Source organism: Neolamprologus brichardi, chromosome 1 (genome assembly GCF_056152115.1).
Source record: "Neolamprologus brichardi isolate AB-2024 chromosome 1, ASM5615211v1, whole genome shotgun sequence".
Lineage (NCBI taxonomy): Eukaryota > Metazoa > Chordata > Actinopteri > Cichliformes > Cichlidae > Neolamprologus > Neolamprologus brichardi.
This window is the reverse complement of record NC_142104.1, coordinates 33,725,249-33,869,427: the sequence shown is the minus strand read 5'-3', so window position 1 is coordinate 33,869,427 and position 144,179 is coordinate 33,725,249. Positions and strand designations below refer to the sequence as shown.

General features: G+C 41.2%; 2 protein-coding genes across 2 annotated transcripts; both read right to left on the bottom strand.

Annotated features, from left to right (window-relative positions):
- Nucleotides 1-23,354: 23,354 nt before the first annotated feature.
- LOC102783273 (alpha-2-macroglobulin-like protein 1) lies at nucleotides 23,355-40,905 on the bottom strand. The gene is made up of 35 exons (XM_087843471.1): nucleotides 40,820-40,905; nucleotides 40,505-40,688; nucleotides 40,075-40,231; nucleotides 39,808-39,860; nucleotides 39,502-39,522; nucleotides 39,080-39,245; nucleotides 38,920-39,004; nucleotides 38,706-38,835; nucleotides 37,694-37,811; nucleotides 37,498-37,607; nucleotides 37,250-37,414; nucleotides 36,773-37,000; nucleotides 36,501-36,564; nucleotides 36,255-36,400; nucleotides 35,295-35,444; nucleotides 35,007-35,150; nucleotides 34,832-34,913; nucleotides 34,576-34,744; nucleotides 33,492-33,717; nucleotides 33,191-33,317; nucleotides 32,902-33,023; nucleotides 32,740-32,791; nucleotides 32,504-32,587; nucleotides 32,024-32,200; nucleotides 29,876-29,951; nucleotides 29,526-29,682; nucleotides 28,106-28,180; nucleotides 27,375-27,537; nucleotides 27,094-27,281; nucleotides 26,661-26,921; nucleotides 26,008-26,132; nucleotides 23,936-24,026; nucleotides 23,778-23,846; nucleotides 23,591-23,696; nucleotides 23,355-23,431 (listed from the first exon to the last, which is right to left on the bottom strand). The coding sequence occupies exons 1-35, from the start codon at nucleotides 40,903-40,905 to the stop codon at nucleotides 23,355-23,357; spliced, it is 4,434 nt and encodes a 1,477-aa protein (XP_087699597.1).
- Nucleotides 40,906-50,492: 9,587 nt separating this feature from the next.
- On the bottom strand, nucleotides 50,493-95,290 carry LOC102782984 (chloride channel protein 2-like). Its single transcript, XM_087841138.1, has 23 exons — nucleotides 95,231-95,290; nucleotides 88,585-88,714; nucleotides 83,645-83,776; nucleotides 81,465-81,593; nucleotides 80,409-80,542; nucleotides 79,746-79,820; nucleotides 78,234-78,312; nucleotides 77,716-77,841; nucleotides 76,883-76,967; nucleotides 72,190-72,291; nucleotides 68,108-68,192; nucleotides 66,756-66,911; nucleotides 64,889-64,958; nucleotides 63,448-63,558; nucleotides 62,513-62,726; nucleotides 61,880-62,013; nucleotides 59,857-60,053; nucleotides 59,101-59,161; nucleotides 58,107-58,171; nucleotides 57,726-57,764; nucleotides 57,190-57,294; nucleotides 54,173-54,259; nucleotides 50,493-51,285 (listed from the first exon to the last, which is right to left on the bottom strand). Exons 1-23 carry the CDS (start codon nucleotides 95,279-95,281, stop codon nucleotides 51,115-51,117), a joined length of 2,538 nt encoding a protein of 845 aa, XP_087697264.1. The 5' UTR covers nucleotides 95,282-95,290; the 3' UTR covers nucleotides 50,493-51,114.
- Nucleotides 95,291-144,179: the final 48,889 nt, after the last annotated feature.

Here is a 144,179-nt window from a genome sequence, read left to right as displayed (position 1 = left end):
GTGACTGGGATGCAAGTGAAGAGAGGTGTCCTCTTCACCCACTGAGGTCAATTATGGAGTTCCACAGGGTTCAGTGCTAGGACCAATTCTGTTTACATTATACATGCTTCCCTTAGGCAGCATCATTAGAAGACATAGCATACATTTACACTGCTATGCAGATAACACCCAGCTCTATCTGTCCATGAAGCCAGATAACACACACCAATTAGTTAAACTGCAGGAATGTCTTAAAGACATAAAGACCTGGATGGCCGCTAACCTTCTGCTTCTTAATTCAGATCAAACTGAGGTTATTGTACTCGGCCCTGAAAAGCTTAGAAATATGGTATCTAACCAGATTCTTACTCTGGATGGCATTACCTTGGCCTCCAGTAACACTGTGAGGAACCTTGGAGTCATTTTTGACCAGGACATGTCCTTCAACGCACATATTAAACAAATATGTAAGACTGCGTTCTTCCATTTGTGCAACATCTCTAAAGTTAGAAATATCCTGTCTCAGAGTGATGCTGAAAAACTAGTTCATGCATTTATTACTTCCAGGCTGGACGACTGTAATTCATTATTATCAGGAAGTCCTAAAAACTCCCTGAAAAGCCTTCAGTTAATCCAAAATGCTGCAGCAAGAGTCCTGACAGGGACTAGAAAGAGAGAGCAGATTTCTCCTGTTTTGGCTTCCTGTTAAATCCAGAATTCAAAATCCTGCTCCTCACATACAAGGTAGGGCTGGGCGATATATCGAGTTTTTTTTTAAAAATATCGATATATTTTTATACAAGATCTAAGATGTGACAATATCCTTTATATCGATATAGTCTATGTTACGATATAATTATAGTTGTGGAGCCACATTTTGCCTCTCTTTCGTCCACTTTTGTCTTTACGCAACGTTATTCTACCTTGCCTGTCCTTAACTGAACACAACTCCCCCTCCTCCCCCATCGCGGCCTGAAATCCTTTCATTTTCTCAAAAGTTGACAGTGCGCCTTATGTATGAATTCTGGTTGTGCTTGATGACCGTGAACCGATTGTGGTACACGGCGCTCAGCAATCTGTCAAAAATTTTTTTAGTACGACTTTGGTAAGCTACAGACCGCTTGAGGGATTGTTGGAGCATTACGGCTACCGATGAGCCTCGTGGAGTGATACGTTCTGTGCTTCAACATAATATTACCGTATTGTGTATAAGGACCATAAATGGCACCTGTCAAGAGACACGGTTACGAAGTGGATTTCAAACTCCAGGCTGTCAGAAGTTGGGAACAGAGCAGCTGCGAAATCTGTCTTTGTTATTATGCTCAGCGTCTTTTAGTTTACATTTTGACTGCACAATTGTGAGCCCTCTGTTATGCACAAAAACAACATACCGTATTTTCGCAACTATAAGGCGCACATGAAAGCCTTAGATTTTCTTTAAAAAGTGCGGCGCGCCCTGTGTGTGTTGTAAGGAGGACGTAGTAGAGAACACCATGAGAACGCTAAAGGGGGAAGTGTGGGCGTTGATTGTATATATAAGAACAGGTATGTGCGTTATGCAGAACATCGTTGTTTTAACAACCCTGAAAATGGCAGAGAGACATGCTTATGAAGCACAGTTTAAACTGAAGGCCATCAGCTACGCGGAGGAACACGGAAATCGAGCAGCCGCGAGAGAATTTAAGATTAATGAATTGATGGTTCGCAAGTGGAGGAAGCTGGAAAACGAGCTCCGACAGGTCAAGAAGACGCAGCTGAGTTTCTGCGGACATAAGGCGAGGTGGCCCGAGTTGGAGGAAAGACTCGAGCAATGGATCATCGAGCAAAGAACGAGTGGGAGAAGCGTTTCAATGGTCACCATTCGACTAAAAGCAGTAACGCTAGCAGAAGAAATGAAAATTGAACATTTCCAAGGAGGTCCGTCTTGGTGCTTTTGTTTCATGAAACGGTGCCATTTTTCCATCCGGACCAGGACTACGGTAGCGCTGCAACTTCCAGCGGATTATAATGAAAAGCTGGCCATCTTCCGCTCCTACTGCAGCAAACACATCGCCGATAAACACATCCAGCCCAGCCACATCACTAACATGGACGAGGTGCCGCTCACTTTCGACATCCCGGTGAGTCACACTGTGAAGGGGACCAGCATGGTAGCGATACGCACAACGGGGCACGAAAAGTCTTCTTTTACTGTTGTGCTTGGCTGCCATGCTAATGGACAGAAACTGCCGCCTATGGTGATTTTTAAGAGAAAGACTTTGCCTAAAGAGGAGTTTCCAGCAGGAATCATCATTAATGAAAAGGGCTGAATGGATGAGGAAATGATGAAAGAGTGTCTGAGGGATGACTGAGGGAGGTGTATGTAAGGAGGCCAGGTGGTTTTTTCCACGCATCACCATCGCTGTTGATCTGTGACTCTATGCATCTCACAGCCGATGTGAAAAAACAAGTGAAGCAAATAAACTGTGAGCTTGCTGTCATTCAGGAGGCCTGACAAAGGAACTCCAACCGCTGGACATCGCCGTTCAAAGTAAGGCTGCGAGCGGCGTGGGAGCGATGGATGACCAATGAAGACCACAGTTTCACTAAGAGTGGAAGGCAGCGCCGGGCGAGTTACGCCACAATTTGCGAATGGATTGTAGATGCTTGGGCTAACATGTCTGCTGGCACTGTTGTTCGAGCTTCATTTTCGAGGAGCCGCACGGCACGGAAAGTGACTCTGACGGTGAAGAAAGTGAACCTGGAATGTTTGATGGAGATTTAGCGCAGCTGTTCAATTCAGACACAGAGGATGAGGACTTCGATGGGTTTGATTGATGACAATTACCAGTAATAAAAATGTGAGTACCAAACTCAGCTTTGCTCCCGCTTTATTTTTAAATACGCATTCTTGTATGCCCTACAATCAGGTGTGCCTTATGTGTGTGTTAAATACAGTAATGGCACACATAACTGAGACTGCGCCTTTTAGTACGGTGCATCTTATGGTCGTGAAAATACGGTAGCTTTCTTTTATTTATAGAGCATCATTATTTAATAAAATGCTCATAATTTATTTCTGAGTAATTTTTTCATGTACATCTACGCTGTATGTGAATAAAAGTGCCTGTGTGACATCTGGGACACAGCTTTGACTAAGAACTCTCTTTTTGTTCTTACTTTGTGGCTTTAAAAAAATATCGAGATATATATCTTATATCGCCATCCAGCTGAAAAATATCGAGATATGAATTTTGGGTCATATCACCCAGCCCTAATACAAGGTCTTAAATAATCAGGCCCCATCTTATCTTAATGACCTTGTAGTACCATATCTCCCTGTGGTGGGGCGTGGCCTGCGGTGCCACGCGCCTGCACGGCATCCTTAATCACGTCCACCAAGTTTAAAACATGGGGACTCAGGTGTGTGTGGTGTGTGGTGTTGGAAATAAAATGTCTGACAACGCTGATCCCTGGACCCGCCGTGCCTTATTCCTGCCACAGTGGTGCCGAAACCCAGGAGGCGGCATGGCGGGTCCTTCCCGGAGCCAGGGAAGGGAGGAGCTGGCCCAGATGGTGGCCGAATTAGCGGCCACCCAGCGGGAGCAGGCGGCGGAGGTGCGTCGCCAACAGGACGAGCTGCAGAAGGAGAGCGAACGCCACCTGGGGAAGATGGCGGAGCTGGCAGCGCTGCTCCAGGCCTGGGCGACCTCGACGCCGCCACCCCCACCGGGGTATACTGACGGTGGTAAAGCGGTGGAGGCACCTCGGCAGCCGGAGGTGGTGGACGTGTCACGCGGGGGTCCGAGCCTGCCGGAGGAGGAGGAACAGCCGGGTGAAGGGCTGCTCCTGCCGGGAGCGGTGGAGGAGCCGCTCCAATCGGAGGCGGAGGACGAGGCGGGCGAGGGTCTGCGCCGGCTGGAGGGAGAGGAGCCGCGGGTGGTGACGGAGGAGCCACGCGAGGGGCTGCTTGAGGCGGCGGCAGCGGAGGCGGCGCCCGAGGAGCCGCTCCAGCCGGGAGAGGCAGCGGCGGAGGCGGCGCCCGAGGAGCTGCTCCAGCCGGGAGAGGCAGCGGTGGAGGCGGCGCCCGAGGAGCCGCTCCAGCCGCCCGAGGTGCCCGTGCAAGGGGAGTCCGCGCCACCGAAGCCCGAGGTCGGCGGGGGGAGCAGAGCGGCCTCGCCCCCACCAGAGGCCGGCGTGTGGTGTGGTTCGGCGGGCTGGACGCCTGCCCAGCCGCCCATGAGCCCCGGCTCAAGGTCACGCCGGCTGCGCCGCTGCTTGCCACATGGGTGGCCTCCGGTCCATCTCCGGGGCGGCCTTTGGATACGTGGGCGACCCCCGGACTCACCTCATCACCGGCGCCGCTGGATAAGTGGACGGCGACCAGAACAGACACCTCCCTCTCGCTAGGCCAGGGCCCGGGGGTGCCGACGGTCCGGGCTGATCCCCTCTCCTGCTCGCGGTGGGGGGAGTAGGTTCGGCCGGATGGCTCCCCGGCCTCAGTCGGGCGATGGGGGTATGTGGTGGGGCGTGGCCTGCGGTGCCGTGCAGGGAGGGCGGACGCACCTGCACGGCATCCTTAATCACGTCCACCAAGTTTAAAACACGGGGACTCAGGTGTGTGTGGTGTGTGGTGTTGGAAATAAAATGTCTGACAACGCTGATCCCTGGACCCGCTGTGCCTTATTCCTGCCACACACCCTATTAGAGCACTTCACTCTCGCTCTGCAGGCCTACTTGTTGTTCCTAGAGTATTTAAAAGTAGAATGGGAGGGAGAGCCTTCAGTTTTCAGGCCCCTCTTCTGTGGAACCAGCTTCCAGTTTGGATTCGGGAGACAGACACTGTAGTGTTTTCAACGAGGATGTTGGTGACACCGAGTTAAACCACAAATGAAGACCCTGGAGTTTAGTTGCAGCTTGTTTAATTGTCTCCATGAACATGTGGTGAAAACTGAAATGACAGAAAATAAACTCCATCTCAACAGGCAGGAGCATGTTTACATCAATAAAGTGCATTACTCTCACTAAAACATTCATGTTAGCAAAATATACATTAATATCCAAAGCTATCTGCATGAACTGTCATATAAAGTAACTTACGGCGTTCCAGCCTGATAATTCGGAGTAGATGGCATTTGATTACATCTCCATACTGCCTTTAGCATGAGGAGCCTGTTTCTCAGCAAAACCGAGTGCTTGACCAAAACCGGAAGTGCTTGACCGGAACCGGAAGTGCCCCGCCAGAACAGGAAATACATTTTAGCGATATTTTCCTTTTAACTAAAACTTAAGTAAAGCATGAATTATTCATTTTAACAACACATATTAATTTTTTAATGGCAAATCTTTTTAGAATTATTTATTTCAAACTTATGAACCTATTTATTCAGAGAAATGCCTTAAGGGCAACACACTCCCCGCCTGGCCTCGGGAGGCCACTGTGCTAAACAAACATTATGCATTCAGTCCTTTGGCATGAGGAGGATAACTTCTGTAACTGGTCGCATAAATGTCTTTATGCATCCTTGATCGCATGTCTTTACCTCAATTTTCCTTACTCGATCGTCCTTGCTTGGGAATGTGGCAGTGACCCTGGCCATGGGCCAGCTGTTTCGTGCAACCTGCTTGTCCTTGAGCAGAACCAGGTCACCAACTTGGAGGTTTCTGCGCGACCCGGTCCATTTCTGCCTTTGCTGCAATGTGGGTAGATACTCTCGCCTCCAGCGTGTCCAGAACTGGTTGGAAAGGGCTTGCACCCGTCTCCATTGTTTGTTGTAGAGGTCTTTATCCGAAAAGTCTCCAGGTGGGGATAGGAGACAAGATTTCTGCGTAAGGAGCATTGAAGGGGATAGGACGAAAGGGTTCTCTGGATCAGAAGACACTGGGATGAGCGGCCTTGCATTTATTATCGCTGTAACCTCAGCCATGAGTGTGCATAACACGTCGTGGGTCAGTTGAACCTTATTTTGTAGTAGCATGGAGTCCAGGATTCTGCGGGCGACTCCGATCATGCGCTCCCAAGAGCCTCCCATGTGGGATGCATGTGGTGGATTAAACTCCCAACTGCAGCCTTGGATAGTTAGGTACTGTTGGAGTGATTTATCCATTCCAAGTTCCTTTGAAGTGCTAATAAAGTTGGTGCCACGGTCAGATAGCAGCTGTTTGGCGGGGCCTCTCAGAGCGAAGAAGCGGCGGAGGGTGTTTATGCAGCTGGATGTGTCTAGAGATTCGATTACCTCAATATGCACAGCTCTCGAACTCATGCAGGTAAACATGATGGCCCACCTCTTACTTTCAGCTGCTCCGCCCCTGGTACGCCTGGTTGTTATGGACCACGGTCCGAAGACATCAAGGCCGACGTAGGTGAAAGGAGGACAAGTTTTTAGGCGTTCAGGTGGTAGGTCCGCCATGAGTTGTTGTTCTTGTTTTCCACGTAGTTTGCGGCAGGTTAAACATTTGTGGATTACTGAATTGACTAGTTTTTTGCCGCCTAAAAGCCACAGCCCAGCAGCTCTGATTTCTCCTTCCGTCAGATGGCGACCTTGGTGCCTTGTTAGCTCATGGTAATGGCGAGTGAGCAGAAGGGAGATGTGACTGTTTTTTGGAAGAATTACTGGGCTCTTTTCGACACTCTCAATTTCTGCGTGTTTGAGTCGGCCTCCAACAGAAATGAGACTGTCCTGTAACATTGGGCTGAGCTTCTTGAGGGGGCTCTGTTTTGAGATTGGCTTGCCAGCATCAAGGGCAGAAAGTTCCTTCTCAAAGTGTGCCTTCTGTGTCTCTTTGAAGATGACAGTTTTTGCTTGAGCAATCTCCTCTGGAGTTTGGGGCAGATGACATTTGTGCCAGCCTTTACATTTTTTGTTTGGATTAGTCCCATTGAAGGACTTTGCAATGTGGATAAGATTTGCTATGGCTCTGACTAAAGACTGAAAAGTAGAAAAGTGCTCAAAACGCTTACAGATGAGTACTTGGAGGTGAGTGACGTAAGTTTTTACTTCTGGTCTAATTTCTGAGTCCTTATCTGGTTCAATCAGGTCAAACGTTCCACTCAGTTGTGTTGTCTCTGCGGCAGGACGGTGGATGAAGGGTGGTCCGGTGAACCAGGTAGACTTTTTTAGTTGGAATGCCGACAGTGACCTAGACGCATGGTCTGCTGGATTTTCCTCTGTGCGCACATAATGCCACTGTTCTGGCTTTGATGACTGGCGAATGCGCTGTACTCTGTTGTGAACGTATGTGTAAAACCTTTTTGACTCATTACAGATGTAGCCAAGCACTACCTTACTGTCCGTATAGAAGTGCACTGCATCAAAGTCTAAGTCCAACTCATCTTGAATGAGGTCGGCCATTTCTGCTGCCAAGACGGCTGCACATAGTTCAAGTCTTGGTATTGTAGGTTCTGACAGGGGGGCTAGTTTTGCTTTGCCCATTATGAACCCAACCTCGACCTGCCCATCTGTTTGAATTGCCTTTAAGTAGGCTACAGCTCCTATGGCCTTAGTAGATGCATCTGAGAATAAACACAGTTCCTTTCGCTTTGCTCGACTTAGTGAGGTGGATGTGTAGGTTCTGGGAACATGTAGTTCTCTTAGATCCTGAAGGGAATTTCTCCACGTTTCCCATCTGCTTTGTTTGTCCTCTGGAAGAGGTACGTCCCAATCTGAACATTCCGAAGTAAGCTCTCTGAGTAGGGCCCTTCCTTGGATTGTAACGGGTGCCAATAGGCCCAGGGGATCGAAGACGCTATTGACAGAGGACAATACGCCACGGCGAGTGAATGGCTTGCTTGAGGTGGCCACTGAGTAAGTGAATGTGTCTCTTGTTATTTCCCAAATGAGTCCAAGGCTTCGCTGGGATTGTGTCTCTTCGCCACTTAAATCTAAGTTTTTAATGACAGGAGCACAATCTTCTGGGCAGAAGGCCTGCATAACTGCCTGAGAGTTGGAAACAAACTTATGCAGGCGCAGGTTAGATTCAGCGAGTGAGGCTTGTGTTCTTTGAAGCAAGTCTATAGCCTCAGCCGGAGAGGGGACAGAGATCAAGCCGTCATCTACATAAAAGTGCCTCTCCACGAACTTTACTGTATCTGCACCATAGTCTTTCGAACCTGCCCTGATGGCCTTGCGTAGTCCATAAATGGCAACAGCCGGGGATGTTGAGTTGCCAAACACGTGGACTTTCATCCGGTACTCCACAACTTCGTTGTTTAGGTCGTTGTCCCTATGCCACAGAAAACGGAGGAAGTTGCGGTGGTCTTCGCGTACCATAAAACAGTGAAACATTTGCTGTATATCTGCCATGATTGCAACACTTTCTGTCCGGAAGCGGAGAAGAACTCCGACAAGTGTGTTGTTTAAATCAGGACCAGTAAGGAGGACATTGTTAAGTGAGACACCCAAGTACTGGGCGCTAGAATCGAAGACGACCCTGATCTGATTGGGTTTTTGTGGGTGGTAGACTCCAAATGTTGGAAGATACCAACACTCTTCTCCCTTTTCCAGTGGAGGAGCCACCTCAGCGTGACCATTGGAGAGGATTTTTTCCATGAAGGCCACGTAATGCTCCCGCATTTCAGGTTTCCTATTAAGGGTGCATTTTAAGGAGGAGAACCTTGTGGCCGCCTGCTGTCTGTTGTTTGGTAATTGCTGGCGGGGTTCCTTAAATGGAAGTGGGGCGACCCAACTGTTGTCCACATCTCTGTACATAGCATTGTCCATCTTTTTTAGAAAGAGAGTGTCCTGTATTGAGTGAGCTGGTTTGTTGTCGTTATCTGTCCGGTTAAAAACCGTTTGACCCAGAGTTTGTTCGGGCGCTTTACCTGGCTTGTTTGTGTGTGGCACTTCTTTGAGTTGCAAAAGGCTATTGCATGGTTTGAAAACTGTAGGGCGGCCATTTTCCAGAACGACTGTCTTCAGAGTGTTGACTGTAGGCTTATGAACATTACCCAGACAGACCTCCCCAACTACAACCCACCCTAGGTCTAGGCGCTGGGCGAAGGGGGCATTATGGGGGCCATTAATTCTCTGCCTGACCTTGTGTGCCTGTAAAATGTCTCTCCCTAGTAGCAGGAGTATTTCGGCTTTAGGGTCTAGCTCTGGGATGTACTTTGCTATGGTACGGAGGTGCGGCTGGTGTAGCACTGCGCTAGGAGTTGGGATTTCATTCCTATTGTTAGGAATGTCCTGACACTCTATGAGCGATGGTAGAGGGATAACTACTGACCTATCCAGTGACTCAATATGGAAGCCTTCAGCTATTTTACCCCATGTTTCTACAACACCAGAGCATGTTCTAAGATTGTAGGAGAAAGGTTCACTTTTAATGTCAAAAAGTTCGAAGAACTCAGGCTTGGCTAAAGAACGATTGCTCTGATCGTCTAGTATTACATATGCTTTAACAGCTCTGTCCTTGTAACCTTTAGGGTACACCCATGTGAGACATATCTTGGAACATGAACGTCCCCACTGACCTGGACCGCACACGTCTGTGCAGCTTGTTGTGACATCAACCGTGTCATGACTGTTTTCTCTCTCCCCGCCATTCTCTTGTGCCGGAGGTGGAGCCTTGTTGGTCTGTGGTGGAGGACCGGGATGCATGACTGCGTCGTGACTTGTGCTGTCACATTCAGAACACTTTACTGAAGATTTGCATTCCTTCGCAAGATGAGTGTCTGAAGAACAGCATCTGAAGCATATTCCTTTCTCTTTGAGGAAGGCCTTTCTTTCGTCCAGTGGTTTATTCCTCAATGTTCTGCATCTTTTGAGTGGGTGTGGCTTGTTATGCAGTGGGCAGTTCCGGCTAAAGTCCTTGTTAGGGGGAGAAATATTGGTTTTGTGTACAGTAATTGGCTTGCTGGAATTTAAGTTTTTTGCAAAAGGTTTTTCTGGTTTTAAGTTTTGCTGGTGGAAACTTGGATCATTACGTTTCTTTGCTTCTTTACATATGAATTCACAGAAGTACTCAAAGGGTGGGAAACAGCCTTGGTTGTTCTCTTTATATTGAGAGCCGTGTGACATCCACCTCTCCTGAAGTCCATATGGGAGTTTGTCTACGATTGGGCTAATTCCACGAGAAGTGTCCAGATAGAGTAGACCAGGCAGATGGCCATCTTCCTTAGCGCCTTGAATCTCTTGCAGTAAATCTCCTAGTTCACGTAGCTTGACATGATCTTTGACTGTTATTTTTGGGAAACTGTCCAACCGTTGGAAAAGTGACCTTTCGATTATTTCTGATGCTGCATAACATTCATTCAGTCTTTCCCATGCTTTGCATAGAGCTAATGTGGGGTTGTTGACATATACTGAACGTATGCGTTTCACCTGATCACTTGACTCCCTCCCTAACCACTTCGTCATGAGATCTAGCTCTTGAATGGGGGTGAGTTGGACCTCAGCTGTTGCGCTGGTAAACGAAGAGCACCATGCTCTGTAGTTCTCTGGCCTATCGTCGAACTGGTAAAGGCCTGAGATTATTAAATCCCGACGTGCCATGTATTGGGCAAAGGGCTCTGCTTGATTTAAAATGCTGGCCGTGGTGTTATAGTTATGTTGAGGTATGAATGGTGAGCCGCATGGGTTGAGAGAGGTATTTTGTTTCTCCACTTTAGGTTTTGTTTCACCTTTCAGATGGCTGGGCTTATTTAGAGCAGCGATATTATCTTTGGTAAGCCTTGTTTCAGAGTCGATGGGTTGTGGCTCTAAATTGCCTTCTTCAGAGGGATGCCACGTTACAAATGTGTTGGGTGAACTTGCTTGGGGGCAAGAAGTGGCTGGTAATTTTTGTGGACTGGGAGATAGCTTGGTGTCCATTTGAGATCGTACATATTCATTTGTACGTTCTAATTTTACACTTTCTGATGGAGATTTTCTACTCTCAGGTTCTTCTTGTATTGCTTCAGCTTCCTCTAGCACTTCTGCTTCAGCTACAGCAGCATCAGCTTCCCTCTGTAATGTTAACACTTCTAATTCCGCATCTATTTTTGCTTTTTCCAGTTTGCTTTGAGCTTTTTCAACTTTTAACTGTGCTTCTTTTGTTGCATAGCATGCTCTCACCTTGGCAGCCTCTGCTTTAGCTCGAGCATGGGCAGAGCTTACTGCTGATCCAGATGAGCGGCTGGTCCTTATACTGCGTGCAGACTTGTTACTGGATGCCATTTTGACCGTGATGAATCATCAGTAGGCGCCTTTTCACTGTAGTGTTTTCAACGAGGATGTTGGTGACACCGAGTTAAACCACAAATGAAGACCCTGGAGTTTAGTTGCAGCTTGTTTAATTGTCTCCATGAACATGTGGTGAAAACTGAAATGACAGAAAATAAACTCCATCTCAACAGGCAGGAGCATGTTTACATCAATAAAGTGCATTACTCTCACTAAAACATTCATGTTAGCAAAATATACATTAATATCCAAAGCTATCTGCATGAACTGTCATATAAAGTAACTTACGGCGTTCCAGCCTGATAATTCGGAGTAGATGGCATTTGATTACATCTCCATACTGCCTTTAGCATGAGGAGCCTGTTTCTCAGCAAAACCGAGTGCTTGACCAAAACCGGAAGTGCTTGACCGGAACCGGAAGTGCCCCGCCAGAACAGGAAATACATTTTAGCGATATTTTCCTTTTAACTAAAACTTAAGTAAAGCATGAATTATTCATTTTAACAACACATATTAATTTTTTAATGGCAAATCTTTTTAGAATTATTTATTTCAAACTTATGAACCTATTTATTCAGAGAAATGCCTTAAGGGCAACACAGACACTATCTCTACTTTCAACTGCACACTTTATCCAAGTGTTGATAAATCAAGTGGGGTCGATTCAGCTCATAAGCAACCTAGAAAGGAAATACTACAATTCATGACTGAACTCAATTTAGTTGATGTTTAGAGAAATATGCACCTAGATAAGATTACTTTTTCTTGCTACTCTGCACTTATGGCACTTTTTCCAGAATTGACCATTTCTTACTTTCTGCATCTTTGGTACCCATGGTAACTAAATCCTGGTATGATAGTATTATCATATTAGATCATTCAACCGTTTCGTTTCAACTAAATTTACCTAACTTACCATTATTTACCACTAGATGGTGACTGCAATCTTTCTGGTTAAAAGATCCTAAATTGTTAGAATACATTGGAAAGCAAATAGATTATTATTTTGCTTATAACACAACTCGAACTACGGCTACTATAAAATGGGAGGCCTTTAAAGCTTACCTGAGGGGACAAATGATCAGTTTATAAGCTTTGAACATAAAGCATCTAGGATGGAGCTGGTCCATTTGGAGAAAAAGATAAAAGATATTGAGGAAGAGATATTTATATCCAAATCTAATGCTCTAATTCTAGAGTTAAATAAACTCAGAGCTAAATTTTATATTTTGTCATTAAATAAAGCTACTAAAAGTTTACTAAGACTGAAACAGTCATATTATGAACAGGGTGAAAAAGCAAGTGAAATACTGGCTTGGCGTATTAAACAGGCTCGGGTTGAAAAATCAATAAATTCTATAACTACAGATGAAGGACAAAAGTTGTTTTTGGATCAGCTGCATTTTCCTAGACTACCGGAAAACAATATGGATGAACTACAGCTTAATATAACGGTAGAAGAAATTACTAATGCTATAAGGAACATGAAAGGGGGCAAAACTCCTGGACCTGACGCAATACCAATAGAAATATTTAAAATATTTAAAGATAAATTAATCCAGCCTTTATTGGATATGTATCAGGAATCATTTGAATCTGGGTCTATCCCCCCTTCACTTAATGTTGCAACAATTACTTTGTTACTTAAACCTAATAAGCCAGCAACACATTATAGTTCTTATAGACCAATCTCACTGTTGAATTATGATTACAAGAAACTTTGCAAACTATTAGCTATGAGATTAGAGACACTCTTGCCTAAATGATTAAATTAAATTAAATTTTATTTATATAGCTCCAAATCACAACAAAAGTCACCTCAAGGCGCTTTATATTGTACAGTAGATACAGAGAAAAGCCCAACAATCATATGACCCCCCATGAGCAGCACTTCGGGGACAGTGGGAAGGAAAAACTCCCTTTTAACAGGAAGAAACCTCCGGCAGAACCAGGCTCAGGGAGGGGCGGGGCCATCTGCTGCCAGAGGTGAGAGAAGGAAGACAGGATAAAAGACATGCTGTGGAAGAGAGACAGAGGTTAATAACAGATATGATTCAACACAGAGAGGTCTGTTAATACATAGTGAGTGAGAAAGGTGACTGGAAAGGAAAAACTCAATGCATCATGGGAATCCCCCGGCAGCCTACATCTATTGCAGCATAACTAAGGGAGGATTCAGGGTCACCTGGTCCAGCCCTAACTATATGCTTTAGCAAAAAGGAAAGTTTGAAGCCTAATCTTAAAAGTAGAGATAGTGTCTGTTGTGTGCCCACCTTATTACTGAATTAGGCTGAGCACTCTGAATTAAATCAGGACATAAAGCACGGTCTTGATCTTGCTTTATTGAATACTGTCGATCTGACAACTAGCCACCTAACGGGGCCTCCTTCGGACAACAACATCCGGTTCAAAAGTCATCACATTAAGACATCCCCCTTTTCCTTAGACTCAAACTTTAGTCGTAATAACGTTCATGTCTTTTCCAACATTGAACATTCTTTCTTGTCTTACTTTCTAACAATTATATTTTCTAACTGCCTCACCACACATGTACCTTTCTTTTTTCAATATATACATGTCGACATACACATATGAACTTGAAACTTGCCAATTTTAAGTTACCTCTTCACCTTAACATATTATAGTTCATTTCACCACAAAATCACGAAACCTCTCAGGTATCTTTTTAGCCCTCTGTGATCTACTTGGTCTCTCTGGCCCCTGGGAGCCCTCTTGTGGTGTTGGAGTGAAGGTCTTTGTGGGTGTTTCATCTTCCTCCCTTTCAGGTATTGTGTTTTGTTTGTAGTGTCCTTCTCTGGTCTCAGAGAAGGACACTACAAACTCTCGTATTTCTTCACATATGTCATATTCCGGTGATAGCGAGCTCCTGTTGGTGATTCAATGATGACTTGGTTTCCAGTTCTGCTTACAACTTTGCGTGGTGTTGCGTTGAATGGTGTTGTAAACTTGTCCACTTTGTCTTGTTGAACCAGCACTGTGTCTCCCGTGTCAACTTTTGAATACTCCGCTCCCCTTCGTTCATCAGCAGAAATCTTTGATTTTCATTTCTGTTCAGCGTCTCTGTCACGCACGTCACAACTCCGTTGTTTTTGCCTCACTGATGTTCGGTAACTTTCCTCTCATTTTGCGGTTGAACAGGAGTTCTGCTGGACTTTTGCCCGTGGTTGGATGTTCAATGCTGCGATAAACTGTTACATATTTTCTTAGCTCTCGCTTCCAATCAAGTCCTTCGGCTTGTGCGATCCTGATTCTTTTCATCAATGATGCATTTTGACGTTCCACTTCTCCATTTGCTTGAGCCCATTTTGGTGTAGTTCTTATATGTTTGATTCCATTAGTTTCACAATATTCTCTGAACAGCTCAGATTTGAACTGTGGGCCGTTATCAGATTTGATGGTAACTGGTAGCCCATGTCTGCTAAATATACAGTCAATAGAGTCAATGACTTTTTCAGCAGTTGTAGATGACATTACATCATACTCATAGTACCGACTGTAGTAATCTATCAGTACAAGTATTGAGTGGTTCGAAGGTAGCGGTCCCAGTAAGTCTACCGCCACATCTCGCCATGGTCCATCCGGTAAAAGTGTGTTTCTCAGTGGTTCAGGTGGATCTGGTCTGGCTACTATTTGACATCCGTGACAGGCTTTACAAAACTTTTCTGCAGCTTTGTCCATCCCTGGCCACCAAACTTTTGTTCTGAGATGCTGTTTGGTTCCAACAATTCCTAAATGTCCTTCATGAGCTAGTGAAAGTGCTTGCGCTCTGAGGTTTTCTGGCAATACAATGCGAGTTCCCCGCAAAACTATGTAGCCGATGACACACAGTTCATTTGCAATGGGTGCATATGTTTTGCATTTTTCAAAGTTTCAATAGCTCTTCGCACTTGTCTGAAGCAGAGGCTTCTTCAACCTCTCTTGTTGTGAGTGCTTTTGGAGTAGCATTAACTGCAACAAATCTCACATATTCTTCAGATTCATGCTTATGTATCTCTTTTGACGTGGTGTCAGACGGCAGTCTTGACAGTGAATCCGCAATGTTTTGTTTTCCCGCAATGTGCACTACTGTTATGACCCAGGTCATTGTTGTCGTGTGGTGCTGTTACTCGCCACACCATAGGGTTAGGGTGGGAAGCCGTTTCTTTTACAACCTTTTTCTCCTGTTTCGGGTTAGGGAGACAGGTTAGAGGTTTATATTTTCTTTTGGGGTTGATTCACTATAGGTAAGTTAGTTCTGATTCATTTCCAGTGTGTTTTGTTTGTTGTTTTGGCCATGCCCACCCTGACGCTCGCTACCTGTCAAGTTAATAAAACGACTAGTCATTGCAAAGCTGTGGCTGTGTGATTTACGTCTTTTTATTATTTCTCTTGTGTTGCACTCGAGCCCCCCCAGGCCCGTGTGTAACATAATTGGTGTTACTACGATCTCCCCTGCTTTCACGGCGTAGCCCTACAGTGGCGGGTGGGGACCGCAGATGTTTCTATTGTCATGAGCTCGGTCACCTCATTGCTTTTTGTCCAGTGCTAAGGACAAAGGAGGTATCGCAGACTAAAACCACATCTGGGGTGGGGCCAGTACAGTGGCTCACCTATTGCAGGGATAGGATGTAAAGGGGCAGGAGGGATGACCTGATTGGGCTTGCCAGACACCTGACAAACATGACAGGACCGACAATAAAGAGCCACATCAGATTTAAGCCCTGGCCAAAAAAAATAGCGGAGCACTCTGTCATACGTTTTTCTAATCCCTAAGTGGCCCGAAAGATGATGCTCATGGGCAAGACTCAAAACCTGGGGTCGGTACTCCGTCGGCACCACAACCTGAGTGACCACATCACCCTCTAACCCAGACACCGGAGTCGACTTGCGCAACAGAACCGTGGTCAAATTGGTAGGACGCAGGACCAGGTACAGCCACCTGCTGCAGGGCAGCAGATCGGCAGGCAGACAAAGTATCATCAGACTGTTGAGCCTCAACGAGCTGCTCCCTGTTCACCGCCAAACACAAGTCCTCTGATACTACACTAAAAACCTTAGATTTCTCACCGTCTACCTCCGGGGAAGGGCTATTATGTGAGTCAGAACCATCCAAGAACGTCTCAGATATGTCCACCACGTCACCAAGGAGACGAGCCTGAGCACGTGTAACCACACTTCTTACTTCTTTTTATTATTTCTCTTGTGTTGCACTCCAGCCCCCCAGGCCGGTGTGTAACACTACTTGGTCACATGATTGCAGTATGAGAACCCATCTTTCTATGCGTGCACAAGGTTTAGATCTCTGGCTATATATGACCTCTAATGGCTTGTGGTCTGTGATGAGGTCAAACGTCCTGCCATACACATATGGATGTAGTCTCTCACATGCCCATACCAGTGCTAGGGCTTTTCTTTCTGTTTGAGAATATCTTCGCTCACAGTCTGTTAAACTCCGACTTACGTAGCACACTGGTACCTCTTCTCCGTTCTGTATTTGTATTAGCACTGCGCCCAAGCCTATAGGGCTTGCATCTGCTATGACTCTGGTTGGGGCTTCTTTGTCAAAATAGGCTAGGGTACCTGCTCTGGCTAACTCAGTCTTTAGTCTTTCAAATGCTTGCTTTTGTTCTGGCCCGAATGTAAACATAGTTTCTTTTCGAGTTAAACGTCTAAGTGGTTCAGAGAGTGTAGCAAACTGTGGTATGAACCTGCTGCTGAAGCCTACCAGTCCAAGAAAGCTTCTCACCTCAGTAGCATTCTTTGGTTCTCGGGCTTCCACCACAGCTCTCACTCTTTCTTCAGTTGGGCCGATGCCTTTCTGTGTCAGCAGTATTCCCATGAACACGAGTCTGTCCATGTTGAACTGGCACTTCTCTGAGTTTAGTGTCAGGCCACAGCCAGAGAGTCTCTTCATCACGGCATGCAGGCGCTTATCATGGGTTTTTGGCGCATGTATGATTACATCATCTGAAATGTTCTCAACTCCTTCAATGCCAGCTAGTGCATTGGCGATCTCATGCTGATATTGCTCACTAGCTGATGAGACTCCAAATATTAGCCTTTTGTACCGGTATACTCCGTTGTGCACTGCAAGTGTAGTTACCTCTCTTGACTCCGGGGTAAGCTCTAGCTGATGGTATCCCCACTTGAGATCGAGTTTGGAGAAGATTGCAGAGCCGTTTAGTCCTTGCAAGATTTCATCCACAGTGGGTATGGGGTATCTTTCCCTGATTATTGCCTCATTTGCTTTTCTCATGTCTAAGCACATTCTGATATCATTGTCACATTTCTTTGGGAGTACCACTACTGGATTTACCCAAGGTGTAGGACCTTCTACACGTTCTATAATGTCCATGTCGATTAGTTCATTAATCTTTTTCTCCACTGCATCCCTCAAATGATAAGGTATGCGCCTCAGTGGCTGTGCTACTGGTTTCACATTTGGATCAATGTACAGGCTGATCTGTTTGGTGTTTAGCTTTCCTACTCCTTTGAACACTTTTGGATACTTTTCTTTAAGAGTGTGCTTTAAATCTGTGACAGCTGCCACATTTTCACCTATTTTCAACACTCCTAACTTTATGGCAGTCTTTTTCCCCAGGAGTGGTTCACCATTACCTCTAATCACAATAAATTCAGCCTCTCCAGTCCTGTCACCAATCGTGATTTCACATCTGAATGCACCTTTAACCGTGAGTGCCTGTGCTGAGGAATATGCATATAAATTCCTCTGCTCTTTGGGTACATATGAGTGACATTTTATCTTTTCAGCTTTTAGCTTTTCCCATATGTTTTCTCCCATCACATTACTTGTAGCTCCAGAGTCAACTAACATTTTCAACTCTATTCCCCCAACAGAAAAGGTAAGTTTCTCAGGTACGTTATCATCATTTACAGTAAATGCATAATCATCTTGTTCAACAGCATTCACATTTTGTTTCTTTTGTCTTTTGGTACGACACATTTTTGAAAAGTGGTCCTTACCATTACACTTGTGACATGTTTGTCCTCGTGCTGGGCATTTGGGATCTTTGCCCATGTGGTCAGTATAACCACACCTGTAACACTGTCTGTCTGTTTTATTATCATCTTTCATTTTTCCTTTTGGTCTGTTGTTCTTATCTTTCTTTGCTGTAAAAATCCGGCTGACCGTGTCCTCTCCTTTCTTTTCCCCGGCGATGCTCATCACCGCCATCTGCTCCTCCTCCACCTCCAACGTGCGAGTTAGGGTTAAGCCTGGACCCTCCTCAAGCAGCTTTCTCCGTACATATTCAGAAGTGCATTTACTCAGGATAGCTTCCCATATCTGGTTATCATTGTCACCTTGAAAGTCACAGTCTTCTGCAGCTCGCCTTAAACGTGTACAAAATTGTTGCACAGTCTCACCTGGTGTTTGGGACAATTTGTGGAAAGTTTGGCGTGCGTATGCTGCATTCACTTGAGGAACAAAATAAGTGTTGAGCGCAGTCACCGCAGCTGTGCAGTCCTTTGCGTCTCCCGTCTGTGGTAGAGTGGAGAAGACGTCCTGCACGTCTGGCCAAGTGCAGTAGAAGAGCGCGTCTCCGCTGTCTGATCGCGTCTGTAGCATCATCCGTCAAAATAAGACCTTTCCCATCAGCAAACAACTCGAAGGATGTTAACCACCGTGTCCATCTCGGTCTGAGCGTAGCTGGATCAGTGTAGCAGGCGAACGGTTGAATACGCAACTTTTCCATATGAGCCCACAAGTTTTTGCTAACACCGTGCCGCCGCTGGGTCTACTTCTCACAAAAACAAATCCAGGTCCGTGCAATCCTCGTCGCCATTGTTGTGTGCCCACCTTATTACTGAATTAAGCTGAGCACTCTGAATTAAATCAGGACATAAAGCACGGTCTTGATCTTGCTTTATTGAATACTGTCGATCTGACAACTAGCCACCTAACGGGGCCTCCTTCAGACAACAACATCCGGTTCAAAAGTCATCACATTAAGACATAGCCATATATCAGTACATGACAGTGTCTGTCTCCTGAATCCAAACTGGAAGCTGGTTCCACAGAAGAGGGGCCTGAAACTGAAGGCTCTGCCTCCCATTCTACTTTTAAATACTCTAGGAACAACAAGTAGGCCTGCAGAGCGGGAGCGAAGTGCTCTAATAGGGTGATATGGTACTACAAGGTCATTAAGATAAGATGGGGCCTGATTATTTAAGACCTTGTATGTGAGGAGCAGGATTTTGAATTCTGGATTTAACAGGAAGCCAAAACAGGAGAAATCTGCTCTCTCTTTCTAGTCCCTGTCAGGACTCTTGCTGCAGCATTTTGGATTAACTGAAGGCTTTTCAGGGAGTTTTTAGGACTTCCTGATAATAATGAATTACAGTCGTCCAGCCTGGAAGTAATAAATGCATGAACTAGTTTTTCAGCGTCACTCTGAGACAGGATATTTCTAACTTTAGAGATGTTGCACAAATGGAAGAAAGCAGTCTTACATATTTGTTTAATATAGACCAGAATGGCTTTATCCAGGGGAGGCAGGGGTTCCACAATATACGGAGGGTCATGAATATCATTTATGAGAAAAAAGAGACCAGAGACAATGCGTTAATCTCAATGGATGCGGAAAAAGCCTTCGACAGGATTGAATGGCCGTTCTTATTTGAAGTTTTGAAAAAGTTTGGTATTGGAAACAGATTTTTTAAATGGATTCAATTGATATACACCAACCCTCAAGCAGAGATTTTAACTAATGGTCTTTTTTCCGCACCATTCAGATTATATTGAGGAACTAGACAAGGGTGCCCCTTGTCACCTCTCTTGTTCACCTTGGCAATTGAGCCTCTTGCGATGGCAATTCGGAATCATAAAAACACATCAGGAATTAAAGTAGGCAATGTTGACCACCGTATTGCCCTATGCAGATGATGTGATCTTGTTCTGCACTAATTTAAACAAATCAATACTATCTATTAAGTCTCATTAATACATTTAGTACATTTTTGGGTTATAAAATAAATTTGGATAAATCTGAAATATTATTTTTGAATAAAAATGAACGACAAAATCCTCCAGTCAACACTCCCTTTCTGCTATCTGAACATGGGTTTACTTATCTGGGTGTGAAATTATCTCATTATAATTCCTTGACGACGTCAGTTACTACACTTCTAAACAGATGGATGAAACTACCTATATCTTTAATTGGTCGTATTAATATACTAAAAATGTAAATTTTGCCAAAATATCTTTACCTTTTTCAATCAATACCTCTCTCCACCAAACTCTTTCTTTTTACCTTTGCAAAAACTATTCCGAAACTTTATTTGGAACAACAGAAGACCAAGACTTAGAATCTCATTACTATACCTTCCTTATGAAAGAGGGGTTTACAACTTCCAAATTTAAAGTGGTACTTCTGGGCTGCTCAAATCAGAGCGGCAATGTTTTATTTTGTTAATGAGCAAACTCCAGTGTGGGTTTCTATGGAGTCTACAGCAATCAAAATTTACTAAGGAAGACACTAAATAAGCAAACTAAGAACCCCTTTTTAAAAAACACTATAATGATCTGGTTAGAAACACATAACTACTTGGGAGAAATGATACAACTGTCTAGGTTTACTCTGATATTTGGAAATAACAACTTTCCTCGGGTAGGGCGGATGCAGGTTTAAAATTTTGGTTCGATCAAGGTATAAGAAAAGTGTCTGATATATTTAGGAATAATACTCTTATGTCTTTTGAACAACTTAGAAGTACTTTTTCTATTCCTGTCAAACATTTTTTTTTAAATTTCTTCAATTAAGAAATTTTATCTTAACCACACAACAGCTTAGAAATCCCGACCTACTGCTCTCTAGAGAACACAGTTATAAAGCATCTAATTGGGAGAGGCCAAGTTTCTGCATTGTACAAATTATTTATGGAAAATTCCAAAGAATCAACACCGTCTACTTTAGAGGCAAATGGATCTATCTGATGATAAGTGGTATAAATCATGCTCCTTGGCCCAGAGTCAGACATTTAATGTGCAATCTGAACTACTTCAATATAAATGGTTAACAAGACAATATCTTACTCTGTCAAAAATGCATCATTTTAACTCAAACATCCCAGACTCCTGTATTAAGTGTGGAGTGGACAGGCACTTTATTTCACTGTATATGGGAGTGTCCACGTGTGAAAATCTTTTGGGAAGAGGTAATAAATCTGTTGAGTCAAATCATTGGTGATGTGATTCCACTTCATCCTAAAATATGTATTTTAAATATATACCCGAATAATTTTGTAGCTGCTGCAAACAATAGAGCTTGTTAACGATTGGACTTTTGGAAGCCAAGCGCTGTATGTGCTGGAAAAATCAAAAAATATGTGGACTATCTCAGTGGCTTAATGGACGGACATCTATACGATCTATGGAGAAAATAACTTATGCATTAAGAAATAAGCTGTTTTGGGCTACATGGTCAAAATTCTACAACTTTCTGGAGAACTGCAGCGTGCACACTGTGGACTTAACGGCCTGAAACTCTAACTTGATTTGTATATCTGCTCTTCCCTTCTGTTAGGGTTTGCTTTGTTTTTGTTTCTATTACTATGTTGTTTCTGTTGTTGTTGTGGTATTTTTTTAAGTTTTATTATTATTATTATTTTAATTATTATTATTTATTTATTTATTCTTTATGTTCACGGTGCACCATGTAAAACCGGCTAAAACCAATAAATAAATGTAAAAAAACCTACTTTCAAGATTAGGCTTCAAACTTTCCTTTTTGCTAAAGCATATAGTTAGGGCTGGACCAGGTGACCCTGAATCCTCCCTTAGTTATGCTGCAATAGACGTAGGCTGCCGGGGGATTCCCATGATGCATTGAGTTTTTCCTTTCCAGTCACCTTTCTCACTCACTATGTATTAACAGACCTCTCTGTGTTGAATCATATCTGTTATTAACCTCTGTCTCTCTTCCACAGCATGTCTTTATCCTGTCTTCCTTCTCTCACCCCAACCAATCACAGCAGATGGCCCCGCCCCTCCCTGAGCCTGGTTCTGCTGGAGGTTTCTTCCTGTTAAAAGGGAGTTTTTCCTTCCCACTGTCACCAAAGTGCTGCTCATAGGGGGTCATATGATTGTTGGGTTTTTCTCTGTATCTATGAAGCGCCTTGAGGCGACTTTTGTTGTGATTTGGCGCTATATAAATAAAATTGAATTTTGAGGTGTAGCATCGCAAAGACTGAACGATTTGAAGATAGGGGTTTGGTTTTGACTTGGAAGCTGGAGGTTTGCAGAGTTGAGTCTCCTGATTTGTGTTTAGTTTTGTGAATTTTTTTGTATTGGTTTTACATTTGACAACAAACTACAAAAGAAAATCCACTGCAGACGTACTCATTGTTTTAATGTTTATAGTGTTATGTCAAACCGCGTGGATCCACTGGGCATAGGCATAAAAGGCACCTGATACCAAAGTTGCAGGTGTGAAGACCCTGTACCAGAAGTGAAAAACTAGGTGGCTGTAGCTCAGGAGGTAGAGCAGATCATCTGCTGATTGGAAGGTTGATGGTTCAATTCCTGGCTCCCCCAGTCTGCATGGGTGTGTTGTATAGTGCTTTGAGTACTCCAGGAGAGTAGAAAAGCGCTATGTAAGAATCAGTCCATAATGGTACAGGTTAGCAGCATGTTTGTACAAACACTGCAAGTTGACTGCAACATAAAAAAAGTTAGCACCTTACTCCTCTTGATGAAAACTCAGGACATATCTGCATTTGTACTTTCCCCAATCCACCAACTTGCACCATTGAGTTTATTGGCATATGGATTAAATACATGATGTGAAGCTGTCACAGCTGATGAAAACATGGAAGAACAGAGACCACTTTAAAGAGCAGAATTCAGATCAATTTATTATATTTCCATCATGCATTCATTTCATGCTGAATATGTGCAATACATACACAGCTGTATGTTAAGTGTGGCACAATACCAACAACATGCTATTTGTATAAACACAAAGAAATATGGTAAAAGCCAAAGGATGTGAAATTATTCTGAAATTGATGATGACGTCAGGGTTTCTCTCTTCAAGCTGCAAAAGAAGCAATAATTTAGTGATTACAGTAACAGTAATTATTTGTTGCTTTTTCATTTACCTGAAAAACTGTATTAAAATATCAGGTTATTGTCAAATTGGTGCACATTTGTTGGACAGGCAAAAAAAGGCTTCCTGTAGGTGTTCCTGTTTGTAGTTCTGAAGTATTACCTCACGGGTAGAAGAATCCACTCTCAGACTGCTGACCTTCATAGTGTGGATAGAGGTATTCATCTTCAGCCCGGTTACCTGAGAGAAAAAAAGAGCCTGTAAAAAGACTGAGGGTGACTCTCTTTACATGTCCAACACATTTAAAACTTCAGTGCTTCAAGTCCTGTTATCTCCTCAGTTTGTTGCACAGCTCCACTAAGGAGCAACATGTGTTGGTGTGCTGTGCTCGAGTTTTACTTGGCTCATAGTAGTCATAGAGTATGACCACAGCAGGCTTCAGGTTTTCCACTGGGTACTCCTCTATGAGGTCCAAGCTGTGTTCTACGGGTGTGTCCTTCACTAACTGCACAGGAAAAGACACAACGCACTCGTTAACAAGTACAAAGATCATCATCTGGTATTTCTCACTGTGATGTCCTCTCACCTCTCGTAAGTACACCACAACATGATCTTCCCTTTGTTCAACACGATCCACCAGCTCGGCACCTTTGAGCTGTGAAAAGACAATGTTTAGTTCAGTTATCTTCACTCTCACTGTGGGAATTCTTACAAAATTCCTGTGAGTAAAACGTCATAAGTCACCTTCTCATAAGACTCTGGGTCTGGGACATGTCCAGAGAGCAATTTGATATACAGGATCACCATGTTCGTAGTGCTCTGCTTTCCAGTGTATCTGCAAAGAATCACTCATGTTACTGACTGGTGCTAAGCATAGGCTATCTGCTGATTTAGCATGCTGCTAAAACAATACCTAACCCTACTTCCTGGATAGGTTTCCAACAACTACGCCACAGCAGTCAGTTACACTTGCACTTTAATGTCCATCAATTTTACAGTTGTGGTCAAAAGTTTACATACACTTGTAAAGAATATAATATAATGGCTCTACCGAGTGTCCCGTTATTTCTAAAACTCTGATTTTTCTCTGATAGAGTGATTGGAATAGATACTTCTTTGTCACAAAAAACATTCATGAAGTTTGGTTCTTAAATGACTTTATTATGGGTTAACAGAAAAAGGTGATCACATTTTCTGGGTCAAAAATAATCATACGGCAACATGAATTAGAAATTTTGGTGACTTAGAAAGTTGTCAGTGAACTGAGCTTCATAGCATGCCTCTTAACTTCTTGTGAGTGATTATGAGTGACTACAGCTGGTGACTTCTCTTAGGCCAGTTAAATAGGGCTCATTGGATACAAACGCCCACAAACGCTACAATGGGAAAGTCAAAGGAGCTCAGCATGGATCTGAAAAAGTGAATTATTGACTTGAACAAGTCAGGAAAGTCACTTGGGGCCATTTCAAAGCAGCTACATGTCCCAAGAGCAACAGTGCAAACAATTGTTTGTAAGTATAAAGTGCATGGCACTGTTTCGTCACTGCCAAGATCAGGAAGAAAATGCAAGCTATCGCCTGCTGCTGAGAGAAAATTGGTCAAGAGGGTGAAGAGTCAACCAAGAATCACCAAAAAGCAGTTCTGCCAAGAATTTGAAGCTGCTGGAACACAGGTGTCGTTATCCACAGTCAAACGTGTTTTGCATCTCCATGGACTGAGAGGCTGCCGTGCAAGAAGGAAGCCCTCGCTCCAAAAGCGGCACCTTAAGGCTCGACTGAAGTTTGCTGCTGATCACATGGACAAAGATAAGACCTTCTGGAGGAAAGTTCTGTGGTCAGACGAAACAAAAATCGAGCTTTTTGGCCACAATGCCCAGCGATATGTTTGGAGGAGAAAAGGTGAGGCCTTTAACCCCAAGAACAGCATGCCTACAATCAAGCATGGTGGTGGGAGTATTATGCTGTGGGGCTGTTTTGCTGCCAATGGAACTGGTGCTTTACAGAGAGTCAATGGGATAATGAAGAAGGAAGATTACCTACACATTCTTCAACATAACCTAAAATCATCAGCATGAAGGTTGGGTCTCGGGCGCAGTTGGGTGTTCCAACAGGACAATGACCCCAAACACACATCAGAAGTGGTAAAGGAATGGCTAAGTCAGGCTAGAATAAGGGTTTTAGAATGGCCTTCCCCAAGTCCTGACTTAAACCCCATTGAAAACATGTGGACAATGCTGAAGAAACAAGTCCATGTCAGAAAGCCATCAAATATAACTGAACTGCACCAATTCTGTCAAGAGGAGTTGTTCAAAGATTCAACCAGAAGCTTGTGGATGGCTACCAAAAGCGCCTAATTGAAGTGAAAATGGCTAAGGGACATGTAATCAAACATTAGCACTGCTGTATGTATATCTTTGACCCAGCAGATGTGATCACTTTTTTCTGTTAACCCATAATAAAGTCATTAAAGAACCAAACTTCATGAATGTTTTTTGTGACAACGAAGTATCTGTTCCAATCACTCTATCAGAGAAAAATCAGAGTTTTAGAAATAACGGGACACTCTGTAGAGCCATTATATTATATTCTTTACAAGTGTATGTAAACTTTTGACCACAACTGTATCTGCAGCCTGCTGCGTGATCGGTTAGCATAACTGAGACTAGCCTCGCCCTCCAGACCAATCACTCCATTTGTGATTGGAAAGGAAGGTTGTTGTTGGGGTTTGGAGTAGAAACTACTACATTTCTCAGATGGACATTCAGCAGGGCCTTACATTCCTCTACTGTAGCAGTAATGTGCTTACTGAGTACTTACAGGGACTTTATCAGCAGAGTGAGTTTGGGTCGGGAAGACTGACTGTTGTGCTTATACTGCACGTTAACCTCCACGCTCAGAGTTGAGAAACCATGAGGATTTGGGATGTTGTACCGAACAGCAATCTGAAACAAAGTTAACCAAGAAAGATTTTATATTAGGATTTCTGCTCTATTTTCCTATAAAATATGTTAGAAGAAACAGATGTAGTATGTAGCATAGATTAGGTGGCTCTTGCACAGGAGGTACAGGTCACCTACTGATCGGAAGGTTGGTGGTTCGATCCCTGGCTCCTGCAGTCTGCATGTCAAATATCCTTGGGCAAGATACTAACCCCAAGTTGCTCTCCGATGCATCCATCGGAGTGTGAATGGGTGTGAATGGCGTTAGAAACGCACTCAGTTTAGAGACAGTGCTTGTGAGAATAGGTGTGAATGTGGCATGTTGTAAAAAGGCTTTGGGTACTCCGGGAGAGTAGACAAACGCTATATGAGAATCATTACAGTAACATAGAGTAAACTTGGCTTAAAAGAAAAAAAAATCGCCATTGGCTACAGTTTTGACTACGCTAACATTTATTTATTTAATTTAAATGACAAGTGAACAATGACTTCATCTTTATTTGGAACAACCAGGTTGATATGGGCACTGACCTGCACAAAAACACTTGTGGTGCCTTTCATCTCCACGATGTACTTCCCTGCTATGTTCTCCACTATTATCTCCTCCTGGTAGAGCAGTCTGTTGTTTCGATTGACGTGGAACGTAACCTGGCCACCAGGAGTAGCAACTGCCACTTTGCTTGAGCCACCTGTGCTTGAGCCTCCTTTTTCTGAGCCGTCTTTGCTTGAGCCCTTAAAACTGAACACTTCAATGGAGTACAATGCCAGAGCCTGAAGAGCCACCACTGTGTCCTATATAAGATGCAAATACAAAACAGAAACTACTTTGAATACGGTATATTCATATTAATGCGAGCATTCTCTCTCACACTCACAGTAAACACTGGACTGAACGTTGTTGCAATCATGGGTCAATGGCTGACCTAACTGAATCTTTTAGATACACTCTATGGGAGTTCACTACCTGTGTTGAGGAGAAGCCTCCATAATAGTTCTGCTGCTCAATCAGCCACCTCACGATGCTGAAGGCATAAGCCAGTTCTTCACTGGTCGGGGAAGCACTGATTTTGGCCAACAGCACGTAGGAGCTGATCTCCACTGACAGGGAGGCGGACGTTTCTGTTGATTTCTGATTCCAGTAGATGAAACTGCCTGAGAGCCGCACACAAACAGACACAGAGACACGACGTAAGCTGCATTTCTGATGACGAGGGAATTATGGGTTCCTGCATGAGGCACCTTCACCTTGCTTTACTGCAACCTTGTCGAGGTGCTCTAGAAGGAGAGCGCGGGTCTCCACGTCTCCTGCCAGGGTGAAGACGTACGCCATCAGAGCTGTAGTGTAGGTGTTGCTGAGGTCACTCATGGAGTCTTTGAGGCAAGCCAGGCTCTTTGTCACCACTGAATTCTTTAACAATTTTCACAATTAATGTGTCAGAACAAAGTTCAGTATACTGATCAAAACAACAGTTTCAGAGTTACGTCAGCAGTATGTCAGTAAACATGGTCTTATCTCCCTGCAGCAAAACAGAACAGATGTTGATGTCTTTTATGTGCATAATAGCAGTCAGTGAGAGAAAGACTTTTATCACAGTGAAGAATGAAAATGTTTTTGTTATGAGATTTGTTCTTAAATAAAGCTTATAGTTGAGGCTGGATCAGGTGAGCCCTTAGTTACGTTGCAATTGGCCCTGATCTTATACTTTCTGTTGTGAACCTCTTAAAACTTCTTCCGTCATACCGCTATAAAATAATAACCACAAATGAATAGAAAAACAAAAACAAAAGACTAAAGTCAAACAGGGGGAAAAGCCCCCAAAAGACAAACGCAAACACGCCACGGCTCTCTGTCCACAGATGTCAGCATTATAAACCCGTGGTGACCTAGTGAGCTTTTCGGTTCAGCAGGATACGTCATCATCTCCAAAGGAAGAGCACACATGGGAATTCTTTGAGCCACAGGGGCATCTACTTACTTTTGCATATTTCTTATTCTCCAGAAACATCGCAGTGATGTACGCAGTGAGAGTGACTTCGTCCGACACGCCACCCTGTGGATAGAAAACCATCAAAGAAACTTTATCATCAATGTGCCTCCAACGTGCAGGGATGTGAATTTCTAACCTGCACATATTGTAGACGGTGTGAGTGTCGTGTTTCAAAAATGTGTCCTACATATTCTAATAAACAGTAGCGGTTTTAGATACGGGCGACACGGGCGGTTGCCCGGGGCGGCATCGTGGTGGGGGGCGGCATCACGGGCATCGGCGAAAAAAAAAAAAGAAATTGCTCGTACTCATGCTGCCCCGACGTCAGCCAGCGTATACTGGGAATGGTACAGGCACCGATCGCATTTCTATCACCCATTTGCTGGGAGTAAGGGCGCCCTCCGTTTGCGAGGTGGCCTGCTGAGAGGAGAGGGCGGGGCGGCGGGGGATTCTCTGGTGGCTGGAGCAGCGTCTAATAACTCGCAAAATAAAACAAAATTAAAACAAACCAACAAACACGAAAACACCAGACATCATGATGCAGACTTATAATTTGCACCGATGTTTTTTCTAAATTCTACACGAAAAGTGAGCGAGAGCCCTCGGTGCGCCTGCTCGCTGCTGAAGTCAAAGTAAACTTTATTGTCATCTCCGCTACATACAGTCCAGTATATAGAGAGACGAGACGACGAGGCTCCAGTTACAGCAGTGCAAGTAAACAAACAATATATATAAGAAGAGTAAGAAAATAAATATACACTTTAGGACTCGGGGTAAAGGATCAATAACAATTTAAAATTTATATTTTATAGTTTGATGATTTAAAGTCTCACACACAGCCCGTCGAAAGGGCAGGGGGGCGGCTGCTTCCAAATAGAGCACATTTCATTCATAATGTTGTAAATCCAAGTCCATTATGGATTCATGATTTGAATCCTGGGTTGTGTGAAATCCCAGAAATGAACTTTAGACAAAGTGAGTCTGTGAACTAAGGTGTAGGTCTGTTAGATCATGTTGTGGTGATCCTCGAGTTGGGGGATTTGTGTTCATACTGGAGTGCAAAATTAAAACCAATGGAAGATGGACAAGAAAAGTTCAAAGCCATCAGGTGCTCAGTTTAGAAAAAAGAGAAAAGAAGAGGAGGAGAAATGAGCAACAGATGCAGGTAAGCAGACGTGTGATTGGATAATGGCAGGTCAAACATTCCAAACATTATGTTACAGATTTTAATATTAATTAGTCATTGTCAGTTGTTGATTCGTCCTGTTCTCATTGTATGATGGATTATGATGGCTGTTTGGTAGCTGTTTGCAGAGAATGCATACTCTCTCTCTAGGCTGGTATTATTTATGGATTATTCTATGAGTAATAGTTTTCTGACAGGCAGTTTCATGCTATACAAGTGTACCTTCATGTCAATGCGAAAGAGTCTCCCTGACATTTTAAAACAGCCATTTTCTCGTTGTTGATTTTCCAGCCATGTGTTAGACTCTTCAATGTTTCTGGGATCGATGTGAATGAATTTCTCAGCTCGTGCAAAACATTTCACCACAAAAGCAGTCAGCCTGAAAACAAGTAAAAACACACAAAAAAAACCTAGTTTTAGTTTAAATGTAATTTAAATATTTTTGGAAATGCGAGTGAGAATGATAACAGGATGAATCACATTTCATGAAGAGGCAACAACCTCACAACAATTTCTCTTGTGTCTTAAATGTGGGACACCATATAACTGTGAATAACGAGTAATGTTCTCACCAAGTGTTTCCTTCCCCTGTTCCAAATGCACTGTAAGGACCATCAGCATGTTTGTATCTCAGCTGATTTTGGTAGCCTGTAAAAGAAAAGAAAACTGATGTACGTGACAGAAAAACAAAAACATAGCGCACTCTTTGCAAAACTTATTTTCTTATTTTGGTTTAGAAATTCTTATCTCACTGAGTGGACTACTTCATACTAGAAGTGAGGAAAAGCAAAGCCCAAATGTAAGTGAAGGAGGGTGTAACATGGAGATTTCCCTGCAGACATGCTAACAGCTGTTTGGATGGGCTTGAGAAAAAAGCATGGCTGATTGCGCAGGCTGGTCTGTGCAGAGTGAACAACATCAGACTCCATCTCGTTAGTCTGGTGAACCACCAGTGCACAAGTGATCTACAAACCCCGACAGCAAGTAGGTGAATTCTGCCACTTCAATATCGCTAGCTAACAATGAAGAACAACTTACTGCTTAAAAAACCGAATGAAAGTGAATGGTACATCCTTGGTTTCTAACATAAAACTACTGAATGCAGTCAGTGGCAGTACAAAAGTGACCTATTTTTTAGTTTTAGTCTCTTTTTTTCCCAGTGAGTCGTCAGCTCTGAGATTAATTAGCTAACATAAACCAACGCAAGCTGCAACCAACCACTGTACTGGCACAAGATGACGCTACACGTACTCAAAACCAGAACTTTAAGCACTTATTTCTTAAATCCAGGTTCCTATTCAGAGTAGATATATCGCAGAGTAGCGCTCTGAAAGTTATGTGTGAACATACTTAACAGTAAATAGACACAGTTCATTTTAACTTGAGATAATAGATTTAAATGATGATGATGATGGAAGCAGTTTCTCTGTAAACATGCTTGTTTTGTCAGCCTGTTCCCCAACTCAAGGGGAATTTTTGATTGATTGTATGGCTAGCATTGGCTGTTAGCTATTTACCAATCTTTGTGTGTGTGCGTGGTTTTTGTTTGTTTGTTTGTTGTTTGTTTTGTGTTGTAATTTAGAGTTGGCTTTTAATTTTGAACAGATTCAATTTCATATACACTCAGTAGTTTTCACCTGGGAAGCATTGGCTTAAAGTAATGAAGTTATCCTTCATGTAAGCTGATGTGTTTGTCATGAGAACAAGCTTTATTGGCTGTTTGCTTTACAACATAAGTAGAACTGCAGCATCATGTATAATGATAGGAGTTTTTCTCACAACATTAAAAAGGTGTTTTGGTTTGCTATTTTAACATAAAACCTATGAAATGTCCAAATTGCTCAGAATTCTGCTCATATTTCATTAATATACATTTTAAAATAAAATAAGAAATTTAATTCATTTGCCTTTTTCTAGTTTGTGTATATGTGTTCATCTTCATCTAGTTATGAGCATGTGTGTGATTTGTATATAGAAAATCCTATTGATTGGGAGGCAGAGCCTTCAGTTTTCAGGCCCCTCTTCTGTGGAACCAGCTTCCAGTTTGGATTCGGGAGACAGACACTATCTCTACTTTTAAGATTAGGCTTCAAACTTTCCTTTTTGCTAAAGCATATAGTTAGGGCTGGACCAGGTGACCCTGAATCCTCCCTTAGTTATGCTGCAATAGATGTAGGCTGCCGGGGATTCCCATGATGCATTGAGTTTTTCCTTTCCAGTCACCTTTCTCACTCACTATGTGTTAACAGACCTCTCTGCATTGAATCATATCTGTTATTAATCTCTGTCTCTCTTCCACAGCATGTCTTTATCCTGTCTTCCTTCTCTCACCCCAACCAATCACAGCAGATGGCCCCGCCCCTCCCTGAGCCTGGTTCTGCTGGAGGTTTCTTCCTGTTAAAAGGGAGTTTTTCCTTCCCACTGTCGCCAAAGTGCTTGCTCATAGGGGGTCATATGATTGTTGGGTTTTTCTCTGTTTCTATGAAGCGCCTTGAGGCGACTTTTGTTGTGATTTGGCGCTATATAAATAAAATTGAATTGATTGTCTCTGTAAAATATCTTTAGCTTTTAGTTTGGTTCACAAAACTTCAAGATTTTATTTTCAAGATTTTCTACTTAAAGTATGTTTAACTCAGCTGGTAGATCTGGCTTTGAAATGTCCTAACCTAGGCATGACTTTCGCTTTCCTTGCTTTAGCTTTAGAGAAGTGCTGCACTCACCAGTGATTAGATAACTGGTAGCCTTTTCCTTGATGGTTGAGGTGAGCTGCTGTGTGTCGGTTAGGTACTCGAGGATGAAGATGTTGGGGGCGAGGAGAGCCGCGTTCTGCTCTCCACATCCACTTGGCAGCCGCAGCAGACTGTCGAGGTTCTTCAGAGCCCGACCGAGAATGTCACCTGATGGAAAAAAGACTCACTAAAGCTGAACATGTAACTAACCCATCATCTAATTTCAAATAAATGAAAACATGGCAACAACCTAGAAAAATACCAAATACATCAAATGCAGTACTTTGTTGTAATCCGATGGTACTTTGAGTACGCTTGCTAAGCTTAAAATCAACTCATGAACTTCTAATAGAGTAATAGGTAGGAAGAAACAGCCTCACAGCATAGTATTTAATATTAATTGAAACATTATTTATATATCATATATAATTTTTCATGTATTATTATTTCAAAATACATGATCAGGTTTACCCAGCACTGATATGAAAGCACGGGCAGAATCTTCAATCACGTTGTACGGAAGTTTGACCAGAACTTCTTCCCTCACAGTTTTTCCTGCACACAGACAAAAACAGCCACGTTACATGGGGAAGAGTACAGGTGTGGTCAGTTCTACTAGTTTAGTGAAATAAGTTAACATTTATTGAAACAGTGGTATTAAAAGAAAACTGCTCTACTAGGCGACAGCCTTAGAAAACCATGCTGACCTTTTGGGATTAGTAGCAAGTTGAAGGTCTTTGTCACCTCAATTCCCTCTGGCTAAAGGACATGAAGATATAGCATTAACATTTATACCAAGATGGATTGACTTTCTCCCCACAAAAACTAAGGTGGTGAACACGTTAACATCTTGTGTTTATGGCACCAACCTTCACGATGAGGGATTTTGTCACCACGTCGATGCGACCTCTGTCTGGAACAGTTACGGCCCCAGAACCACATAAATCCGTCGAAGCCACTGCCTTAGCAGACACAGTCACTTCCACAACCCCTAAAACACATCAGCGAAAATGACTTTCAAAATCCTGCAAACGATCAAACCCTCGTTATTCAAGGGATCTCAGTGTCTAATGATTCAAAGGAGAAGTGGTGGAAAAGGGGCACATGGCTCCTTCACACTGATACCCTCTAGCATCTGCTCCAAAGCTTGACCCTCACCTAAGGCCGATGGGGTCATGCTCCAGCTGAAGGTCTTGCGCTCGCTGGCACACAAACAAGATGTGGTTTCGTCACCAAACAGGGAGGTGAGGGTGTAAAGTGAGGAAGGTGCTGGTGTTACAGTGATCTGTTCCAGGGGCAAACAACACATTTTAAATATAGACTCTTTTGAGGAACAGGTCAAAATTTCAATTTTAAATGTGCTCAGTATTTTCATTCATCTCAGAAATACTGAAGTTTTTCTTTAATAAGTCTGTGATTCTTTGCTGCTCGTCAGAGTTTAAGTAGCAGCACAGATTACCATCATGCAGCTGGTCAGGTAGCTGAAGACAGTCGCCTTCAGTTCAAAGAACTCCCCTCGGATGATAGAGTAGGGCATGGTGAGCTCCAGGAAGAAGGGCTGGAAGACTTTCAAATTTTCACGAGGAGCCAAACCAAAACCCTCAGAAGACAAGCAGAAAGCCTCCGTCTCCCAGGTGGTGATGGTGTCTGGGACGGTGAGGGTCATTTCCTCTGTGCCCGATTCTCTGAATCATCCCAAACACACAAGAACATTCGGTCAGGGGCTAAAATATACTCAACAAAACGGGTTTTTTGCAGTGTGTTTCAAATGATGCAGTACTGGACACATTTTTGCTGAAGAACTTCCAGCAATAGCAGCACAAATGTTTAACCGCTTAAGCCCCAACGCCCCCTGATATGGGGGCAAAAGGCAGGAGATCAGTTAGGCTCCCAATCATTGATTGTTAATTTATTTCGAACATGTAAACAATATACAGGTACATTTAGAAAAGAAAATAAGAGAGAAAAAATACTATACAAAAGTACATTTCAATATAGCTGCCTGATTCAGTTACATGTCGAGAGGGAAGAAGTAAACACTTATTTAATCCCACCCCTTTGCCATAAATTATCAGTTAATATTTAGTTGCTTCCTTACTGATATAACCTGTAATAACAATAGTGAACAGATTTCTGATATACCATATACTATAAGATCACATCATGAATTTGTTTTAAATAGAGACATTCACTTAATTTCAGTATTTTCCCTTTTCTTTATAGTTTGAGAAGATCATATTTTTATTACTCTTTTTGAGCTGTTTTATGTTTGGACGTTGCTTTAATTCCATATTCAGACTGTTCCACAGTTTCACTCCATGCACAGAAACACAAAAGCTTTTTCTTGTAGTACGGACCTTCCCTGTTTTGAAGTTGCAAAAACCCCTTAAATTATAATTTCCTTCATCATCAAAAAACAAAATGCACATGAAAATACTCCAAATCTTGATGGGAGAACTGGTGAATCTTTGGTTTCATTATGCACTCAAAGACTTTTCTCAAGCACTTAATGTTTATCAAATAAATTTACAACACAAGCTCACCTAATGTCTACCAGTTCCCATATCCAAGTCTCTGGGAAGAACGTACGGACTGTTATTATGGGTGAAAGGCCAGGAGGAGGTGGCGGAGCACCAGGGGCAGCTGATTCTGGTACTCTCGCTAATATGTCGAACCTGTGTGCTTGATAAGGACCCTTCCATAGGCACCCGCCTACAAAGAAAGCAGAAAAAGAGATTGAAACAGCCATAAAGATAACTGCTTCATTTTTCTTTCATCAGCATCACTCTTCAAAGTCACCTTGATAGTATTCTCTTCCTTTGTACTTGAGGCATGAAGGCAACTGAATACCCAAGTTGGTTGCCATCTTCAGTCCTACATTCTACATAATCCAGCACATACAAATAGTTCATTACAGGAAAAACAACAAAAAGCTTTTTACTAAATATGACTTACAGGTACGTATGCAGATTACCTGGAAAACAGTGTGGGCATCATTTTTGCCACTCTCAGGAAACGGCAGAATTGATCTTTTTGATCTCACTTCCATGCACTCTATAGGATCTTGAACCTCATATGGGACAAAGGTTGCTTTCCTGACAGGAAGCAAGTCATAAATCTGAAAGAAAATATAAATGTATGATCTTTCTACTGTACACTTTGCCAGCTGTTCAAAAGAGAAAAGGAGGGGCTGTGCATTTGGTATTGAGCCTTCAACATCCAACATCCCACCTGACCTGGTGGTCGTTAAAAACGCTGTTACCTTTTCGGCATTCAGAGTCTTCCCTGGCTCCTTGATGAGGACACTCTGGTCGACGGCACTCACACCACACAGAGAGTACGGCAGGGCCGTCACCTGGAAGTTGGTCTCATCTCCTGGGACAGCTGAAGGTGGTACAAAATGTACCGACACCTGATGCACAAAACCCAAATGAAACCATCCAGATGTTAATATGTGAGCTGAACTCAGGATATCCAACGGTACTGGAGTTTTGGTGGCAACTTTGAACAAATATTTGGCAAGTAAAATCATGTGATACAAATGAATCTGATTGTATTCTGTACAAATAAACACCTGTAATTCGAAATGACCTCAGGTTTTGTAAAATCTAATCTAAAATAATGAACATGGAAACATTACAATATGGCATAAAATGATAACAATAATCTTTTTGAGTTGAGGTTACTCACTTTGCAAAGTGCTAAAAATTAGTTTTAGTAAAATTAGCAACATTTCAATTTCAAAAAATCAATTTTAAGTTGAAAACAAGATAATTATTTATATATTTTTTTATCATTGTAATTTTCTGTTTGAATACTTTGAACATTGAGCTGGACAGGTGACCGATGGATAGAAAACCATATAAAAAGTGTCACTTCATGGCCCGTGTGACCATGGTAACATGAAAACACCAATTATGCTCCAAACAGTTTTGGGAGATTCGTTTTTGTAGACAATCCTGAATCACTGCTTACTCAATGTGTTGCTTGCTTGTGGAAAGTTAACTATTTAAACATTTATGGCCAAATTACACATTTGCGCATGAACCGGCGTACTACAGTCAAGTCTGATTTGCATGTGATGGCTCCAGAAATCTTTAACCAAGACATGAAAGAAGTTTTGCTGGTACAACTACGAGTAAACATTATTTTAGGTTAGCCTCATTGGCTATTTTGATATTGATAATTTTGTAAAAGCATCGACTAAGTAATATTTACTGACCTTGTTAGTGAAGCACTTCTCAGTGGAGAATTCAGCACTGTGAGCGATCACATTCTCACTGGGGAGGACAGCATAAGCCACAATCTGGAGTTCTGGTGTCATCTCAGGAGATACAGTCAACTTCAAGGACACCTCGCCCTCATGCACTGAAACAGAGCATCGAAAGCTACTTTACTGGGAAAATTTAAAAGGCTAATGTTTTAATGAAATTCCTAGAAGTGAAGATCAAAGCCATGTTTAGCACACCTGATTGAGATGTAACTTTAAGCTCTTGATGTCCGTAAACGGAAATAACTCCTCTGGACAAGACCTTGATAATTTTGGAGAAAATGACACAAGGAGACAGTCAGCAGCAAATATTCACTTCCTTTCTTTTTGTTGTTCTGCTTTGGTTCTTTCATGTGACTTGATTGAGTAAACTAACGTGACTGTTAAAGCTATTCGTCTTAAATTTTAATGAAAGCACCTACACATTAAAAAACAAGCTTTTTTCAATGGTGTGACTTTGATTTTCTCACCAGATACATCAGATCCACAGAGCCTGGGGCCTCTCCCACGATTGTGTACCGGATAGATATGGCTTCTTCTGTCTCACACGGAAGAGGTTTGTCCTTCGTCTTTACCTCCAGGAAGCTAACTGTTGTGTCATCAGGAGAAGACGGTTTGGCCACGGACAAAGTGTGAGTTCCAAACTCAAAGAAACCAGTTCTATATCCAGCGTAATCCAGAGTCGGCGCCAGGCTTGCCTGGTTGTGGAACAAAACATAAATGGACGAAGGAGTGGAACATTTGGGCAGAAAATTTTAGCTGTTCATGAAATCACAGCTATATTATATATATATATATATATATATAATATAGCTGTGATTTCATGAACAGCTATATTATATATATATATATATATATATATATATATATATATATATATATATATATATATATATATATATATATATATATATATATTATAAATGTCAGTGCAGCTTTTCACTTACATGGAGTACGATGTCCTCTTTTAATTCGTTTGTGCTAAGTGAGAACACGGCAACACCGTTCTCGTCAGTTTTTACATTTTGTATTGAGCTCAGAGAATTGTCTCCCTTAAAGAGGTACACGATGTGGTCAGGAAAGGGTTCACCGTTATGATAAACAGCTTTGACCTGTTGAAAGGAAAACAATGATGTGTGGATCCACAGGATTTCAGCTGTATTACAAAATGATGATAACTGAGAAAAACACTTACTTTTACTTGCACATTAGTTCCTGGTTCATAAATGTTGGGAGTATCAACAAAAGACACTCTTCCAAGGACGTATGAAATCCTTATGCTTTGCTTGCGTGATATCAAAACACCTGAAAAAAAAGCAATAGATATGATATATTGTTACAATACACCAAAGTGCGTCATTACAATACACTAAATATGAATATAGTCTTGCCTGTCCCCTCCTCTTCCATTTTAACGGTGATTTCCAGGATATCGTCCAGTACTTTTGAATCAACTTTGATGAACTGTGACACAAGGATGGTAAAAGTGGTACAGCCGTCCTTATCTGCCTAGAATATGTTGTGAAAACAAAATAAAAGCTGATATTAGCATGACAGCCATGGTGATACACGTCATCCGAGTTTAGCAAAGCAAATCATTCAGATCTGACACAAACATCACATATATGCACATTTAAAGCAGTGGATCAGACAGTCTTCAGACTAAACAAGCCTAGTGCTGAAGGCCCTAAATACAAGGGCCTTAAGTCAGTCGGCTTTACGCATACTACTATCTTCTTTGCTTTTGCGTTAAAGTAATGACTGATAATATCTAAACACTACTGGTCTGTGCACACTTACAAGGACTGGTTTGACAAATGACTCTTTGAAATTTGCTTTTTCTTTTAGTGAGTTTGAGTTGTGCTTTGGGCTGTTGCTGTGAAGTCAAACAATTCAAAAAGGTCAAAACAAAAAATGTTATTAATATTTTTACAAGGATTTTAGAGATTAAAACATTTAAATTGTCGGTCACATTTCAAAATAAAGAGAGTTCCCTCTGAAACACGGAAATACTGAAGAAGCCACAAAATACTCGGATACTTGTAGTCTGAGAGTGAGTTGGAGCTTTGCAGGGATACTCCACACCAGGTTTACATTGTAGTGGTTGTATAAATTATGCATATAGTGAATGCGTAGTGCAGGAGTTTACACATTCCCAACAAAAAAATGTTTCTGGTTTGCTTCCAGGAGGAGACATAAATCTCTTTGGGAGTGTGCCAGGAACGGCCTCGGGCCTTTAAAACATTACTCAACCAAATCAAACGTTTGTGAATAAGGGAGCAGTTACAATTCCTGCCTAATTTATTTTAATCGCACAAACAAACTTGAGCAGAAATTTGTAATAAAGAAGAAAACACCCTCTGTGCGAACTTTGTTTCTGCGGTGATGAAACTGAACCTGTACCTGCTTCGTCTCTGAGTGACACAGAGGATTTGTGTCATCTGAATTACTCTCACCAACTCTGATCCATGGAAAAATAGGTCGGCACACATCTACGGTGACCCTTCCTGGCACCGGCTGCTTAAATGTATACCTGTTAAAATTAAAAATAAATACATAAATAAAAAAATAAGAATAAAATCTAGTAGACGTCTGTCAACAAAGAAATGTTACTTACTTTGAACATATTTGAGCCTTAAAGCTCTGATCTCCAACACTCACTTCGTCAGGCGCTTCTATAGTTACATCGAATTTGGGCAAAACTGGGGACAAAGTGTCTGTATCAGTGTTTAAGTTTCACTGCAAATGGGAAGAGTGTAACAATCAGCCTAACTTACCATACTTCTCCACCGTGAAAGTGTGAGGTACTTGGGAGTCACCCATGGTCACAGTGATTTTGTATATTCCCTCACGGGCCTCAGAACTCAAGAAGTATGAAAGCTGCAGTATTTTGTTATCTGAATTTGTACTGAGCCACTGCCCGATCCTGTTCCCGCTCGGATCCTGTTACATGCAAAATGAAAGAATATAATTAATAACCAAATACGTGGGTCAAAGAATTATTACTTCTGTCAATTAGACTTTGAAAGGTGTTAATCATATGTATATATTATATGTATTCACACATTAAACGCTTTAAATTAATGCCATGATTTGTTAAAAACAACAACAATAATAAAAACATGAATAAAATAAACATAGTACTGACTTGTGTGTTCATATTGTTTATTTATTTTTAAATGCACTACTGTGTTCTTACCTCCAGTTCGATGATGTCATACTGCAACAAAGGAAAGGAAAAAGTTCAAAGAGCACAAAGGTTTCATGTCATCTTGCAGTGTTACAGTTATTAGGCTTTTTTGTGAGTGCACCACACTTGCGGCTTCAGATGAATTCAGATGAAGATTTATGTAAGCTACATAATGACAGCTGGGAGGTAGAAACCGCCTGTTACGACTTCACTGGATAAGTCATCCAAAATTCATGGAAGTAATTCATTTTCATTGCATTCATTCAAACACATAAGCTGTCTGTAAATAGGACCTAACAAAGTTTAAACACTCACCACTTTACTAGCAGGTCTCAGCTTGGAGTCCAGTGTGACGACTCTGAAACGCACTTGAAGACATATCCAAAGAGACTGCGTGAAAAATGATCTCTAGCAGTGTCACAAACCCTGAAGCCCAAAGCTCATTATATTAATTATTAATTATGAACTTCTAATGGCTTCTCTGAGTTTAAAACTGTTGGTGTTTGGCGATACATTACTTATACTTCCATATCATGCTTATGCTGCATTGTTGGGATAGATAGCACGATTGCTCATGTTTACCGTGTTGTCCGGGGAGGTAGATGGCTTTATCTGTTTGGATGAATGTCTGCGGTTTGTAGGCTCTGATCAGGACTTTTCTGACTTCTTCTGACTGAAACCCACTTCCTTCAACTTTCACCTGAAAATCCATCACCTCTTCATTCGTCACAACAGGAACCTGGAAGCACAGGATAGTTGTTTGGCTATATGTTTAAGCCAGTTGCTAAGTGGGCACATGTTTCGAAACGAACTTGGACCTCACACATTTCGCTCTCCAGCTTTTCTGTTAAAGTCATGTGGATGATCAAAAGAGAGAAAACAAACGGGCTATATATATATATACATAAACCTGGACTGACTGCAAATTGATGCTAGGAATTTAAAGAAAGTTTCTTATAATCTGGAATGCTTGGAATGTTTTCCCAAAAAATGCTTCTTTTGGGAAGCTCACCAAAAAAACAATGCAGGTATGAACATCGTGAATGCACGTGTGCAGTGACATTAGGCTTGCGCTCTTCACTGTTGATTTCAGGGTGACATTCATAACCACGGGCTCAGTGAGCTCCAGCACGCTGACACAGAATTTGGTCTCAGCTCCAGACTCAAGAACTGCAGGAACTGCCACGAGATATTGCCTGCAGACACAGAGATGCACACACAGCAGTTACCTCTATGGATGTGAAAAAGAAAAAAATCTGAATTCATGTGCATCAGGTACAAATTTCACAGGACATAAAAAAAGAATCGATCATAGAGGCAAACTTACGGTCCAGGTCCTGCTTGACCCACATGTGCCCAGCTGACAAAGGCGCACAGCGCCCATGTCCAGCTCAGAATCCCAGGTTGACCCATAACTGACTATGATGCTCCTCAGAGTCAGCGTCTGTTAAATAGCTGCCGATGCAGAGGCCCCACCCCGCTTCAGCCCCACCCAGCTTCAGCCACACCCAGCTTCAGCCCCACCCAGCTTCAGCCCCACCCAGCTTCAGCCCCACCCAGCTTCAGCCCCACCCAGCTTCAGCCCCACCCCGCTTCAGCCACACCTTCGTTCCCCGCCCAATTTGAGTTCCAGGAAAATGAAAAGTAAATAATTTACATATTTCATACTGGTTGACGTGTGCCTTCAACTTTCAGTGGTTTAAATAGTTTTTAACTTTTTCATTTGTGCTTTACAAAAGAACTGAAAGAGATTGTTTTCTGTTTACTCTCTATCATAATTTATATCATACATTACCTTAATGATAATTGAGTGATTTTTATATATCATATTTGTATATATTAGAGCTGTTTCATACATTTGTAAAATCTGTAACATATTTATTATAATAATACATTTTATTTGAAAATAAAGACACCCAAGGACACTTTACGATAGAATAGAACATAATAGAACAATGACAAAATGAAGAACAATAAAAACAAAAGCACAAGATAGAATAAACAAACAATAGGTTCACAGTGAAGATGCAGATTTAAATAGATGGGATATTGTTTAAATAGTTTAGTCTGTCACTGTCCTGGAGCAATTGTAACCAGCGTAATTTCCCTGATTGTGATCTGGCTCAGAAATACAGATTTCCCATGAAGTTTACATCTATTTTTAGATAGACAAGTGATGATTATCTGCACAAAGACAAGAGGAAAGAAAGCCAAAGGGGACAGAAAGAGACATGCATCATTCACCCGTCCATATGAGCACTTTTTTCTACACCTGAGTGTTTTCTGTTTAGCATTCACACACATTCACACACATTCACACACATTCACACACATTCACACTCTCAGGCAAACTGGAGACTGGAGCAGCCAGAGATTGAACCATCGACCTATTTTAAAAGATACAATTCTTAAATGCATTAATGTGTAAGCATTCCCATTTAAACAGAATGGAATTACACAAATAGTCATTGGATTGAATAATTTTCTGCTCATTGATCCGATCCAAACACAGGGACCTGGATGTCTAAACCGAAGACTTTGGGCTTTAATCGATGGGACAGTCTTAAGCCAAGCTGCAAAGGCAGCAGCTAAGTCTGAAGAAAGGATTTACAGTTATCCCTCCATCATCTGTCGCCCTTGGAGTTGTCTGATAAATTCACATAAGCTGTGCAGAGTGCACAAGAAGAAGATACCAAAAAGTCAGAGAAACCAAAACAAGAGTGTGACAACAACAAGGACACTGCTGGTGTTTGGCAATAATAATGATCTACTTCCTTCCCCTTAAATGTCAGCCGCTGAATAATAATTGTGAGCAGATAAGAGCTCAGCAGCCATCATTATCAACCCCCAAGGCTGAGCACGGCTTTCTGACAGGCTGAGCCACGTGGAGGCACCAGTGTCTGGCCCTTTTAGTGAGACACAACAACAACATCAGAGTTTCCTTGACTCTGTGTCAGCATCTCTGCCTGGTCATCTGAGGCCGAATATGCAGGCTGCTGTCAGCTTCCTTTCAACTCCAGGCGTAATTTCAAGGGTCTAGTTCCCAAACCACCTACTTTGCTTCCAGCTTCACTTCTGACATTCTCATCATCGCCTCCAGCAGCAATAAAAGAGACAAAAACACTCCCTGAAGGCCTTCAGAGAGCTGGCCTACAGAAACAGTCAGTGGTGCCAAGGGGGTGGGAGGTGCAGGAGTGGGATCAGAGGGGATAAGCTCACCTTGACATTAATTCAATGAACGAAAAAAGATTTTTAAAGGGACACAGGAGAGAAGAAAAATAACTTTCTGAGATCTAATTTATCATCAGCAATGATCCTAATCCAAAGCCCTTCAACCAACGACTTTAAGAAAATCAAGCAGGACTTTATTTAACCTTCTTTCTATGTGTTTAGAAGAAAAACCTGTAGCTCTGCATGTGTTTTTTTACACATCCATAGTTTCTGATAGCATAGAGTTTGTTATAATTTTACTCCAATGCAAAACCTCTGAAGCCGTCTTATAAAGCACTAAGCAAGAGTTTCTTATTTTCTCTCAGAAGTTTAGATTGCTGGCGTGCTTTCTCATTTTAAAGAGGAACCATTCTGTTTGTTTCTGTATTATAACTGCTGGGCTCTGTTTAGGAGCTTTATTTATTTTTCTTGCTTTGGTGCAGCCCAATCAGGTCAAACTGCCTGTGAAACAAGCTGCTTTAGCTCTGATCACCTGTAGGTCAGATTGGTTGGCCCACACAAACAAAAAGTCTGTAAAATCTTTCAGCCAGAGTCTGTGAAACGACCACATTAGCAGTCTGTGCTCTCACTGACATAATTCAGAGACAAGAGCAGTCAGAATTCAAAGAATCTGCAATACAGATGAATTTACATACATAAATAATTCATAAAACCCCTTAAATAGAAATTAAGTCTTGTATCATCTTTGGCACACTAATGCCACCATTCATCACAGGACAGATCTTCACAATTACACCTATCAGAGCGCGAGGTGTTGTCCTCGGTTTATGAGCGTGACCATATAGGAACATAATAAATTAAATCAGTCCGTTAACCTTCACTGAACTCACATACAGTGACAGGCAGGACTACGCTTCAGAGCCATGCAGCGTTATATATGAAAGTGTGCTGGCTTGCTTTGTGCCTGAATTTCTGGCCTCGCTACACTGGCTCCGATTCCAATAGGATCCATTGTAAAATCCTGTAACTGGTTTTTAAATCACGGCCTGGCAGCTGTATATTTGTCCGATTTGCTGACGCCCCATGCCCCCGTTCACGCTGGTCAGCTGAGCAGCTGTTAGAGCAGACTGAGCGCTCTCTATTGTTGCTCTGAAGCGCTGGAACGATCTTCCTCTTCACGTTAGGCCGTCTACATCACTTTTTTAAATCCAGATTAAAAACATATTTTTATCCACTGGCCTTTGACTCAGTGGGAAACTGACACTTTTACTTTATTGCTATTATTATTGTATTTATTCTTATTGTACCTCTTATATTTATGTTGTTCAGCACTTTGGTGAGACGTGTTGTTTTTAAAGTAAATAAACTATGCTGTGGATTTATCGTTTTCCTGTCTGTAAGGTTGATTCTGTTCATCTGGACGTTTTCAGTGGGAGAAACGTTTCGTCATCATCAGGTGACGTCTTCAGTCTCAGCTGCAGGTTTCAATCTTATAAACAGGACATTTGCATAATGACTGAAACCAGCCCACTGAAGGAACAATGGGCTCAGTTCCTTAATCATAATTATGGAAATTCTCATGACCATTGATGAACAACCACTGACCAATGGCCATGAGTCCCATTCACAGAGGGTCCCACTGAGAACGTCCAGATTTGCAGAATCAACTTTTTTACTCACCTGGATGATTGGGAATGCATCACGACGTTTCCTGTCTGTGAATAAAGATTCTGTCGATGCAGTAAGACACACATTGGTTATAATCATTTCATTTATTGCAGGGGAGGAATACACATGCGATGTGTGTCCAGAACACTGAACATGTACGTGTGTAACTGACTTTATTTTACTGTATCTAAGTGAAAAAGTGTCCATGACCGGGTCCTTTGTTAACAATTGTTTACACAAACTGTGGCACACCATGTACGAGCCCAATCTCAGCTTCCTCGGTCAGGCTGTGCATCTCCATTGCCATCAAGATCTTGGCCTTGGCTGATAAGTTCTTTAAAAAAATTATTGTTGTCAACCCTGAGATGGACTGTCTACCTGTTCAGGCTGCACAGCACCTCTGTCAGCTGGGAGAAGTTCTGATAAGCTCGGCCCTGAACTGGAGACGAGGCTGGATGGAAACTCTGAGTGTAAAAGGAAACAACCAAACACGATGCTCTGTGTGAGCAGCAGCTTCCAAAGACATGAAGTGTAAGCAATGCTAAAGAATAGGATTCAAATACAAACTTGAAATGACATTGTTCTCCTCGCCGTCACTTTTAGCCCTGTGGTGAGCTGCTTCTGTCTAACAGGTGTTTGAAGTTTGAAAAGTCTACATTTGGGCCTGAGCCACAATTTTTCAGCCAACTAAGTAGTTTTGGTAGCTGAACCAAACGGAAGAGAAAGCAAAAATATAATAAAATGTATGTACGCCATATAAGTCATATATGATCTCACACTTTCAGAAATGGAAATAAGGAGAATAGGCCTATAGTAAGGGTGCCTTTCTTTCTTAACAACTACAGTCGACACAAAATACACACGAGGCAAAGTCTTGCAGACATTCCTCTGAGTGTCATTAGTTAAATAGATTCATTCGATGAATGAAGTTTAATAAAAAAATGTCATAACTGCACTTTGCTGGATGTGAGTGAGCAGTGAATCAGTCAAATGCTGATTGGTTGAAAAGTGGGCCAGAACGGAAATTTTAAAATGTTAGCAGCACAAAATATTTGCAGCACAGACGTAGCACAAACTTTTAACATCAATTTTCTTTGATTTGGGTAATGTGGGGGGGCTGGTTGACCTTTTGACCTTTACCTTTTCATTAATATCTTTAAAACAGAAGCAGCACAAACCAGCACAAACGTAGCACAACTGATTGGCACCCATTTTGTTTGATTCCATTAATTTGGGGGGGCTGGTTGACCTTTGATGACCTCTAGAAATTTTTGTTAATATCTTTAAAATGATAGCAGCACAAATGACAATTTTAGCAGCACAAACATTTGATACCACTTTTGTTGGATTTGAAGAAGGTGGGGGGGGCGGGGGGGGGGGGGGGGGGCAACTTCTCTCACATCCCAGAACATCCAGCTCACAGGTTAGTCTGCTCCAAGCATTTCCACAAAGGTGAGTCTTCTGTTGTAGTTAATACGTCATTTATCATAACATAATGTTGATGTAGGTTACAAATAAGTCTTCATTTGAATTGAATTCGTTGCTTTGCTGCTTTGTTCGTGGTGGCTTTGCCGGCTAATGTTTGTTGTGTTTTGTAGGAAAACCAGCCGACAAAATGCAGGAATGTGATCCAGACTGAGCCCCTCTATCAGCCTGGGTCAGACCGAGTGTAAAGCTGCTACCACAGCGAGATTTGATTGGTTAAGAGAGAGAGCGAGATCAAAACAGCCACGAAAAGTCTGCATATATGTGCCCAAGTGTTGTATTGAGGCAATCAAGTGATGAATAACTGTTTTCCAGTATGTTGTTTTGCACTGAAGCAGCTAATAAAGCTGATGGATTTTTACAAGTTTGCCTCTTTCCTGTGAGATTCTCTAACAGAACGAAACAATGATGCCAGTTATAAATAAAGAAAAATTGAATGAATTACAAAACACTCATTTTATTTCTATTAGATCTGAAAATGTTGTGTAGCACTACAACCTGAAACGACAAACAGACGCGTTGGCCTGTAACAGCAGCTGTGAGAGGGAATCGTCCAAATCACCAAAGTAAACTGGAGCTGGGCTTGTTGCAGGATCTGAAGTTACTAAACATTTTGTGAGTGTATATAATAATAGTCTCTCACTAAACTTCTACTCCAGCTGTGATAAACTCAGTTTGTATTTGGAATCAGTTTAGGAAAACTTTAAGGCTACATAGTCTTTCTCTTTTTGCACCACTTACTAGAAACCACATGTTCCCTCCCTCCTTGTCAGGGGGAGAAGGTATTCTGCTGTTTTAAAAGGGGCACACAAAGTGCTTCACAGTAAGGAATAATGGTAAATGATTACACTGAATAATAAGTCATTAAAACAAATCGCAACAATAGTCAAGCTGCTTTATATCGTAAGGTAGACGCTACAGTAATACATACAGAGAATAACTCAACAATCGTTTGTTAAAACTCCCTTTGAACAGGAAGAACCTCCAGCAGAACCAGGCTCTGGAGGGGCCCCTTCATGTTCACCATGCATTACAGACGCTGTGCATGACTGCAAAAGATGAGATGCTCCCTCAAAGGACCAACGTCCGGCTTCTACACCATTTCTGACATTAATGAGAAATGGAAAGATGAACAACAGCTGCCTCTGCACAACTGGCTGCATGTGCATGTCTATAAATGTCAATTTCTTTGTCAACCTGCCTTGTTCAACCCCCCCCCCCCCCCCCCCCCCCTCTTCTGTTTTAATCTGGCAGATGGGAGGGTGGGGTTTCAGTTTATAAGTAGTATGCTCTTTGGCTTGTATGTTTGATTTGTTGTTGTGATTGTATAAACATCTCTTTCAATAAATGACCTTGATTGCCACTGGCAGCCATGCATGCCCGAGCCATCTCTCTGCCGTGTTTTACATGTTGTTGCTTTGGATCACGAGCTGTTCCACACATTCTCCAAACTTTTTTCCAAAACTGTGTTGGCCCTTTCAGATGTTTTCCAAGTCTAGTCTAACCTTTCTATTCTTGAGGTTCATGAGTGGCTTGCTTCTTGCAGTGAAACCTTTGTATTTACTTCCATACGTCGACCTCCTGCAGAGTGTCGCTCGATGTTTGGCTGTTGTGAAAGGTTTTGTTTTATATCCATGGACATTCTTAACAGTACCTTCAGGGACAGCTCTCCCCTTTGACCACATGTTGTCTGTTCACAGCTAACTGTTTTTCATGCATGCACCACCAAGGAATAGCCCACACCTGCTAATAAAATAGGCCTTAAGTCAATTGTCCTATTATTATTATTATTATTATTATTATTATTATTATTATTATTATTATTATTATTATTATTATTATTATTATTATTATTTTGGTCCATTTAAAAAGAGTGGCACATATTAAGGAGCTGGAACTCCTAAACCCTTTAGCCAATTAAATTTGGATGCCCTCAAATAAAAGCTGAAATATATATGGACCTAACTGGACCTTGGCTTCATCTGAAGCTGGTGATTTCTAAGGACTCAGGCCTGCTGGACATCATTGAAAACCTTGAAACTGTGGTCAGGATTGGTCAGTCCAAAGATTTATCACATGGTAGACTGATAAGGCACAAAGTTCCTTTGAGAAATAAAGTTCTCTTCCTATTAGTACATATCCTTCCCCTCTACCGTTACCTATCTTCTTCCTTGATCTGCACGTCCATGTACTCTCCCTCTGCCTTCCATTATTGTTGACAACACTTTCCTCAGATTAAATGTGAGCATGTCTACAACAAAGTCACTACCTTTCTGTACAGCTGGTGTTTGAGTTTAGCCAGTTCACAGATGTAGTTAACGAAAGACAAGTTAGTGTGTGTGTGCTCCTGGGGTTGGATGATGACTGGACAGCAGGCTCTTAATTGAATAAGCAGGTGAGCGCAGTAGTCCAGTCCAGTTTCTTTAAGCCATACCTGCTGGCTAACATCTTTGAACGTGTCATTCACCTTTTCCTCACTTGCAGATTGGACTACTGCAATTCATTGTATTTTGGTCTCGACCAGGCCTTCATCCATCGTCTTCAGATGGTCCCAAATGCAGCTGCTCGCCTGCTAACTGGTACCAAACGGAGAGAGCATATAGCCCCAGTTTTAGCTTCTCTACACTGGCTTCCTGTCGCCTACAGGATCCAATTTAAACTTTTACTTTCTGTTTTTAAGTCGCATAACGCCCGAGCCCCTTCTTACTTTTCTGAGCTCCTTTTTGTTTATGTTCCAGGAAAAACTAAATGGTAAATGGCCTGTATTTATATAGCGCTTTACTAGTCCCTAAGGACCCCAAAGCGCTTTACATATCCAGTCATCCACCCATTCACACACTGGTGATGGCAGCTACATTGTAGCCACAGCCACCCTGGGGCACACTGACAGAGGCGAGGCTGCCGGACACTGGCGCCACCGGGCCCTCTGACCACCACCAGTAGGCAACGGGTGAAGTGTCTTGCCCAAGGACACAACGACCGAGACTGTCCAAGCCGGGGTTCGAACCGACAACCTTCCGATTACAAGGCGAACTCCCAACTCTTGAGCCACGATCGCCCCAACTACGAGGTCGAGCTCAAAATGAATGCTGTCCATCCCACGGACTAGTCTCACGTCTCGTGGCGATAGAGCCTTCTCTGTGGCAGGTCCCAGACTCTGGAATAATCTCCCCCTAAATATTAGATCATCTTAGTTATTGTTTTCTTTTATTGTCCTATCATTGTTTGATATTGTTATTATTGTTCTACACTTTTTCCTTTTAATGGCATTTTTATATTGTTAAACACTTTGTGCAGCACCGTCTGTGTGGAAATGTGCTATATAAATAAATTTGACCTTGACCTTTGACCTTAAACTGCAGCTGACCTCGCCCCTCTCCTTGACTCCGCTACCAACAACAAAGTGCCAGCTGGTTCTCTGTAGCTGAGCTTTTGTGTGAGCTGTCAGTAACTGAGACGCCTTGTGTGACGAGCACCTTTTCAAAATAGTTGTATAACCTTTGCTTTAGTTTCATTGTAAATACTGAGCACTGCAGCAGATCCAGTAGGAGTGAGGAGGCCTTTTTTGTTGAACCCTTTCCACATGTTTTTATAGGAGAGTAGGTTAGAAATGGTCTTGTTTGCTTTTGTTTTAATAGGGAAGCTTTTTGTCATCTGTTGTGTTGTTGGTGGGTTTTGTCTTTTTTCACGGCTCACGTCTGAAGTAAATAATTTGCTGCTAGCTCCTTCAATGACCTTATTGCTGGCATTTCTTAGGAGTGGTTGGAGTGGGAAGCTTCATGTTCAGTCCCTGTTACCCCTATGCTGGGTCGTAACAGAGAGAGCCAGAGAGTAGTCCAGTGTCTGCACATGTATCTTTGGTGGATAAAAAGTGTGAGCTGACAGCCTGATTACAGTTGTGCACGTCTGGGCACAACTGTAATCAGGTGTTACTCCTGTGCGTTACAGGTCAAAGTTACACTAACTGAGGAGGACTTTTGCTGTCATGTTGACAATGACAAGGCTGCCTCCCAGTGGCCCCTAGAAGTACTGCTTTACAAGGAGAGGACGCTGCAGGAAACTTGGAGCAGCCACAGATGTGCGGCAGTGGACATGCTGCAGAGTAAGCACTAGTTCATGATGCAGTTTTTTTCTGTGATATTTACTCATAAATGGCTGTGATCATAAGAGACAATTTAAGGACTGCTTCGTGTTATACAAAGTGGTTTTCGCCACAGTGTGGTGGTGTAGGCGTTCAGTTAGCAAGTGAAAGGTTGCTGCTTGAGTGCAGCCAAACAGACTGTGACAGAAATAACATGTAGTGTCTAAAAGTCCAAGTCAAGCCTGCTGAACTCTCTGTAGTCACCGCCTGCAGCAAGGCAGCTGTTACTTACTACAATCATAGTCCTTTAATATACCAAAAAGTAATGAACAAGACAGTACTGACAAAGTAGTCCTGCTTTGAATTACTTTCAACTTTTGATTTACTAATGTACAATTTTTCTTTCAAAATTTTGCAAAAGTGTGAATGACTGAAAACACGTATCAGCAAATGTTTTAGACGTAACGTTTAAACTCATCTGGAAAGAAACTTCACTCCAGCTGTTACTACAGGGTAGAAAGACGAGCAGCTGCAGAAATCCTGATGAAAATGTAGAGACAGAAAGAACAAAGCAAAGGTTTGTTAAAATGTCATTTATTCACTGTTGATTGACAGCAGGTCAAAGGTGAGACAGGTCAGAATATTGTTCGACTCGGTCTGGTTGGGTGAGGGTTCAACTCCACACAAAAAGAAGCCATTTTTACCCTCAGTAAATATGAAGCAACTATTTTGAGTCATGAAACTGAAAAATATCACATCAAATTGTTTCTAGTTCAAACCCTTCATCTTTAATGAAATTGTAACAGTTTAGCCTTAATATGAACATACTACATAGTACGTGGAAAATTCACATGTGGTTAAAGTTTCAGTGGAGGGTGGTCAAACTGACTCCCTGCGCCCTGCTCTCTACTGGGAAAACCTCACTTATCACACTCTCTGCTTATTCCTGGTGATAAAGAAGAGGAGGCACATTTGGACTACAGTCAAGGTGTGTGAGAGCTGTGACAGGATGAGATTAGCTACAGGTGCCTCCATCACTGCAGGGAGCACGTCTGCTTGCACAGGTTCAGCTCTCAGCCTGACTATTAAGACAACCAATAATATATGACAATTAACACCTGACTATTATGATTTTTGCATGTGTAGCTTTGGGAGATTAAAGACTTGAGCACGTTGACACTTCCTCCTTCTCCTCCCGAGACTTGCCGTCGGTCACGTCAGCAGACGTGCTTTGGTGCATCGGTGGCGTGCTCTTCTGGTGGCCTCACAGCTTGGAGATAGGTGGTCTCATTCTGGCTGCTGCTCAAGCTGCTGTTCCTGAAGGTGGCCATAGGGGGCGCTACCTTCACACCTTTCAGAAGCATTGAGCCATCTATGGCTTTACGGAGCTAGAAGAAGAAAGAAGGCAGGAATTGTTCAATTCCAGGTGAGTAACATCCCAATAAAGTTGTTTGAGCCATGCAAACACAAACACAACTCAAGGCTTTAAGCTCATAACAAATTTCCCACGTGTGGGACTAATAAAGGTTATCTTATCTTATTATTGTGGATTGCATTTGCCTTTGAGTTTAATTTATATGGTGCCAGATCACCACCATAGTCATGTAGCATTAGAGAAAGAGGTGGTGGCAGTAGAGAGAAAGAAACAACGTAGTGCCAGATGCACAAGCTGCTTTTTAAGGCTCAGAGTTTCTCATGCCTGAAGACTTTATATGTACAGCACATACAAATTCATATCTAATAAAAGCAATGATGTAGGGCTGCTCGATTATGGCAAAAATGATATACACGATTATTTTCACTGAGATCTCGATTATTTGATATTTACAATAACAATGTGTTGAATAATGACTTTAAAAAATAATATAAAATAGTGCAAATACTGATAACAGTGCAAATGTTTGCAATATAAAAATAAATGAAAAATGTAAACATCTGTGTTTAGTGAACTTTGCAGTGTTGCTCTGTGGTGCAGCTACGACACTGTAGCAAAGTTTACACACTGTGTCTACTTGATCCACGTCTGACTGAACCCATAATGTTTCCACACCACTCAAGTTTTTTACCTCTTTTCAACCAACAGCATCACTCTCCTCTCTAAATAACTTCTGCTGAGCTTTCCGAGCTTCCCTCGGGTCCTCTAATTGTTGTGACGCGTGTTCGAAATGCAGAGAGGTGCGCTCGATTTGCCACACGGAGCAGCGCGAGAGTAAAGCACGAGGGAGGGGCTAATAATCGGCTCGGTCATTTTTAATGATCGTTGAAAGCCCAGATCGTAATCCAGATTAAAATTGGATTAATTGAGCAGCCCTACAATGATGTATACATTTTATGTGCAAATTAATCTATTATCCCCGCATTAAAGGATGTAACGTGTTGTTCTGTCAGTACATAATAAGAATGCTTTTTGTCAGCTGTATAATTTCTTTATTAAAAAGGGTGTACCTCAACTTTTTTCCTTTAATAGGCTTCTTTTAAATATGGGATGTTTTGGCTGTTGTGAGTAAAAGTGCTGCAGATCCTGTCATTGTGCTCTGAGAGTTTAGCTGTCTGTCGCCCAGAGATGTGAGTGTCTGTGTGAGAGACGGCAGACTGGGAGAGGATAGGTTTATCTGCCCTGACTGGGGTTGTATTTTTCTTGCTGTTGGACGGAGGTGGGACATAAATCTCTCACCCCAACCAATCACAGCAGATGGCCCCGCCCCTCCCTGAGCCTGGTTCTGCTGGAGGTTTCTTCCTGTTAAAAGGGAGTTTTTCCTTCCCACTGTCACCAAAGTTCTTCCTCATAGGGGGTCATATGATTGTTTTTCTCTGTATCTACTGTACAATATAAAGCGCATTGAGGTGGCTTTTGTTGTGATTTGGCGCTATATAAATAAAATTGAATTGAATTGAACAAAGTACAAATACTTTGTTACTATACTTTAGTACAATTTTTAGGTATCTGTACTTTACCAGAGGACTTAATTTTCTGACTTTTTACTTTTCCTCCCGACATATTTAAACACACATCTGTTCTTCTTACATTTAAAAACAGGCTCGTTGCTTTTGCTGTAACAGATATGAGTCACTGCAAGCCTCCAAACACCAAACTGTGTGAGTCTAAACAGAAACACATGAAAGGATGTCTGTTTGTTTATTAATCACAAGGAAATGTCACAGAGAAGTCAGAGCTTAACAGTGGACGGTGGTGAGTTTCTGGTTTGTTTTTCCTTTCAACATCGGAACGACTGCAGGTCCATAATTTGCAGTTGTGATACTTTGGCATTTAGCTAGCCCTACAGAAGAGGAGTGAGCATAAGCTTTTTTTTAAATTGTGAAGTAATTGTGACTTTTCAACATCAGCAAACACACAAACTGTGTGCCGTTTGTCTCACAGTGTGTTGCAGCTAAAGCGCTAGCTTCACTCAGAGATGGAGAAAGACGAGAACGACAGGCAGACTGACTGTTCTCACTCAGGTCAGTGCAGGATAAACAGGTTCGTTTGCTGCACTGTGATGGGTTTAAAGTAAAGAACAGTGACTGCTGCACCGCGGCTGCGTTTCGTGGTCAAAGTTAGCTCACAGTGCAGCACAGATTCATCCACTGAATTCCACCTTCACAACAACTTCATCCAGTCCAACGTAAAGGCGGCAGAAACAGAGTCAGTGCAGAGGATGGAAATCATCAACTCAGGAAACATCTGGTTGAATCCAGGTGTGTCAGCAGCTCAGCTGATCACAGCCTGTACACTAAGAAAATCTACTGGAAATTAATGTGTTTGATTCTTTTCCACACACTGAACCATTACAACCAGTTTAGTTTAGTTTAGTTTCCCCCACTTTAACCTCTGACGGTGCACATTTCCCTGTTTAGTCTCCAACTATAATGTAGGCATAAGAAAATAGAGCTGCTTCCTATTTACTTCTTTTTCTTCTGATTCAAGATGAGAACATTTAGAGTTTAATAAAGTTTGTATTAACATCTACTGATATTATTTTAATATTATGCTAATATAGCACAAGGTTCAGTTAGCTTTGCACAGAAACAGAAACATCCTCCAAAGAGCTCCTTTTTATTTTCTTTGAGTGCTTTTCAGAGCCTGAACGTTTTTACTTGAGTAAAGAAGTTGATTCTGTACTTCAACTTTTACAGTAATATTTTTTAATAGTAGTATTTGTACTTCTGCTTGAGCACAGAGTATCTGTATTTTTGCCGACTCCGCTGGTGGAGCGCAGCTGATTAAGTGATCAAACCCGTACACCCCAAAAGTCCTGTAGAGAGAGAGAGTATTACTTCTTTGATGGAAACCACCCCGATGAGGCGTCCGATCCTGGTGACGTAGGCGTGGTCGAGGCCCAGCTGAGAGAAGATGGTGTAGGTCTGCAGGAAAACAGCAGAGGTCTGTAGGTAAAAACTTTCTTCTTACCTAAAGTCCAGTTTGGAAAATGCACCACTGATCTCAATTATCCAAACTTCACCGATATCACATTTGATTCATTCAACCTGTCACATTTTCAGCTAAATGAGATTTTTTTTTCACTGTGGGAAATTTGCGAGGGGGGAACCGACACGGTTAACAAAGTACACCTGTGGACAGAAGACTCTCTATTAACTCGACTTGATGGCTTTAAGAAATGTTTGAAGCTAATCAAAACACATTTGTTTAATCTGCACATGCGACCTGCACGCAGGATTATTATGTGTGTTACGGAAATAATATAGGCTACTATTTTGTTAAGTCTAGTGAGGCAGTAATATGGGCTGCGGTTAGCATACATACAACTGTGGTCAGTAGTTTACAACACTCATCATGAGCATCATGGTGGCTTTTAACGATTACTTTGAACGGTTGAATGATTGCGCAGCATCTTTAAAAAGCAAATTTTTTACAGTTCAGATCTGTTTAGGATTTTCTCCACACATGTTCAACAGTATACACTGGCTCAACACACTGACTTAAATCTTTAAATAAGTGCTGCTGAAAGTTGGACGATGTCTTTCAACTTTAAAAGGCAGGATCTGTTGACGTTTGTCTGTAACTGAGGGCTGTCAGCAGACAGTTAAAGTGGCAGCTCGATGAGGACCATTCACACATCTGTGAAGGCACTAATATCGGTGAATGACACATGCTGGTTTTGGAGTTAGTAGTAGTTTTCGTAAGGACCTTGCTTTTTCAGCAAAACAATAGTTATTCTTTTTCCTTTCCTTTGCAGTTGATCTGTATCTGAGATGTATAACTTTGTTTTTTCACTTTGCTCTCATAAAATCAAATCTTTGTTTTTCTCTAATTGATCATTGTTAGGACAACGTTGAGCCATCACCCAGTCGGCAAAAGATATTTGCCACAATTGCTTTGTTTGTGTGGAGCCATTTTTGGGAGCATTTCAAGTTGCTATACATCAATACAACCATTATATCCCAAATCTTAATAATATGTCTGCATTAAGTGCATAGTAATTACATAAATTGCAAAAAAGTGCAATAAACTACAAAAAAATTGAAAATCGTTTTTGTTTTTTTAACATATATTTCTAGTTAGAGAAATTTAAGAGGCTTATCCCTCAAAACTGTAAATACAAAAAAGTTGCACAAAATAGTTTCCCACCACAGAAAATTTATTTTGAGTGTCTTCATAGTTTTATTTTTGAAATACACCAATTTTTATACACTGCAGGAAAAACGAAAATAAATATTATAATGCAAATTTGCAAAAAAGCAGCATATGCATCAAAATAAACTATTTCCAGCAGTGCAATATGAGTCCTAAGCATCACAGAAACCACACAGAAAGTCATAAAGTCAAAGATAACTTTTAAAAACACCAGTATAGGCTCATGAGGCCCTGATGGTAAAAAACTACATTTCCGCAAAATGACGTCACTTCTGGTTTCGGGCAGGTCATGGCGGACATGCGATAGTTCGCGCTGATGGACGTAGGAAGTGTTATGAACAGCTGATTGGATCAGCAAAGCGTGTTTCTGGAATATTATGTTTTTGTTGCTGCAAGTGCTTTTTATGCAGTTTTTGCAAAGCTATATGTGGAAGGAAACTGTGACCGAGGACAAGCTGATGGCATAAGATGTAAGTACTAGGGGTGCAACGATACTCGTATCGCTATTGAACCGTTCGATACAGTGCTTTCAGTTCGATACGCATATGTATCGAACAATACAAAATTTTTAATTTATTTGAACAACTTTTCTTCTGACGATGCTGTCTGTGTTGAGCGCTCAGTGGATCTGCGTTCGACTACTCCGCCTAGGCTGCACTGTCGAGTGCAGATTCACTGAGCGCAGCGCAAGCTAGCGAGACAGAAGCTAAGCTTTCGTTGCAACATGGCAAATTGAACCTCCCCCACCCTCATTCAGATCTGGCGTTTGGAACTATCTTGGTTTTCATGTGACGTATGACCCTGAAGGTAAGCGCGTCATGGACAAAAGTAAAACAGTATGTTGGATGTGCCAACAATGCTCAATTACATGGGTGAAAACTAGTGTGTTAGCGCAGTTAGCTCGTTAACGTGTTGGCCGTCCAGCCCCACGCACGGGGCGATCCGCGGTAGCTCGTTAACGGAGATTTGCCGTGTTGTGGCGTTAACGTCATTTCAGATTAACGCTGACAGCACTAGTGGGAACACAACGAATATGACTGCACATTTACTCCGACATCATCCTAGTGCAAAGACAAGTGGAAGCAGACAAAAACAACAAGCACGCATGCTGCAAACTTTACCCGAGTCATTTAGACAGCCGTTAGCACATGATTCTCCTTATGGGGACCTGATATGTTTAATATGCTGCTGAGAATATAGCCCAGAAGAAGCGTATAGTATAGCTTTTATTTTGGAAAGAGACATTTCTCTGTAATAAACTCTCTTTTCCAAAGATGAGTGATTCCTCAATCAGATAGATTTATTTTTATTACTTTGTTGTTTCAGCAACATTAAATTTAAAAACTGTACTTTTGAGTTAAAATATATATTTATAATTTTAATAAATGACAAATTAAAAAAGCGTGAACATTTTTTTTGTATCGAAAAAATATCAAACCAACCAACCAAACTATCGAACTGAACCGTGAATTTTGTGTATCGTTGCACCCCTAGTAAGTACAACTCCTCCGGTTTCATATGCAAAAAAATTATTGCGCTAGCTCACGTGGTTGCAGATCTACCGGGATTTAAAAATAGTTACGCAAAACGGATCAAATACAAGTCAACCGTTGTCCCCAAACCCTAAAATACTAGAAAATACTGCTGTCACTGTGACAGACACGTACAGACTGACTGTCGCAGCATTCAGAATTCAAACCTTATGCAGTGATGTACACTCCAGCAGCTGGATCAGGGCAGGGTTAATCTTGCAGTTGTTGAAGTTGACCCTCTCATCAAGTTGCCTTGCCTCCCAGTCTGTAATCTGCGAGTCAACAAGAGTGAAACTCCTTTTCAGCATCCCGTGTCGGATTGATCATAGCAGTTAGTGATCCACATTATTTTGCCTTAAGATGACTTTAGTTTGTAATAAATGATTCGCTTACAGTAATGCAGCCTGTCATTCTTGGCCTAAAGTGTATTTTTTGAATAATTAGGCCTCATCTTGTCTTAAACACCAACAGAGCAATCTGCTGTCACACTGCTGGCTAAGACAACCTGAAAACAGTTCCATCACCTTCTTTTCAAACTCTTGTTTTTGCAGATGTTTCTCCTCTTATCCAAGAGAATTCCTCATTTTTAATCTGAACAGGGGGCTGGGTGGAAACGTTTGTAGTCCCCCCATTTTCTCACGCTGCGACGCTTGTGACCTGCTCATTGGATGTTCTGTCTGTGTGGATTGTCTGAACATCTTACCTCACCAGTGGGATCTTGAACATCTCGATCATCTTGTACCTGAGAAGCAACAGAAAGCAACGATAGTCAGCGTGTACACCGAACCCAATAACACAACTCAGTGTGAATGCCACAAACACAGGTAAACAACAGCCCTCAGCAGGTTGGTACCTCCATAAACATCTGTGCACAGAAGATGGAGAAAATGACACGAGTCACTGAGTGACTACAAGCACATCAACACTGCAACTTAAAGCTGATGCTGTTTGACGTCCAGTGTCAAACTACCAACGCTGTGCTCTGCAGCAATCTGCCAACAATACTCCAGAGGTCTGAGTGAGGCTATGTTGGGACACCTTTCTGCAGGGTGGGAGTGTGGGTGTGTGGGTGTGACTCTCTTACCTCTTCTGCATCTGAACTAGCACAGAAAATGCTTCTCAGTGTGACTCCTGATTCATCTCGTGAGCCTGCAGAGACAGAGACACTAGAGTTGCAACACAGTCAGCAGGTGCAGCTTCGTGAGCTCAGGCAGTGAAGCTGGCTTGTCTTGTATTTTTAATCAGTGGCCACAAAGCAAACATTTAAAGAGTGAGCTAGAAAACCGGTGTGCTTGTTTATACCTATTTAATTCAAACAGTTTCAGGAGCTGCTCGTCACATAAGCAGCAGAGAGAGCAAACCCACACTTCTATTGAATTTCTATTTCCTTTTGTTTCTAGCCACATCAGTCTGGTCTTCTGAAACTCTGCTGTGTGCATGCATTTGCTAGAGGTGGGAATCACCATACATCCCACGATACGATATTATTGCAATTTTTTTTAAATATTTTGCGATATTCAGATTCTGTACATAAAGGTAAACTTTATCAATATTCATTTTCTCTAATATCAAAGTCTCACACTCAGTCTTTCTCTCATTTCAGTTTGATTGTTGACAAACTGAACGGTTTGTATTACAGTCTAGTCCAACTTAACTGAATCAACCATCTGGTACAATTATAGCTATTCTGAACTCTGCAGTTTATGAAAACTATGCAGCCCCTTCAGCAACTGAAGAATTTGAAAGTAAATTAAAACAAAATATAATTTTACATTAAATAAAAAAGTTTTAAACTTAATTAAAATAAAACATGTCTTAAATTAAAATAAGTAAACTGTCATGTTTATTGCTGCCATAAACAAGTTAAACACATTTGGACAGTGAAGGAATGTCAGGATTCTTGCTCAGAAAAAGGATCAACATGCTCTGAAGTCAGAGCACAAAAACCTTTTTGTAACAAAATATCGATTTCTGCTGTCCCTGTATCCATACATTATTAGCAAACAAAGTATCACCATGCTACACAGTATCCATTTTTCCCCACCCCTAGTATTTGCACAGGTAAGTGTAGTTCTTACTGTTGGAAAGCTCAGTGTGTCGCTCCACCACAGGCGGCAGGTTCAGCTCCTCATTAGTGATCTACACACACACAGACTGATTAAACAAAATCACAATCACGTGCACCACTGTGGGCTGATGCAACATAAACAAGAGCACACGAATGACGAGAGAAACCTGCAGGGTTCAGAGCTACACTAAGATTCTCATATCAGTCTGGCCTCAAATGTATGACTCAGTCAGTCCGCCTGCTGACTTTTCTTTCCCTGACAACATTTTCTCTGCGTATACTGAGGATTTTTGAAATGGCCGGGAAAAAAAAAAATCAGGTTTTGCCAAGAAAATATGCTTATCAGACAATATCCAATCAAAAGCAGACAGTATCACAGCAGACGGCTCGACTTCCACATCCATGCCTGACGACGCTCTGCTTAGCCACTCATGTTAAGCAATGCAGTGCAGCAGCTGCAACTAGACATCATCTATAGACATCTATCTTCAACCTGTCTGCCAATTTCAGTTTATTTCCTCTGTAAACACAGAAATGACCTCGTGCATTCATTCAACACTTTGATACACAACACTTGCTCTGAGCAAGCGATGGACCAGATGGGAGTGGGGCGAGAGGAAGAGTGAGGAAAGAAACAATGAAGCGTGAGCAGGTGAATGGGTGAACACAACATGCAGATACGTCTAAAGTTTCAGGTGAAAGAAAATGTTGAATCTGTCACTCATACTAGAGCTCCTTTCACAAAGTGTCCTCAGTGACCTCTCACCTGGACGTGGCCTTCCTCCTGGCCTGTCTGCAGGCTGCTGTTGTTATTGCTGGGTGGGTTTGACTCGGTGGAGAGGATCTTCTTCTCCTCAGCGCCTCGATCTTTGATGCACTGCAGACGTCCGGCACAGCTGAGCTGCTGCGAGAGCAGCGACTGGAGCTGGGCACGCTCAATGGAGCCCAACAGGGTCATTGACTCTGGGAGAGGAGGACAAAAAGGGGCGAAGGAGCAGTTTTTATGTGAGATAAGGGAAGAGTGTGAGAACTTGTTTTAGAAATAAGGAATAAGCTAACTGTGGCGATCCCAACCATGTCCTTGAGGCATGTCCTCTTTCTTAAGGTCACATATATATATTTTAGGCCTGCTTCATTTTCTTTCGTCCTCCACTTGTAAGTTTATTATTTTCTTCTTTACAAACAAATGAAATAAATAAAGGTCACACTGTACACCATGCAGGATACTCCAGGTTTCTGGCTCTGGTAGAAAATACTCTTTTATGTTTGTTAAACTTTGGCATTTTTTCACAGCAAGTAATATGAGAAAAAATTATATGATTTTTGCAACAGGTTGCATGAAGCCAGTTAGAGACTGTGTACATTTTTTTAACAAGGACGGGCGTCAGTGGGAGCTGTGTAAGAGTTTTCAACTAAAACGTTTAACTGTGATCAAAACTGAGCAGAAGCTCCAGTTCTGTCACCTCCATTAGACTCTTTTATTCATGTGCTGAATAATAATGAATCAAGGTTATTCTTCCTAACTGTAATTTGTTGTGTTGGTCAGTAGCATAAAAGGACCAGAGCTGTGGTCTGGAATTAGAACTATGTGCAGAGTTATGAATAAATGAACCCTGTAAAGCCATTAAGTCACAAACTTAAGGTTCAGTAAAATTTGGTAAACCTAGCATTTGAGGTTTTTTTTGGTCCACTCAGTTGTCGCTGTGGTCCGCACATTACCGTCTGTCCAACGAGACAATTTATACTGTCATTTAATTCACACGCTCTGAATCAAATATTAAACTGATGGAGTTTCAGGTTCATATCAAAGGAAACTGCTGAGTATGTTGCAGGTTTTATCATCAAATGCAACATAAATATGAAGTATTAATGATGTTGTTTTGGGGCTATGGCTAATAGCCTGTTAAGCCCAAAGGGCTTTCTGAGGTTCTTCTGAAAATGACATACCCAAAATGAATTTCTCTGCAATTACACTGTGTCAACAATCTTGGTATCAAAATAAAGCTAACACTTCTGAGATTTCGTCAGAGGTATAAATATTATAGGATGTTACTGTGTAAAAGTTACTGAGTTACTACAGAAATATTCAGGCGTTCTGTATTTGTCCATTTTTGGCACACTTTGGTCACCAGTTGAATTTTTTAGGTGTTATAAAGCAGAAATTATTTAATTTCACTTACATGCCTAAAATTGCTTGTTTTTAAATATCATTGAAGAATTACCAACACAGTCACTTAGAGCGGGCCCATTCTCCATGCACCACAGACAGTTTAAATGGTCTCTGGCTCTTAAAACGAATGATGAGCGCCTCAAGCTTTGGCTTCTATTGGCTGACTTGCATGATCGACACCTCTCTTTAATCGTTTGAGCCAATAGAATCACAGTAATGGTGCCACGTTCACGTCACTTCCACTAATCAGAAGTTGCAAGGCCAGACCCCACATGGCCCTAAATTTACAACACACATTTACAGTCACGTGACTTTAACTGGGTCAAAATGGAAGTTGTGAAGGAACTGGCTCTGATGCATCGCGTTAGCTCTCCTGTTACGAGGAGCTACAGCGGCTGTTCATCCTCTTTGCCCCCGGTACCAGGGGCATGGGGGTCAAGAGGATGGCAACTTTACACAGTGGTAGCTTTAGGTACTCCTAGAAAGCCACAGAAAGAGAATGATATTAAAAACACGATTCTAATAAAGTCATGTTAAAAACAGACGTATCTATGTATGTGTTTATTCATGGGGGTAGTGAGTCATTATACGAACATCACAGTGTGGAGCCGTGACTTACCAGCTGATGTGAGCAGGGGTAGAGCCTTTAGTCGACTTTTCATTAGGATGTTTAGCAAGTCTCTGTAGCTGCAGCTGAGTGTGATGTACTGCACGTCGCGCACCATAATGTCCTCCACACGAATGTTGTACACCCTGAAATGAGAACGGAGAGGATTATTCATTTGCTGTAGATAGGAAGGACTCGCGAGAGGAGGAAAAACATGAGCATGCTTTTAGGGAAAATAAATGGCAGCAACAAAGTTCTTGTTTAATTCCATGCAACTGCATTTTAATGGGAGGAGGATCGGGCCCAGCGAGGAGCAGCCAACCGCTGGGCTGACCGGCTTTGACTTGAACATCGAAGAAGACAACTTTATGAAGTTTGGATCATTTCAGTCACCAAATACCTGATCAGATATTAACTTAATATTGTTTATGTACATAGATTTCAAGCATTTCCAAATGTTCTTAATTACCTACGTAACACGTTAGTTTTTTGTTTGTTTGTTTTGGGGGGCAGTTATTATTAGCTTTTAATAATTAAACAGTTAAAATTATTCTTGTTTGATGTTTCCCACTTCTAGTTTTTCAAAAGGCCAAAACCGATTTATCATGCCAGTTGTGTGCTTGTGTTTCTCCAGAGTATACATACTCGTGCTGACCCCAGCCCAGCTCTGGGAGATAGGGAAGCTTCTTTATCTTGATGATGGAGTCATAGATGGAGGGCTGCAGGGACTGGGCCACAAGGTTGGCCAGGACCACCGCTACCAGGGCCGGCAGGAGGTGGGAGATCTGTCCAGTCAACTCAAGCACCATGACCACGGTGGAAAATGAGTGGCTGACTGCTCCGGACAAAGCTGCAGCACCTTTTGTTGGGAAGAGGAACAGCGAGAGAAATTACTGCTTAAATGTTTGTGTGCTACAGTTGTGTCTTCTACTCGTCAAATACATTTCATTGCAATGTTGACCCTGTGCTAACTTGCATATGACAAATAAAACTGAAAGGATTCAGATAGTTAAGAGTGAGGAAAAAAATGTGTTCATGTTTGCAATTTTGTCTTGTTACACAATATTTGGAATTAAATAAAACAAACAAAACACGACATTTTAGGAAATATTAGTGGGTGTTTTTGTTTTTTTGTACTACGTGGACACTTAAGTGGCCCTCCAATGAGACGACGGTGCCAGAAGTGGCCCGCGGCTCATTTGAGTTTGAGACCCCTGCCTGTTTAAGGCCTTCCAAGTTTGTCCCAGCAGGTGAGGGGGCTTGACTGTCTGGTCATTTATATAAGCCAGAAGCTGTCTGAGCGGGAAGGTAGATACAGCTCTGTGGACGAGCAGTATCTGGCAGGTTGACCTTCTTCATTACTACCTCCTGGGCGACCCTTTTATCCTCGGGTCAGATCATGCGCCACTACAGTGTCTCCACTGGAAAGTGTCTGAAACATTCACGAAGCTCCCGAGGTGTGTGCATAGGGTTCTGTGAGCTACAAGGGTCTCCAAAACGTTAAGAATGTTATTTTAGTTACTTTGTACCAAAGAAAGTATTTGTCATTTTAAGTAGTCAGGAGAGAGTCGCTAACTTACCCACCACAGCGTAGCCTCCTGGCACTATGGGATAGATAGCATGACCTGCATGAATGCCTTCTGGGAACCAGAATGCCATGCATTCTCCAACCAGACGCCCCAAGCCGGCCCCTGAAATGTGGAAGGAGATAGAGATTCACTATCAGTATGTGGCTGTTTATCAAAATCAGCAGTTCTTAGACTTGCAAGAATTTTCAAACATGTGCACAGAAAACTGAAATCGCTATGGAGCACCATCAGCCTGACAAAAATCAATCAAGTCAAAATATGAAACTTATCTAAAACAAAAGTATTGAGTTTAAAATCATTATTGAATCAGTCACTACAGTAATCTAAAATAGGGTTGTCAAACATATGGCTCAGGGGCCAAAATGAACCTTGCAAAGACTCCAATGTGGTCCACTGGAGAACTCTGAAAAAATGAAGGAGTTCACAGATTTTAGTCTTGGAAAAGGCCGACTGGGGAACCAAGAACTCAGGCTCTACAGGACTGAAACAGTGAGTTTAGTGTCACCAGGCTGGTGAACAGAAAACCCAGTGATATATTCTGCTGACTCAAAGACCTAAACGTCACCTTGAACATTGTCCAATTCTGAGACAATAATTTCACTTACTTTGTTGTCAGCGTCACAAACACCAAACTCATTGAAATAATCTCAGCTCAAAAACATTCTTGCACCCATTTCTGTTATTCAGGCGGGGCAGCTGACGCCCAGCTGTTGCCAGTGCTTGTCCTGTCTTCCAATGTGAGGGCAGCGGTAACCCAGCCTACTCCTGCACCCGCACCTACTTCAGTCTGCTCCAGTACCCATGCTGGTCCCCAGGGTGAGGCCAGCCAAGACAGCCTATAGCTTGCCCATCAGCTTGAAATGACGAAATGCAATATCCCAGAATCCATTTCAGCCAAAACTCAAACGAGGCAGAGGCGGAGGAGCACAGAGGGGCGGAGTTTGAAATATTTGTCTTTCTGGGTCACAAAATAAACAGAATTAAGATATTTTCATGTGAGAATGTTTCTGTGTAAACTTCAAATATCTGCTCGATTTATCAAGACATCACATATTTGCACAAGTGCTCTGACGTTTTCAGAGATGCCTGTTGAAGGAGTATTGAAGGTCTCTGTTTTGAGGTTGCTTACCACTCTACAGTTTCAGTGCTCCTCGATGGGTAGTTGGCAAATGTTTGTAGGCAAGTCAATTTCTTCTTGACTGTCATTACTGCAAACTACTGTCAACCCCAGCAATCTGCTAGTAACCAAATCATTCACAATGTTTTCTGTAGTAGTGGCGTAAAAACCTCTGTTACCACTTTTGCATAATGACAGCAAGCAGGCAACTTCACACAACCACTAGCTAAACCCTTCAGGAATACTTCTTTTTAGCCTTGTGTTGACCCCTTCAAATGTGCTTCATCTGTTCTTCTTCACAGAAAAACATCTTACCAATGACAAGTACTGGCATGAAGGCTCCATAGGGCACTGGCATGGTGATGGCCAAGGCACACATCCAGAACTAGAAGAAGAAGACATCAACAGAAAGAATAGGGTGACATTTCAGGAGCTGCATGGTTTTATCTGGTGTGTTTCTAGATTCCAGCTCACCACAAGGCAGACCGCAGTCTAACCCAGATGCTATTTTATACAGACCTTCAATGCGCGATTTCTGTTTTACTCTGCTCCAAGTTTTTTAGATTTACTGTAGGGTTATTTTAATTTGCACAGCTCTTTTCTATAGGCTCATTGTAGGCAGTGTGTGCACACAGGAGATGCACAAATTGGTCACATGCACTGTAGCTTGCATAGTAAATTGACTGAGGAAGTTTTCTCTGACCAGACATCCTTAAATTTCAGTTGGATACCCTTGGTGTAAATCACGGGTCGGTTCTGGTAATGAGTAGCATTATCAGAACGTTTCCTCAGAAGTCAACGTGCCATATCAACCATTGCATTAGCAATCATGCTCAACACTTCCACGCTATATAGAATAATTTTATAGAACTATATTTGTTCACAGATGTTGGCAAAGTGCAGATCAGCTGTTTTAAACAAAAAGCAAATTAAAAAAAACACTTTTTATCCAAAACTCTATAACAGCAAAGGAACTGTACAAGAGAAAATACAAATGCTATTTATGGTCTACTCACAACAGTGACAAGGAAAAATACTAAGGCATGTTTGTTAATACATGTTATTGTGGTCTATGGTCTCCCACTCAGAGACACAGGTCTCCAAGTGTCCGGCAGTCAGACGGCTACAGGAGGTGCTGAGAACATTATTTGTGTGATAGAAAGTCTGCTCACACAGATATGTGGAGCCAAACACTGTCAATAAGGCCTGTGCAATGCTCTGAAGACCAGCAGGTGAAAATGCACGAGACAAATCCAGCTGCCCATTCAAGCTGTCTGGTTTAATCAGAAAAGAAAACATTGGTCCAATGTTTGGATGCTGCGCTGAGCAGCTCTTGAACGTTTGAAGTGTTGGAATGTGGAAGTGGCACAACTAATGTAAGCTAATCAGTGATGTGCACCAGTGGCCCGTCCATAGATTATTATTTTTTAATGCACCTTCTCAGATTAATTCTCTGTGTGCCGTGCCATCGTTTAACCCTTTGTATGCCAGCTGTGGCACGCATGCCCAGGGGTGCCGACCCCTTTAGAGTCAAAATGATAGCCTAGCTGGATCATCTTCTTATGTTAAGATGTTTGGAACCATTAACCATAAAAGAATCATTCAAAGTTTCTTATTCAAAGACAAGAATGCAGCTTATACATTTAACATTGACATCAGCTCACGAGCAAGATCGGTGTGACAGAGCCAATATCAGTGTGCACCTGACGCTCCTACACCAGGATAGAAAATCATGTCAGTGTTCTTTAAATGCATGTGTGCTGCTTTCAGACCAACCTAGTATCAGAGCAAAGCGTGTAATACATACAGTGGTCCACTGTTTCCCTTTCACACTTTGCCTCTCCAAAGCATGAAATGGACATGCATGCACTAGCTGCAGTCGCAGTAAGCTGCAGCACCAGCAGAGGGAGATATTTTCTTTCCAGCAAATAAAATTATCATGGGAAAGCTTTTAAAAAGACATTAATAACACATTCACATGTACATAAATGTGGACCTCTGGATTAAAAAGGGGGGACAGCACCCCGTGTATGTATAATAAATCCTGTCAGGAACTGTGTATGAATTTAACATACTTTACATATTTTGACAAATTCATTTTATACATTATGAAAACTTGCAGACTGACACATTTACTAGCATAAATCAAACCTACAGCTTTGTACGTATATTTTCACCTTACTCTCATTATGGTGAAAAGGGCCAGTGTGCCGAAGACGGTGACTTGTGGGTGCATCCAGACTCGTGCGTTTCCAATGTAGTCAAACTCTTCAGCGACGCCGTCTTTAGTCCATGTGCGGTTGTCCAGTAATGTCACCAACGCCTCATTCTGTGTCAGCTGGAAAAATTGGAAAATTAAACAAAGAAAAAAAATACAATTACTACGACTGTGACTCTTTCACAGATAATAGAAACAGAAACACATGACAGATAGTTGGTGTCCATGTAGAGGAATGCCCAGACCTCTACATCGGAGAGACCAAACAGCCACTTCACAAGCGCATGGCACAACACAGAAGAGCCACCTCCACAGGACAAGACTCAGCTGTCCATCTGCATCTAAAGGTCAAAGGTCACTCTTTGAGGATGCCAATGTTCACATTTTGGACAGAGAGGACAGATGGTTTGAAAGAGGAGTGAAAGAAGCATCTATGTCCACTGTGAGCGACCATCTTTGAACAGAGGGCGGGGCTTATGACATCAACTGTCTGCCATCTATAATCCAGTTTTGAGTTCCCTCCCCAGACGCCTTAACGCCCACTCACATCCTGGGCCATCTGACCTCAGGAAATCACATGATAAGGTGGGGCCAGGTTTCACAATGACCTGAAACTCTGGCTGATTGGGACCCACACCCAGTTTCACACCTTGGCTCAGGCGATTAGAGGATCATCAGGGGGTCCTTTTGTCCCTCTGTGGGGGGAAACTCCCACTAGGTTTAAATCTGGGACTCTCCACCATTTGACCTTAGAACTGAAGAAGCTTCTGATGAAGGTGAAACGTCTTCAAGCAACTTAAAGAAGTCCAGACGCTTTTCTTTGCAAGCTCCTTTGACTACGATGACCTGATGACTGAGAACCTTCACAGACCTATTTCATTCAAAATCCAGTGTTTGGCTTGAAACCCTAGAAGATAATTTCTAATGGTTTCAATATTATCCTTTTATTTAACATTAGCATTTCCATGATGTGTAATCCACAGAAAAATGGCAATTTTTCATTTTTTGAGTTAGTTGATGATGTATTTTATTATACAATGAATGACTTCAATTTAACAAGAACGGGCTGAATTTTAAGTCTTATTGATATATCAGTAATTAAATGATTTAAGATGGATAAAGACTGTTTTCAAACCATACAACATGTATGATATGTAAATCATCTTTAGATACATTTCAAAATTAGCTTAATTAGAATAAAGAGAAAAAACCCTGCATATTTTTAAAAAAATTCTTTGTTGTCTACTGTAATAACTGTAGAGTGATGAGTATATGTAATAAAAATAATATATGGTTCATGGGCTTTGTGAACCTACCTCTCCAGCCATAAATTGTCCAAAACCAGAAGGAAACAATAGTGACGAAATGAGGAAAGAGACCATCACTGGATACACAAGACATCTAAGAACATAGATATATAACAGAAAGAACCAGTAAACAATAAAATGCTTTAAAACAATAACATAAAACAATAAACAAGGAATAATGCATGTCTAACAGTTACTGAGAAAACCATAGTTATTTACGCATCGATGAAAAAGCAACGTAAAGCCAATCACTATATTATATTTATTTTTATAGGTACATTTTTTCCTTTATTTACTCAAGTTTGTTTAACTTAAAATAATACACTTACAGGCCACCTTGCTGGGTATACCTATGAAAATTATTTTCAAGGCAAATCTCAAATTATCCAATCACATGTCAGCAGCTCAATGTATTTATTAGAGGTGGGAATCACCATACATCCCACGATACGATATTATTGCAATTTTTAAAAATATTTTGCGATATTCAGATTCTGTACATAAAGGTAAACTTTATCAATATTCATTTTCTCTAATATCAAAGTCTCACACTCAGTCTTTCTCTCATTTCAGTTTGATTGTTGACAAACTGAACGGTTTGTATTACAGTCTAGTCCAACTTAACTGAATCAACCATCTGGTACAATTATAGCTATTCTGAACTATGCAGTTTATGAAAACTATGCAGCCCCTTCAGCAACTGAAGAATTTGAAAGTAAATTAAAACAAAATATAATTTTACATTAAATAAAAAAGTTTTAAACTTAATTAAAATAAAACATGTCTTAAATTAAAATAAGTAAACTGTCATGTTTATTAAACACATTTGGACAGTGAAGGAATGTCAGGATTCTTGCTCAGAAAAAGGATCAACATGCTCTGAAGTCAGAGCACAAAAACCTTTTTGTAACAAAATATTGATTTCTGCTGTCCCTGTATCCATACATTATTAGCAAACAAAATATCACCATGCTACACAGTATCCATTTTTTCCCCCACCCCTACTATTTATGCATGTGGAGTTTAGAGCTTTACCATATCATTCTGTCAACCTATGACAGTCATTTATTCCTTTTAAATGAATATAAGAAACTGGAATTTTGTGCACAGGTTTGAATGTGTTTGGGGTTTTCTCTAATACACATAGGATCGAAAGTATGCAGAGACACTAATATACATATGCCCCTATTAATATTTGGTTGAATGTGTTTTAACAGTTGAACTTCGACTGGACTCTTGGTAGCTTAACTGAAATCTATAGCTTGACCACATGGACAAGCCAAACGCCTTTTGGAGAAAAGTATTAATTTCTGATGACCAAACATCGAGCTGGCTGGCTATAATGACAAGCGGTATGTTTGAAGGAGTTAATGTGAACTGCACCAACTGTCAAACATGCCCTGGGTCTGTTTTGTACGGAGCCCCTCTGATGACATGGTCCAAAAAATAAATAAATTGTGCCCACAAAATACTACTTCGTGCCCTCGAAATAGTATAACGTGCCCACGAAATACTTATTTGTGGCCACGCAATACTATTTCGAGGGCACGAAGTAGTATTATAGGTATTTAGTAGTAGTATTATAGGTATAACGTGCGCATGAAATGCTAATTTGTGGGCACGAATTGGGTATAACGTGGCAACGAATTATGCATTTGTGGCAACGAAATAGATAACGTGCGCACATCATATTTATACAATTCCTGGACAGCTGCGTAGAGACATAAGCATAAGAGTAGGCTAAACCTGTACACCGTGGACAGAGACGGTATGATTGAGTTTTATTTTGGGCTGGGGATGAGCTACAAATGCATTTTGAAAAGCCTGCAATGCAAGGAACCATTATTACGGAGAGACGTTAAAACAGGATATTGCGAGCCCAGTTGCTTTACAGACGTAAGTACGACCTGGACGCCGGAATAGATTTTATTGTCAACCAACTGCAAGGGCCTGGGAAGGATCACGGTTATCAGTCAAGTGTTTCGTGGGCACAAATAAGTATTTTGTGGGCACAATATATTTATTTTTTGGACCATGTCATCAGAGGGGCTCTGTAGTTTTGCTGCCAGTGGTACTGGTACATTATACAAAGTCAGTGGAATAATGAAGGAGGAGGACTACCTCCATATTCTTGAACTTCTTGAAATCAATAGCCAGATGTATGAAACCTGGATATAGCCCGGTGAACACACATCAACACTAGTTTTGGAATGGGTAAAGTGGGCTAACATTAGGAGGCTTCAGGAAATGCTTTCCTAAAGTCTCAACCTGTCTGACTGTGCTGTGCAGGCTTCTAGAGTTACGTGGTTAAATTAAGAGTAAATTATAAGTGAAACTATAAAATGCATTTTCTGATAAAATGGAAGTGTGGATGCTGATAGCTGAATGTTTTAAGCTGAAAGAAAATAATTGCTGAATGTTAAGTTAAAAATGTTAAATGAGCTGGAAAATACAGAATTTTTCACCTGAAAACAAAAGTGCAGAACTGTTGAAAGCTGACATTTACACAGAGGAAGTTGAAAAGTACAGGGTGGGCAATTTATATGGATACAGCGTAATAACATGGGAATGGTTGGTGATATTAAAGTCCTGTTTGTGGCACATTAGTATATGTGAGGGGCAAACTCTTCAAGATGGGTGGTGACCATGGTGGCCATTTAGAAGTCGGCCTGAGAGTGGCATTAGTCGAACATCCCTTCGGCGGATATTAGCTACTCACAAATGGCGCCCTTACAAACTCCAGCTACTGCAGCATCTCAACGAGGATGACCCAGATCAGCACAGAATCTGCAGAATGGGCAAAACAAAAACTGGAACAGGACCCTCAGTTCACGCAGAAGATTTTGTTCAGTGATGAGTCAAACTTTTATGTGAATGGTGTTAACAAACAAAGCCACCGCTATTGGTCTGACACTAACGCACATTGGATGGATCCCTCCAAGACTGAGGAACAACAAAAGTGATGGTTTGGTGTGGTATATGGGGTACAAGATAGTGGGTCCATTCTTCATCAATGGAAACCTCAAGGCCACTGGATATTTGAAATTGCTACATGATGATGTGTTTCCCTCTTTATGCACTGAAGCTGGCACGTTCCCTGAGTTTTTCCAGCAAGATGGTGCACCACCACATTATGGGTGCCAGGTCCGAGCATTCCTAGATGAACAGTTTCCTGGAAAGTGGATTGGTCGTCGTGGGCCAGTTGAATGGCCCCCAAGGTCTCCTGATCTGACCCCCTTAGACTTTTATCTTTGGGGTCATCTGAAGGCAATTGTCTATGGTGTGAAGATACGAGATGTGCAGCACCTGAAACTACGGATACTGGATGCCTGTGCTGGCATTTCTCCTGCGGTGTTGCCATCAGTGTGTGAAGAGTGGGAGAAGAGGGTTGCATTGACAATCCAACACAATGGGCAACACATTGAACACATTTTATAAGTGGTCAGAAACTTGTAAATAACTCATGAAAGAATAAAGTTACGTTGAAACCAAGCACATCATTGTTTTTCTTGTGACATTACCAATAAGTCTGATGTGTCACATGGCCCTAAAACAAAAGTTGTATCCAAGATGGCCGACTTCTAAATGGCCACCATGGTCACCACCCATCTTGAGGAGTTTGCCCCCTCACATATACTAATGTGCCACAAACAGGACTTTAATATCACCAACCATTCCCATGTTATTACGGTGTATCCATATACATGGCCCACCCTGTAGTTGAATATGTTGAAAATATACATTTGAAAAAGTTGAGTAATGACAAAAGAAAATTTAGAGTCAAAAAACATCTAAATGAATACTGAATTTATTTATTTATTTTAATTCCTTGAAAATTTTAACTGGAAGGGTCTGAGTGTTTCAGAAACTGCTGACGTAATAGAACTAAACACACAAACATCTGTGGGGTTCAAAGAGAATGGTATGAAAGAGAGAAAGGTCTACAGAAAAACATGTCTGAATGCACAACATGTTGACTGCAGACTGAAGCAGATGGGCTGCATCAGTTTTCCTGACAAGTTAACATGCTTGTCATAAATTTGAACAATGCTTTGCATTCACTGCCTCGTATTAAAAAAATCCCAACTTACTTTTTCATGAGGAATGTATTGAAGAGCTTCTGTTTCTTGATGTACAGGGCAATCCGTCGGTTTAGGTAGACAAACAAAGCCCCACCAAAACCACTGATAATACTGCAGAAAAAGAGAAAGAAGTTCATGCCTTGAAGACATTAAGAAATATGATTTTTATATTGAGGGACTAAATCTTGTTCTGCGGTTTTGCAGAACCTCTGCCCATCTTCACATCAGAGAAACTGCCTGGATGAGATCTTTTAATTCTTAATCTAAACTAATCACTTGTTTTTCCAACCACGAGAATTGAGAATTATAGCTGCTATCAACTTCAACATAAGCTACTGCTTAGCTACTCCATAACCAATGGCTAAACAACACACCAATAAACACGTCAAATGCCATTCTGAGTTGTTTGTTCTATTAGTTTAACCATTACACTGTCCAAACCATGAATCAGAACATGGGATACAAAACACACAAATGCACAGACTGCACAAACATACCAAACTACAAACCAACAGAATGCTGCACCAACTATCACACCAAATTGCGACATCAACCCACAGAATCAAACTGCAGTCAACAGAAGGTTTCACCCCATGCTCGCCCTCTCCTTTTCCTCATCAAACACCAGGTGAGGTGAACAGGTGAGTGCACCCACATGTACTGCCTAATACCCACCCATGAGTCATGCCTCACAACAGTTTACCAGAGATGGGCAGTAACGCGATTACTTTTTTCAAGTAACGAGTAAAGTAAGGGATTACTATTGCAAAAAAGGTAATTAGATTACCTTTACTTTCCCGTAGGAACGCTGCGTTACTGCGTTACTAAAACCGTGATTTTTTGCCAGAATGTCTCATGACAGTGACGTAAGCGAGTGCGACGTTCGTGACAACAGCTGTGTGCAGATCAACAATGGATCATATATCGAGTGCAGAGAGAGTATGAGCGTGCAGCGTTTAAAGCGTGGAAGTACTGACCTTACTTTGAGTTTGATTCCATAAAAAGTGACAAAAACATTAGTGTCCGTTGTGCGTGGGAAGAAAACTTCTTTTTACAGCGAAAAAACCCCTAAACTTCCAAACAAGCACCGAGTAGCTACGACGTAATGGGAAACTCACAGAGAAACTCGCGGATTCTTCCACTGACCGCTGCACACCTGCACCAGGGTAACCCTCCGCCTACCCCACTCCTGCTTTACAGGTGAAAATAGAGCAACAGGACCGCTAGTCTTTGACTTTATTTATTTTCTGCTGTGTTTTACTTGCATCTATTTGAAAGACTGAGTGTAAACACAAAAATATTTTATTTTATGTGCTGGAATGTGCAGAAAATAGGTTTAAATGTTAAACTAATTTCTTCCAGTCAGAGAATGTTGCAGATAATTAAATTTTTGCTTGATGCATAAAGTTAAAAGATTAAAACTAATAAAACAAGTTTTAAAAAGAGACTTTTCCATTGGATTACATTTTGTATGATGATTATGCAGAAAAAGTAGAATTGGGCTGAAAGATCTATCACTTTATCACCTATTCAGGTTGTAAATCGTGTTTTTAAAAAGCAACTAAGTAACTAAGTAATTAATTACTTTTGAAAATAAGTAATCAGTAAAGTAACGGGATTACTTTTTTGGGGAAGTAATCAGTAATTAGCTACTGATTACATTTTTCAAGTAACTTGACCAACACTGCAGTTTACCCATACAGGGACACCCAAAAACCAACCACCCAAAAAAGAAAAGTGTTTCATGAAATATTAACATATATACATATAACATTTGATATCTTTCAATGTTATATTGTGAATAAAATATTGATTGTATTTCATTTTCATGTGTATTTTACACAATTCACAATTTGAAAAGTGTCTATTAGAAAATGTAAGTTTTTAAAATTCAGTTTATATGTTTTTGGAAAAACTAATACATTGTGTGATTTTTTTTTCTTCATATGGGTTCAAATTCAGGTCATAAATATTTTGTACCTGTAAATCAGACTGTGCACTTGTGAACTGAAAATGTAAAACAAACAAGTTTTATCTTTTTGCATAACACTTCAAGTTTTTTGCACTAGTTCCTGACTTGACTGTGTTTGGCTGTCAGAGGGGAGCCTGACTGAGCTTCAGACAGCAACAGGTAAGCATTACTGTATGGTTTGGGAATCAACTGATTTTTTGTAACCGGTTAAAACTGTTATAAATAAATATTAACCACATTGAAATCCATGTTAAAATGTAAAACAATAATGGTTAAAGTATTTAGAAAGAATTTGTAATTATTGCCAAAGGAGTACAATGTGTTTAATATATTTAAAAGTGCATTTGCTTTATGTGTGGTTCATTTTTAATTTAGTAAGGTTGTTATCGTGTTTTATTGTGAAGAACTGTGTAATAGGAAGCGAGTATGTTTGTGATGGAAGCAGGACTGAGAGAAGTTGTGACAGAACAAGAAGTTTGCGAGTGTATATATAACCTTGACTATCTGATTGACCGTCTTTGTCGATGTGCACATTTGTAAACTGGCTGTAAGAAGCTGGGGATGTTTCTGTGAATCCACCACGCAGCTGCACACTTTCTTCCTTCCTTTTTATTTCCTGCCCCGTTTGTTTCTTTAGCTGTCAGAATATTTGTGTGAAGGCCAAGAAAGATACCAAGTGGATCATCACAGCCTTGCTGTATTGGTCCATTTGATCGACATTTGTTATTATTATTTTATTTTATTAAGTTATTACAGACGGGACAGACATGACCGGGGAACAGACATGACCGGGGAACAGGACAGGGAGAGAGAAAGAGAGGGAGGCTAAGGAGAAAACAGAGGGGAAGAGGGACAGTGAGAGAGGACACTTTAAAAAAATCACCGGTTGAGAGAAAAAAAATGAAAAAAGAGAAACAAGCAAAAAGAGAGCAACATATTAAACACAACACTACTGCAACCCACTTAGCACTTAACTTAGCTAAGCGTAGATAACAGTAAATACTGAATTTTCAATGTTTTTTGTGCAGCAGTCAAGACGGACAGCGCACAATGTGCCGTGAGGTAGCAGCCAAGAAAGATGTAGTTTGTGTCTGCATCAGCGCGCTTGTATTCAAAAGGTTTCTCCATGTAATGATCTGCTAGAGGGTGTGGGGAGCCATAGCCCCGCCCCCAGGGCATGAAACAGGCATGGAGGAGATCCAGGCCCAGACATCCAGAGGCCCCAGAGTGTGGGAGCCCAAGGAGGAGCTGAGGAGGGACATCTGTGCCACCCTCCTGGGAAGAGCTGAGGAGAGCCCCAGATGAGGGGTCACCCAGCAGCCACAGAGCAGAAGCCAGGGGGGGCTGCAGTGGCCTGCCCGCGGGATCCACCGGCAGCCAGCTGTGCCAGAGTGGACTGAGCCCCCCACCCCCGGTTGGAGCCTGACCGAGCCACGGGCGCCAGGCCGGGAGTGTGCCCCCATACCTTGGAGAGTCTGAGGTGTTGCCAGAGGGGCGGAGTCTAAGACCCGACCTGACATGCATTCCCACCCTCATGCACACATGTACAAACACTCAGCACTCACCCAACGTGAAGACAAATGGACACTGTACACACAATCACACTCCCCAAACATACTCTATACAAGCTACCCTCGCCCTCGAAGGGGAATCTGCACCTAGACCCAGGAGATGTTGCCCTTTTGTCACCAGAGTTTCTGGTGCGAGAGAAGAGTAACTGACTGGAGAGACGCCAAGAGAGACTGAAGAGGAGTGATAGTGATCCCCTGCTTTCACTGTGGATTCCCTGGAGCCCTAATCCCTGCACGCCTGTACAGCACTTAGTCACTGTCACACACTTCACCTGGTGTTTGTGGATAAAACCCTCTGTTCTTCCTTTGCAGTAGTCCTGCGTTTGAGTCCCCCAATGACCGTAACACCTTTTCCCTGCGGTGGAGACATTGGACATGGCAAGTAGCCCCTCCCTGTATGCTGATCACTTCACAACACATAACTGTTTCCCTACAGAAAACATGTGACTACAGAGCCTATGCATGCAGAAATATTAAACGTCTGAAATTAGTCTCAGTTTTGAGTTGAAAAGATGTCCACAGGAACCACATTTGGACTATAAATAGCCCGTATACTGAGGTCACACTAAAAGTAGAAATATAAAGTATAATAGACATGAAAAAGGTCAAAGCCTGGCATTACAAAACAAAGCCTTCAGACCAAAAACAGAAGTCCAAATTTACTTATAAAAGATGTCACTTCAACATCACTACGCTCTCCCCTCACCCCCAAAGAGTCAGCAGGCTGCCCTCTCTGAGACTTGTTCTTCAGGAGGTTTCTTCCTGTTAAAAGGACGTTTTTTCTTCCCACTCTTGCCAAGCACTTGCAGGTCATCTGATTGCTGGGGTTTTCTCTCTGTTAATGTAGGGTCTCTACCTCATAATATAAAGCACTTTGAGGTGACTGTTGTTGTGAATACATAAATAAAACTGAATCAAACCTACTTAAGTAGTGCTCCTTAATAATATCAGACTATATGCAGCAATCATAATATGTTGGAATATCTGTCAGAACAAAAGGCTTTTAAATGACTGCTAAAAAACTCAGTCAACAAAAAGTATTTCGTATGCACGTCTTTCTCCGGATGCTCAGCTGATGAGTTGGAACTAGTGGGTATTTTTCAATTTGACTATTTTTAAAGCAAATTTTAGCATTTCAAATGTAGAGATGGAAACTTACCCAAGCAAAGCGAAGGCAGGAATCTCCTTGAGGTCAAAGGGAAAGTCTACCTGGAAATGGGTTCTAAAAAGGGCTGTGACGGTCTCTGGTGCAAGAGAAAGCAAAAGAGGACGAGCTAGTGTATCACTGAGTAGTCATCCAAACTTTAGCAATAACATTAAGTATTACAGATGTTGAATAACTGATGGAAAATGGAGAGTAAAGCTAGTGTCAGGCTGAGCACAGTGAGCAGCTCGATGAAGAAGATTTTTTAAATGGAAGTCCTTTGTGATGCAACAGGAATGTGGTGTACGTCTTGTCCCAAAAACAAATGAGGTAATCTATCATTTGTTAGGTGAAGGCATAAAAAATGATCCTGCTGAAGTTTATTGAGAAAGTACTGAGCAAACCTCAAAACCATGTTTGATCAAACTACACTAGAAACTGAAACTTGCAGCTCGACTGTGATTCATTCTGCTGCGTTTACTTTAACTTGTCTCTTAAATAAACCATCACAGCTACGTGTGTTAGTAACATGGAGACACATTTCATTTGTTCATGCGTTCTGTGTTCAGGGTCTGCTGATTTAAATGCTTGACTACTTTTTAAATTGACATTTTTTAAAGAGACTACATCTGCCAAATTAGGAATTCCCAACAAGCTTTGAGTCCACGTTTTCCTGAATCCATAACTGCAAACAGCCTACAATTTAATTCAACATAAATTAGCGCTGTTGTATCTATGAAAGCAGTAAGGTTTCATTTAATGATCAATGCTTTTTTTTAAGTATTAAATGGTCGACATTGTGAATTCCCTAAAACACCTGGTAAAAACATCTGGCCACACAGTCATACCTTCTTCTTCGTGCCACACAGCCAATACCCTGAAAAAGATGGCAGCGATGGTGACAGAAAAAAACCCTCTCCAATAGCTCCTCACAGCAAAGAATGTGAATGTTACTTCAATACTGAAGAGCACACCTGAAACACACAAACAACGCGAGGCATGAGCGTCGGAACTGACTTTTAAAATATTCAGAAAGTTACAGTGACTTTTCAAAAACCCGTCTTGCACTTGTGTAATGCCGAAGAACAATATTTTCCTTTGTAGCTGTATACATACATGACTTAACAAGAGAGGCTCAAAACAATCTTGAAGCTGAAGAAATTGGCACTGATACAGGCGTGAAAAAAGAAACGCTTAATTACAAGAAAGCTTGTGAAACATTACTTAAACTGCTCCACAGATTTCAGCAACACAAAGCTTATCATATTACATGTTATATGTTACACTGCTCAACTTAAAGCCTTAACAGTGTTTACAGATTTAGCTTACGTCGGGGTGTTACCACGTCACCTTTGATGAACCTCACCTCCTACGGGCGCAGCCAGAACGCAGCCCACTCCCACAGCACAGGCTGCTGCCAGCATCTCTCTGTACCTGGACTCGTTCTGAAATCACACGGATTTCAGCTTTAGAATAAATAGATGTGGGACACAGAAATAAACTCACCATTTAGGCAATATTGAATAGATTAGACTACATTAAATTAGCTACAATCACAATGTAACCGTAAGAAGGTGGAAGACCATTTTAAGTGTTTATCATGAATAGCGGTAATTCTCTGCTCAGAGATACACTGTATGATTGTATCTTCTTTCGCTTTGAAGGTGAAAAGGTTCGAAAAATAAAATATGATAATAATAATAATTCTTTATTTAAAAGGGACAATGGAGTGTAACACAAGTATAAAACATGAAACTGATGTACTGCAAGTTTATGGCCCTGGTATGTTATACTTTCTTACCCCACATGAAGCTGTTTTGGCACATCATGATCCTGGCTTTTCTCCCAGCTATTTTGAAATTGCTCTTGTTTTTAGTCTGGATAAACTTTTGCCTCGGTTATGTTTTCATTTTGATGTTGTTAGTTATTAACTTTTTCTTGTCCTCCTTTTTCTCTCAGGTCTAGTCTGTGTTTCTGTTTCCTCCTGTGTTTACTCAGTTTTGTCGTTGTGGTTTCACCAAATGTGTCAGAATCTCGTGGTGTTGGAGCCGATCAACACTGGTAGATTCATTTATCCTTCAAAGAGCAAAGTACAGCTAAAATCTTCACCAAACCATAGATTGCTTCTGAATCAGTTTTCAGCTTTTACACAGACTGTTTCCTCAATCATCAGAAATCCATCACAACTTTGGAAGCTACACTGCTGCTTGTATTCTTTCATGTGCGCACAGAATGAAATAGATATGAAATGCTTTTGTATTTAGCCACTGTGTACACTGACCGATGAATCAAGTCCAGTGAAAGTATATTTACATACCATGTTTTTAAACAACAAAAGGTTACACAAAGTATTCATTAAATAGAAACAGTCACTAAAGCCAGTGTAGCGTAGCTGCAATATGATCACACGGCTTCTTTCCCGTGAAAAAGCGAGCTTCTGCAATTTGATCGACTTGGAGGTGACGAGGTGAAGATTGAGCAGAGCCAGCATGTAAAGAATCATCGAGATGAGAGCAAATGAAAGTCTGAATTACTGTCTCTAAGCCGTGTGGTTGGAGGCCGGCCTTCACCCTACTGAGGAGACTCAGTTGAAAGAAACTTGTCTTAACAACAGAGCTGATCTGTATTAAATTTTAAAGCACAGTCAAAAGTCACACCAAGCACTGGCATACCCATCAAATGGGTTGGGATGCCCAAATAAAATGATTTCTCTCCAACCACAGTTGTACATCTCTGAGACAGTTCACTAGTGCCTGAATAGAAATATGACTTTTGGCATTTTATAGGCAAAAATATGTGTAGGACATTTGCAAAGCGTAAAAAAAATAAAATCAACAGTGGATGAATTCAATAAAACATGAGAAAGAAAAAGACTCACCTCATAGATTCCTCGAAACACTGGCAACTTGCAGAGGAGAGCTCCACACAAACTGGCGATGTGTACAAAGGGAGCCTGACCGAAGGAAAAGGCATGAAACAGGTTCTCTAGCTGCTGTTTGACGGTCAACAGTTACACATGTTGCGGTTTTTATGCCAGTTGCAGAAAATGAGAAGTGATCTCAGGTGAAAATCTAATTTAAGTAAAAGAAATTTCATATAAGCACAATGGTGCTCCAACACTTTGCTTTGATTTACTCTGTGCGGGTTTCTGAGGACCAGATGTGGTCCGAGTGTAAGCCCGTCTTCTGAGGGATCTTTACTCTTTATTTGGATGTCTTAAAAGCTGTCCCTATTAGGGCTGTCTCTCCGTGGTGGAGTCTTAATGCTGTGACTCACTGAAACCGTGCACGTCAGCAACAGAATGTGGATCAAAACTTCAATTTTGTTGAGAATCTAAAATAAATAAACTCACTGATAAAGACATGTAGCTCTTAGAATATTAGATCCTTCAAACTACCGAGTAATTATTCCCAATTTGATGGTTTGGATGGTGACTGCAGACAGACACAGGAACGCCTACCCACAGCAACATGCAACAGTACATGTACATGAAGACATTTAAAGCGTGTGCAGCTGATTTGTGTGTATGCATCTATTTTACCTCTTTGCCAAGGGGCATACCACTACCCAAGGCAAACGCCAGACTGATGACTTTAGCCACGAAGGTCCTGAAGGTGAGATATTCTTTCAGTAATACTCCTCGTAGGATGGTCTTCATTTCCGAAATCCCTGAACCTGTAGGGGACAACAACGGGCTCTTACAGCTGGCTGAATGTCAAAACTTTCTGTTAGACCCCAAAAGATTGTTTACATTACAATGAACAACAATGGACAAGAAGTACAGATGTTATTTTAATGGAAAAAGTACCAGACATCACACATGATGCCAGGTGTCTCTTGAAAATGAATCTCAATGAGATTTTTACTTGAATAAAAAATGTATGTGTGCAGTTTGTCGCACAATGAGTTGCTAGCTAGTCTTTTAGCTAGATTTAGGCTACATCAAGTATAGCAGAGATGAATTTGAATTTAAGACGATGATGCTTAGAGTCAACTTTATACCAAACCATATGTCTTGTATAAAAATAGTGGAAGCAGCACAGTGTCAGTGTAGGAAGGACATGAGCCAACATCCTGTTCAATTCAATTGTGTACATCCACAAAAAGCAGCAGTTCAGCTGAACACTAATAAAATCTGAAGCTTACATTAGAAATTATTGACAATTGTGATTCCTTTTCATACGCCGAGACTCTACATAGATCCCAGTGTTCCTCCACCTGTTGAATCCCACTTTAACCACTGAATTTTCTTATTTTGTTGAGCAGGTGTGGAGGCCAAGTTACCCGCCACCATGTGGCCAACTGGAAAAAAATTATTTTTTACATATCAAACTAACCACAGTCAATGGAAGTAGAATTTAGCTTTGAATAGTATTTGTATTCTTATATAGTAGTATTGTTTCATCAGTATATTATATAGCACAAGGTTCAGTTACCTTGTACAACAATGGTTCGTAGAATCATCCTTCAAAGAGATACTTTTACTTTCTTCCTTTGAGTACATTTGAGATCAAGTTTCACTTTTACTTGAGAAATGAACTTTTTTCAGTACTTGAGTATTTCTTTTTACATTTTGGTGTCACATCTGTTTACATACCAGCAGCCTGTGGGGAGACGATCTGGGTGAAGCCGGCAGAAAACACGATGAGAGCCACAGAATAGCCGACCCAGCCCAGGTACTGCAGGAACCCGTTACTGTCCAGTCTACCATATATCCACTGCTGTCCTGTGGACACACAAACCAGGCCCAACGTGTAAAACCATCCTCACAGATTTACAGTGCAGTTACAGACCTATACAACAAAACTGGAACTGACAGGTCGAGGTTAGTTTCCCTTTCTGAAAGTTTGAAACACGCAGCTGGAGAAATATGTTTGAATATCTCAACTGTGAGATTTGACATTTCTGATGAATTTCTAAAGTTCAGGTGTCTAATTTCAACTTCCTGTTTGCACAGTTTGCTTACTTATTGTTCCCCTATCCACCTCCCTCCTCCCTGCTCCCCTTTGCTCTCATCTTCATTACTTTCTTCTTTACACCAAACTGTTTTTTCCTTTTTACACTTTTAAATGCCTCTTTCATTCCTGTCTACTGTACCTTCTAGTTTTTATCCCTTGGATAACCTTTAACACACAACAAAGAGTTACTGAGCTTGATTTGCTGTTTTGAATAAAACGTACTGGTAACTTTCTTAAACTGAGTTCTAATAATGTGAGAAAAATTGAGTTCAGTTTACTTAATATAGATTACTATACTAGATTTTACAGCCAAACTATAGTCTGTATTTCAGTCAGTTTTGTTGGCTATGAATCTAATGTGGACAGGAAACAGTGTTTTTTTCTTTAGCTGTGCTAGTGGGCCTGCAGCCTCGCTTTTGCCTCCTTTGTTTACATATTTATGTAGATCTACACAATCCAGTGTCAGTCAGACATAGATTTTGTATGGTTGGGTAGTCTAGGTATAATAATAATGGATTGCATTTATAAAGCGCTTTTCAAGAAACCTCAAAGCACTTTACAATTCCACTATTCATTCACTCTCACATTCACACACTGGCAGCTACAGCTGTAGCCACAGCTGCCCTGGGGCAGACAGACAGAGGCGAGGCTGCCATATCGCGCCATCGGCCCCGCTGGCCATCACCAGTAGGTGGTAGGTGAAGTGTCTTGCCCAAGGACACAACGACCGAGACTGTCCGAGCCGGGGCTCGAACCGGCAACCTTCCGGTTACAGGACGAACTGCCAACTCTTTGAGCCACGATCGCCCTACGTATAATAACATACATCTGCCCAACAAAATTGGGGGGCTCAGACAAAGGAAGAGAAAGCCCCCCCTTGGACTGCTGAGTTTCTGCATTTTGGTCGACTATGCCCCCCCAATGTGTGCTCTGATGTACAGAGAGAAAAAAGGAAATGCAGAAATTTATGTCAAAAAATTAGAGGAGATTTGGCTGATGTGATGGGAAAACGAAGGTCGTTACATTATGTGTGCAGGAAACCAGATTGAAGGCCAGGCCAGGCACACTGGAGGTGGAGTCAAGCTGCTCTGCCATGGTATTGGATGGTAAGGAATTGTAACACTAGAGGAAAGTGATACTGAACCCCAAATTGCTCCTTTGATGCATTTGTGTGTGAATGTTACACATAGATAGAAAGAACGTGTAGGAAAAGAAGCGTGTGTGAAACGTGTTGTTTAAGGTGCTATGAGTGCTAAAGCTATATAAGAACAAAGCTTTTTACCATTTATTTGTGGTTTCTAGTTTCTCTTACCCAGTCTGGCTTTGCCCTATCACAGAGCTTTTTCCCAGTGCATCTACTTGGACACAAAGTTTCCTGCCAGTCATTTGTCAAATTCCAAGTTTTTTTTTATGTCAACTTGGTTTAAGAGTGGTCTCCATCACTAAGAAGTAAATCCAATATGTGCCACATCTGATGGTTTGATCCAGTGTCTAATTCCATTGTATCTTTTTCTTCATTTATTTTGTGTTTTCACTGTCCGATTTTAAAATTCTGAATAGATTTGTATACATTTGCATACATGTGTAGAACTAGAATGTGAAAGACTTCAAATAAATTCAGCCCTTTTCCATTCCTGTTACCTCACCCTTCACCACTACCTCCATCCTATCAACTCATCTTTTCCTCTCGCCATCAGTTTCCTGTAGTTGTTAGATATTACTGACCTCCTTCCTTCCCAAAATGTGTTATTATGTTAGTGTGTAGTGATGCTGCATTCTTACAAACAAACAAACAAAACCAACCCAGTCTCTCCCTCACCTTTTAGGAGCATGTTGATGCCCAGTTCCATTGCCCAGCTGGTTAGGCCCATGAGGAGCCCCAACAGGAAGAAGAAGATCCAGTCCTCCCCGATCAATGAGATCAGGAACCTCAGCCTGCGAAATGGGCCGACTAATGGGATGTCAAGAACACAGCATGATACATTAGGACTACAGCACCCAGAGATTAGTACAGGTCACTTTATTCTACATGTTCCAATAACAGCTGTTTCATCCCAATAGCTTTTGAAATATTGAACAGCAATAAACATGTTGTTAGCCCAAAAGACCACTGCTTCGTACTCGATAGCATTTTACAAGTTAGCAAACCAGAGATGCAAAAGTTTCTTATCTTTGGCCCAAATCTAAACAGATCCATGCCCAATAACAAAGAAGTAGATTAGATACATCTTTAATGATCTCTCAGGTGCGTTCCTCTGAGAAATTCAGTAATTATGAATTTGTTTAAAAAATAAAGACGACATTTTCAGAAGTTTATATTCCTGGTGAAAACCATTTCTCTTTATTTCTTTCTTCCCACCCTTATCTTACTCGCAGGAAAAAGACGATTGTGTGCAGTGAGTTGCTTTGCTTTCATCTCTCTGCTTCCTTTTTACACTTGAGCTTGTAGAACAAATGCCGATGTTTTAATACGCCAAATAATTGACTTTTATGGCATTCAGCCTTTTCATTTAAGCATATCCAAGAATTCCCTGTCAAACATTTATTTCAAAACCTAACTTATTAGGTCCTTCATTTGCTTTTCAAAAACTGCCCTGCATCAGCTGCCGGTAATCAGAATCACAGTTATTCCCAACACTGCAAACATATTGTTCTTTCATCAAATCAAGAACTGAAGGTAATAATAAGTGTGTGTGTGTGTGTGCTGGCTGAGAGCATTTAAATGGAGGAGCAGTCCATTAACTGTACAAGTTACTTATTTGTTAAATGTAGTAAAGGGCATCTTGTATCACAATCCAATTGCCCACTCTCTGGTACGTTGCCTTGATGATATTTGAAACTTTTAAAATAACGGGGACACTGTGACAAAGTCAAAGATGCAGGAGACGTTAGAGGGGAAAGCTGCAGTTAAATATGTTCGGGTAAAGGGTCATTGTGAACCACACTGAACACACTGTTATCACTTTGATGTGTTTATGCCTCCGTGTGCTCTCTGAAATCTTTCCCTACTACGGAGGCCCGCAAGGGACATGGGAGAAAAACATTACGATGAACTTTTGCGAGATCTCGCAAAAGTTGAATTCCCACAATGGCGGCAGCTACTTAGTTGCAATATTACTCTTTCTGGGTCACAAAAGAAACTTTCAAGATATTTTGAGGCGTGAATGTAGCTGTGTAAACATCATATATTTGCAAAAGTGCTACGACGTTTTCACAAAACTTTTGCGAGATCCCGAGTTTGCTTTGCGAGATGACGCAAAAGTCCATAATTTGTTTTTCTCCCATGTCCCTCGCGGGGCTCCATACCCCACACACTGATTCTATATTATTTATCCACTATGTTACATGTTGCTTCTCTTTACAGAGGAATGTAGCTCTGGTCACCTTTTTGGGCACAGCTGCATATTCTGAGTTTGCATAAATGTCTGTGTGAGTGCTGGGAGTTTGTGATATCAGCAGTGAGAGAAAGAGACAGGACAAGTGAAGACCAACTGGTTTCATAGACTGACACATGGCTACAAAGATGGAGACAATGGAAGTGAAGTGAACACAAGTGATGAGGAGGTGTTGGGTGGGTTTCCACTGCCATATACAGGAGGGAGAGTGTGGAGTGTGGAGGAAGGTGGATTAAGATGTTTGTATACAACATTATGATCTAGTGAGAGTTGGGTGCAAGTGAATAGTGAAGCTTTAAGCATTAGAAACAGAGAAAGTAGATGACTTTGAATACCTGGGTTAACCATCCAAAGCAATGAACAATGTGGTGTTGGAGCCCGTTCTCACTCCCGAGGCGTAACATGCCGATGTTTTGTCACGTCCCGCGGCGTTCCTGAGGAACGCGAAAGGAGACTTTCGGCGTTCATATGGTACGTGGCGGGTTATGGCCGAAATCCAGTGCAATGACGCTCCCGCAGTAATAGACGTTCCAGCCCTGTATTCCAGCCCTAAACCTAACCTTATCCCTAGCCCTAACCATAACCTTTTTCCTGAGCTTAACCAGGACTTTAATGATGTTAAATAGCGTGTTTCTAAGTGATTTGAAGAAAAAGAGCGAACATGTGTAGATTGAGTCCATACGGTTCTCATATTTCCTCATTTTTCCGAGGTCGTCATTTAGGAACGTGGTGGGTAGCCGAAAACGTAATATGTTGACGATTTGTCACCTAGCGTAAAATGTTACACTGTGGGAGTGAGAACGTGTTGGGTGGCGATAAGTGAGAGGAAAAAAAGTAGAAAGAGTGAAGATGAAGCACTAACAAAAAGACAGGAGTCCAAGCTGAAGATGCTTAGATTCTCTTTGGGAGACAGCAGGATGGACAGAAGTAGAATCAACTACAACAGAGAGACGGCTCAGGTTGAGCAGTTTGGAGACAAGGTTAGAGACTCTAGGCTGAGATGGTCGGGCCATGCTTACAGGAAGGATAAAGGAAATATTGGACAAACATTGAGTTGCCATGCAGTAGGACGGGAGCAAGATCACAGAGGAGGTTCACAGATGCTCTGAAGGAGGACACGGACAGGGTTGGTGTGAATAGGAGCAGCACAGTGGCGTGGTTCTTAGTTGGAGCCACCTAGTCAGGGGCTCTTCGTATGGATTTTGCATGTTCTCCCCGTGTTTGCGTTGGTTCCCTTTGAGTACTCCGGCTTCCTCCCACAGTAATTGGTAATAAATGGTAAATCCTAATTGCCCCTAGGTGTGAATGGTTAGTCTGCCTGTCTATTTGTTTATTTATAAGGAACCCCATTAGCATCCACAACACTGGTTGCTCGTCTTCCTGGGGCCCAAACCATCAAATACCATCGAATAAAATGTTACACAATGAGTTGGATGCAAAATGTCCTCATAATTTGGCTCTTACATCCACAATGAGGTTTTACAATTCTGAAAATATGAGCATGTAAATATTAAAAAATATAAAAACACTCAAACAAAATACACAATTTCCATTCCAAGTGACGTTACCCTCTTACAACATTTACAAATAAATTAAAAACTGCCTAAATAGGCTTTTAGGTGATTTTTAAAATTATGAATAGAAGCCAATTCTCTAATTGCATAAGGCAACTTATTCCACTGATGCTCTGAATATAACAGAGTTTTTCAAAAAGTTACTTTTAACTCGAGGAGTTACTAAATTGTGGTTAGTTGAGAATCGTGTAGCATGATTATGTATTTCATCTGGATGCAACTGAGCATAAAAAAGTGTGGTGTGTTTGCCAGTGTTGCTTTCTTTAAAAATACAAGTAAGCCATAGTGTAATTTAGCTTGTACAGAAAGCCAAGAAAGTTTATCGTGCATTTTATCAATACTTGTATAATATGAACAGCTTAACACTAATCCGCCCTATTTTGGACTAACTGAAGTTCAGATCTGTCTTATTAGCTGCTGACCAAATGATTGAGCAGTTCTCTAGATGAGATAATACTAGTGCGTTAATGACATCTTTCTATGTCTATGTTTGGCCTGCGACAGACTCAGGGTATACCTGTCCAGGGTATACACTGCCTCTCCTCCTGTGACAGCTGGGATAGGCTCCAGCCCCCTGTGACCTTGACAAGTATAAGTGGAAGAGAATGGATGGATGGACAAGTGGAAAATTGCACATGAAGATTGCCTGTAAGTCATAATTTTATCTTTTAAGAAATGATCACTGACAGAAATTTATCCTGAGTTCAAACTCATCTGTAGGTGACTCCGATGAATTGGGCGTGAAATCCAACACAATCCATGCATACTGGATTTAGACAAACATCTGTATCACTAAAGCTTCACCATGATTAGAAGTGTCAAAGCTGTCGAGTCTCAGACTAAAACTGACAGTCTATGTGTGCCTTGGAGATTCCACTTGAACATCAGAGACTTGTGTTTGTTTTATCCTTCAATGCATTTAGTCCTACATAATCTCGTTACTGTAGCTACCTGACAACACCAACAGTAGGTAAGACAGGCAGTGGATCATGAATGCTTTTGCCATGATTGCCTGCAGATATTGTTTAGCTTCTTTATCTAACTGTTCAGTAGGATCAATGCTTCCCAAGCAACACCTAAGGCACAGGGTTTAGTTTAGAGACATCAAAGTGATTGTAGTATTACATTTTTAACGGAAAGCTAATGTTCAAACAATTTCTCTCAAGGCTTGGATTCTGAGCAATTCATGGAGTACTCTTTGTATTTTTTCTCTGAGCTGTGCCATCGCCAAAGACTGCTTAATAATCCTTTTTCTTTTTCTACCACTTAAAATCATGACCATGTAATGCGTATTTGATAACAAATCCATGCTGGAGCTGTCAGTGGGCTTTTGGTTCAGTCTGAGGGCCATCCAGTCAGTGTGCAAATGGCCAAACTACAGTAAAACACGACCATGTTCAGTGATGTTTTCAGTACTACAGGAGGCTCAGTTCAAAGGTCAGTAAACCTGAACAGTTAAGTCTTGAGCCTCATTCAGTGGTAATGCCAATATTCAAATGGCAAGCTACACGGTGTGGATTTCTACATATACAAATTGCTCTCTACCGCTACAGGAATGTAGACTGTGTGAACTTTTGTGAAAGATAAAAAGGTCCAAATTTTAATAGGGTTTAGAAATCTGTATCACTGCACTTCTTTTCTTTAAACTAATTTTGTTCGTTGTGGTGTGAACAGGCATTTGTCCATCACATGGTTAGAAATGGTAAGATTTTCTAATTTCAGAAACAGGAATAATAACACTTGCTGCTCATCCTTCATATTCCCTGCTGGCTGTGTGGTTTGACTCTTACACTTGGCACAGCGTCCACTGTCGTGCTCCAGTGTCCGGCTTCGCTGACTGACCTTCGTCCCACTTTCCTTCAGCCGAGTGGCCTCCTCTTTGGCACACACCCCGAGCTCCTGGGTGTAGCGCCCATACATCTGCGAAAAAACACCGGCATCCATTTAGCTTTCAAAAAACAAACACATTACACATGTCCCAAAAATGGGCGGTGTGATGTAAATCAGAATTGTATCTTTCTTCTGACTTCTTGTCTGAATTAATTTCCATATTTGGCCCCCCGTGCATAGGGGCAGTGGCGGTTTTTGATATGGGCGACACAACGTTGCCTGGGGCGGTATCGTGGTGGGGGCGGCATCATGGGCATCAGCAAAAAAAAGTTGCTCGCACCCATGTTGCCCTGACATCATACCAAAGCCTTTTGAGGACTGCATAGGCACCGAACCGTTTTCTTTTGCGGAGAGTAAAGGCACCCTGTGTTTGCGAGGTGCTGCTTGCCACACAGGAAGGAGAGAGCGGGCGGCATTCTCTGGCTGGAGCGGCATCTAATAAGCAGCTCACAAAACTAAACTAAAATAAACCAACAAACTAGGGCTGTCAACGTTAATGCTGTCATCATGATTAACGCGATTACAATTTTTAACACAATTAAACCATTTGGAGCGCAGAATGACTCAAACTCCCTGAAATGTTACTGTTTGTCCAAAGTCTGTCCCTTCTGTGCTCCCGATGGGTTGATTGCGTTAAAAATTGTAATCACATTAATCGTGATGACGGTGTTAACGTGTTAACATTGACAGCCCTACAACAAACACAAACACTGAAGACATTATGATACAGACTTATAATTTGCACTAATGTGTTTTCTAAATTCTATCACATATAATTGAAAAGTTAGCTCGAGGGCCCTCGCTGCGCCTGCTGCTGAAGTCTCACACACAACCTGTCAACAGGGGAGGGGCGGGCTGCTTCCAAACAGACCACATTTCATTCATAATGCTGTAAATCCAAGCCCGTTATGTATCAATTATTTTTCCTGGGTTGTGTGAAATCCCAGAAAAAAAGAAACCCTATACAAGGTGTAGGCCTATTAGTCTATTAGTGTATGTTGTGGGGTTGGGTGTTGATACTGGAGTGCAGAATTACTGATGAAAGATGGACAAGAAAAGGTCAAAGCCATCAGGTCCTGAGTTCAGAAAAAAGAGAAAAGAAGAGGAGAAAAAGATGCAGGTCTTTGAGTCTTTGAGAGGGAGTGTTCAACCAGGGCAGCAAACAGGCTGGGACCGCGCCTGCGTAGGGGGAGGAGGCCTCCTTTGCATGGAGGTGTAGGTGGTCCCAAAACGTTCCACAGGAAAGCATATTGAATATTGAATTAAAGCTGGGTTGCAAAATGACATACACATATGCAGCATATAAGGGCATCCTGAAGCAGCTTACATAATGTGTCCTTATATGAGACTTTCCAATTAATGCATACACAGCAAATTCAAAAGTGTTAAATGTTTTGGTGTTAGTAGTCTTAGAGTTAATTTTACTCTAAGTAGAGTCACATTCTTTTAATGTAACTCTGAGGTGTAAAATGATAGTAGTTAAAATCGAGTGTTAAAAATTAGTGTTTCTATGTCAAAGCTGGAGGTGTTACAATGGAAACATTAACTCTTGACCTCTTAACTCTGAACTCCTACAGGGGCTATGACACCAATAGAGTAAATTCACAGATTCCGCCCCCAGCACGGCTCCAATCGAAGCTGAAGTGAAGCCGTTTCAGAACATTTTGCTCTACGTATTTAAGTTGTTTGCCATGCTTGGTAAGTCATTTTTTCAAAGATTGTTTCAATTATTTTTATTAGCTTTTACTTCTGTGGCTCTTTGGAGTTGAGGCAAAGCTGTGTGGAAGGCATTAGCCATGTTGCTCGCTGATAGCATAATATTCTGTTTTAGCTAGCTGAAAGGCATTAGCCATGTTGCTCGCTGATAGCATAATATTCTGTTTTAGCTAGCTGAAAGGCATTAGCCATGTTGCTCGCTGATAGCATAATATTCTGTTTTAGCTAGCTGAAAGGTATTAGCCATGTTGCTCGCTGATAGCATAATATTCTGTTTTAGCTAGCTGAAAGGCATTAGCCATGTTGCTCGCTGATAGCATAATATTCTGTTTTAGCTAGCTGAAAGGCATTAGCCATGTTGCTCGCTGATAGCATAATATTCTGTTTTAGCTAGCTGAAAGGCATTGTTTGCGGGCAAATACCACAGAAAAAAAGCTTGCATGTGAATTTTCAGTCAAACCTTTGGTCAAATACACCTAAAACAATGTCTAGAATGTGAAATGTTGGTATAATGGTGCTACTTGAAGCCTGAAAACGATCTCCCATAAAAAACGAGCAAACAGCAGTAGCAGACGTCCTGACTGGGTTCTACGTTAGCGTTTAGATCCCTCCAGAGTTTTGTCCACACGGTTTAGGTAAAAATGAAAAAGTTTGAGGTTTTACATTTAGTTCAGTATTACCTGTTGTCTGTGTCCTTGTCTTTTGGGAAAATACTTTACACAAGTAATGGCTCAAAAAGGATTCCTTTTTTTTACTGTGCTGCAATTGATTTGTGCCATTAATTAGTGTCAACTAATTTTTATTCAATCTCCACATAGGATATGCTTGTGAAGATGGAATATGGGGGAGAGCAGAAGTGCGTTGAAGTTCCACAAAGTGATGAATGAAGGACATGCATATGGTATTGAAGAAATAAGTGATGAGAATGCTGTTATTTGCATTTACCAGCTCACCTATGTCAGACCTTTTGATAAACAAAATTCTAATGAAAGTGAGAACATGTACACTGTTACATCTTTAGAAAATGTTTTGAAATTGTGGTGCACAGTTCAGAATAAATGTTTTTCAAAAACCATTGCGTCTTTTTAGTAAATGTTTATTTCCAAAAGAAATTTCTAGAAGTTCAGAACAGGAAAATTCCCGCTTTTTAGAATTAATTAGAAGATAACTCTTACGTAGTTAAACTAAAATACTCTTTGAGAGTTACTATATAAACTCTTAACACCAAGTGTTAAATTATCAACTCCAGACAGATTTGGTGTTTAACACTAAATCAGAGTTAACGTACCAACTCTCCAAAAAGAGTTAAATGAACACTCTCTGTGTGGACCCATATAGACACTTTAATAGTGTTGAAATCAAATCTGACAGTGTTAATTTGGACATGCTGGATTTGCTGTGTAGAAGTTGTGCTGAGCTATCAGATGTAAGTCAGTTGGTGTAATGTATTTACTGGTGTCAGTGAACAAGGAGCTATAGTTGATTGTGGTGGTGTAACACTTCACTAGCCTAAAGAAGAACGATAACTGTGTAACTATTTGAAAATGTAATTTAGTGAAAGTGGTACAGTAGCTGCAGGAGTCAGAGTCTGCTCCAGGCATTATTTGTGTAATATTCCCCCACATGTTTTCTCTGCTAAAAATAACCCAACCTCTAAGAACCCCAAAGAACCATACATTTCATAACCATCCAGCAGGCTCATAATAAATATTTTCCTATGAAATATTTTGTGGTAGTTGAATTACAGAGCACGTTTTTCCTTGAACTCGCTACAGTCTGGCTCCTAGAAAGCAGAAAAACAAAAACATGAAGGATCGATCACGACCTTTGCACAGTACTTTATATTGCTGATCACTCATTGTCCTGACAATACAATCTGACTTATGTTCTTATGTCTATAATGCTCAAACCAGCGTTGCCTGAAATTTATAATGACAATTCAGGTAATTTAGTCAAAACTTAATAGATTTAAGTTTCACAAGTGTGTAAAACTCACTACAACCCTGTTTGTGAGTGGTTGTCATGGGAACATTGAATATGTATTGGCTGGTGTGGCAAAACGACATATAGAACTTTCCCATTGTGGCTGTCATGGTTGCATTGTGTGTTAGTTTGTCTTGTTTTAACACCTGAATGCAGAGATTTAAAGTGTGAGCTTAGACTCTATACTTCGGACAGGAACGAAGTACCTGTTAAGCAGGTTACACATTTTTGGAAAGTGGGTTCTGCTCCTTCACAGAGAGGTTTCCCTTGATAACATACTGCACACAGCATGCACGTTAAATAACACACACACAAAGTTGTGTTTTCACATCTTGTTGGGGACATGTAATTCACATAATGCTTTCCTTACCCACCTACCTTAACCCTAACCTGACTGTAGCCCTGACACTAAAACCACACAGTCCCCACAGATATATAAACATGGCACACACACACACACACGCACACACGCACACACACACACACACACACACACACACACACTCATCCATGAGTGTGTTTTAACCACAAACACACTCAGGTCATTTAGTTCAAAGAAGCGTTGAGTCACATTTGTTTGTGACTCAGGTCCCGTTGTGTCTATTGTTACATTCGTGTCAGGAAGAAGTTGATTTTTCTCCTCACTACAAGCTGAGACGTCTTGTGCAAGTTTATATCAAGGTTAGCCGCTATTGCCACATAAGTTTTGTCACTAAGTTCAGTGAAATTCCAGGAGGCTCAGTCATGTATGAAAAATGAGTGCCAATTGCAACTTGATTCAATGGATTTGGAATTGTGTAGACATGACCGATGTAGAGTATAATGTCCTATCGTATACCTGGAAATGTCTGTGTGAGGCATCAGACCAATGACTCGATGCAGTTTTTGCTGTGGGTCACATTCACTGAGCTAGAAAGATGGGACTGTAGATTTGTTCTGAGCTGATATTAATTCTGCAGTGCGATCTCTGCATAAGCTGACTGATTATAAAGTGGTGCTTTTAATTACAAAGAAAAAGTGAACTACTAACTGGGAATTGCATAATTGGAAACCCGTCTGCAGAAGAAGCTTGTAACAGATATCGACTTGCACTTGGACTTCAGTGTGTCACAGAGTGATAAAAGAGCAGGAGAGGTGAAGAACAGGCCAACATTTAAAAGAGTTGACACAATTTGAAAGGGATTTGGCTTCTAGCTAAGAGTCTTTTCTTTTTATTTCTTTTACTATTGTGTGGTTACATGTTTACATTGTTCATTTGAAGTCTATAATTGTTCTGTAAACATACTGCAGCAGTAATAAATACTCCAACAGGAGCACATGGATTCCTAAGTGGTTTTTGAAGAAAGAAATAATCTAGGAAAATAAATTTATGTTAAGATTGTATCTCTTTTGTTTATTTATAAGTGAGCAGCAGAGCACATGATGTACTGAACATAAAACGCATATTATCAGCTAAACAGGTCCAGATGTGTGCCCAGTGAGTACACAGCAGCACTAGTGGACTAGCATCCAGTCCCTTTGAGTGCAATCTTCAAATTACATAACAGTGTGTGTGAACAGTGTTAGTGTCATCAAAACCATTTTGCAAAGATTTAATTAGCTTTGGTGAAATTATGAGCAGGCGTTGGTGTTGTAGCTGCAGTCTCAGCTATATAACTTTAAATTTCTTTAAAGAAAATATGTTCACAATGTTTTTTCTTCTGTTTTTCAGCTCCCGAAAAGCAAGTCCACAGTAAAAACTCTGACATAGCTGTCTCTGGGGTTAGATATAGCAGTTGTTCAAGCTTTTTATCAGCACCTCAGTCAGAGGTTGCGTGAACGGACACCTTTATTTACTCTTCTGCTCTTAAACTCACACAGTCTTCTTCAAATAGGCTACCACGAGCCTAAAACAGTCTTGCTAACAAAACAAACTGATTTCTAGAATTCCTCATTCAACAGTCATTTCCAATTTACCAACTTGTCGACATATCGCATGCATGTATTAAAATATGAGTGCATAACATGAACGGTGCAATGTTTTAGTCCTTTACAAAAACACAAAGATTGCTACTGCTTCTCAATCAGAACTTTGTAACGTTGGGCCTTGCAACACTCAAATCCATACACCTGGTGCTATCTTCATCCTGCTCTCTTGTCTCGAAACATCATTTTTAATGTCCCCGCACCGACAACGTAGGCTGTAAATGAAATTGCTGCATAGTTGATGTCAACAGGTTCATGTGTATTTTGCAAGAATGGCAAGTACTGTATTTCCACGGCATACCCAGTTCTAGAAAACTTTTTAGAAACATTACCTATTTCAATCAAATTGTTTAGATAATCTATTAAAGTAAAAATGAATAAAGGAATATTTGCAGGGCTAAAACTGAAGAAAAATATATGCTGCTTAAACAAAGTTGAGCTTTTGGTTCAGAAGACAGAACCTAGCCCGAAAGATATTAATGTCCATTTTAAGGTAATGCTATGGATATATGCATACTGTCTAATGTAGAAGGACTCTTGTTTCTTCTGGCTGCTGTGCCACTTTGGATGTTATGCCTTTGATCCATTTCACTAGTTAATCAAAGACCAGTTAATCTGAAAAAAAGGACAAAATGGCTCCACAGACGTTTTACTTGAAAGCCAGACGTAGAACATCATTTAAAACTTATATTTCCACAAACACACAATCACCCAGAAAAGTTGTCAGAATCACACAGACAAAAAGTACATGCATATACTTATTTTTCGTTAAGTTACGCACCACAATTCACTCCTTACATCTCTGGTCCAGCTTTGATCACACTTTACTCATAAGTGGACGCACTGTGGGAAAAGTTCATATGGTGACAAGTCAAAACTTACAAGACTTTGTTCGTACTGCAGCACCCGATGATCTGACCGGTCTCCTGCCATGGTTCTGCTCGAGATTTACAGGTCGCAAGAAAGCTCAACAATGCTATCGATGGAAACAATGCTGTGTTCTCAATAATTAAAGCATTGAGCTAACTTTACTTGTAAAGGAGATCACCAAGCAAACTTAAAGAGTGTGCGCTTGTTACAGTTTGATCCTTGTTTTTATAGCCTGAAGTTAGCCTCAAGATACAAAGACTGAGGCGGAGCTTTTTGGTAGCTCAGGTGGGTGTGTCAGGCACTTGTCATGGCTTTTTACTCACATTTCTTTTACATTTATCTTTAATTCTTCGTTGTATTCACTTAAAAAAAAATGTTATTTTGATATCTAGATTAATGTTTTTGTTCTACATACAATCACAAATTCATCCGAGGTCAAACAATATGAAAACATTTCATATTTGACCCTTCTGAGCTCTTTAATGACTTTTTTCTTTTACAGTTGTACGTGACGTTTCTTCTTTGTCTGTTATTCTAGCTTATGTAAGAAATGGGAACAATATATGGGGAACTACAAGATGTCTACCACCAATGTTTTTTTGTTTGTTTTTTAAAATGTTTCTCAATCAAAAGTCACAAAAATGAAAAGTGAGTCTACATACTGTGGCTCAGTTGAAAAAGAAATAATCTCAACAAATATAGTCTATACTCGAGTGCCACTGTCTCTACACAGATCGTTTTATTGTGAGCACATAATGAACAAATGACTGATAAATGATGAGCCTCAGGTCAGTCAGGTCCCCCACCTGCAGACCCACTAACAGCTGCTGCTCCATTCACACTGTTAACAAATACTACCCCCCTCACCCACCCTGCTCACCTACCTGACCCATGGTCTGAGTAACCATCATCACTGAGGCCACTCACACACAGACTCAGACCAAGTCCTTTTGCACTGCTTCAAGGACTTTCTAACCTGTTCTTCTAATGTTTGTCTTCTTTTGTTTATATTTATATCTCTATCTCCTGTTTGATATTTATTCCTGCTATCTTACTATTTATATTTTATAGCTGCACAGTTGGTGTGGAGCACGCACATTAAGCAGCCATTCTATTCTATGTTCATGTGGAGGAGCACATGTAATTAGAAAAAGCTGAAAAACATGAGCAAACTAAAATAGAGAGAAAAATCTATGTGAGGATGAAGATGATTACTCAAGGCCCCTCCAGGCCTAAGTCTACATCTTGCCCCATACTGTTGCAGAGAACAGCCATCAGCAACCCTCTTAATAACAGAGGAACAAACACCTGTCACGGAGCCGACCATGACAGTGCATACGCTTTGGGTGAATACTGAGATCCGAATGCAGACGTGGTAGGAGATGGAGCTGAGATTAAACAAAAGGCGAGCCGTTTGTTTGGCTTGACAAAATGTGAACACAAAAACAAACCAAGAGCGAACTGGGCAAAACCTGACACCTAAACTGGGAGATAACTAAATACTAGGGGTGCAACGATACACAAAATTCACGGTTCGGTTCGATACTTTGGTGTCACGGTTTGATATGTTTTCGATACAAAAAAATGTTCATGCCTTTTTAATTTGTCATTTATTAAAATGATAAATATATAGGCAGCACGGTGGCACGGTGGTTACTGTTGCCGCACAGCAAGAAGGTCCTGAGTTCAATTCCACCATCAGGTCTTTCTGTGTGGAGTTTGAATGTTCTCCCCGTGTTTGCGTGGGTTCCCTCCGGGTACTCCGGCCTCCTCCCACCGTCCAAAGACATGCATCTTGTGGTGATAGGTTAATTGGATAATCCAAATTGCCACTAGGTGTGAATGTGCGAGTGAATGTGAGTGCGAATGGTTGTCTGTCCCTGTGTGTTGGCCCTGCGACAGACTGGCGACCTGTCCAGGGTGTACCCCGCCTCTCGCCCTATGACAGCTGGGATAGGCTCCAGCACCCCCCGCGACCCTGAAAAGGATAAGCGGAAGCGAATGGATGGATGGATAAATATATATTTTAACTCAAAAGTACAGTTTTTAAATTTAATGTTGCTGAAACAACAAAGTAATAAAAAATAAATCTATCTGATGGAGAAATCCCTCCTCTTTGGAAAAGAGAGTTTATTACAGAGAAATGTCTCTTTCCAAAATAAAAGCTCTACTATCCGCTTCTTCTGGGCTATATTCTCAGCAGCATATTAAACATATCAGGTCCCCATAAGGAGAATCATGTGCTAACGGCTGTCTAAATGACTCGGGTAAAGTTTGTAGCATGCGTGCTTGTTGTTTTTGTCTGCTTCCACTTGTCTTTGCACGAGGATGATGTCAGAGTAAATGTACAGTCATATTCGTTGTGTTCCCACTAGTGCTGTCAGCGTTAATCTGAAATGACGTTAACGCCACAACACGGCAAATCTCCGTTAACGAGCTACCGCGGATCGCCCTGTACGTGGGGCTGGACGGCAACACGTTAACGAGCTAACTGCGCTAACGAGCTAACTGCGCTAACGAGCTAACTGCGCTAATGCAGTAGTTCCCACCAATTGAGCATTGCTGGCACATCCAACATACTGTTTTACTTTAGTCCATGAAGCGCTTACCTTCAGGGTCATACGTCACATGAAGACCAAAATAGTTCCAAACGCCAGATCTGAATGAGGGTGGGGGAGGTTCAATTTGGGGTAGCGTTGAGGAAGTTGCCATGTTGCAACGAGCTTAGCTTCTGTCTTGCTAGCTTGTGCTGCGCTCAGTGGCTCTGCGCTCGACAGTGCAGCCTAGGCGGAGTAGTCGAGCGCAGAGCCACTGAGCGCTCAACACAGACAGCATCGTCAGAAGAAAAGTTGATAAAATAAATTTAAAACGTTGTATTGTTCGATACATATGCGTACCGAACCGAAAGCTCTGTATCGAACGGTTCAATACCGACACACGTATTGTTGCACCCCTACTAAATAAATATGAAAACTGCAACAAAAGACATGGACATGGAACTGAACAGGAACATGAACCTGATTAGTAAGAACTCTGAGACCTGATGTGGCTGGACATGAAACCAAACAGACGACCTGAGAAAGACTGAAAGAAAACACAGACTAAATACACACAGGTGGTGATCAGAGGAAATGGAGACACAAACCAGCTGACTGGAATGACATCATGACACCATAGGGAAAAGTAACACCAAGCACGATGAACATAGAAACATAACTTTCAAAGTAAAATAGGAACAATGGAATACAGGCTTGACAACACAGGACACGTGACAGGTTAGAGGAGACTTAAACACGGCGGTGATGAAATAAAGGGATCTTATAAACAAAGAACTATAACTGAACAGCGGAGCTTAAGATGACTAAAGGAACTTAAACATAAACAATGAATATCTAAATACAGGGAAACTCAAAACACTGGGTCACATGACCCAGGACCGTGAACACACCTATTTCCCCATTGCATCTATTTCTTCCTCAGTCGATATAGCCACCATCCCGCATCCCGCAATACAGACCACTTTGCCAAGACAACTATTTCGACAACTGTATGCGGCAGATGTGGACACTGGGCAGGGGACTGCGCAGAAAGGAAAAAGGGCATGATGACCATCTGAAGTGTTGTATGTGCAAAATGTACGTGGCAACAAAAACAGTGTATATAGACCCACACAACGTCCTGAAGGATTCATTACCGAGTATTTATCTGTAAATATCTGATTAGGCATGTAGGCAGTGTAGGAAGGAGCGCTGCCGCAGGCCATTCTTACCAGCAGCTGTCAGACTATAACACAGTTTAACATTATCTCACTCATCAGCTTGTTCACAGTACATTTCACCAGAATCATTCACCCCCCACACACACTTGTGTGCATAACTCTGTACTATGTTTATACATATTTCTGTACATTGTTATCTACATATATGAATTTCAGTTGCTTATGTAAATAGGACCACCTTGTTTCTTCCTTCTATATTTTATATTCCCCTTGCTACAAGAGCTGTGTAACACCCACATTTCTCATTCGTGGGATAATAAAGGTTTATTCTATTCTATTCTATTCTATACTATTCTAATCTATTCTATTCTATCAGTAATGGGCAAAGCAGGGCTTTGTGAAACACGTAAACATTCAATGCTTTTGTGTAAAATTCTAATTCTGTTTGGTGACTTATTCAAAATAAATCAATTTATATTCTTTGTGGTGGTGAATTATGTGACGGTTTTAACTGTTGAACATGAGGAAAGAAAACTAGAAAGCAGACCACGTCAGAGTGGAAACTACAGTTTACAGTATTGGCCTGCCTCGCTCTGCTGAGACGAGTCAGTGGAGCTCATTCTGTGTTTTATCCTCACTTTCTCTCATCTATATGACAGCAATCATTCAAATAAGATATGTGTGCATTGTTTATATAATAATTAAATTAAATATAAATAATATACAATATATTTATTTTTTACAGTTGGAATTATGGTGGTTAAGTTATTATTGTTAAAATGTGTGTAATGAATAGAAGCACAGGTATCAAACATTCATTCAGTAATTAAAGGGCACAAATGACTTGTATACATATTAATCCCCTGCTCTCCCCTGCAGGTGGTCTGTCCTCCACGTTCAGGTCCTCTAACAGAGGCCTGGGAGCTTAAGTCCTGTGTAGTATCTTAGCTGTTCCTAGGATTGCTCTTGTGGGCAGAGATCTCCAATGTTGGATCTGCTGGAGCCACTCGCCCAGCTTGGGACCACTGTTAACTTCACCCTCCACATGTTTATTTATGTGGAGGGTGAATTATCCGACTACATTTCTATTCAATTCAATTCAATTTTATTTAAATAGCACCAAATCACAACAAAAGTCGCCTCAAGGCGCTTCATAGATACAGCTCCATGTCATTGCTGTATATCCTGGTAGTGTGGATCAGTGAATCGATGTCTCGTTCACTTCTGGCATACAGCTTGATGTCATCCATGTACAGGAGGTGGCTGACAACTGCTCCGTTCAGTAGTCGGTATCTGTAGCCAGTCAATGATCTCACTGAGGGGGTTCAGGCGGTGTGGGGCACTGAGTCATAGGCCTTCTTGTTGGTCAGCCTAGTCTTGCAGTCTCAGTCTTGCTTTGTCTACCAGGAGCTGGTGTTTTGTGTCTCTGGTGATCTTGCCAATGCCTTTCTGTGCCCTGCTTATGTATTGAGTCATGTTCCTGTTCATCTTTGCTACTAGTTGTTTTGCTGTCAGTGTGGATGTTGGATATCGAAGATTGCAGAGGTCACTCATCATATTCATGTAACCCCTTCTGCTGCTACTTGTGCAGCGCACTCCAACAGCGCCCTATTTTTGTCTCTTGCCCACCGATGCCTTCTTGTTCCAGTAGCCCACTTCTCATCAGTCGGTCATTTTTTGGTGGCTGACAATTTAAAAGAAAAAAATTGTAGATTAGATAAATTTTCTTTATTATAATCAACAGAGATTATTGAATCACCCTCAGGATCTAGTGAAGGGGCTCTCTGAACAACTACATGCAACTTCTGAGAGGACTTACCAGAACAGAATGGCATTAGATAAAGGGTGGCTGATGATGAATGTACTGAGTGACCCACTCAAAACTTATATGGAACAGTTGGTGGAGTGGCTTTGTGTCTAGAAAGATTAATACAGTTATGCATGACGGTCCAAATTAAAGCTATACAACAATTTACAGCAAGCTGAAGAAATATAACCATCATCACTGAGGCCACTCACACACGGTCTCTACACTCAGGTCCTTTTGCACTTATTCCAAGGACTTTCTAACCTGTTCTTCTCATGTCTGCCTTTGTCTTCTTTTGTTTATATTTCTCTTATTTTGTATACATTCCTATTCTTATGTTTATATTTTTATGTATATATCCTGTTTAATATTATTCCTGCTATCTTACTATTTATATTTTATAGCCACACAGCTGGTGTGGAGCACCTGAAATTCCATGACAATAACCAACTATTGCTAATGTAGAACAATAATGTATTTAATGATATCACTGGCTCAGCCAGCTCAAATACTCCACATTTTTTATGTTGATCACAATTTTACATTCACTAGACCAGACTGTGGTTGTTATCAGTGAAAAAGTACAAGTAAATAAATACAAGTTATATACATACAAGTTAAAATACTTTCTAATTACTAATCTAATTACTTTCTATTTACCAAAAACTGGTCCACCCCAAGGATCGGGTCCCCGATACAAACAGAGTAACATAGTGTGTGCTGTTAAGTGCAGGAGGATTGCCAGGATTTATACAAAACCAAACAACCTCTGACTCAGTGGATGGAACAGCACAGCAGAGCCACCTCGTCAGGCCAGGACTCTGCAGTCTATTCACACCTTCAGGCCAGTGGACACTCTTTCAAGGATGAGGATGTAACATCCTGGACAGGGAGGAACGCTGGTTTGAGGGCGGAGTCAAGGAGGCCATTTACGTGAAAAGGGAAAGACCAGCTCTGAATGGAGGAGGGGCCTAAGGATACATCTTTCGCCATCTTACATGCTGTGATTGCAGCCATTCCCCAACTCTCTGTGAATGGGACTCATGGTTATTGATCAGTGGTTGTTGATCAATGGTCATGAGAATTTGCATAATTAAGATTAAGGAACTGACCTCCCATTGTTCCTTCAGTGGGCTGGTTTCAGTCATTATGCAAATGTCCTGTTTATAAGATTGAAACCTGCAGTCAGCTGAGACTGAAGACGTCACCTGATGATGACGAAACGTTTCTCCCAGAAAACGCTACGTCCAGATGAACAGAATCAACTTTTGGAGATACTTTCTATTTACTATAGCCAGATGTGTGCCTGTAAAAAGGGCCAATGGTGGGAAATAATCAAGTTGAGTATATGATTGAGAATAACACATCAGAAAAGAGGAAAATAGATCAGGTGGTAATCACAGTTGTTGCATAATTTACCTTCAGCCCAAAGATTGAAGCAGTGAACTATGGAGGATCTGGGAGAGAAGACCGGACCAAGATAAGGGAGAGGAGACGTGCCCTGATGGCTGTTTAACTCAGTACATTTTTCTAATTAATGGACTGACGTTTAGGCCAGCACGGTGGAATAATGGTTAACCCTAACCTCACAACTTTGCCTCCCAGTAAAGAGGCTCCCATCGGCCACCCACCACTTTCTCCAGGTTACTCCCAGAATCCAAAGACAGGAACTTAGTGGGGTTAGGTTGAGGTGAGCCTAAAAGCCTGTAGGCATGACTGTTAGTGTGAATGGTTCTCTGTATCTCTGTGTCAGCCCTGTGAAAAAATAACATTTGTTTACTTTATTGATGGGGACAGTGAAGAACTGACAGGAAAGCAGAGGGAGACAGAGGAGAAGACATGTGGCAAAGGGCCGTGGGTCGAACTCACGCCTGGGGGTGCTGCGCCTACATGCTTGCTCAACACAGTGAGCTGAACCAGCGTCCAGCCCTGTGGCAGACGGCGTCCACGGCATACCGTTTGTCTTGTCCAGTGGTAGCTGGGAAAGACTCGAACCACCTGCAAGCAGCTGTGAGTCACACATGCAGGTTTGACATGTAATTCTGTGCTGAGACAATTAAGGCAATATTATTAGCAGAGGTGGGAAGTAAGAAAGAACAAATACTTTGTCACTGTACTTAAGTACAATTTTGACATATCTGTACTTTACTTTTTACTTTAGTACTTTAGACTGTACTTTCTACTCCGTGCATTTTCAAAATAGGCTCATTACATTTGGTCTAAAGGCTTTTGAGGAGACTTACTTATTTGTCACTCTGGGTATTCAAACATCAAACCGATTTGAATGTAAACAATAATGCATGAAAGACAATACTGTTAGCACATTGATCACCAAGAGGTGTCACATAAAGAGAGAAAAAGGAGGCAAGACTGTTTGCCATAGTCCCAGGTTACAGTGGGATGGTGTTTCTTTGATGGTGAGGTCACTAGTTCTACAGAAGAAGGGTGAATATAAAGTGAACAATATTTTTGTGAGCAATATTTCTACCAGCTCAACAAACACACGAACTGTTGCTGCGCAGTTTGTCGCACTGTGTATCTGCTAGCGAAAGGTTCAGCTACTGTATTTTACATGGAGAGAAAGGAAAGAGAGCAAAGTTCACTAAGTTCAGTATGTGTGACGTTGTGTTTTTATACCGTTAAACATTCTGCAAACCAAACTGAGGCAGTAACTGTGCAGCTCTGCAGTTTAGTGCCGGATAAACAGGTTAAACGTTATGTAACCTGTTTATGCTGTCTTTATATTAGACATGCAGTTGGTGAATTTCAGTGAATAAATCTCAGCATCATCAGCTTAACTTTAAATGCATCTCTGCTACCCTTTACATTGCCTAACTCTGAACAGACTGTACAAAGAGGAGTGTGTGCGTGTAACCCCCCAGCCCTGCAACGCTCCACTTGATCACTGTTTATGTGTATATCTAACGTGATGTTGTAAATAAATTCCCTTTTTGATTCAATTCAATTCAATTCAGTTTTATTTATATAGCGCCAAATCACAACAAATGTCGCCTCAAGGCACTTCATAGATACAGAGAAAAACCCAACAATCATATGACCCCCTATGAGCAGCACTTTGGCGACAGTGGGAAGGAAAAACTCCCTTTTAACAGGAAGAAACCTCCAGCAGAACCAGGCTCAGGGAGGGGCGGCCATCTGCTGTGAATGGTTGGGGTGAGAGAAGGAAGACAGGATAAAAGACATGCTGTGGAAGAGAGACAGAGATTAATAACAGATATGATTCAATACAGAGAGGTCTGTTAACACATAGTGAGTGAGAAAGGTGACTGGAAAGGCAAAACTCAATGCATCATGGGAATCCCCCGGCAGCCTACGTCTATTGCAGCATAACTAAGGGAGGATTCAGGGTCACCTGGTCCAGCCCTAACTATATGCTTTAGCAAAAAGGAAAGTTTGAAGCCTAATCTTGAAAGTAGAGATAGTGTTTGTCTCCCGAATCCAAACTGGAAGCTGGTTCCACAGAAGAGGGGCCTGAAAACTGAAGGCTCTCCCTCCCATTCTACTTTTAAATACTCTAGGAACAACAAGTAGGCCTGCAGAGCGAGAGCGAAGTGCTCTAATAGGGTGATATGGTACTACAAGGTCATTAAGATAAGATGGGGCCTGATTATTTAAGACCTTGTATGTGAGGAGCAGGATTTTGAATTCAATTCTGGATTTAACAGGAAGCCAAAACAGGAGAAATCTGCTCTCTCTTTCTAGTCCCTGTCAGGACTCTTGCTGCAGCATTTTGGATTAACTGAAGGCTTTTCAGTGAGTTTTTTGGACATCCTGATAATAATGAATTGCAGTAGTCCAGCCTGGAAGTAATAAATGCATGAACTAGTTTTTCAGCGTCATTCTGAGACAGGATATTTCTAATTTTAGAGATGTTGCGCAAATGGAAGAATGCAGTCTTACATATTTGTTTAATATGTGCGTTGAAGGACATATCCTGGTCAAAAATGACTCCAAGGTTCCTCACAGTGTTACTGGAGGCCAAGGTAATGCCATCCAGAGTAAGAATCTGGTTAGATACCATATTTCTAAGCTTTTCAGCGCCGAGTACAATGACCTCAGTTTTATCTGAGTTAAGAAGCAGAAAGTTAGTGGCCATCCAAGTCTTTATGTCTTTAAGACATAGATTGCACAGTCTAAGTCGTGCTGAATCCTGCATGACTTGAGGGTTTAAGGTAGTTATAAAACTAGAGGTAAGTTTTAAAAACATGTTTTGCATGGAAAAATGTAAATGTCTTGAACCAATTTATTTGTTTTTGCCTGGGAAACGGGAAATAGTTGCAGTGATTAATTAAGATACTCAAACATAAAATGAAATACAGTGTAAGACAAAATCAGAGTTTGACCATGTCTAATTACTTTGAAACTCAATATTTGTCCTGGCCACCTTTATTCTTCGGCCTGAACTTTCTGAGGTGGCTTTCGGCTCGACTTTGTCAAACTCAACATTTTTCCACAGTTTTCGTGTGCTCAAACTGTGAAATGTACACATTTAATTTTGATTCACAACTTTTAGCACTTAAATTCAGCCCATCACAGAACAGAGAGCAACAAAAGAAACAGCCAGGTGTTTCGTTTAACCAATATGTAATCTCCATAGCAGTAGTTCCCACACTAGCGTACGCATTTCCTACATTTTGCATTTTTCTTATGTTAGTTATGTTATTTCTTAGTTTCTTTGCAACCTGTGATGCTTTTATCACCTACAGCAGACAAACTCTCCTGGACATTCGACAAAACTCACAATCCGGACCTTCACAAACCAACTTTTTTGTGAATGTGGTGACTCACCTTGGCTACCTGGGCAGAAGTAACGCTGGAGAAAAAGGGGAAAAAGAGCCGGGATTCTGGTCAGGCTGAGGAAAAGACAACATACACCCTGTTTTCCAGCATTCTTCTAGCGAACGTCCAGTCCTTGGAAAACAAACTGGATGAACTAAGGGCCAGGATAACTTTCCAAAGGGACATTAAGAACTGCAACGTCTTTGTTTTCACAGAAACATGGCTAGGCTCCTCCATCCCTGACATGGCCGTTGTCCCTGAGGAGCTCTCCACTCACCGCCGGGACAGAACAAAGGACTCGGGTAAATGTAGGGGAGGTGGTGTGTGCGTAATGGTAAATGGTAAATGGCCTGTATTTGTATAGCGCTTTTACTAGTTCCGCCTAGGGACCCCAAAGCGCTTTTACACGTCCAGTCATCCACCCATTCACTCTCACACTCACACACTGGTGGAGGCAAGCTACAGTTGTAGCCACAGCTGCCCTGGGGCAGACTGACAGAAGCGAGGCGAGAATGAAACTCAATATGGGCAGTGTAGTCCGTGCTGCAGGGAGAATGGACTGCCATACCCGTTATGTGTCTGTGAGTGAGGGAGGGAGAAAAAGGAAAAGTACGAGCTGTCATCGAGCAGAAACGGGAGCTGGAAGCATGTAAATATAATAATAACCACTGCAGCCAAGAAGAGAGCCTGACGAGCCCAGCTGTAAGTAAGCTATTAAGACTCGACTGTACACCGTGTTCGTGTTTTCCTCTGAAACAATAAGTTCTGTTGGAGCAGCCTTTCAACGCCTCTCTCTGTCTCTGCTAGCAAAGTTGACCCAGACAACAAAGTAAAGCTAGTTTTCAGCTACGAGCCGACACAGAACCCACCGTATTAGCCAGAGGTCCCTTTACTACGGTTCGGAGCCGTGGACCTTCAGTAACAGTAATAAATCACAGCAATAGTACATTCATGTAGTTGTAAACAGCATGATAATATATTAAGTAATCCAAAGTATTCAGAATACGTTACAGAATACATTTTGGGGCATGTAATCTGTAATCTGTAATGGAATACATTTTCAAAGTAAGCTTCCCAACACTGTCCACGATGAGCTCCTTGGTTTTGCTGACGTTAAGCAGCAGGTTGTTGTCGCAGCACCATGATGTCAGGGCTCTCACCTCTGTGGCGTCTGATCTCCAACAGAAATGCAGCCGATGATTGTTGGAGCTGTGTGTTGCTGTACAGTCGTGGTTGAACAGCGTGTACAGCAGGGGGCTAAAGCACACATCCCTGGGGGGGCACCTGTCCTGAGTGTGAGTGTGGATGAGGTGATGCTGCTGATCCGAACCACCTGAGGTCTGTCTGTCAGGAAGTCCAGGATCCAGCTGCACAGGGAGGAGCTAGAGTTCAGGTCACGGAGTTTCATAATGAGTCTGGATGGTATGATGGTGTTGAAGGCGGAGCTACAGTCGATGAACAGCATCGGCACATATGTGTTTTTCTGGTCCAGGTGAGAAAGGGCAGCGTGAAGTGCAACTGCTACTGCATCATCTGTAGATCTGTTGGGCCTGTAGTGGATCGAGTGAAGCAGGGAGTAAGGATGTGATGTGAGCTTTGACTATGCGCTCAAAGCACTTCATGGCAATGGAGGTGAGTGCTACTGGGCGCCAGCTCACATTAGTTTTCTTACGAACAGGGATGATGGTGGTCTTAAAACATTTTGGGACAGCAGACTGGAGCAGGAAAGGTTAAAAATGTCTGTGAAGACATCTGCCAGCTCATGGGCCCACGCTGTTGTCTGATCCAGGAGCTTTCCGAGTGTTTACTTTCCTGAAGTATTTACACACGACTGCCTGAGATATCTGAAGAGGGCAGCTCTCCTCTTCCAGCAAAAGCTCCTGAGATATATGTTTATCAAAGCATGCATAAAAGGTGTTGAGCTCATCAGGTGGAGAAGCAGTTGCCTCCCTCACTCTGCTGCTGTTTCCCTTGTAGTCTGTGATGGTCTTCAGACCGCTCCACATGTTCCTGGTGTTGGAGTTGCTGTAGCAGAGTTCCACCTTTCCTTTGTACTGTCCCTTTGCCGTCTTTGTTGCTTTCCTGAGTGCATACCGTGATGTTTTGTATTCACCTTAGTCTCCGGATTTAAAGGCTGCAGTCCTCTGAGCGCTGCATGGACCTCTCCGTTAACCCACAGCTTTTGGTTGGGTAAGTTTGTACAACAGCCCGCGGTACGTCATTGATGCATTTATGAATAAAGTCCGTTACGTACTCAGCATAATTGTTGATGTTGTTGTTCGCGGCAGTCCGGAAGACTTCCCAGTCTGTGATGCTGAAGCAGTGACGCAGGGCGCTGTCTGATTGGTCGGACCAGCGTTGAACTGAACACGTCATGGGCTGGTCGCTTTTCAGCTTCTGCCTATAGGTTGGCAACAGCAGAACCGAGAAGTGATCTGATTTGCCGAAGGCCGGTCAGGGGCGGGCTTTATAGGCATGTGCGTATGGAGTGTAAACATGGTCTAAGATGTTATCACCACGTGTTGGAAAGTTTACGTGCTGGTAAAACTTCAACAGAACTATCTTCATGTTGGCTTTATTAAAGTCACCAGCCACGATAAAAGCAGCCTCCGGGTGTAACGTTTCCTGCCGGTCGATAATGTCAGACAGTTCGTCGAGTGCCTGTGTGGTTTCAGCGTGGGGGGATGTAAACAGCGGTACAGAATAGTGCTGTAAACTCCCTGGGCAGATAAAAGGTTCTGCATCTGATCATAAGGTGTCCAAGGTCAGGAGAGCACCCCGACAAAACTGTCTGTACATCAGTGCACCACCGTTTGTTGGTGCACTGATCGGGGCGATCGTGGCTCAAGAGTTGGGAGTTCGCCTTGTAATCGGAAGGCGAAGAAGCAGAAGGTATATGCATATGTGGAGGAGATTTCAATGTGATATTAGATAGTGACTTGGACACAACCAGCCTGAAGAAAAATAAAAATTCAATTTCAAAATTAGTAAGATGTACATTGGAAGACATTAACTATTTTGATGTCTGGAGAGCTTTGCATCGGCTACAGAGGAATTATAGTCATTATTCAGCAACAAATTATGTATATTCAAGAATAGATTACTTTTTTATGCAAAAAGGGAATAGAGATATAATAACAGATTGTTGGATTGGAGTGGCAGATGTGTCGGACCATAGTGCTATCTACTTAAAAATCTATCTTAAAGGTAGACCAAAAAACACAATATGGAGACTAAATGTGGGGCTATTAAACAATAAATCTGTGGTAGAACAAATACAAAAAGATGTCAAAACTTATTTCGATCCAATTATTCTATGGGACTGTTTGAAGGCAGTTATACGTGGGAAACTAATTGCAATATCAAGTAACCTTAAAAGAGAAAGAATGAAGCAATATAATGAATATGTGGATGAATTGTCACAATTGGAGAATAAACACAAACGCAAGGTAGATGTCAAGATACAACAACAGATGAAAGATATTAAGAAGAAAATTAATAATTTACTCTTATATGAAATGGAAGTAAAAGCAAGGTATGTAAAACAGAGCTGCTATGAATCAGGCCCTAAAGCTGCACGGCTATTGGCAAGACGTTTACAAAAACAACAGGCAGAACAACAGTCAATAAATTGTATAATTCTAAGACAGAACAAACGACACATAACCTAGAAGAGATAGAAAGTATCTTTACCGATTATTATAAGGACCTGTATCTACAAAATGCACCTACTAATAATGGCCTAAATGATATTAAAACATTTTTAGACTCCTTAGATCTACTCTCTATTGGAACAATACAAAATGATCTCATGACAGCACCAATAACGATAGAGGAGATTCAGAAAGCGATTGGAAAATTACGAACAAACAAGGCACCAGGCAGTGATGGGTTTCCTGCCGAATGGTACAAGAAATGTGGAGAAGAAGTGATACCCTTACTCCACCAGACTCTTAATTGGACTCACACTAAACATGTGATTCTCTCCTCTTGGAGGGAGGCAATTATCACGGTGCTGCCAAACCACAAAAACAAAGAGAATACTGCCAAAATTACAGGCCTATATCAGTGTTAAATGTTGATTATAAAATCTATACTACAATCCTATCAAATAGGCTCCAGTCGTTTATACCAGACCTGATAGATGAGGACCAAGCAGGTTTTGTCAAAAATAGACAGGCACAAGACAATATTAGAAGGACCCTACACATCATACACCAAATACATAAAGACAAGATACCGGCTGCATTGATAAGTTTAGACGCAGAAAAAGCCTTCGATCGAGTCAGCTGGGACTTCCTGTACCTAACCATGGCAAAGTTCGGGTTCACTACAAAATCAATCCAATGTATTAAATCTCTCTATGACAAACCGACTGCAAGACTAAAAGTTAACGGTTCATTGACAAAGACATCTCAACTAGAGAGAGGAACCAGACAAGGTTGTTGTTTAAGTCCAACCTTATTTGCCTTCTATATTGAGCCATTGGCACAAATGATTAGACAAGACTCCCTAATAACAGGAATAGAAATCAATAATCAAGAGCATGTAATTAGTCTGTTTGCTGATGACGTGTTGATAACCCTCAAAAACCCCACAAACTCTTTTATGCAGCTTACAGAAATGTTAGGAAAATTTGGTACGCTTTCTGGCTACAAAGTAAATATACTTAAAACTCAAGTTCTAATGTTTAATTGTACACCAACTCAAAATCTTAAGGAATGGGAAATAAAGTGGGAGGCAAAAACCCTTAAATATTTAGGTATAAATATAACCAAAAACTATGCCAAACTATATCAAAGTAACTATGGACATATAAATAACAGGATAAGGCAGGATATGGAAAGATGGAATACATATTCGTTAGGATTTAGTGACAGGATAAATGTGATAAAGATGAATATCTTACCACGATTGCTATATTTATTCCTCTCTCTTCCGATAAGCATACCTCAAACCCAATTCTCAGAATGGGATAAGTATATATCTAGATTTGTCTGGGAAGGCAAGCGGCCAAGGGTACGATACACTACTTTACAGCTTACTAAGGAGAAAGGAGGAATGTCGCTTCCTAATTTAAAAGAATATTTTCGTGCTGCACAGATACGCCATATAACATATTGGTGTAGTGATGATTACGGGGCTCGCTGGAAGGATGTGGAGCTCTCCACACTCAATGTCCCAATTCAAACAAACATGGGTTTAAAAAAGATCCCTGAATACATAACTAAAGACCAAGATAGGAACCCGATAATATCCTTTACATTAAATGTATGGTATGATACAGTAAAGGAGTTCAGAATTGGTAAAGAGCTTGGTTTGCTAAAATGGATAGCCTTCGATGAAGAATTTAGACCAGGAAAATTGGATCTTGGTTTTAAAAATTGGAATGAAAAGGGAATCACAGCAATTTGTTTATTAATCAAAAAAGGAGAAATTAAAAGTTTTGAAGAATTAAAACGGGAATACAACTTAAAAAACAAGGATTTTTTCAGATACTTACAGGTGAGAGATTACTTTAATAAAAACATAAAAATAAAGGAAGACAAAATCCACCCTATTATAAAAATAATTATACTGGCATATAAAAGGGTTATTCCAAGAACGGTGCCTACCCTATACAAATGTTTGATGGAATCAAGACAGGAATCAACTGTATATGTTAGAGTAAAATGGGAAAGAGAGCTGAGTGAAGAAATCACTGAGAGGGTATGAAACATGGAAATAACATAAGAATACAACTCACTCATTGAGGTGGAGAGAATTCATCTGGAAAAATCAAATTCGCTATTTTATTACACCTAAGATTAAAAATAAACAAACCACTACACAACAACAATGTTGGAGGCTGTGTGGATGGGATGAACCAGACCATACACACATTTTCTGGAAATGCAGAAAAATTCACACTTTCTGGGTTAAAGTTCACTCAGTTCTCTGTGATATATTAGGTTATATAATTCCTAGAACCTGCCTTGTTTTGTATCTAGGGTACTTGGAAGGTACTGTAGATGTAAAGGATCGTTACCTGGCTAAGATTCTCCTTTTGGCAGCAAAGAAGGCCATCACCAAAAACTGGCTTAAGACAGTGATAGGTTTGTAGCTTGAACCTATTCGCTGGAACGTTGAAGACAATATAATTACACAGCAAAGCAAGACACGAAGTAGGCAAAGTTCTTCATGTTTCTCGTGCACGGGAGAGAACCGGACAAACGCCGTTCCTTCGCTTGACCCCAGTTGCTCTCGTCCGCTCCCCCGTAACACTGCTCTTTTATTGAGGTTACATGAATATGCATAGGTTCATTAACATACGACGCCTATATACAAACAAAGAGTACCTTGCCTGTGCGGTGTGTGTGTGTGTGTGTGTGTGTGTGTGTGGGGTCAGAGTGTGACCCCATAAATGACTTCCCTAAACCTGCTGGTCTGGAAGTCCAGTAGTTCATCTAAACAAAAGGCACTTAGCCTAAAACAGATATAGCCACGTTTATCCTACCATAAAACAATAAGAGAAGGTACGACCTCTTCCCATCCTCCCAGAGTGTGGGTGTGGATGCCAGAACACTCTGGAATGTGCACAAAGCCTTTGCAGACTATTAAGGATCACACATCCTATCACTACACAATTAATTATACACCTCTAAGCATATATGGTTAAATATTTCTAAGCATAAATGATAGGGGTGGGTTTTTATAATCGATTTATCGATTAAAATCGATTCTGGCTTGGATAACGTAAAATCGATTCATTAAAATCCTGAATCGATTTTTTAATATAAATTTATTTTGCCCGAAATGCCAGAATCTCAGGTGAAATCTCACAAAATTTCAACAACCACCAAACAGCTAAGACAGTAAATGAGAGCAGGAACACGGATTCTGCACAAAGAGTAAACACACAGCGCAACCCGCAGATCAGAATCAGTTAGATGTGGCCTTTGTGTTCACGCCCTTTATGCGCTGATTCTAAAGCTGTTAGTTTGATGTCTCTCCAAACAATATTGACCGAACCAGCAGCAAAAGAAGATCCAAACTATGCCTCACATAAACATCGTCATGTATTCAGTCTTACTTTTAATGTTTTGCTTCGACCACGATGCACAGCTCTCTCTTGCGTGCTCTCTCGCTCTCTCTCTCTCGCTCTCTCTCTCTGTACTGTTTTCTGCATTATTTGCTTGCTTGTTATGCACAAGTCTACCGTTGTTTACAGCGCTGTCGGCCGACGTTTTTTTTTCGTTTCATATACTTCTGAAAAGAAAACCTAATTTCTGCCGTTCAATACTGAACAAATTTAAACTTTTTAAAATTATGCAAAACGCTTAGCCGTGTCTCTAATAAAACCGCTGTAACTTCAGAGGTAATGTTCATGTGTTGATTAATGGTTTTCTTTCGTTTTTGATGTACTGCAGAATATTTTTATAAAATCCCAGGCCAGAAAAATTGCCTTCATGTTTTTCTGTGTTTTACCTTCAGCTACTTTGACACAAAGGCATCTGCTGTGATGCTCACACCTTTGATAAAGTCTTGCTTGTGTCAGCTTCCTTTTTATAGATACAAAAATATGTAAATGTACTGATCTGAATTATAATATTTCTGACTGTCAAAATTTCCCAGATTCAAATCGAAGTGAATCGAATCAATCGAATTAAATCGAATCGTGGATCGAATCGATTCGGGACCTTGTGAATCGGAATTGAATCGATTCTAGAAATCAGTGACGATACCCAGCCCTAATAAATGACAATCAACATTACAAAACCTAACATTCCCCCCTTTATGCTAGAAAAGTTCCCAGTTATGATCACCTCATGTCTGACAGTTTCAATGCAAACATTTTTATACACAGCATATGTCAATCACCATAAATTACTGTAAAAGTACACAGTTTAACAAATGTATTAGCAGTTATCCTATTCCTCATTGATCTCATCCAATGGCAAACTGCATCCTACGAGCAAACAAATGAATTGTTAAGTTAATAGTTAAAATAAGAAAGTAAGATTTTCAAAAACATCCCAGCTCTGCGGTGATCACCCATCATCTCTGCAGAGTGGTTTTAGTTCGGCAGGGCGTCATGAATGTCTCTTCCAGTTGTTTCCATCACTGTCCATAGGACCAGAGTCCAAATGTATGTAGAATAGAAATTCAAACATACCAGTTGGTTTTGTTGTTTGTCAACATGGGTCTCAGCTATCTCCAAAGCTGCAGACCTCTTCAGCACTCTAGTTTTATGGCCTCTACCAACCCCCCATCACCTCACTTCAGGCCTTCGTCCTGCGAGGGGGATACTTATGACTCTTCTACTGTCCATCCTCTGCAGAAAAACCCCTCTGTGGAAAGGGTGCTGGGTCCAGTTATCTTACTGCTGTTATGATCCCAGCAGTCTTCAGAGTGTCATCATATGCACAATACAGTGACACAGCATTAGGTGATGTTCATAGGAAACTGCTGTCATCACCACCATAGCTTCTGGTTCCTGTGCTTTTCATAGAATCATGATGTCATCCTCGGACTCCCTCTGCGCTGTCGATGGAGCTTGGCATGCTCCCCTCATCCTTCAGGTGCCCGTCTGTTGTCCACAATCTCCTCTGTTGGCCTCTGGAAATCCCCCTTGGCACAGCTCTCATTCCAACGCAGCTTCGTGGTCCTTGCTGTGGCTCCGGAATCTGATCTCATGATGGGCCCCAACCAGCTTGACCTTTGACCTCAACCACTGCCTGGACTGTCAGCCATGCCCGGAATGGTTCTTGTTTCTCACTGGGCCTCTGGAGATTCCTTCCAGCAATACTCTGACTGCTGCACCTGTATTTTCTTGCTAGGAGGAAAAACCTCTATTTGGAGAGCATGTCAACAATCATCAAACCACATTTTTTAGTTCAGTGAACTTCACTTATAGGCCATCAAAGCCTCATCTGAACCTGAATGCAACACTTGCATAGGTTTAATACCCATAAATGAACTGTTAATCACACAAATCACTGCAACAATAATAGAAAACATTGTTTCATGTTAATCCTGGACCCCTCCTCTTGACGCATGGACACTCCCATGAGTCAACTCATCAAACCTAGATTCCTGTCTTAAAGAAAAAGGTTAGCTAGATCATGTCCCAGGCAACATCAGAGTGTCTCCTCTGGAGTAGCTCCGTAACCCTGCAATAAAAGATGTTAGTGTGTTTTGCATATTAAGTTTGCTTAACACCTGGCTCTGCCAGGAGCCTGCATACACACCATCATGGCCTGGAAAACAAGATCTGGAAGTGAAATCAAACTTCACACTTATAAACAATTGTATCATAAGAGTAATAAAGCATTCAACATCAGCAAGACAAGTGTCATGTGCAGGTTTTCTCAAATCAGTAAACTACAATTATTTCCATAATTTGCCTCAGACATGGATCATCCCATGTGCTCAGTTAACATTAATGTAATCGGTGACTTCCCTTAAGCAAAGTCACTCCACTCATGTATCACTAGGAGCCCAAAAGTGGCCAGCTAATGAGCTCCATATTCAACTATTCCATAAACACTGCATCTCTTATTTGTTTTTCTCATGTCACTTGTCCGCTTCTGCAGAATCCTCTACATGCATTCTTAGAAAAACAAACATTAGTAACACACATGGACAATCCCGGTGGTCAGGCGCAGGTCGACAGGTTCCAGAGGTGCTGTAAAAAGACCATAAAGTTAGCCATCCATAGCTGTGGAAAGAATGTTATTCACATCATCAAAGTAACCTTCACATTTTCCCAAAAACACAGTGTAACAGCATCACCACTCATAACCTGTAAACACAGTTTTCTTCACACATAAACCCAGAAATCCTATAGTAGGAAAAAACATCAACCAGCTGTCCTGGTATAAATCACATGATCAACTCACATGAAGAACTGTAATGCTGTAGAAAAGAAAATGCAAATGTTAGCGCTGCGCAGATGTATACACTCTTTCTCACAGTTTCCTCTGTGAGCAACACAAGGTAGTGAATAACACCCCTGGTAGATGCACAGACACAGAAAGTGGCACCTAAAAGGTTAAACCATCACGCAACCTCGAATGTTGCTGTCATCATTCTGCTCCTGTAAAAAGAAACACACATAGATTCATCCACCCCTTTGTCCTGTCTAGGTGGAGGTTAACCTTGAGTAGTGGTCAAGTCTCGTTAGCTTTTACCAATCAGTTTTTTTTTCTCTTTCACTCATTCATTCATGCATGCATTCATTCTTTCTTTCTTTGCTGATAGTGGAACCTATCGTCGCATTTAGTTTCCACTCTCAGCAAAATGACGTCATTTCAAAAAGAAAAAGGAGAACTTTAGATCGGATTACCTCGCTGAATCCTTTTTGGACAGGAACTTACTCTCTAATTGTCCCAGATAAGTGACTTTCTCCCAAGCCCATTTTAATGTGGAGAAGCTCACTTGTAACAATTTTCTCGACGACGTATCGTACAGCGCTTCTAATCGTGCAGATCTGCTCAAACAGAGATTATCGAACAAAACTTTCAGTGCACTGTGAAAGTAACAAAATAAAAAGGCCTTGTTAAGTCATGACACAAGCTCCTCATCTCAGGAGGGTAAATCATACCATTAGCATGGTTTATCATACCATCATACTAATTGGCAGGCTCAACTTCACAACAAAAGAAAAATCATCAGCTAGATTCACTCCAAACCAACCATCAGCTGCACAACACACAACATAAGCCTAATATGTTATTAGCTATGAGTTTAATCCCCAGGTCTGTGCTTCTCACTCATTTAGGCCACACACACCCATTTTATTCAGTTTTCCTTTTTTCCTTCATCATAAAACATGTGACATGTTGTCATGCACTTCACAAAAGAAGTTTGTTCTGACGTATTCAGAGTTGTGTATCTAAGTACAGGATTCACTCGCACATCAAAACAGGAAACTCAGTGTTTTAGAGTCTCCACTCAACACACAACAAACTCCAACACATCCCATTCACTTGTGCTAGAATTCAGTCACCTTTCCTCAATCTAAGAACTATCAACTAATTTGCATATCAGCTATTAACCCACTAAGATGACAGGACAACAGAAATTCATGTTCAAAATGTTATCACAAAAATAGAATTTCCCTCATACAGTAAATTATTTGTTCTGCATCAATCAAGCAGGGAGCATCTCCCAATTCACTATATTAACAACTAAATTTATTATCTGATCATTGGTTGGTCAAACCAGAATCTTTTTTTCCCCACAAAAGTTAAACTGTTGTCCTGCAACCTAGAGAGTCAATTGTCAGCATTGGATAAATTCAGCATTTGATAACAAGTGTCTGTTATATTGACACTATTTTAACACTGATGAGAGACAACACGCTGATCTTCATTGCATGTGTGTTTGTGTTATTAGGCAGGTTTAATCAATGTCTGTGGAGCTGCATCTCCAGCAGGGCATGTCCTTAAAGCTGCCTTTCCTACACACTTCTCTGCTATTATTTGATCCTTTCTTAACTAATGTGCTACTAATGAGTCCACTGATCTTTGCATCACACTAAGTGACTTGGACAAGATGGTAAACAGACTCACATGCTTAAGATGTTGTCTAATCTTCATGAGCTCTCTTGTGTTTGTGTTAGTAGGGTTAATGCATGTTCTGCTTGTGTGTGTGATTTTGCATATGTTTCTTTTTTTTGCAGTGTTTCAGACTCCTTCTCAATTTTCCAACTTAAGCAGTCAGTTTTCTTTTCCCCAGGTTTGCTAACCCAAATTTTGATTTCCCATATTAAAAACAAAATTCCTCTGTGTTCTCACCACTGCTCTCACTCTGTTGTCCTCTCCCACTTCAACAGTCCAATAGCAGGCAGTTCTCCTTCAGCTTTGTCCTGTGTTTCACTGTCTCTTCTTGCCATTTTTCTCCAAAGGTGGCAAATGTCAAACTCCAACAGTCTCCTCAGTTCTCCTCAAAAGTTCTTGTCACATGCACAGTGAAGTTGCAGCTTGTTGGAAACACAGTGCTATTCATCCAATCAGGCAGGATGATGGGTTTGCTCTTCTTCTCTGATGCTGTTTGTCCACACTGCTGCTGCTTGCTGGGACTCTTTGCTCAGGACTTTGCTGCTGTCTCTTTATCTGCCATGTTATTGCTCTTTGGAGCTGCATTCCTTGTCTTCAGGGAGGAGTGAGAGCTCGCTTGTGAGTTTGAGAGACACATGGTGCTGTAAATAAGTTAGCCAGAAACTTGGCCTGAATGTTTCTAATGATGTTAAACTATAACTTTCTTCCGACCGCTGCATGTGGAAAATTGATTCAGGTCTGCTTGTCACCTGAAAGTGACAAACTAAAACATTTTCATTATTATTATCACTGCTTAACCAACACACACATCTCTCTCTCTCTGTTTTTGTGAACAGTCCTTTAAACAGAAAATGAGATTGTAGTTGTTCTTGGCTGATCAACACAAAACCTTTTTCCTAAGATTATTTTTCATCTACAATGTAAATTTTGTCTCTTTTTTACTCCTTTTTTTCCCCCTTTACAATAGCTGGTGACCTGCAGAATCACCGCTCTCACAATCAGAGGCAATTACTTTTACACAGCGCACAAAAACACTGTGACGTCAGACACATTCACACTCACTTTTTTCATCTGCGTAAATAAATCATTTGGCCCATGGCATGTGCCATGGTGATCCATAAATATGATCACAAGTTTATTTAATTATTTTTCAACCCAACAAAACAAATAAACAAAAACATGATGCTGATGCTATGAACACTCTACACACATGAGTCAAGATGCAGGAAAACTGCTGCGCATCTGAAAGACAAACTGCACTCACGGATAGCTGCATACTCGAGTTATCATAGTTATCATAGTTTCGTTTCCCTCTCTTTGAAGAGTTCTCAGCCAGCTCTCGATCTGATAATGTGTAGCTTGCTCATCAGCTCAGAAGAGACCGCAACGCAACCTCACACAGTGGTTGTGTGCTTTGCCCCACAGTGGCAAAGACTTGCACTTTCATATTCAGCTTCTCCATCAAGTAGTTTTAGCTGTTTCATACAGGGTTCAGCATATTAGTTTTCACAGGTGTGCTCTATATCTCAACCATGGCTCATATTAAGATGACAGTTTTACCAAACAGGTCAAGTGCCTCTATGCACGTCATTAGTTAAAATATTTGCCTATATCACTTCATCTCATATGTCATTGTACTTGATTTGAACAACCCTAAGCTTAATGCAGATTCTTTTAACAATTATCCACCTCAATTAAATCTATGGTCTGGAGCACAGGCTGTTGTCGATCAGGGCAAGCTAAAGAATAAACATTTTGTGTCAGCAAGGGGTGGGGGAAAGCCATTCACCAGAGCATATCTTAAGTGCTGCTGATGTGGGCTGGCCTTCTCCACACGCTCTTCAAGGCTGGTGTGTTTTCTGAAAACTTCTAACATTTGAATCTCTTCCATTTATAAGCCTGCGATTAACCGCACGGCTCAGGTCCGCGTGAAACCCGCGCGACCGCGCTCGCGTGAACCCGCGCAGCTAAGGAGCCGTCGCTCTCTTTTATTTAAATACTTTGCGCTGCCAGGAGCAAAGTCCAGCATAAACGTCTGTCACCCTCTGACGCACTCTTGGTTGCTTTGGAACCCATGATAACAACAACAGCCGGTGTCACAGACCACGTGTTCTGCTCCGCACCCACTCACACAAACACACTCAAACACAACAACAACAACAACACAAAATAGGCCTATTCCGGACTCACACCGGACCGCTCGGGACCCTAACCCAGTCTTTCGGGACCCTAACCCAGTTGTGGGACACTAACCCAGTCGCGCGACAAAACCCAATGAAGGGACGCTCGGGACACAAACCCAGGGCGATTTCAAAACCGGACACTCACCGGACGCTTGGGCCCTTGTGCGATTTTACCAAAACCTCTTTTTTCGGGACACTAACCCAGTTCTGGGACCCTAACCCAGTTCTGCGGTTATAGAGTCGCTCTCTCAACTTACTCGGCGTTGCTTAGCGTGTAATGTAGCCTCAAATCCCGCCGATCGTCATTCATCGAGGAGAAAAGACAGACAGCCAATCCACCTGCCCGATGACAATTTCTCACGTCTCGGGACTTTACTACAGGAACTTCCTGGCTGACGTCAGTCTTTCAGCGTGTCTCTTCTCCCCTCGGTGATTGTCGACTCCAGGGCTCCGGCTCTCGAAGGACCAATTAATGATAGGTTTGTAGCTTGAACCTATTCGCTGGAACGTTGAAGACAATATAATTACACAGCAAAGCAAGACACGAAGTAGGCAAAGTTCTTCATGTTTCTCGTGCACGGGAGAGAACCGGACAAACGCCGTTCCTTCGCTTGACCCCAGTTGCTCTCGTCCGCTCCCCCGTAACACTGCTCTTTTATTGAGGTTACATGAATATGCATAGGTTCATTAACATACGACGCCTATATACAAACAAAGAGTACCTTGCCTGTGCGGTGTGTGTGTGTGTGTGTGTGTGTGTGTGTGTGTGTGTGTGTGTGGGGTCAGAGTGTGACCCCATAAATGACTTCCCTAAACCTGCTGGTCTGGAAGTCCAGTAGTTCATCTAAACAAAAGGCACTTAGCCTAAAACAGATATAGCCACGTTTATCCTACCATAAAACAATAAGAGAAGGTACGACCTCTTCCCATCCTCCCAGAGTGTGGGTGTGGATGCCAGAACACTCTGGAATGTGCACAAAGCCTTTGCAGACTATTAAGGATCACACATCCTATAACTACACAATTAATTATACACCTCTAAGCATATGTGGTTAAATATTTCTAAGCATAAATGACAATCAACATTACAAAACCTAACAGACAGAAACACCAGGAAAGCAGCAGTGGATAGCAATTGTGGAGGACATTATGGAGATGGAGAACCTTACATATAAACTGAAATTAAAGGAAGAACGCTTTTTGAAGGACTGGGGAAAATGGTTGACGTACAACGGAAGAAAAAGGGAAAAAGACTGAACTGAATGAAGATGGGCATACAAAAAAAAAAAGAATGTGAAATGAACAATGGAAATGTTTGACACCACAGGCATGTTTCCTTTTTTTTTCTTTTCTTTTTCTTTTCTTTTCTTTTACTTTATCTTATTTTTCCAATTATTATTCTATATGTATTTATATTTTTATACATATATATATTTGTTTGTTCCTTTTTCTTTCTAATCTCACTGTCTTGAGTTTGACTCTCTTTGTATTCTGTTGTTCTGAAGAAAATGTATGTGTAATGGACAGGTGAGTAAATTGCTGTCCACTACCCTGCACATACACAGAATTTGCACAGTACTTCAGATCTAAAAAAGCCTTACAGGTTAATTTATGAGATCATGGGGTCACAGAAGGAGTATGTAATGGACTTGCTGGCTTTAATGTAAAAAGCCTGTTGTGTAACTTTAATGAGGCAGTTGGACTAAAGCAATATGTTGCTCATCAAGGTAAATATCTGAGGAATAAGGAAATTGTTACTTGTCCTTTTAATCAGTGTTCTTTTACATCGCAGATTTACTAAAGTTTTACATCACATAAGTCATTTTCACACTCATTCTACTTTACAAGATTTCAAGACAGAGCTTATTGTTCTCTGAACCTCCTTGTTCGTTGAACGGCAGGTAAAGTGCATCTTTTTGTTTGTTTACTTTTGTGTGTTTGTGTTTTCTCTAATGGCCTCAGATGACGGTTTGCTTAAATTTGGGTCTGAAAGCATTTTTTTTTATTCTGCCTATACTCACCACTCCTCTTCTTCTATTGCTCAGGTTGAAGCAGACTTTGCCCGTCTTACATCTGTTGACCTGAAAGGGTTCCTCTTTGCTGTGCTTGACCAATATGGAGAGGTTCATGGAGCTGTACAAATTCAAGAGTGGCATAGGAGGGCTAACAAGGCTCAAAAAATACTTCAATGATGATGTAAGTGTTCTCCTTTGTTTAAGTTTAGGTTATCCAGTTCAACTGATCGACTCATTGAAAGAAAGCTGATAAGTAAAGTCATCATATTTCACAACTGGACATTTAGTGTGGTAACTTTTACAGAATCTGTGTATATTGGTGGTAGGTTGATATCATATTCTACTTGAATGTCCTGATAAGCCAGATTCAAATGAAAAGATATTAAAACATTGAAAGACAGGTGTAAGTGGCCCAGTTATCTCCAATGATAATCATATATTGATGGAATTATATAGGAAAAAGCTGTGAATTTGGAGCTGCTTCATAAACACTATTTAAAAGTTTGACCAGAGCCATACACAAAGGAAGAGGGCAGAGGACCCCATTTTCTCAAGGAACATCCCTCACACACTCTCAAGACTGTGAAAGTTAGCATTTTTTCTTTTAGTAAATTTAATAATTACAGCACCACTGAGGATTTTAATGAAACAATCAAATAGTGATTGAAGTGCAGACTTTCAGCTTTAACTCAGAGGGTTAATTCCCTGCCTGTAGTAACCACATGATAACATGTGTGCCCTTTCCTCACCAAATGTATTTTTACAAGATCTTTGACACTGGATCTGGTCTGTGTTTCAGAGAAACTGACTGGCAAGCTAGCATTGATATTGTTAGTTTCTTGTGTCTTCACCAGGGTCGTTGACATTTCGCTGCTGTACCGTTCACTACAGCTTTGTGTTTGATTTCTTACATTGTATATTGTAATGGCAGAGATATTATTTAAGGGGCTGCAGTGACTACTACAGCTGTGTGTGTGTGTGTGTGTGTGTGTGTGTGGGGGGGGGGGGGGGGGGGGGGGGGCGCAATACTTTGGTGAAATGTCCTGGACCCTGGAAATAAAGTTACCTTGAAAATTACCTTGAAGAGACTGTGTAAACTGGCTAAGCAATTAAAGGTCACTGGCCCAGAGTCACATGGTTTTTTTTTTTTTTTTTTTTATGTTTTTTTTTTTTTTTTTTTTTTTTTTTTTTAAACATTATGTTTATTGAATTTTATATTACAGAACAAGCAAAGAATAATAGTACAATTAACATGAGATTTATATTAAAGAACATAGTCCCCAAAATAAACAAATATAAATTAAAAGAAACAACAACAATAAAAATAAATAAATAATAAAATAAAACAAAACCGATGCACAGCATGGGTAAAACAAACAAAGCAAGATGCGAACGAAAAAAACAAAAACAAAAAAAAACAAAAAACAAAAAAAACACACACACACACAAAGAAACCCAAAACTCAGCACCAAGTATCACTTTCTAAATTAATTCCCTTCATAATGTCTCAGAAACTCAGTTAAAGGTAACCATATTTCTTCAAAATCTACTCCCTTTCCTCTGACAATATAAGTAAGTCGTTCCAATACAATACATGACGCCATCTCCTTTACCCACATATGACTTGAGGGTACATCCACTTTCTTCCAATACAAAGATATTAAGCGCCTAGCTTGCAGGAGGCCAAAGTCAATTAATTTTAACTGTCTGGTGCTAAAGTCACAGTTCTTTGGATATATACCCAACACACACATTTTTGCTTCAGCAGGTATATTTACTCCAACAATCTTAGATAAAGTTTGCGTGATTAATTTCCAGTACCGCTGTAATTTTGGACAGCTCCATACACAGTGGAGCAGAGTGCCCTTCTCGTCTAAACATTTACTGCAGCTATCTGGGATGACAGGCGACCAGCGATTCAGTTTGACTGGGGTTATATAAGTTCTCATCAACCACTTATATTGGAGGAGTTTCATCCTTGTATTAATTGATTGTCTTTGGGCTTTTAAACATGCAGTTTCCCAGTCCACCTCTTGTATCTCCTCTTGGATGTCAGCCCTCCATGCGTCCAACTTGTCAGTGGCAGATTCCCTATCATGCGTTAACAGAGCTGTATAAACTGAAGAGATATGACCTCTGCCCACTGGCTTTTGAAGTATGACATTCTCCAAGTGTGATAATGGTGGCTCAGATACAATCTGTTTATATTTTGACATAATGAAATGTTTAACTTGTAGATATTTTAAAAAATGTCTTTTGGAGATGCTGTATATTTGGCATAGCTGATCAAATGTAAGAAGGTTGCCATCCTTATAAAGATCTGCCACCTTCTGTACACCTTTATCTGCCCAGATTTTGAAACCCCCATCAGCTCTTCCTGCTTTAAAACATGTGTTGCCCCAAATAGGTGAAAAACGAGAGATAGAGGACTTATCACCCATATACTGATGGGCCCTATACCAAACATCTATTGTGTTTTTTAAAAAAGGGTTATTTGTCATTTTTTTTAAATTGCTCAGGCTTGCAGAATATAAATACAGATTTAACTGCAGATTTGTTACTGATGTTTGTTCAATTTGTAACCAGGCCGGGGGTGTCTCAGTGGAAAAGTAGAACATGGCTGAGCGCAGTTGTGCAGACCAGTAATACAGTCTAAGATTAGGGAGTTGTAACCCCCCTCTTTCATATGGTAGGTACAACAAGCGAAGTCTTAGTCTAGGTTTTTTATTATTCCAAATAAATCTATTAAAGATACCATTTAGTTTATCAAAGAATTCTTTTGGAAGAGGCAGAGGAAGTGACTGGAAGAGATATAAAAATTTGGGCAATATATTCATTTTAATCATGTTTATACGGCCAATTACTGATATGGGCATTGTCATCCATTTATTTAGTGATTCCTCCACTTCACTAATCAGAGGATCATAATTTGTTGCTACAATGGTATCAATGTCTGGGGTGATTTTAACTCCAAGATACACAAATCCTTCTTTTGCATTAATAAACGGGGTTTGTATAATAGGATTTAGCCTTTCATCCTTGTTCAGAAATAGGACTGAGGATTTTGAATCATTTATATTATAGCCAGAGAATTGTCCGAATAACTCCATTTGTTGCATTAATTTTGGTATACTAATGGACAGCCTAGTCAGAAACACTATCAGGTCATCAGCATACAGAGCCAATCTATGCTCCTGATCTCCTAACTGGACACCAAATATGTCAGTTCTCATTCTAATTGTCATCGCCAGGGGTTCTATAGCTAAGATAAATAGCATTGGAGATAATGGACACCCCTGGCGAGTGGAACGCTCCAATGTGATAGGGTTAGAAACTATGTTATTTGTTAAAACACTAGCTTTGGGATTTGTATACAAAAGTTTAACCCATTTGAGAAAATTGTTTCCAAATCCATATCTTGAGAGAACAGTAAATAAATATGACCACTCTATCCTGTCAAAAGCTTGACGAGCGTCAAGTGATAATAATGCTGTATCTTTAGCATCAGATTTCTCATGAATTATATTTAGAACTGTTCTTATATTGTGAAACCCTTGACGTTTTGGCACAAAGCCATTTTGATCATTATGAACTAAATGTGATATATAGGGGTCTAATCTCCTTGCTAAAACTTTACAAAGTATTTTAGTGTCAACCCCCATCAGACTTATTGGTCTAAATGATGAATGCTCTGCAGGGGGTTTGCCAGGTTTCAGTATCAAAGTAATCATTGCCTGTCTCAGAGTGGGTGGGAGAGCTTCATTTTGGTACGCTTCTTCATACATGTTAAAAAGTGGAATTAATAATTTGTCTTGGAAAGTTCTATAAAATTCAATCGGAAAGCCATCTGGCCCAGGTGCTTTACCACTGTTAATGCTTTTGATAGCCTGTGATATCTCTTCAGTAGTTAGACGTCTGTCTAATTCCTGCTTTGTGTTTTCTGTTAGCGTCTGAAACTGAAGTTGATCTAAGAATATGTCCTGTTCTTCTGAGGTTTGAGCACATTCTGATTTATACAATTTTTCATAAAATTCTCTAAAGCTGTCATTAATTTCCAATGGATCTACTGTTACATTCCCTGAAGAGGTCTTTATACTATTAATTGCTCTTTCACTCTGCATTTTCTTAATTCTCCATGCCAAAAGCCTACCTGCTTTCTCTCCTTGGTCATAATAAGATTGCTTCAGCCACATTAGACTTTTTGCTGCTGCATCAGATGATAATTTATTGTATTCAGTTCTCAGACGTAGCAACTCACTTTGTTTTGTTGAGTCGTCGCTAACGTTTAAGTCTAATTCCAAAGATTTAATCTGTTTATCCAGGGTTTCCATTCGCTTTCTTTGCTGTTTATTCCTTGTACTCGTAAAGCTAAGAATTTCACCTCTAATGTATGCTTTGAATCCTTCCCATCTCACTGAGGCACAAGTTTGATCTGTATTTAACTCAAAATAATTTTCTATTTTCTCCTCTATAAATTTAACAAATTCAGGATTCTGCAGCCATTTTGTTTGAAACCGCCAGTGAGGGGGGTTATGGATAAACTTTCCTAGATGGATACTCAGTGAGATAGCTGCATGATCACTGATCACTATGCTATCATACTGACACTGTTTGATCCTTGATAAAAGTTCTCTTGAGACAAGGAAGTAATCTATACGTGAGCGGGATTTATGTATACTTGAATGACAGGAGAATTCTATTTTATCAGGATTTTGTTCTCTCCACATTTCTACCAAGTTGATATCTGATATAAATTGATTTATTAGTTGTCTAGTTTGTGCTTTATATGTATCTGAACCTGTTGAGCGGTCCATACTCGGATTGAGAGTACAGTTAAAGTCTCCTCCAATTATATACAGTCCTTGCAAAGCAGATACAGTAAGAAACAGATCTTCAAAAAATTTGGGCTTATTTTCATTTGGGCCATAAAGACTCACCAAGTTTAAAGTAACAGAAAGGATGGTACCCTGAGTGATTACGTACCTACCAGCAGGGTCTTTTATTATTTTCGTCATTTGGAATGGTATGCTTCTATGAATCAAAATAATTACACCTCTTGCATAGTTATTGTATGATGCGTGGATCACCTGGCCAGACCATCTGTTCCTCACAGACTTTAGTTCACAGTCTGTCAGATGTGTTTCTTGAAGAAAAACTATTTTTGATTTCAATTGCTTGATCCTGCTTATAACCTGTTTCAGTTTAATTAGTTTCCTGAGACCCCGGACATTCCAACTAGTGACTTTTATGTCAGAGATATTGCGGGTGTTTAGTTGGTCCATACTTGGAGTTTTCATTCTGTAATATTAAGATAGCACGTGATGCTGATGTCGAGTAAACAAAAGTGACAAGTAAACTTAGAATAAAATAAAATAGAGAAATAAATAGAGAGAAAAAACCCTGGCATTGACCCATAACACTTAAAGCCCCCCTCCCCCCCTTCCCTTACTCAGAGTAGTAAACTAGGGGCTGTGCTATTCCACTACAAAGGAGAATAGCTGAACTATAAGAACCCAACCCAACTAAAGCAACAGTGGTGTCCGTCAACCATGCATACACCATATTCAAACATAACATAAACATAACAAACCCATACTAGCCACTAAATTAGAGTAATTCCATGGCAGTGTCCTTTTTGTAACTTACAGAATCCCACTTGAAAGGATAAAAGTCTAACCAAAGTAGGTAACATTGTTGTGTTCAAGAGGGAGAAAGAGAGAAAAAGGAAAAACAAACAAACAAAAAATTACGTTTGTAGTGGCGTTATTAAAACGTAATGGAAAATTTTCAAGCTCTAAAAAAGAAAAAAAAACTTCCTGTGTCCAATAACATGGCAGGTCAATGAGTAGCAAAAAGCCAAATATTATAACTGAGCGAAAATACAGATTTTTACAGCTCGTCTATTAGTTATGAGCAGCTGATTCTGCAGTTCAGGGAGTGAAACGCTCACCGCTACAGTTAGTCCTGTCCAGTGTGTCTACGGTGGAAATCCTTGGCCTCCTTTGGAGATGAAAACAGGCGTATCTTCCCATCGTGGAGGATCCTCATCTTGCATGGATTATATTGAAAACCGCGGAACACCCCTTCGTCGGCAAACACTTTTCTGATCGCGTTGAACTCTGTTCGCTGCCGGATGGTCTCAGCTGAGAAATCTTGGGCAAAAAAGAGTTTGTTTCCGTCGTGCTCGATGTTACTGTGTTTTGTGGAGCGGAAAACAAACTCCCGATCTTGGAAGTTCAGGAATCGGATAAGGACAGCTCTGTGTTGGTTTGGCTTTGGAGGTGCTAGGGTGCGGTGAGCCCTCTCAATAACGAACGATCTGTCGGTCTCAAGCCAGCGCGGTAACATCTCCCTTATAAACTCCAGCAGTGGCCGCTGACCCTCGGCACCCTCCCGGAGGCCAAACAGCCGCAGGTTCTTCCTTCGGCCCCGGTTCTCCAGGTCGTCGGTTTTTGCCTCCAGGTAGGATATCCGCTTCATGGCATTGCTAAGATCGGCCACGCTCTTTCCCAGGAGCTCCTCTGCCGACATTATTCTATTTTCAGCTTCCTCCAGTCGTGTAGCATTTGCAGCAACATTTTGCTTTACCTCCGTCATGTTTGTCTCCAATGCAGCAACTGACTTCGTCATTTCGCCCATACGGTTATCTATGCTGTCCAGTTTAGTTCCGAATACACTAAACTCGGAGCGCAACGACCGAAGTTCAGCTAACACCGTGCTAAGGTCACCCATGCTACTAGCGCTAGCAGCTCCCTCGCTGTTTTCAGGTGTTGCCAAAATATCGGTTTTAACTGGTTTTTGGGAACCGCGTTTTCGGGTGAAAATATCACAGTCCTTGAGATTAGTCGTTTTTGACATTTTCCAATAGCAGTTAAGTTTCCAGTTTTGGGTTGTTCTGGGTTTTTAATGCAGGTTACACGGAGCAACCACGTTATGCTGCCATCTTGGTCCGCGGCTCCATAGCGCCCCCAGAGTCACATGTTGATATTCAGTGCCAGTTATGCAACTGTTCCAGCCATGTCTATATGCTCTTTATTTCATGCTGTTAATATAAGGTGAAAAAATAAACTCTTACTGATTAAAGAAGCATTGTCTGTGGAGCCACAGTCTGATCCTGTAGTGTAGCTCCAGTTTGCACATTTATTCTCAGCCACATTTGGGTTAGAGCGCAGCCAATATTTAGCATAAGTAAATTTTAATTAAAATTTGTGTTTGCATTCTGCAATTGAAGACATGCTCCGTTATTTATGAACATGGTCTTTGACAAGAAATGGATTTGTAACGTGGGGGTACATATCTCATTCTGAAAAAACATCTCCGCTACAGACAGTCCAGTTTATAGACGACAAGGACTCCAGTTACAGCAGCGCAAGTAAACAAACAATATATATAAGAATAGTAAGAAAATAAATATACACTTTAGGACTCGGGGTAAAGGAATCAATAACAATTTAACATTTACAGTTTGATGATTTAATGTCTCACACAAGCCGTCGAAAGGGGACCTGCTGCTTCCAGATAGAGCACATTTCATCATGTATTTATGATTTGAATCCTGGGTTGTGCAAAATCCCAGAAATAAACCTTAGACAAAGCAAATCTGTGAACTAAGGTGTAGGTCTGTTAGATCATGTTGTGGTGATCCTCGGGTTGGGGGATAAGTGTTCATACTGGACTGCAAAATTAAAACCAAGATAGACAAGAAAAGTTCAAAGTCATCAGGCGCTCAGTTTAGAAGCAGATGTGTCTAGAGATAGACCGATCCGATATTACTATCGCTATCAGTCCGATACTGACCTAAATTACTGGATCGGAAATCGGAGAGAAATAAAAAATGTAATCCAATCCATTAAATATCAAAAAAGCACCTCACAAAACTTGCGACACGGCGTAACTCGGTTCATAACCGTAGCACGTCGCAGCAGTGTGGTCACGTGATAGAGCGGCTGCGTGTAACCAGCATTTCATCTCCGAGGAAGTTTTCCCAGAGAGAAGTAAAGCAAGTGTGTAAGTTCATCTCTGAATGTTTGTAAAGCATTCCCACGTTAAGCTTAACAACCGATATATGGAGCGACTGCCTCTCTCTCTCTCTCTCTCTCTCCTGTTGCTACTTCAATCATGAAACTGATCAATGATCAGCTGATCGTCTCTCTTCTTTGTTTTTGTCTCACTTTGCACCAGAAAGAGGAAACCAGCGGCTGAACAACAGCAGCACGTTTAAGCTTGATAAGCTGTTGTTAGAATTTATTTAATATTATTTCTACACCAGGATCTTTTTCTACAGCTGACGTAGCTGTGCAGGGGCGGAGCTAGCAAAGTTTAGCCAGGGGGGCCGATAGGGCATGAACAGGGAAAAGGGGCACAAAGACATACTTTTCTTTCTTATTCTCATTTAAAATGTCGAGCTTTTAATAAATAATTATCTGAATCTTACACCCAAAGTTTTAATCTGATGTAAAATATATACATTACTGTATAGTAACTGTTAAGTCTAATATACCCTAGTAAGCTATACTACTTTTTCCTTTGGGAAGGCTGTGCAGTTCTGTTGAAGAAAGATGTTGAATCTATTTAATTATTCTTGAAAAATAATTTATTTATGTACATATTTTTCACACTGTATCAAATTAAAGTTGATTACATCGATTAAGCATCATGAGGTGGAGGGTGGGGGGTTCCTTTTTTTTATTTATTTTTTGCTTGGAGTTTGCAGCCCTATTAGTTAGGTTGCTTACTCTTTAAAATACCAGAATAGGGAGGATGGAGCAGGTTTACGTTTATTAGACTGATCAGTTTTGCTGAACTATGAAATATTTTTGCATACAGGTATAACAGAATAGCTTTAGTGTTTTTTTTTAACTTATACAAAATGCAGCAAGATATTAAAAACAGTTTTATTGATTAAAAAACTCTATATCGGATTCATATCGGTATCAGCAGATATCCAAATTTATGATATCGGTATCGGACATAAAAAAGTGGTATCAAGCCATCTCTACTACAAAGTAAAAAAAGAAAAAAAACACATGCACACACTAAAATAGACAACAAGAGCCCGGCTAATATGTACAAATAGAACAGATAAAATACAAATAGTATAATTAAATGAAGGCAAAATTTCAGAGTGAGGTAGATGTATGTATGCAAAAGAGCTATGAGCTTAATATGTAAAATGACCCGATATGCAAAAATTATTACTGTTAGAATAGGTCAGCTGTTCAGGAGTCTGATGGCAGTGAGGAGTTGTTGAGTCAAGATGTTCTGGATTTCACACTTCTGAACCTCCGCCCCGAGGGCAGAAGTGTAACCAGTCGGTGTTGGAAGTGTGTGGGGTCTTTGAGGATGGAGGCAGCTCTCCTGCAGAGTCTGTGATGGTAGATGCTCTGCAGAGAGGGCAGCGGAGTCCTGATGATCTTCTCCACAGGTGTTATCACTCTCTGCAGACGTTTGCGGTCCATAGCAGTAGTGTTGCCGTACCATGCAGTGATGCAGCTGGTCAGTGTGCTCTCCACAATGCAGCTGTAGAAGCTGCTGAGGATCTTGACCGACATACCAAATTTCCACAGCCTCCTCAGGAAATACAGCAGCTGCTGAGCCTTCTTGACCAGCTGTGTGGTGTTCAGTGTCCAGGTGAGGTCCTCACTGATCTAGATGCCCAGGTATCTAAAGCTGCTCACCCTCTCCACTTCAAGCCCCTGGATAAACAGCTGCTGGCGAGGCCTCTTTTTCTTCCTCATGTCCACTATCATCTCCTTATCAGTGTTGAGGGTGAGGTTGTTGTCCTCACACCATGACACCAGACCGGCTACCTCTCTCCTATAAGCCGCTTTGTCCCCTCCAGTGATGTGACCAATCACTGCAGTGTCATCCGTGAACTTCAGTATGGTGTTCTCTTTGTTGGAGGCGACACAGTTGTAGGTGAACGGGGTGTAAAGGATTGGGCTGAGGATGCAACCCTGTGGGACGTCAGTGTTTTTGATAATGCTGCCTGAAGTCCTGTTGCTGATCCTGGTGGACTGAGGCCTGCCAATCAAAATGATAGCAGAGCAAGCAAATACGTCTGCCTCGAGGGCCATGATGTTGTGACCATGCAGTTAGTTCATTCAACAAGAGTCACACTTGTTAAACAAAGTACACAATATTTGATATAACAAGGCAAACTTTGATTGCTCTGAAGTGTTGGGTTAATTACATTAACACAAATTTAAAATTTAATATTTGTCATTCAGCTCACAAATCTATGTCCTCGTCATATAAGATAAATTAGGAAAAAAATCAGTAGTAATAATTTCCACACAATAACTAATTGTCTCCCTGTGCTCTATTTCCCCTTTTTTCTTCGTTTTCTTCTCTTCTCATCAGCCCTAACCAGTCACACATTCAGATCGTTGCTCCTTGATTTCACTTCCTCAAACGTTTAAATTTGCTTAGGTTATCAGTTCTACTTGCCAGAATAGGAATGGTATTGCCTTCTGTGGTCAATAATTAAAATTGTCTTCAGAAAACTGATACTGAGAAACTCAGGTGTTTGATGTTGTTCTGCAGTATTGTGAAATAAATACTGGGTACTTATTCATAGCTGTTTGGATAATGGCAAGAGGTGTGCGATAAGCAGAAACGCTCATGACTAACAATAGTCATACATTTATTTTCCGGATCTGGGTTGTGATTGCACAAAACATTTCTTATGAGATCTATCTTCCTTATGACATCCTCCATTTCTTATTGGAGTGTCCTGAGGTATTCTAAGCCAGCGGTCTCCAACCTTTTTTGTGCCACGGACCGGTTTATGCCTGACAATATTTTCACAGACCGGCCTTTAAGGTGTCGCGGATAAACACAACAAAATAAAACTAGTACCGGTACCGAAAAAAAGAAGATTTATTCATAACACACGTGAAAAGACCCAGGAAAACCGAGTAAACGATCAAAACGATAACAAAATAACGTTGAAAACCGATAAAAACCCTGAAAACCAGACATTTCACACCTGAGCCTCAACTCTCGCGGCCCGGTACCAAACGACTCACGGACCGGTACCGGTCCGAGGCCCGGGGGTTGGGGACCGCTGATCTAAGCCATCTTAGAACACCTCAGGAATAAAATACCTTTGTGTTCTCACACAAAAACTGTAGAAAATTTTATATAGTTGATCACTGTACTCATTCATAAACAGTGTTGGGAAGGTTACTTTTAAAATGTATTACATTACAGATTACAGATTACATGCCCCAAAATGTATTCTGTAACGTATTCCGTTACGTTACTCAATGAGAGTAACGTATTCTGAATACTTTGGATTACTTAATATATTATCATGCTGTTTACAACTACATGAATGTACTATTGCTGTGATTTATTACTGTTACTGAAGGTCCGCGGCTCCGAACCGTAGTAAAGGGACCTCTGGCTAATACGGTGGGTTCTGTGTCGGCTCGTAGCTGAAAACTAGCTTTACTTTGTTGTCTGGGTCAACTTTGCTAGCAGAGACAGAGAGAGGCGTTGAAAGGCTGCTCCAACAGAACTTATTGTTTCGGAGGAAAACACGAACACGGTGTACAGTCGAGTCTTAATAGCTTACTTACAACTGGGCTCGTCAGGCTCTCTTCTTGGCTGCAGTGGTTATTATTATATTTACATGCTTCCAGCTCCCGTTTCTGCTCGATGACAGCTCGTACTTTTCCTTTTTCTCCCTCCCTCGCTCACAGACACATATCGGGTATGGCAGTCCATTCTCCCTGCAGTACGGACTACACTGCCCATGATGCTACATTCTTTAGAGCTATACCTGTAGCATTCTGCCTGTTAGCTTAGCACAACAACAACAAAAAGGCCTCTCTCACCCAGGAAACACAGAGAGAGAGCATCACCCTGTAACCATGGCAACCGTAACGCTGCCTGGAACAACAGAACGTAGCTGTCAAACAAAACCCAAACAGTCCTGACCCGCCACAATATGAAACAGGGAAGTACCGCCGTGTAATCCATTTATTTCAACAAAGTAACTGTATTCTAAATACCACCTTTTTAAACGGTAACTGTAACGGAATACAGTTACTCATATTTTGTATTTTAAATACGTAACGGCGGTACATGTATTCCGTTACTCCCCAACACTGTTCATAAAAAGCCTGCAAATAAAGAATCTTATCATAAATGAAAACTTTAGTTCTCTCCCACTTTTTTGCAATGAAAAATCTATCTCAGGTATAAGATCTAATTTGTTGTTTACTGGGGTTACTCAAATTGATAGCTATGTAATTCATTACTTTTCCCATTCGTTTTAGATACAAAAAAAAATTAAATAATATCAGCCTTTTCAAACCTTTGTTGGATCGAATAACAAGCTCGTTTAGTCATTTTTGTCTGTTTGTTTCTTATCCATAGTCTGGATATTATACATATCTATTTTCAATAGTTGCACATGAACCATGCTATATCTTATCAAAGCGTCGACAGTCGACATTCAAGGGGTACTTAGATCAAAGCATGAGCAACGGAAAACTACCTGGTGATAGACGAGTGCCTTGAATATTGATGCGTGATACTCCGCTTCCCATTTTATTTAATGCACAAAAACGTTTTTACAGAATTAGCATTTATGCCTCTAGTATACTTTTTTTTTTAAATCATAGAACACAAATAAAGCTTACAACGGTATGAAAAGAACGCATTTCAGAGTCTAATGGTTCAATCAATCAAGCAGTGAATGTGTTTTTGTGATATAGCAGAGCTGGCAAGTTCCTGGAATAGTAATTAGGGAATGGAGCTCAGTGAGGGAGGGAGAGCCCCGAGCAGTCACTAAAAAACATTTTACATATGTGAGACTCAGGTCGGTGAGCACCTTTGTGACAGGAGCTGCTCAGCTGTGACTTTTCTGCCTTTAGCCAGATTTCTCCTTCTCACATTGATAGGAAAATTATTAAAGCTATACGACACACTTTTTGATAAGCTGAAAGATTGAATCTCTCTCTCAATCTGTCCTCTTTTCAGGGCTTGTTGTGGCTCCTCTGCTATCTCTTATCCACAGTACAGTTCAATTCATGTACTAGTACGCCATGTAACTGAGTGTGTATCTGTAAAAGTGTCACACACACATATCTGTTCCAAGGGAAACATTAAAAGAACTGTATAAATGAAATTCATGGGATTTCCCAGGCAATTGGATAGACATTCAAAGTGTCTTTTGCTTCCTTGCAAGTAAAATAAATGTGTTGGCGCTCACTACTCTGTGTGTTTCACTTTATAAGAGAATGTTTCTAACAGTTTGATCCTTCGAGCCAAATTTCAACATCAGTCCCATTCATTTTTTGCCAAAGTTGACCGATGACGATCAAGTGGGAATCTTCGACTCTTGTAAGACCTCTGTCCCTTCACTCATGAAGTTTGGTCCGTTTGGGAAGGTAAGGCCAGCTGTTTGACCCACATAGCAAAACTGGTATGGCCCAGATCTGGCCCACACAATGTGCTTACACATCTACACATAATCTGGCCCACATACCGCAAAGAATGACGGCCCTCAGGTGGCTCAGATTATGTTTGCCAGAGGTGGTCCACTGCTGGCCCACAACAGTCCTAGCTCTGGCCCCAGATGTCAGCCTGTGTGTGTGTGTGTGTGTGTGTGTGTGTGTGTGTGTGAGTGTGTGTGTGTGTGTGGGGGGTAAAAAAAACAAAGAACTCTTGGACACTGTTAGCATAATAGACAGGTTTTTTGACGCTGCTCCCAAATACAAATGTCTCCCTGCAGAATTAGTTTTCCCTGTTGGGAGCACGCGGTGGGCTCTCCAAATCACGGACAAACAGGATCCCACAGTTATATATTATGATTTTGAACCTATTTTGCACAGAGACACATTTGGAAAAAAAGGTATTGATAGGAATGTTGAATATTATTACACAGGAGAAAACAACTACAAGTGAAATAATTACACCATGACGCCTCTGCCTCTGTAAATGGAGGGACAGTAACTCCATGTGTAGTCTATATGTAAGCATGCAAAAACTGAAGATATTAAGATTAACAGTAACAGTATTTTGTCTCTATCTGCTATTCTGCAATTCATCTCATGTAAACGATAACATGGCGCACAGTAAAAACTTAAAAACTTTAAAAAAGGCACGTACCTTTGATGTTGCTTGACGAACTCTGTATTCCTCGTCCACACGTCCTCAGTTTTCGGTGATTTGAAACGCCGTTTACGTGTGGACGAAAGGCCCAAACGCATAGAACCAGCTGTGTTTTCAAAAATACCGTTAAAGAATAAATATATGTTCTCAGTGCTTATTTTCTGATTATATTGTTTTATGTATTTTAATAATAAAGGCCAGTATAAAAGAAGGCCAGCTTTGACTCACAAACCAAGTGCTCAGCCAGACTGAGGAACAGGAAGTTTAGTGCAGAGATGCAGAGGCATATTAATAAAATACAGGAAACCAGTACAGGGAGAAAAAGCAGAACTAAGCAACACACACACACACACACCAACTCAGGCCAGAACAAGTTGTTTTTATCGAAACTATGTGTGACATGTAAAGGACCAAAATAACACCTATATGAGACACATTTTTGGTTTCTAATGCTAGAGATTTGCAACTGGCTTTGGGCTTTGCATGTCTCTCTCTTCCAGAATATGATTGAATAAATAATTATAAATATTTTGACCAACTGAGTTGTGTTCTCTCTATTCAGTAAAAGAATGACAAGAACCAGATTTAATACTTGGTGCCGAAACCGGATTCTTTTACGGCTGAGAGGACAAATTCGGCTTCATGTGAAATCATAAAATGAAGCGAACAGAGAGCCGGCTCGACAATACAAAGGTAAGCACAGCCTGTTAAATCAAAGTGTGCATATTGGATGAATTCTAAATCATCTGTTCGCTGAGTTGATGATCGTCACTGTTAAATTGGCTCTGTAGTGTGGAAACATTAGAACAAGAGATTTTTCCTGAGAACTGCAGGTTGATGTTTAAGTCTGCTGCAAAGTTATTTTAAGTGTCTGCAAAGTTGTCTCCACGTGTTGCCGTGGAAGTATAATAATTTTTACAATAGGCCAGCAGGCGCTGGACGTCGACCGTTGGACAGTCTTAAAGTTGTTAATTTGATTCGGTACGAGAGTTGGACTCTTAAGAGCACAAAGGTCAGCTTTGGCAAGCCACCCATTCCTGGACGCTGGAGTGGGCCCGGTTGGACCGGTAGCCAGGTAGGTAGCCTCGGGATTTGTCCCCCGTTAATTACCAGTGGTCTATTGTTTGGCTACTAGAGTTTGGAACTCGGGGGACTTGAGCCCTTATAGCAAATTGATGACGTTAGCAGATCACTTTCTCTGTCAGGGATGGTTGTTCGCGCTGATTGGACAGCAGAAGTTAGACTTCGGGGGGACAGTTTGGATGACAGGGTGGGACTTGATTAAAGCTGGTGGTTTCAGACCCCAGAGATGCTCTTAAAGGTATTTGTGGCTAAACGGGCACTGATTGAAACTGGTGGTTCTAGTCCCCAGTGAGGCTCGTAGGTGTTTTTCTAGTTAAAGTAAACCCCTCTTAAATTAACGACGGGGGCACAAGGGTTGGACTGAACGTTGGATGCCAGAAAACCCCCATAGGGATACCAGTGTTTGTGTATGTATGTACCTGGGTTGTCTGTTTATTGTGTATTGCTGCAAGTGTCAAGTGCTGAGTATATAACTGTATGAAGCTGTTCAGTTTGTGTGCGTGGCTGAGCGTGCATTCTTTTTATATTAAAAGTGAGTAGAATTACAGAGGGTACAGTATATAGTGTGCGAACATGCAACAAGAGTTTGATTAGGCTGAAGAAACTCAGAAATGCAGTGAAATGAAGTGTGTGTGTGTGTGTGTGTGAAAACCGCCGTGTGTGTGTGTGTGTGTGTGTGACAGGAAGTGAAAATGTCTGTAAGTAGTTTGAAGGAGAGTGGCTGTGTGTGCAATGAGTGAGAAATAGAGACGTTTCAAAATGAAAACAGAGGGATCAGAGAATGAATGTGTTAATAATTAGTGATGAAAATGATATTAAATAAGTTTATTAGTGCATTAATACAGGTGCCCATGGACTTGGCTCAACCTTGTGGATGAGTACAGCAGCAAAATGATAGAGTAACATAATTGGGACGACTAACAGGCCAGGTTTTGGCTGAAATTTCACAGCTTCACCTGTCATCCTGTCCTTATCCTGAGGAGAAGCTTAAAGGACCGTCGATCTCTTCCTGAAGACAAAAGGCAGCTTCAGAGCAACAGAGTCGACTTGAAGAAGAAAAACCAGAGAGCAACAATGACCTAAAACTCTGAAAGGTCCAGAAGCATGAATAAATACCATCTTGGGAAACATGCGCTTTGATCACGAGCTGGGAAGTGTACCAGTGACATGATTGTGTGGATGGACTTGATGGGACTGTCTGAGTTTCATATTTGCCATGCAAAGTCAAGCAGCAAAATAAGAGACTGAGAAGAGGAAGCGAATGAACAGAGAAGAAGAAACAGCTGTTTTGGGCCTGTGCTTGCAAGAGATTTGGCAACTGTGAGAAGAGGAGAGCGGACAGGGGAGAGGTGAAGGTTGGTCCTGTTAAGCTGCGAGCATATGAAAACTGGGTTGAAAATTGAGGCTGAACTTGTGGAGGTTTAGAAAAGTCCAGAGCATCACAACAGAAAGATAAATAAACTAAAAATTACATAAATGAATAGAAAATATACATACACAAGTAGAAATGTATGAAATTATCTTTGGAGGGAATGAGGATCGAGATAGTTTGAATCCACAGCTCAACGCAAATATAATAATAATAATAATAATACATTTTATTTAAAAATAGCGCCTTTCAAAGCACCCAAGGACACTGTACAACAAATAAAAACACAAAAACTGAAAATATACACAATAATAAAAATAACAGATAAAAGTTAAGAACATACAGTGGTTTAAACATAAGCAATTTTAAACAGATGAGTTTTGAGGGTGGACTTAAAAAGAGGGAATGAAGGGAAATATGCATGAATTAATGTGAATACAAACCCATATATGCAATGAAGACCAGCTTACACTCATGAATGTTCATACATCATTGTGGCGTGGGTGTGGTCTCTGGCCAGCTACAGAGGAGGGGTGACGCAGGGGCGGGGTGAACAGGTGTGCTGGGATCTGAAGGTGATTGTGATTCTTTATATGTTCACCATGACAGCAGAGAGCAGGAGTGTCTGTGTCCCAGTGCTGAACAAAACCACAGTTGTAAATAAAAGTGTCCAGCGTATGCATAAAGGGTCAAACGTTACAATCATATAAATGCATTATTGTTTAGCTCTTTATGCTGATTAACAGCAGTTACTAAGATGCTGTATTACACATGCTAATTTATGGTTTGTCGACAGTTGTTTGGTGTTAGCATTAGCACTTGGTCACGCAGCTCCTCAAGTAATTATTTTAGTGTGACACTCATATACACTGTATTTTGTTGTTACAGTTTCACACCTGCCATATAAAGCAAGGTCTAAACCCACTCTGGCATCAGTGACTTTTGTGTGGAGGTGTTTAACTCCTGGATAGTAGAAAGTGGTTCTACGAGGCCAGTATTTGGTGAAAAGGGACACCCTACTACGACGATGAAGACTGCATTGTTACACGCTGTATCCAGACCAGCACGACAGACGCCAAGTCAGCACAAATGCCCATTCAATCAGCTTAAAGACGGAGAAAGAAGGATATGAAGTAAGATCCACGACGTCAAAGAAATCTAGCCGCTCTTCCACTGCAAGCGCAATGTTAGCCGCCGCTACTGCCCGTGCTAAAGCTGAAGCTGCCCAAAAAAAGAGCTGAGTTTGCAAAGAAGGAAGTTGAATTTAAAGTAGAAAGAGCCAAATTAGATTCAAAGCTTGATCTTCTAGCAAAAGAAAGTGAAGCTGAGGCCGCAGCCGCTGAAGCAGCTGTCTTGGAGTCTGCTGTTGCAAGTTTTGACATGAGTGATGAGCACCTGAGCTTACCAAAGGAGACACAGAGTTCTCATGAGCGAACTACAGACTATGTCAATATGCATCAGGCACGCAGTGATTCAGTTAAATCAAAGGACGTCAAAATAGAAAAAGGCGAGTATGTAAATCGACCTAAGCCACCGGACATGTCACCGGATGAACTGCCCTCAGCACCAAAGGACTATGGCTCCCTCAGACCCCCTGATCAAAGACATTACTCACCTGAAAGGCAAGGACAACAGTTACACTCTGTTAACTATCAGCAGCACCTCAGCCATGTCTCACCAGGGTTTACACCGCCCTCTGCTGGACGTTTTCAGTACTACCCTCCAGATCCAAATTCCTCTAGGGACTCTAATGAGCTTGCCAAATATTTAATGAGAAGTCAGTTGTTAACCTCTGAACTCACCAAGTTTGATGACAAGCCGGAGAACTATTTATCTTGGAAGTCATCTTTCATCAACGCCATTAACACTCTAGAGCAGGGGTGTCCAAACTTTTTTCACTGAGGGCCACATACATAAAAATATAGGAGGGGCTGGGCCACTTACTAGAAATTAGGTATATAACCTTAACTTTAGTGTATTAAAGTTAGAAAAATCACTTAAAAGTGGTCGAATATGTTATATTGTTGAATATAATTAAAGACAAAATTGCCTTCATCACAGCTTTCCATAAATGGATCTTTATTTATTTATTCAGAAAAAGCTTTGGTAGCTCATTCTCACAACAGCCTCAGATTTCTTCTTAGACAGAAGATTTACAGCACAGAGAAAAAACAATGAAGGGGAAAATGGGACGGGTACATTTCAAGTTTGTTATTTAAGTTATTAGGCTTAGCAACACTATTAACGTTCGTTTGAAACCGTTATCAACATTAACAGACTGAACTGGACTTAATAACAGGAGTGCATCATTTTAGTAAATTATTCTGGTGAGTATCAGCTGTGCTGGGTATGTAAATCGGGACATCCAGCTGCGGTGCTGATCGCCACTCGTGCCAAAAATCCGGACAAATGTCACTTGATCAAGGAGCAGATCTGCATCAGATGAGATCAGCTGACTTTGCGTGTGCATGCGCTGTGCACAGCGGTGTGTACTCTGTGTGTTAATAAGAAAAACGCATATAAGAAAGTGGTGCGCAAAAGCAGGGTAGTGACAGAATTGATGCGCATTATTGATATTTGAAGCATGCGTACCTGCACATTAATACACAGGTACTGTGGAATATATTTTTTACTCACCTAAAGCGCTCGTGCTCTCGTCCACTCCCCGCAAAAAAATTAGCAGCTGTGCGGTGTCTGTGGCATCGGTGCTCTCATCGCATGCGATGGAGTAAAAATCAAAAGCACAGTGTAGCCCAGGTGAAAAAAAACAACACATTTACACCAATGATAGAGAAGAAAGAGTATTTATTCTCTTTATTTTAACTGTCCACATCAACAAGCGTCATATTTCCTATGACCATTGAATGCACCTCTCAGTTCACCCCACGTGAGGGCACCTAGCTCAGCAACCAATCAGAGCCTACCCAGGCCACATTGACCCTGTCAGCCAGGAAGTGAGGTGAAGGTACATGGAGTTCCCGGGTTTTTTTCTCATCTCAGCAAGAGGAGTGGAGGCATCTGCTACTCAAACCGAGAAATCCACAGACAAAAGAGAGGGAAAAACTCAGAATTGAGAGGAAAGAAAGCCAGCATACTTACCTGCTGGAAGTCCGGAGTTGAGTGGCTGGATGAAGGAGGGAAGCAACGTTGGTAAGACAAGTGTTATTCCGAAGAAAAAAACACTTGCAGAGACTTACCTTCGTGATCACGCTAATGCTAGCTCTGTGTCTCACAGGCTAACCACTCACCTTTCATCCGAAGAGCTGCTGCAATTCCGACACCAGTGTGTGTTGGGCTTTTGTGAAACAGAGCAACGGTGAGCAACATGTTCTTAGCTGCTCTAAAGCTAATTTTTGTCAGTTCACTGTGAGTTTAAAGTAACCTAGAGGGTAATTTTTAGTGCATTTCTCTCTCACGAATAGGCCTATAGTGTGGAGAAATTAAGCACACTGCTTTAAGGCCTCTGAACTGAACTCACATGTATATTTTGTTGCTTATTTGCACATAGTTCTGAATTTCTTATGGTGCATTGTATTTTGAATGTCAATGGTTACTTACCATAAGTATTGTTTAATTAATGTTTACATGAATAGAGAAATAACATTGAACAACTTAAATGTTTAGTTCTCATATTTGATATACTCAGTGTTGGGAAGGTTACTTTTAAAATGTATTCCATTACAGATTACAGATTACATGCCCCAAAATGTATTCTGTAACGTATTCCGTTACGTTACTCAATGAGAGTAACGTATTCTGAATACTTTGGATTACTTAATATATTATCATGCTGTTTACAACTACATGAATGTACTATTGCTGTGATTTATTACTGTTACTGAAGGTCCGCGGCTCCGAACCGTAGTAAAGGGACCTCTGGCTAATAAGGTGGGTTCTGTGTCGGACTCGTAGCCGAAAACTAGCTTTACTTTGTTGTCTGGGTCAACTTTGCTAGCGAGAGACAGAGAGAGGCGTTGAAAGGCTGCTGCAACAGAACTTATTGTTTTTGGAGGAAAACACGAACACGGTGTACAGTCGAGTCTTAATAGCTTACTTACAACTGGGCTCGTCAGGCTCTCTTCATATTTACATGCTTCCAGCTCCCGTTTTTGTTCGATGCGCTCACAGACACATAACGGGTATGGCAGTCCATTCTCCCTGCAGCACGGACTACACTGCCTATGATGCTACATTCTTTAGAGCTAAACTGGTAGCATTCTGCCTATTAGCTTAGCACAACAACAACAACAGGCGCTCTCTCACCCAGGAAACACGCAGAGAGAGAGAGCGTCACCCTGTAACCATGGCAACCGTAACGCTGCCACCTGGAACAACAGAACATAGCTGTCAAACAAAACCCAAACAGTCCTGACAGTACCGCAGTGTAATCCATTTATTTCAACAAAGTAACTGTATTCTAAATACCACCTTTTTAAACGGTAACTGTAACGGAATACAGTTACTCATATTTTGTATTTTAAATACGTAACGGCGGTACATGTATTCCGTTACTCCCCAACACTGGATATACTTGAAAATTGAATGTTGTACAACATAACTGTGAGATTTGATAAGATTTAAGATGTTAATGCAATGAATATGAGGTTGATGCAATATTTTGATTCTGTATTTTAACCTTAAACAGTGCATCTGAAACAGACTGATTAGAATGTACATTTTATGACCTGGATTATAGGTCAGTTTTTTTGGAGAGGACAGAAAAGTCCAAGGACCAGGGCGATATTCCGGTTGTGATAGATGGCGAGCCAACCACTTTGAGGATGATCTACCCCAAAGAAGATACACACCATTGACTGTAGAAAACATGGACGACGCGACCCCGCCTCCTACCATTGTGCAAAAATGAAGCCAAAATACCCCGCTTGTGGAGGCTGCCATCTTGCAAATTTGGAGCCAGAGTCTGCGTAGTAGTGACTTGAGGTGGAGCGACTGTGTAACGCTCCCGCCCACACACCCGCTGGACGTGACCGCAAACACGCCCCCTACACTTTTTACGTAGCCCGGCTGCTCGAGTTTTTTTGCTGGTTTACCGCGACTGACGACTCGTTTAATTAAGACACACAGCTCATCATCTTATAGTTCTAAATTCACTCCTTTGTTAATTCGTTAGTTAGATTAGCCGCTAGCATACGCATTGTGTTGAAGGCTTGTTGCTAGCTAGTTAGCGATGCTACACACCTGCTACTCTTAATAGTGTTCAACACTTATGTTTTTTTTATCCATTTTTAGACAGCAATGAGATCAGCTGCACACTCCACAGAGGCCCAGAGTTACTGTTAATATCAAAAATATAATGCTGTCCTTTGAGATTTTAACATAAGACTGAGTGTAATGGATCTAAAACTGTTTAAATCTCTACAGCCTGGTAATATGGAGACTTTAAAAACATCAGCAGAACGTTTCAGTAGTGTAGTCTAATTTGTTCTTTTCATTGAATAATAGAGTCCATATTATATCAACAGCTACATTCAACCTGGAGAGAAACTAGTGAGGGAGACCACCAGGACCAAGCTGGGTTTCTGGGTCCAGAGGTTTGGAGAAACTTCTTCCCTTTCTTTCATCACAGCTGTCCTGTGCCATAAGTTCGCTGTAAGAGGCATCATTTAAGAAACACCAGGAAGACTGAAGCTCATGGCATTGATCAAGCAGGACTCATGATCTTCACCAGCAGCTCCCTCACAGGGAAATCTTCAGCACTCCTCCGTAGGCCCGCCCCAGGAGATGGATAAACCCAGCATTTCATCAACACTGTGATGAGACCTTTGCTTTGTGTAATGTTATAAATACTCAGATATTCCCCAGAGGCTCCGGACTTTTACATAAAGATATTATATTAAGTCCTGTAGAAAGTTATATATTTAAAAATATGTGATCCTCTCTGGTTACTCTGGTATGAATAACTCTGAATCACTTTATGGTAAATAACACACTATCTGCAAAAAACTGTGAAAAAATTCCAGATGACAAGTTTGTAGTTCAACATACAAGTGACGACCTTTGACCTTCATCAGGTTTTATTTAATTGTGTTAGAGAAAATCTCATATACTCTTCATGCAGCTGAGTACATCAAGTGTTTAAAACGGAAGCTGTGCAGGTCTGAGATCAGCAGCTTTGTGAAACACCAAACTGAGGTTAATGCTGATATATATTGACACAGTTACATGAGTGATTAATCCTTTTGTTTTTTTGTCTTTAACTTTATCAATAAAGCTGCAGCCTTCACTACAGCACGTGTGGTACTTTAACCTTTGTACTGTTTCCATCAGTTCATTTTGCAGTTAACATGTGAACATG

Coding starts and splice junctions, on each gene's coding strand:
- LOC102783273 (XM_087843471.1), bottom strand. CDS start 40,905: ATGGGTCAACCTGGGATTCTGAGCTGGACATGGGCGCTGTGCGCCTTT. Junction 36,565..36,772: donor CTGTGGATCTGATGTATCTG/GTGAGAAAATCA, acceptor AAAATTATCAAG/GTCTTGTCCAGAGGAGTTAT. Junction 35,151..35,294: donor AGACTCTGAATGCCGAAAAG/GTAACAGCGTTT, acceptor ATTTTCTTTCAG/ATTTATGACTTGCTTCCTGT.
- LOC102782984 (XM_087841138.1), bottom strand. CDS start 95,281: ATGGCAGGAGACCGGTCAGATCATCGGGTGCTGCAGTACGAACAAAGT. Junction 79,821..80,408: donor GTATGCCCCTTGGCAAAGAG/GTAAAATAGATG, acceptor TCCTTCGGTCAG/GCTCCCTTTGTACACATCGC. Junction 66,912..68,107: donor GACAATTTATGGCTGGAGAG/GTAGGTTCACAA, acceptor CAATTTTTCCAG/CTGACACAGAATGAGGCGTT.